At 37.8% G+C, this 144,179-nt stretch overlaps 3 protein-coding genes and 1 non-coding gene across 5 annotated transcripts; 1 reads left to right on the top strand and 3 right to left on the bottom strand.

Annotated features, from left to right (window-relative positions):
* Positions 1 to 49,445: 49,445 nt before the first annotated feature.
* Positions 49,446 to 49,518, bottom strand: TRNAM-CAU (transfer RNA methionine (anticodon CAU)). Its single transcript has one exon. It is a non-coding gene; the product is annotated as a tRNA-Met (tRNA).
* A 4,372-nt stretch (positions 49,519 to 53,890) lies between these two features.
* On the bottom strand, positions 53,891 to 94,542 carry LOC139691352 (optineurin-like). Its single transcript, XM_071589130.1, has 16 exons — positions 94,397 to 94,542; positions 94,074 to 94,280; positions 90,321 to 90,432; positions 89,720 to 89,850; positions 88,138 to 88,218; positions 85,820 to 85,903; positions 84,135 to 84,338; positions 80,391 to 80,654; positions 76,155 to 76,352; positions 75,663 to 75,889; positions 72,677 to 72,829; positions 70,634 to 70,730; positions 64,151 to 64,339; positions 59,672 to 59,877; positions 56,928 to 57,051; positions 53,891 to 54,884 (listed from the first exon to the last, which is right to left on the bottom strand). The coding sequence occupies exons 2-16, from the start codon at positions 94,236 to 94,238 to the stop codon at positions 54,780 to 54,782; spliced, it is 2,340 nt and encodes a 779-aa protein (XP_071445231.1). The 5' UTR covers positions 94,239 to 94,280; positions 94,397 to 94,542; the 3' UTR covers positions 53,891 to 54,779.
* Positions 94,543 to 99,606: 5,064 nt separating this feature from the next.
* Positions 99,607 to 114,894, bottom strand: LOC139691342 (RNA polymerase II-associated protein 3-like). 2 transcript variants are annotated; one of them, XM_071589118.1, is made up of 9 exons: positions 114,650 to 114,894; positions 114,439 to 114,567; positions 111,806 to 111,880; positions 111,594 to 111,721; positions 109,027 to 109,295; positions 106,736 to 106,881; positions 105,338 to 105,613; positions 102,212 to 102,446; positions 99,607 to 99,852 (listed from the first exon to the last, which is right to left on the bottom strand). In XM_071589118.1, the coding sequence occupies exons 1-9, from the start codon at positions 114,785 to 114,787 to the stop codon at positions 99,764 to 99,766; spliced, it is 1,485 nt and encodes a 494-aa protein (XP_071445219.1). In that variant the 5' UTR covers positions 114,788 to 114,894; the 3' UTR covers positions 99,607 to 99,763. The 2 variants fall into 2 exon arrangements, with proteins under 2 accessions (XP_071445219.1, XP_071445220.1); XM_071589119.1 differs by having other exon boundaries at positions 114,439 to 114,564.
* A 951-nt stretch (positions 114,895 to 115,845) lies between these two features.
* On the top strand, positions 115,846 to 143,230 carry LOC139691329 (mitogen-activated protein kinase 14-like). The gene is made up of 9 exons (XM_071589094.1): positions 115,846 to 116,076; positions 116,317 to 116,505; positions 116,684 to 116,825; positions 117,854 to 118,016; positions 121,172 to 121,243; positions 132,421 to 132,500; positions 135,079 to 135,157; positions 136,009 to 136,182; positions 137,158 to 143,230. Exons 1-9 carry the CDS (start codon positions 115,970 to 115,972, stop codon positions 137,265 to 137,267), a joined length of 1,116 nt encoding a protein of 371 aa, XP_071445195.1. The 5' UTR covers positions 115,846 to 115,969; the 3' UTR covers positions 137,268 to 143,230.
* The last annotated feature ends 949 nt before the right edge of the window (positions 143,231 to 144,179 follow it).

The following is a 144,179-nucleotide window of genomic DNA, read 5'->3' as shown; positions in this document are numbered from 1 at the left end:
AGGCCCATCTGATCACTGGGCAACCAAGGCTCCCCAAAATTGTATCTTCTCCCCCCTAAAAGTGCGTGGGGGATGACACCAGGGCAGTGGACTTACGGCAGCCGACTCCTGGGCATGCGCGGCGCTGTTCTGGTTCTGGTGGTGGCTGCTGTTGTTGTTGTTGTGGTGCTGGTGGTGGTGCTGCTGTCTCCTCTGCCACTCAACCACGCCACCCAGCAACCGGATGTATCGGATGGCCATGCGGAGGATCTCGTTCTTGCTCAGCTTCTTGTCAGGCGGGTGCGTGGGCACGAGGCGGCGCAACTCCGAGAAGGCGCCGCTCACGTTCTGCTGCCTCCAGCGCTCCCGGGAGTTGGTAAGCACCTTCCCCCCGGGCTGTGTCTGCGCCTGCGCCTGTTGCTGCTGCTGCGAGGACTGCCGCACGGCCCTGGCACCGCCCAGCCCGCCCCCGGTCCTGAGGCTGGAGGCCGAGGAGGGCGTCTGCAGGGCGCTCGGGGGCGGGAGGGGCCGCAGGAGGATTAGCGGGGGCGGTGGCGGCCTCGGGAAGCCTGCCGTGCCCCCGGATGGGAGGACTAGGGAGCGGACGCCCCCACCCGGAGAAAAGGTGCCCTGCTGCGCGTGATTGCCATGGTGATGGTGCTGGTGGTTGCCATGGTGATGGTGGCGGTGGGTACCGTGGTGGTGGTCTCCGTTGGTGCTGCCGTGGTGGTGGTCCCTGGGCGAGGTGGCCTCGTCGTCATCGTCCTCCTCCTCGGGGGAGAAGTCGGAGATGACGTCGGAGGAGGGCGTGGAGGAGGGTGGGGAGGGCGAGGAGGGCGGGGGTGAGGCGGTGGTGGAGGGGGGCGTGGCAGGGGGCGAAGAGAGGGGTGAGGGGGCGGCGCCACCCCTGTGGGTGGGGCTGTTGTCCCTTGCCTCCCCTCCGCTGCTGCATTCGGAAAAGTCCACGTCGAACATGGCGGCCGCGCGCTCTCTCCTCTGCCTCTTCTCCCCTAGCCGCCTCCTCCCAGAGCGTTGCCCTCCTATGATTTCCAAAGGGAGACATAAATGGAGAGTTACTACCTCTGTGCCGAAACAAAAATCCTACCTCTGCAAAGAAATTATTCAGACATTCAATGTTTTGTCTGCATGACTCAAGAATAAATAGAAAGATGAATAACTCTAAGAGGTCCCAAAGTAAAACTTCAACATACAATGTTTGCATAAAAAGTATCAGGAATATTTTTTTTCCAACGTGACTCAACGGAAGGTAGTCAGTGATAGACAGCATTTATGTCTAACAGTCCTTCAAATACCTATCTCGTCATTTCATACTATTACCTAATGAACGTGGTTACTATTTAAAGTACTAATACGCGCCATCACGGTAGCAACAGGAAGGTTGGTTAGATTATTATTTGTCGAGCCATCACATAAAAACCTAGATAATTTTATGCAAAACCAAACTTAGTGAAAATCGCCCAAATGAGTTAAAACGAGCAATTTCGTTGCTTTTCTTCTATATAGCTATCTTAAGTATGTAAATCGTTTGAAACCAAACTTACGAGTATTATTGCATTTTTATTTTACGGTGACTGTTGCCATAATTGAAGAGTCGTTTGCGATGAATTCGCTTTGCATGAGCAAACCAATTACCTTAAGTGATTAATTGACGTTTATTGTTCAGCAACAACAGTAATGTTGCTAATAACTCGCTGCGGAATGGAAGTTGTGTCAAAGGCATTACTAAAAATCTGAATTTAGAAACGTGAGTTGAAAGTCGTCGAGGTGTAATTCTGAAGTAACGAACACAGTAGCTTAGACATGTGGTGTGGACCTTGTGTTGGATTGTGAAATATTGCGAGATTGATAATTATGGCCTTAGTGATTGGCTCCCGTTTATTTCAATTGCTGGTGCTGCGGTGGCTGTCTGTGAAATATGGCTGCTGTTAGTCGGTAAGTTTTGGGTTAGAATTGAGTAGTATTTGCATGGCCAGCGGATTATTCCACCTGACGTGTGTACGGTTATTCCACCTGAATTTATCATGGCGTTTATGAGTGTCTTTGAAAAGATGTGCTGAAGGACCATACCCTCGATTACCTCAATTTTTTTGGCAACATAAATTGGGTCACTGAGTGTAATGGCTTCATGTGTAATTGCCAGAGAGGTCGGTATTTCTTTTTTGTTTCAAAGAAAGGTGAGCGTTGTAATTTGAATATCTCTAAGCTCTTTATTGTTTTCCCCCATTCCACTGAGATGGTGCCACAAAGATTTCTCATTTTACAATTTTTCTTTGTTTTCAATAAATATAATAGCAATTTACTTTGCATGCATCTTCCTTTCAAGTGAGACCCCGCACCTGAATTTCAGAAAAATAATATTTAGTCGTTTGACGTACCAAATTCTACCTTGTTACTTCGTATTGCAAGGGCCCAGAGTCCTCCTAGAGCATAATTGTGTGTTATGGTAGTTGGATCTAAAAAATTCTCCATGTGATTCACCTTAGATCGCGTGCGGTGTAGAGGAACTAGATTTGTAAAACGTTGTTATATTACACTGAGTAGTATATCAAAATTATTGGAGGAACTAGATGTGTTCAAGGATAAAAAACCATAAACACAGTAATCAACCCGAAGGTCGGTTTAGTAGGTGATGGTAAAGTTCACCCAGTACCAAGCCCTATGCGGCTTGTGAAATTCACACATCAGGGTAGGGGGGCCAGTTCCTTTCCCTGTACCGGTTATGGTTTCCCAGGAAGACCTGGTACCCGAAAAATCACTTTAGCTTGGGTGGAGCTGCAGGTGCCCAGAGTGCCTCGGGACCCTCCGGTCAGCAGTCCAACGCTCTACCCCCTGGACTACCGCGACCCACCATTCAAGGATTACAGATTTAATCTCTTGCAGAAATTGGAAGAATGTCTCTTTAGCAATGATGTTGAAAATATATTATTACCCCCATCGTACTACGGTAGGAGAGATAATGTAAATAAAATTAGATAGATTAAGAACCAATAAATACTGTAGGTCAAATTAGTGTAAGTGGAAGTAATTGCAGCCATAAAGCTGAGGAATGATGGAATAACTAACCCTGCACGGATACATTCTTTAATTACATTCAATAACGTACCCGCAGTAACGAACTTGGAGCATAGATTATTTCCTACTTCTTCTGTACAAGTACATTGTCGAAATGAACCCTACTGCATTCCACCCTTGTATTCTTCCTTATACGTATGAAAGTGCGATAGAATCTTTTGCGACATCGCCATTTCTCCTCCTTATTCATTAAGTGTCAAACTCACTTCGTGCTCTTGACCACATAGTCTTGTGGTGAGTTGGAATGCCTTTATTCCGCATGAATGAAACAGCAATTAGTTTATTATCTGAAAGTTCTCTGATTAATTTAATCAAACGCACTAAACACAATTGTATCGTGTGGAACATTTGAGATAGGAAATACAACAATTAAAAAAGTAAACAAGAAATGTTTACCCAAACACTGTCATAGAAACAATACGAAAGAAATTCATTGATAAAATAAAGTAAATTAGTATAGGATATTTTTTACCAAAAACTCTTAAAGAAGCAAATGGGTGTGAAGATATTCTGTATCGATACTAGACGGAAATAAATTTATGCCATGAGGAACAGGAAAGGATTTAATTTTTTACTCAACGCCATTAATTGCCGATCTATATTTAAGGCGGTAAATGACAGAGGTATTGATGAAATTTTCCATATCATTTTATAATAAAATCTCTGTTATGCCCCACCATAATTATCGTTTGGCAATAATGGCTGTTGGGTAGGAAAGAAATTACTTTTCTATTCCACTCAATATACATTTATTTGCGACCCTTTTCGATACAGAGTATAATCTGACGACGATGATGTCAGATTACTAATGATACTCTGTATCTAAAATGGTGACATATTAATTTATATTGAGTGGAATAGCAGTTTTTTTCTTGCCTACTCATCACGGAGTTTCACATTAGGCAACACCATTCATTTTCCATTGTATAAAAGTTAGCATCGCGTGTTGCAGTATGACTTTCACCACTTATACTTATTTAATTAAAGAAAAACATCAAACTTAATCGATCTAATTCTCAATTGCATATTTCTCCTTCGATGCAGACCTACATCACACAATTGCATATTTTTTATAGCCAAGCATATTCTGCTCATTTCCTTTCCTTTTCTTGCCATAAGACATCACTCGTATTGCCAAAATGTTATGGACATCCATTTGGTTTATGTACTCTTCTTCGGTTATAAACATAAAATCCTTTGCCTACGACTCTGATTCAACCGAAACCTACTGCAACCTAAGCTTCATTATCATTGGACGTTCAATCCTAAGATTGGGTTGACTGCAGCCCTCCATCCTACCCTATCTGATGCTAATTGATTTTCTTTCTGGAATTTTTTGAATGTACTTTCTTATTTATTTGTCCCATGTATTTATTTATTCCTTGGCTTTCCTCTTGGTACTTTTCCCTCTATTTTTCCTTCTATTATATTCTTCACGAATCTATTGAGCCTCAGGGTGTGGCCAACCCATCCGGTTCTTCTCTTCTCTGTGGTGTTCCATAAGGTCTGTTCTTCGTCTATTCTTCTGTATACTTCTTCATATCTTATTTGACCCGACCATTTGATCTTAAGCATCCTCCTCCAGCACCAGGTTTCGAAGGCTTCCAGTCTTTTCTGGTCTACTTTTCCGATTGTCCATGCTTCTGATCCATAGTGTGCTACGTTCCATACGAATGTTTTCACGTATTGTTTCCTCACCTGCAGTTCTATCTTCTTTGAACACATCAGTTGTCTTTTCGTTGTGAATGCTCTCTTAGCTTGAACTATTCTTCGCTTGATGTCTGTAGTACTTCTTTCGTCCCTTGTGATGGTACTTCCGAGATAGATGAAGGAAGCAGTTTGCTTTAATTTTTATCCTTTCAGTGTGACTACTGTATTCCGCTTCTCTCTTCCACATGTTAGGGTTTTAGTCTTCGTCTTGTTCATGCTCATGTTTTATTTTTGTAGAACTTGATCCAATTAGTTTAGTGACCATTGAAGATCCTCCTGGTTTCCTGCTATCATTGAAATATCGTCGGCGAAGCGTATCATGTTTATCTCTTCTCTATTGGTCCTAATGCCAATTAATCCGGTGTCTTGTACTTCTATTATTGCCTTCTCCAGGTATATGTTGAACAATGCAGGTAAGAGGTTGCATATCTCTCATTCGCATTATGGCTACTTGCTTCTTGTAAATCTGATAGATTATTCTTCTGTCGTTGTAATTTATTCCGAGTTTCTTCATCAGTCCAAACATCTTGTTCCATTCCACATTGTCGAAGACTTCCTCCAAGTCCACGAATGCCACATAAAGTTGCTTGTTCACATTTATTCTTTTCTCTTTCATGATTATCAGACAAAGTATAGCTTCCCTGGCTCCTCTGTTCTTACTAAAGCCAAATTAGTTTGCCGATAGGTTATCTACAATTTTCCTTTCCATCCTTCGACCTATTATTCGTGTATTTTTGATACATGTGACACAAGACTCAAGGTTCGATGTTCCTCACATTTCTCTGTCCCCGTATTCTTCGGTATCGCGATCATCAGACTCCTTTGAAAGTCTTCAGGAAGTCTTCCGTCTTAGTAGCTATTTTTGATAATTCCATATAGATTGTCCTTGGCTTTGTTTCAAAGTGCCTTGATGATATCTCCATCGAGTTTGTCTTCTCCAGGAGCTTTGTTTCTCTCAAGGCCTTTTACTGCTCTAACAAATTCGCTCCTCAGTATGTATGGTACCTGGTTTTTGTCATCCGTTTCACTCTCGTCCTCCATCAGGTTTTATTCCAGCGGCCTTGCACCTTGGTAGAGTTTTTCGATGAATTTCTTCCATCTGTTTCCAATATCTTCACCTTCTATCAGTATGTCCCCGTTCACATCCCTGATGTTGTTGCTTTTCATCGTCCTTTCTTCGAAATGCTTCTACGCCAGTTTGTATCCCGTATCGGTATTCCCCTTCTTCATAATTTCGTTGGTTTATTCGATGCAGCCTTCTATCCAATTCTCCCTAGCTTTTTTGCATCCTCGATTGACTGGGTTCTAAAGCTTCTTGTAGAGCCTTTCCTTATCATCATTCCTGTCGTTCTTGTATTTTCTTCTTACTTCTGTTCGTTCCATTATCTCCGTCGTGATCCATGGTTTCTTCGTGTCGTCTCTCTCAACTCAACAGTTACTCTTTTGCAACTTCTGCGATTGCTCCCTTCAGTTCATCCCATATCTCTTTGGTCCTCCTTTCTCCTTCATCACCTAGTTTACTGTCAATGGACGTGGCAAATCTTTCTCTGTTATTTTTTTCCGCCAGCAATTTTGAGTCCCACCTTGGCTCTTGTTTGGTCTCATTAATTGTCTTGTAGTAAAGTCGGCTTTCCGTAATTTCTAGGCTGTAATCGCTATTTATTTCTGTACTGGGGAAGCTCTTGCACGGCTTCACCTGGTTCTTGTATCTCCTTCTAACTAGTATGTAGCCTATTAGGTATCTTGCGATATTCCCTAGCATCTTCAATGTGTACCTCCTTCGCCGATGTTGTTCGAAGATGGTGTTAGCTATTACCATATTCTTATCATTTCAGAGCTCGACTAGTCTTTCTCCTTTAGCGTTCCGTTTTCCCAGCCCGAAATTTTCGACGCTTCGTCCTTCTTTTCCTTCTCCTTTCCATGCCTGTCTCCAATTATGATAAAATTTTCTTTCCCCTTCACTTGTCCGAGGACTTCATCTATTTACTCGTACACTTCTTCTATTTATCTTCTGTATGGCTAGACGTCGGCATGTATACTTGCACGATCGCGGTGTCCGTGGGCTCTCCTTCCAGTTTCACCATCAGAATTCTCTCGTTGTACGGCAATATTGCCTTTACTCTTCTGCCCCATTCTTTCGTCAGTATAATGCCAACGCCTGCGATCCTCCGGTCGTCTCCCGAGTATATAACTCGATATCCGTCGCACCAGATGTCGTCTACTCTCTTCCACTTGATCTCGGTAACTCACAGGATGTCTATACCTAAACTCTCCATTTTTATATTGGCGTTTTCTAGCTTTCCGCTCACCCCTAAGGATCTTACATTTCATTTCCCTATCCTGCATCTGCCTTCCCTGACCGATGTACCCTTCCCAGTAGTCCCCACCCGGAGATCTGATTGGGGCACTATTTTACCTCCGGAATATTTTACCGGGAAGGATACCATCATGCCATAAATAGGTGGAGTGCAGGGCTACATCTTCTCGGGAGAATAATGCGGTGGTTTCCCGTTGCATTCCGCAGCAACCTAAGCTACCAAACGAAAATCAACAATAAATATGACAAATTCAGGAATAAAATGCCAACGCCGTGCCATTTAATTTCCCGAAGGGATGATACATGTTTCAATTCAGCGTGGATGGTCAATGCAATCATGAAATAACTTAAGGGTTTCTTGACGCTTTCCGACCCTCATGCCTGCCTGCATCCATGCTTAGTGATTAGAGTTAACTCTATAACTAGACTTAAACTTTGAAAAGTACATAGTTATGAATTTTTGGAAAAGAGCAATTCCCTCACGAACGTCTATTGCATCGGGAGCACCGAAATGGAACGTGTAGACTTGATTAAATACTTCGGCGTTACCCTCACTTGCGACCTCTGCTGGGTGAAACACCTACGGGAAATATGTGGGCAAGCTAACAAAAAATTAGGATATTTTAGAATAGTACTAGGTAAATGTGATGAAATAGTCAAAGGGAAATGTTACCTTTTGATAGTGGGGCGTAGTTGAGAATATTCAGCAAGTATAAATGGGATCCTCATGATGTTGGATTGATTGCCGAATTGGATCGCGGGCAGCGTAAAGAAATTGCATATGTCAAACGTTGTTATGATAAACTTAGTAGCGTATCCAAAACACTAGATGAGCTAGGTTGGGAATCACTCACGTAGTGAATATTAAATTACAGATTAAATCTCTTGGATAAATTGGAAGGATGTCTATTTAGCAGTGATGTTGAAAATAAACTATTAACCCCACCTTGCAGCGGTAGGAGAGATCATGCCAATAAAATTAGAGATATTAAGTGTAAAACAGATTTGGGATGTCATTTTTCCCTCGAACGATAAAGGTTTAGAATAAAAGAACGTTTGTCCGACCGCGCTATGAGGGAATGGTGTTTTGGGTCAAGGGTAATCTGGCGTGTAATCACCCCCTGCTACACACGCTGGTGATGGCTCGTAGGGTACTAAAAGAATAAATGATAAGTAAGTACGTAATTTTCCAGTCCATTAATCGGGTTATTCAGCAACGGGGATTCGATAATCCAAAGACCTACGTTCCAAAGCGGAGATTTCAACGCGCAACTTGGTCATCCCCTCGATAATTGAAGCTCTGGACCTTGCGGCAAGACCTCCATTATCGATCGGATGTAGTACAAACATAAGCGGAATAGTAAGGAATAGTTTCATAAGTGAAATAGTTCTGGGCAGTGGTTGATGCGTTCAGACTTTACACTGGGTAGACGACTCATCAATCGCCAAATCCTGTGCTTGCCATCACTCGGCCCCTCCTCAATTGATTTTCCTCTGCACGAATTGCAAATATATCATCGGCGGTCCTTAATACGTACGAGCGAGCTTGTCCAAGTCGTCCCGGAGGGCAAACCCCAAAACTAGTGGTCATTTTTTACATCGGAACAACTACGGCGGGTGTATTTGAATATTAGCGCGTGTGTGTGTGTGTGTTTTGTTTTGCGTGAAAATGTGGAATTCGACTTCAAATGAAGATTATCCCTTACTGTGATCTCTTATTTTATTATTTAAAAATAAATCATGGATATTACAGAAAAATGATCTAAACTACTGAAATTATTAATGAAATACTTTATAAAGCTCTCTGCTCGTAGCAAAAATTATTATTAAATACATATTTTCTCCCAAAATAAAACTCAACTCTTTTCCTTTGGTTTTATAGCTATATATTTTTTAATGTTTGTTCCTTGCTTGCTTTCCTAGGCTAGGTGAGGGGGGAGGAATGAGGGTTGTTGGGAGAAATTCAAAGGAGGCGGGAAAAAGATGGATACAGAGAGCATTTTCATTGGCAGCGGGATATTGACGAATATGTACTGTGATATATAGGGACAGGAAAGAAGTATGCGGAATAAAAGAAGGGTTTGAAGTAGTGTCGGATTTCAGGTTTTGTCTTTTTAGGCGAGTTTGAGTAATGCAATTTGTTTTTAAGTTGGTCTCTGTCGATAACATACATAAATAATACCAACAATAATGCAATGCAATGATTTAAATGAGAATATTAGATTAGTAAACCTACGACATGATTTCTTGTTTGTAGACTCAGGCTAGGTAGTTGGAGAGTTAGTAAAGGGCATTGATTTAGTAATTATACAGGTATTATACCTGTAACTTATGTTTTTACAAGTTATTCACTTTCGGTTCCAGCACAAGAATAAATTGCTTAAATAAATATATCTAGCTAATACACGGTTATGTGTTTGAATACAATCGCAAACCCCAACAAGGGAGATTTCATGTCCATCAAGTAAATGATCATCTTCCATTAAATTCCTCTTAATGTGACATAATCCACGTAAAAACAATCAAATTCCTCATCTAGCCGTTTATGTAAACAAAGGAGCGTTTTACTCGTATTGGTTACCAACGAATGTTTACGATTAAATGTTTGCGTTGCCACAACGCCGTACCTGAGGAATTAATGGCGTAATCCAAAGCGAGCATCACCGTAAGATCGATCATCCATCGGAGTATTTACCAGAACTTGTCTAACATTCGAAGCGGCAGACGACGTGTACTCTTCCGTGCTATTTATTTAAATATATACTACCTTGATCAAAAAGTTCCCGGAATAACCACCGTGTGGCGCTCCCATCGTTCCGATTTGAGTTCTGTTTTTTTTATTAAATTGGTACATCTGTTGTTGATATTCCCTTTAAATCTTAGTGTCATAACTTGACATTTGCAAAAGTTACGTAGCCAAGAGTACATCTATCTCTGTGTGTGTTGGCGATTTTTTACAATTGCAGAAATGGATTTAAATTTGCAACAACGAACTTTTATTAAATTTTGCGTAAAAAACGGATTTAGTGGCGCACGGACGTTGGAAATGTTGGAAAAGTGTTTCGGCAACGATTCTCTAAAAAAACGGTCGTTTACCAGTGGCACGAGCGGTTCAGAAGTGGTCGTGAGTCAATCGAAGATGATGAACGCAGTGGCAGACCATCGACATCGAAAGTCGGTGAAAAAATTGATAAAGTAAAAGAAATGTTGGTCAATAACCGCAAATTAACCATCAGAGAAATAGCGGAGGACTTGAACATTGCCTATGGATCCGCCCAAGACATTGTGGTTAATGATTTGGGTTTCCGTCGTGTAGCATGCCAAAAGACCTCAATTTCATGCAAAAAAGAGACCGTGTTGACGTCGCAAAAGACATGATTTGCGAGGCTGAATCCGATCCCACATTCATCAAAAGGATCATTACTGGAGACGAGACGTGGGTTTATGAGTACGACACGCAATCCAGACATCAGGCAAGTGAATGGCGTTCACCAAATGAGCCGAGACCAAAAAAACCACGTCGTTTTCAGTCAAAAAAGAAGGCAATGCTGACGGTTTTCATGGATTACAACGGTGTAGTGCATCATGAATTTTTGCCAGAAGGCCAGACAGTAAACAAAGAGTATTATTTGGGCGTTATGAGACGTTTGCGTGAAGCAATTCGCCGAAAGAGACCAGAAATGTGGGCAGAAAACTCGTGGATTTTGCACCATGATAACGCACCGTCGCACAGTGCTATCATTATTCGTAATTTTTTGACGAAAAATGCAACAAATACCATCCAACAGCCACCGAATTCACCTGATTTGGCTCCCTGTGACTTCTTTCTGTTCAATCGAGTTAAAAAACCATTACGGGGAACGCGTTTTAGCAGCCGAGAGGAAGTAATGGAAAAATCGCAGGAAGCACTGATGGACATACCGAAAACCGAATATAAAAAATGTTTCGAGGATTGGATCAAGCGCTGGCATAAGTGTGTTGCAGTCGATGGGGATTACTTTGAAGGGGACAATATAGATTTAGATGAATAAACTTGTATTTTTAATTTTCTGAATAAATTCCGGGAAATTTTTGATCAAGGTAGTATGCTCGGCGGTTTCGTCTCGACGAGGCATCTTCAGGCTATTCTAATATCCTATTTATATAATTGTCAACCATCAACGATTGCATGTGAGTTTATCGAGTTATCGTGAACGATAAGCGTCGATTTCCTCCTGTTTCCGTCCCGGTCCGCGGGGGCACACGCTCGCCCAGGCGCGCGCCCCTGAGGCCCCTCCTTCCCTCACCCGGGCGGCGGTTTGAGACCGAGGCGGCCGCCAACGCATCTGCGGGGGACTATCGCATATCCGCCCCCTCCCTCCTCCGAGGGGGGAGAGGGGATAAAGAGCGGAAGCAGTTGTGTTATCAAAGTATGAGTCCTTAAGCCTCCCTCCTCCAAAACATATAAGGGTCTCCTGGGACGCGTTCCTAACAGCTCCTAGTACTCGGAAAAACTATCGCAAAAGTAAACTCTAAACACCAGGCATACAATTTATCTGATGAATGTAATTACCATCGTTTTGAAAAGCCAGTTGCAGCCAATTTCAAGCATGACCGGAATTGGAAAAAGATGAAAACCTTTGTTATGTTGGTATTGGTATATGTTATGCTGGTCCAGGCACTTGACCTGCGACAGTTTGACGTCGCTATGGGAGGTCGAAGTTCATGACAGCCTCTGAATGCCAATATAGCGATCTTTTTCACTTATTCCCAATCCCCAAAGCACCACCTATGACTGTCAAGCGGACTTTTGGAAATTATAGCACAGAGTATATCCACGATCTACACCAGGCATCCAATTCAATAGGCAAATTTCACATACAAATTAAAACTACGTATTCATGGCTATGTATCCATCAAACAAATGGACAAATATACGAGGGTCATCCGGAAAGTAGTACCCGTTCGTGAAATAAAGACACAAAAGTAAATATTAACAAACATAAAAAATTTTATTTGAAAGAGGATACTTTAAACTACTTCTCAACATAATCTCCAAGCAAATTAAGGCATTTGTCATAACGTGTGACAAGTTTCTGTATTCCTGCTGCATAGTCCTTCGCCGCCAGCTCATTGAGATACGCGAGGGACCCATCTTGCACAAATTTTTGCATAATGCAGATGGTGTTTAACAATTTCATGAACAATTGTTCGAGAAACATTGGGAAAATGCTCACAGATGTCATCAATTGTGACGCGCCGATCGTTCCTCACGAATTCGTCAACTGAGCTCACCAGTTGGTCTGTAATGACAGACGGTCTCTCCGAACGCTCATCGTCGTGTGTGTTCCCCCTCCCCATGTTGAAGTTGCGACACCACCGCCGAACAGACGACTCGTCCATTACATTGTCTCCATACACCTCCTTTAATTGGCGATGAATATCACATGGGCGAACGTTTCTTGCATTGAGGAATTTAATCACTGCCCTCACTTCACAACTGGCGGCGTTCTCAATTTTTTTAAACATTGTAAACAATCACAGAAACAACACAGGCAATGCTAGCGTCACGCAACTTGGCTCAGAAAAGGCAGACAAGCCACTGAAGCTATCTGACCTCGTTCAGCGGCTACTCGCGTCGTCAGCACTTCATGCGGCACGAACGGGTACTACTTTCCGGATGACCCTCGTAGATAAGCACTTACACCAATTAGGTACCCGGAACTTTGATTATCGAATACGGGAAATCAGTACAAATATCATGATAAAATGTTGGCAAGTTAATAAAAATACAAAGAGCTAAACATTTTTACCGTTTTTTTCATGTTTAGATATGCCTTTCTATTGAATTAAGTCGGGAATTAGATTAGCTAGGAAAAAAGATTCGTTTCTTTCTCCACTTTCCCCTCAATTACGAAAAATATTCTCTTCATTTCCACGACCCACGGTCACTTCCATTTCCATACTAAGAAAATCGTAACTCAGATTGTTAATTTAAATTGCTTCCAACATCCCAAAGTAAAGGGTTAAGTTTATTGTTAAAACATTTCTTGAAATATTTTCAAATTAAAAAAATATTAATGCGCCTAACGAAAGGAGATCCCCGAAAGAAAAACTGCAGCTCCGTACCTTACATTAAGAATACAGCTTCTACGAGGACAAATTTTCTGACAAGATTTTGTTGGAGAAAATATATTTTTTCTAGATTACAATTATTATTACTGGTACTCAAGCGTATTAAGGAAGGTTTTGGATGGAAAAGTACTGAATTCGAAAAGTGCGTATCTGAGCGTTCAGTGACCAGACACAACGTAATATTCGACACTACTACAATAAACCCTTCTTCAATTCCGCATGCCGAACTTCCTTCCTCTCCTCATTCCATCCAAGCATTCCTATCTTATTCCTTCCCCTTACTCGCTTGCCCGACCATAACTTTTTCCACACTACATACATATCGTAAGTGTTCAACATCCCACTGCCTATCAATATGCTTTGCATCAATCTTTCCTGTCTACTTAGGATTTCTCCCAACAATCCCATTTCCTCCCCTCTCACCTCACTTCCTTATTTGTCACTCCTCACTCCTATCTTTCCACTTCACCATTTCCATCCATCTCCACACCCGCATCTCACTAAAGCCTTAAATTTGCGCCAGCCATCAATAACCAAGTTTTCGCGTCGTACAAAACCACACTCCATATAAAATGTTTACCGAGCCTTCTCTTTAATTTCCCTACTGAACGCCCTCTGTCATGAATTCGGTGAGAATATCATGCAGTGAATTTTTCGAAATATTTTAAATTCCGGAACGCATTAAAATTATAAAAATGCAATTACCTTCATTTAACGCGCCATGTAATACGAGAATGAACTAAAATAGTTTTGCATGCTAAGAGTCCCACTACAGAGCGCTGAATACGAAGAGAAGACGATTCTGCATTGAACGCCTTGAGTTGGCTGTCAAATAATTTAACACTCCCGGTCTATTTTTTACATTTGAATAGAAAGTGCATTTTAATATCGTCGCGATCGTGAATCGAGTTTAGTTTAAATGAAAAAATTGACTTAAAATTAATATTATCCCTCACTGTATTTTTCAATATTTGAAAATTTATTTTAAATGAAATGATCTCTAACTGCTAAAATCCAAACTGTAATGTGCAAATTAAGTCACTATTAGTTAAAACAATTATTACTTAGTATTTATTTTTTCCGAAATATAACTCCATTCTTTTCCTGGGATTTTATATTCATTTTTCCTTCCCCGCTTGTTACCGTCCAATATCCTATTCCTATACCTTATTCGCCTGTCTAACGTTCTCCCCTCTATAATATCAGCCTTCAAAATCCCATTCCCAATCAATCACATCCATTTTTTCTGCCTCCTTAGCATTTCTCCAAACAAGCCCCTCTATTCTCCCCTCTCACCATACCCAGCACCTCCTTATTTATTTGCCTTTCTGTCCACTTGACCTTCTCTATCCTTCTCCACACTAACATTTCAAAATCCTCCAATCTACATCTATCATTCTGCTTCAATGGCCACGTTTCCGCGCCGTACCCAACCACGGTCCAAATCAAAGTTTTTACGAGTCTTTTTTAACATCCTTACTCAACGTTCTTGTCATCAACTCCCTCCTCCTTGTGAAAGCCTCTTTACATAGTGCAATGCTTCTCCTTACGTCCCTACTACTTTCACCATTTTGGTCCAAAACACTTCCGAGATACGTAAACTTTCCCCCCTGTTCTACTTAGTTTATGACCTTCTATTTTAACGATTATCTTAGCTTTCCTCTCGCTATCGAAAAAATGTTTCCAGCTCAGATCATATAGTAAATGTGTGACGCTTTGTGTTCTTTCGTGCGTATTTTTCATGAATTTGGCGATCATTCTCCGCAACGACTTCAATTCTGAAATCAGTGTTTCTTTTTTAAATGGATCCCATACGTTCGCCGGACACTCCACATGGATTCTTATTGAATAAAAACAGCCCGTCTCCTTCATTGTACTTTTCCATCGCTAAAATTTTACAACAATACGTTTGACGAGTGCCAGTCTCTTTAGGGCTTCATTCCCGTGGCTATGCAAAAAGTAGGACTTCTAACCATGCCTCCGCTATTAGACTCTAGGCCTGTCGGGAAAAAGGGTTAACGCAGTGGCTTTTGCACTGCCTTCCCACCCTAAGGAGGACTGGGGTTTGTATCCCGAAGGTGGCAGTATTTTTCATTGTTATACTGATCCCTACTTGGGGTGCCATATTTGAAGAGGGCACCTAAAGTGGATTAATCCGTCTTTCGGATGGGACGTTCATTTGCTATGACCCCTTGGTGCCATTTTTTAAGAGCAGACTAATGTCGAAGAAAGATTTTTATCCATCAATTCCCTGAAAATATTGCTTTTAGAAAAAAATACCCTCCCATATTTTGCAATGGCGGAAATGACCTCGATTTTCAGTCGCCTGCGCACTAATAACCACTAATACTATAAGGTTTGCATGAAATGTATTGGTAGCAATTTTTCCTGACGTGTGCGTGAAGTTTAGAATTCCGGACCGCCGCTTAAGTGTGCGCATGGTCGTAGATCGTATTAGCATTGATAAGATGACAGTACGCACACCATTATCACTGAACATTTGGCGACACGAAAGATTTGCGCTAAACTCGACCCGAAGGTCTTGACGGACGATCAAGAGCAAGAGTCCAGTGTTTGCTTGCGAAGACCGTCTGCGACGATTCCCCAACCCCCTTACAGTCCGGATTTGGCACCATCAGACTATTTCCTATTCCCAAAACTGAAACTCTCCCTCAAAAGACACCACCATGGGACCCTAAGTGTCGTCAAAGAAGCTTGCACGCATGCCTTTAAGGACCTTCCGGAATCCGCCTCCCAGGGAGCCTTAGAGTCGTGGAAAAGCCGCTGGCAGAAGTCAGTCGACGCTCAAGTGGGGTGTTCTGGAAAATATTGAGGAATATTGAGGCAATATCTGAAATAAATCTATTTTTCCGAAACTTTTCCCGATACCTTTTATACAAACCATGTACTTTTCTCTACTCTTAGGTCAGCCCGGGTCACATAATTCATTCTCCTATTCGATGGAAACATGCCTGATCTTTGGCGTGTAGTCATCGCATCACGCTTAAATAAATGACCGTTGCTGTGGACCCCAGAAGCAGGACGTTCGGTAATTACTGCGTCACCCATCCGGTTGGGCGCTGCACGCTGTATCAAATCGATCGTCTCTACTCCCCCGCTACATATCGCAAAAAAAACATCAACAAAGAAGTGTATACTATACTCACGTGAAAAAATGATGGGAACTCCTCAATAGCAATCGTTTCGGAGATTTCCTTCCTTCCGAGGAGGGAAAAAAACACTGGAATCTTTTTTGGAAAGATTGTGACGAACTTAAAAAAAAAATGAAAAATGCTAGAACACTTTAAACTGGAAACAGAGCACACACCAGAATCTGGGGTCGATCGATCAAACAATTGTAATAGAATAAAAAATTTCGCGACGATAATTTGGATTAAAATTGTTGGTCGCGCACTGAAATCGTCTTCAACTCCATCTGCAAACGCCACTCCACGAACCACACGAGCGAATATAAAGCGCACAAAGGGGGTAAAACAGAGAAAAGTGGCGAAAGCAGGCAAAGGGTCCACAGAAACTATTGGAGGGCGGACGGGCGTGGAGAAGAGTCGACTGACCGCACACACGGGTCTGCACCGGGAGGCTCTCGGGACAAGAATGGGAGCGCGCCATGCGTGGAGGGAGGAGGGTACTGGGTAAGGGAAAGGGGGGGCGGAGGGCAAGAATGGAGGGGGTGGAAATTTGGCTGGCTTTGGTTGGTCGGCTAAAGTGCGTGCGTACGGATGTTTCTGCGCGCACACACACATACATATATATGTATATATATTTTTTTTTCTGCACACACACACATGTATGTATGTATGTGTGTGTGTATATGGACGGTGGAGGAGGGTGTGATGCCTGGCTCGTGGCGATAAGGGGATGTGGGAGAATGGGGCGTTCTGTGCGACGGAGGGGGGCGGGATTTGCGACCCCCTCCCTCCGACGCCCCCTGGTGTGGGAGGGACGTGCGCAATGGGGAATTGAAAGCTCTTGCGGTGGGGGCGGATTATGGCTAATAAAAGAGAATGGGGGGTGGGATAAGGTTTGGTTTAAATCGTGTGTGTCTGTGTGTGTTCATAACACACCCGTGAGAGACTGGCGTGTTCCGAATTGGTGTGGTCGGTGGCTGGTCTCCTGATTTCTAACCCTCAAAAGAGGGCATGGGTTCGAATCTCGGAAGCGATCGAAGGATTTTTCATTTAAATCTACGCAATACCAGCTCAAGCTGAAGGAAGGGTTTATGTCAGGGGAGGGGGGTTTGGTGTGTTTTTGGGCACCAGGCACACATTCTGAAATACAGGGTGTGGCAACATAATTTCCTCTTTTAAAGGGGTTTTGATTTTAAAAAAGGAAGTTATGTTGCCACACCCTGCATGAATTCATCCTTTCACTTGAATGTAAAGTTAAATCACAAGCAAAAACTCGCATCTGCATACATTCCTATGCACATCTTGCAATAATTAATGCCCCAGCTCAATTCATCAAATTCAAGTAAATGTAAATCTTTTGGTCTCTTAGTTTCGATCTTACTATGTTTCTTGCAAGAGGGAAGTACGAGTTCCTATTTTGTTCTGTATCGTTCCCCTATTTCTCCTTTATTTTATTCAATGGTGGGCGAATTTACAATAATATATAATTTTTGCCATAACTTGCTTCCTTCGGTGTCCAAAGAAAACTCAGGTCTCCTGTGCCTTTCTAATAGTATGTCTTTTTAAGTCTAGCCTGATCTCTTCTTACAACCAAGAAGTTCCTTATTTTAATTCCTCCGGAATACCCGTCGCGCTTAGTCTTTTCTCGTAGCGATGTTCATCACCAAATTCGGTTCCTTTTTTCTGAACTTTGTCCATTTCTTTAAATCAATTTGTTATTCTCGGAAATGAATCCCAGATATTCGCCGCTTGTTCCAAATACGATGTGGTGGTCTATATCAGGGGGTCTCCAAACTTTTAAGCCCGATTACCGCATTAACTATCAAACAGTTTGGTGGCCGACTACACACTCTAAGTCCAAATAAAAAAAAATCAAAACGTACAGTGCTTTTATTGATTTTTTAATATTATTTTATCCACTTATCATTCAATGGCACATTTATATACTACACATGAACACCTGTATTTGTGGGAATGCTGAAATTGTGTCCTGGATGCCAAAATAGTAGGCATTACTGGCTTTAGATATAATGTCCCTAACATCAACAGTGACTTGAGATTATCATCAGTCAAATTTATTTTCAAATTATTCTTAACGTATTTCATTTATGAAATTTTTTTTCACACAAGCATATTGTTCCAAAGATTGAAATGTACCTTGATGCAAAAGTTTTGATATTAGGAAAGTCTTCCTTGGACAAAGACTGATAAAAACTCACCAGTCCTTTGAACTTGTCTCTAAGGAGGTAATTTCCTTATGGTAGAGATATCGTGGTTTTTAATTTTTCCTCTTCAGAATTTTCGGAAAACTCTTGTTTAACCAACTACATTCCCAGTACCTTGATACGATACACACTGGTAAGTAATTGCGCGAAGTAAATTATCACAAAATTTAATAGAGTGCGACATGTTTCGCAATTATACGCTAACTGACACCAACACCACCTCATTGCAGCAGCCAACCGATACTGACAAACTGTGATAAAAATAACAAGTCTTGAAAAAGTAGCAAACCATTTAAAAACTCTGCTACTAGATGGTGTTATATCATCACGTTGACTGTGGACAGAAGTAGAAAAAGTAAGTAGCGAATAAGGTTTTGCAATGTAGTGATCGGTTAGAAAACATAACGGACTACTACGCGCCTCTGCTTTAGTTCGGTAAAAACGTAACGTCCACGTGAGCGGCTACTGATCTTGGCAGAATACACGTAAATTTCCGTAATTTTCTCCATGGATAAAAAGGTCTCTGCGGGCCAGATGAGAGGACCTCGCGAGCCGCATCTGGCCCGTGGGCCGTAGTTTGGAGACCCCTTGCCTAAAGCAAAGGCAGTAACACACCTTCCTCCCTCTTTGACCTTTTCATTACAATTTCCTACACCCAGTCTAATGACGCGAAGCTTCTTCAGGGCTGATTCGTGAATCCCTCTAAATGTTTGAGAACTTTTGAGGAGATTAGTGAGGAAGAAAAGTGGGCGGGGAGTTGATTGAGTCAGTAACGTTTTGAGTTTATCAAGCAATAGTTTAGATAGTGGCAGTGAAGGAATTTGTGGATATGGCAGAGGAAGAGAGAGGGGAGAATTTCGGAGAAGTAGGAATTAGTGAATGCAGTGGATATGTAATTAAGAGGCAATTTGTAGCAGAACATAAGAAGGGAGAATACTTGGAAAGCGAGGGTGGTGGAGGGAGGAAGGGAGAATAGAAGGCACATTTGGATGGGAATAAGGGAGTTAGGAGAGGTATTGTACAGCTGAAGAATGAGTTATTATAATATGTGGAATGGATTTTAAGGAGTTATGTGTATGGTGGTGTGGGTTTAGGAGTGCAGTAGTTTGTTGTTCCAGGGTCCATTGAAAAACTACTCTTACCCTAATAATAGCGTGGGAGTTTCAGTTATTTTCATTGGATTACACGACCAACGCAGGAAATGTGTAATATAGAGTGACCGCAAGAAAACCAAAGGAATGCCATTCTCGAGGCTAAGATGAGCATTAATACAAGAGGGATTAAATCCAAAGCAAGCGGAACAGTTCGTGTATTTGATTGTAGTATTTAGAAGGAAAATGGGCATAGTTCGAGAAGGTGGGAGGAGGGAGGGAGGTGGGTGGGAGGAGTATAATTACGTTACAGAAAGAAACATTATCAAGGAGGGAACTGAATAGATGCACGCTGAGTAAATGCGTATGCGAAGAAAATATTAATGAAGTCTAAATATATATTCATGGATCCGAAACGTGGTCTTTGAGGATGAACATAAATTTGATGCTTGTCTCTTCCGGTGGCATTTGGCTCACGGCTTCCCCCTTCCTTGTCGATATTTAGGAACTTGTGTTTAGGATTCCTGTTCTGACCATCAGCTTCTTTCATCATCAAGATTTCTTGTCCCAGATACCTGATAGAATAGAAAGGATTTTTAGGATCCACCGGAAATCTGCATGCCCGTTCCTCAAGAAAAACCATCCCCGGACGAATGCCAGTCAGAACACTTTAAGATTCAATATGATAGAGTGATAGTTTTGAGAGTACCTATGAATGCAGGACCTGTATTGCATTTGGTTTTCTAAAGATATTCAAAAGGTTTCATTAAAATAATTAAATATATTTCGATTAATGGATGTAAATATTTATATTTTATGTGTTGTCATGCAACATTATACTGCATACTTCATCATCAGTATTTCAATCCTATGATTGGTTTGTACAGCGGCCCTCCATTCTTCTCCATACAGGGTTGTAATTCCAATTCCCTCACACCCCCTACCTGAGAGCTTCTCTGTTCTTACTTCCTCCTTAGTTTGCCCAAAGTACTTAATTCTGGGTATTCTTTTGCGGGATATTTCATCTTCAATCTTCTCCATTTTTGTTATGCTTCTATCTAATATTTTGTGCCTCAAGGCTTGTTTAATCAATCTATAGTTATTCTTCTCTGCCGCAGAGTTCTCTCCATGTGGTCCACTTTTTACTCTTCTACGTATATATGTACTTCCTCGTTCCTCACTTTGACTGTCCATTTAATCTTCTTCAGTATTCTCCTCTTCAGTATTTTCCTAGTCAGCACTATATTTCGAAGAATTCTATTCTAATCTTCACCCTGTCCCTTTTTCCAAGGTCCCAAGTCTCTGATCCGTATTGCTCCATGGCCCATAATAAAGTTCAGATGAACTGTTTCTTAGTTTGTAACCTAAGGAGCCATGAATATATGAATGCAGTAATGTACTGAATAAAAAAAATCCACAGCATGCATCCTAAATGTCGGTTTAATAGGCGAGGATAGTTACTATTTTGCCTAACGGCGTGAAATTCACACGTCAACAGGATATTAAGGGTGGGGAATGACTATATTCTGGTACCCTGGTAAAAATCATAGTTTGTTGGAAGTTGAGAGTGCCCAGAAGTCTCCCCGGGAATCGAACCCGAGTACTCCGGTAGGTAGCCCAGAGCTCTGCCCACTGGGCTACCTCTAATCAATGTATCGCACAGCTCGTAATGTAACAAGCACATAAATATAACAAGCCAATGCTTCATTATTGGTTTTCTCTTCATACAGGTTCTCCCTTCGCCTTACCTCAAGTCACCCCTCAATTGTTATCCTCGATATAAAAATTAGTTCTGATGAACGTCGGCGCAATCTTAAGCAAACCAAGGAGCGTGACGTTAATGGAATGCGCCATGAGCCAACGAAATATATTCCGTCGGCAAAATTTACTCCGTGTGCTCAAGAATGATGAATATGATGATTTAAAGATGGGTGATCGAAATCCGTACGCAAGACTTCTCGCTGAGCGGGAGATTATTAAAGAGGATGGGGCGATTAATGCACGCATGCTTAAGAGGTTTGCTCTGCTTTCTCCGTTTTTTCGGATTAACTTTAGTTTACTCTAGTTCGTTCAACCGGAAGACGCTAAGGTTAACGCAACAATCAGCTAGCTTTAATGGTTGTGAACAATCAGTTACACAGAAACGTGTCCCCATTGGTTGGCATAACGCTGTGTGGCGAAACTGAACTCCATTGTAGTGATTTGCGTACCTTTGAAATATGCACCTGTGGTGACAGATTATTTAGACAAATATATTTCGTGAATTGAATTTTTTTAGGGATTATTTTGGAAAACTTAACATTGCTACAAATATGGAGGGAAGCAAATTTAATTATCGCTCATAAAAATATATAGGTTGATTTTTTCATATAATTTATGGTATAGAGTAGAGTTTTTAAGTCACTGCCAAAAATAAGCGCTCCGTTAGATGATAGACTGTGTTAAAAATCCCGAGTATTTTAAGACATCTCAGTACAATGGTAAACGGTATAAGATTTGTAAAACGATGTCATGATAAACTGAATAGCTTATCAAAATTATGGGAGGAGATAGGCTGGGCCCAATGAAGCGAAGGTTAAAGGTAAATCTCTTGCTTATGAATTAGAAGGATCGCTTCAGCAGTGATGTTGAAAATATATTATTACCCCCCTAGTACTCGACTCGCTATTAATTGTACCACATGATATCATAGTTGGGTCAAATGGTTGGCTTCAAATCAGTCTAAGAGAATCAGGCTTTGGGTTTTGTCGGGCAAGGTGGTTTGCGAATGCTATATCGCCATCTTTGCCCCATCCATGATTTGATTGGCGGAATGAGATGACGCATCGTTTCCGATCTATAGCCTTCTGATTGAGGTCCTTTAGCAAGGGAAGAAAGAATCATGCTTAGCGGGAGAATGTGTAGGGAGTAGGGAAACTCATTCATGGGAAATGGAGCGAATTAATAGGGCGATATGTTTTTGTCAACGCATCGTCATACGATAATAACAAATGACTCCGGTTTCCATGAAAGTAGACCCGAAGATAGATGTGTCGAGTACTTTTAGGCCGAGATTTATTGAATTTTTTAAGCATCTACTAACAGTTTGAGCACTATTGGAGAAAAATCAAAAATGTAAAAGTTTCGTAAGAAAATATTCTTTCCGTAAGTTCATGCATTGGACGATGATTTTTAATGAATCAATCTCGAAAATTTCAGCTGTCGTGCTCATTGCAATTAAAGGTCATTGCCAAATACAGTACCTTGTGATAACTAAAACTACTATTGGCAGAAAAAAAGAATCATCATGGTGATCATAATTTCAATTCTATGATTGGCTGCCAGCACATACCCTCGTCTATACTTCTCTATTCAAGCAATCACACTTGCATTCCCTGATTGCTTCTCTATTTTATACGCCCTTTTATATTTGTCCTATTTTCCCTTGTCCATTGGTCTTCACATGAGGTATCTCCTTTTATTGGCTGCTTCTAACCATTCCATCGTCCCTTAAGGTGTGTCCAATCCATCTATAATTTTTCTTTGCCGTAAAGTTCTCTACATATACTCCTTTACATATATTCACCATCGTGTGTATATATATATATATACATATACATATATATATATCCCTCCCCTGGACTACAACCTTGACGTGAAGGAAAGAGTCAGCCAAGGGGTTGCAAGCAATGCTGATTGAATTGGAAATTCAGTGCGACAGGTATGGGATGAGAATCAATATTAAGAAAACAAAGGTTATGCGATTTTCTAGAAAGAAAAAGGCCAAGCTTAACATTAAAATAGGAGGGCAAAAACTAGAGCAGGTAGAACAGTTTACGTATCTCGGTAGTGTTTTGGACCAACACGGTCAAAGTAGTAGGGACGTAAGGAGAAGAATTGCGCTAGGCAAAGAGGCTTTCACAAGGAGGGAGTTGATGACAGGGACGTTGAGTAAGGATGTTAAGAAAAGACTCGTGAAAACTTTGATATGGAGCGTAGCTATGTACGGCGCGGAAACGTGGTCATTAAAGCAGGAGGATAGAGGTAGACTGGAGGCTTTTGAAATGTGGGTGTGGAGAAGAATGGAGAAGGTAAAATGGACAGGGAAGAAAACAAACGAGGAAGTACTGGGTATGGTGGGCGAAGAGAGGCGTTTGTTGCGAGAAATCCAATGGAGGCAGGAAAAATGAAGGAAGGGGGTGTTGACCTACAGTGGGATGTTGAAGACTGTAATAGAGGGGAGAATGTTGGGCAAACGAGGAAAGGGAAGGACGGGATAGGGCTGTTGGACGGGATGAAGGAAGGAAGAAGGTACACAGAGATGAAGAGGGGCCTAATGTAGAATAGGATGTTATGTTTTGATAGGAGTCACAAAATATTTATTTATTAGGAGCTGAGTCCATCCAAAAACCTACCTTAACCGTTAGATTACCTATTAATAATAATATATATATATATATATACACACACACACGAGGGTCATCCGGAAAGTAGTACCCGTTCGTGAAATAAAGACACAAAAGTAAATATTAACAAACATAAAAAATTTTATTTGAAAGAGGATACTTTAAACTACTTCTCAACATAATCTCCAAGCAAATTAAGGCATTTGTCATAACGTGTGACAAGTTTCTGTATTCCTGCTGCATAGTCCTTCGCCGCCAGCTCATTGAGATACGCGAGGGACCCATCTTGCACAAATTTTTGCATAATGCAGATGGTGTTTAACAATTTCATGAACAATTGTTCGAGAAACATTGGGAAAATGCTCACAGATGTCATCAATTGTGACGCGCCGATCGTTCCTCACGAATTCGTCAACTGAGCTCACCAGTTGGTCTGTAATGACAGACGGTCTCTCCGAACGCTCATCGTCGTGTGTGTTCCCCCTCCCCATGTTGAAGTTGCGACACCACCGCCGAACAGACGACTCGTCCATTACATTGTCTCCATACACCTCCTTTAATTGGCGATGAATATCACATGGGCGAACGTTTCTTGCATTGAGGAATTTAATCACTGCCCTCACTTCACAACTGGCGGCGTTCTCAATTTTTTTAAACATTGTAAACAATCACAGAAACAACACAGGCAATGCTAGCGTCACGCAACTTGGCTCAGAGAAGGCAGACAAGCCACTGAAGCTATCTGACCTCGTCCAGCGGCTACTCGCGTCGTCAGCACTTCATGCGGCACGAACGGGTACTACTTTCCGGATGACCCTCGTGTGTGTATATATATATATATATATATATATATATATATATATATATATATATATATATATATATATATATATATATATATATATATATATATATATATATATATATATATATATATATATATATATATATATATATATATATATATGCTGTTTCTTCAGAGGAAGATGGAGGTAAATTCCGTCGAAATTATTAAGAAATAACGTGTGAGTGTTCTTTTTATGTGTCCTTATATTATTTGTTACAGTCCAAGTTTTTTATTCAACACTTACGTGTTCCTTCGAGGAAATCATCTATATATATATATATATATATACACACACACACACACACATGGTCCATTACGTAATTAATGCGCATGAATTTATTGTGACGCGAATATCAATAGCATCGAGGTAAAACCGGTCGGGAAATGTGTTGGGGAATCTCCACTTGAGCGGAAAGACGTGCCTCCGCGTGAAGTGTGTTTTTCGACTTTATAACAAGGTGCATGGAACGTTCAGAAACGGTCTATCTCCACCGTTACAATGCTCCTAGTCACACGTCCTTTATCGTTAACAACTTCCTGGCCCGGAAAACAACCCCCGTGGTCCCCCGGCTCCCTTACATTCCCGACTTGGCTCCGTTCGACTTTTTTTGTTTCCCCAACTTAAGAGAGAGCTGAAAGGAAAGCATTGGGAGACCGTGGAAAACATTCAAAAGCATGTTAAAACGTTCCTGAGAGACATTCCCGTTTCAGGGTGCCTTCCAGGCGTGGCAGACGCGTCTCCACAAGTGTATTGATGCAGGGACAGAGTATTTTGAAGAATTTTAAGCATTTGTACAAGTACGATGAATAAATCTATTTTTCCTAGAGGATACGAATTACTTTTATTGTGGACCCTGTATATAGATTAAGTCTTGTATATAGCTTTTTAAAGGTCGAGGGAAAATTCCCCAGGTTTGATAAAAATTTCCACGAGAAGTGAGTTAGCGTGACGGGTACCCTGGAATAATTAGTATTGGGAACCTTTTTATACTAAGAAGGGAACAGGCAAGACTTTTATAAAAAAGTATATGTCAGCCAAGTTTTCTGTCGACACCGAGGGAATAAATGCGGAACCAAATTATATCGGTAGATTCGACCATGGATAAAATAAGAGAGGGAAAGAGAGAGATAGACATCGCCACGGACATATATGGAAATAGGTACTCTACGTTCTTACATCTGATCATACAAGCAATCACGACAAAATCGAATCAAAAAGTGTGGGAAAATTAAAATAAACATGAATACTAGAATTTTATCAATGGTCGAACGAAAAAATATCGTATGGTGTGCATCGGCATGGCTGTACACGAATGTGTTTGTCTTTGAGATGACGTAAGTGCATGTATATTCAAGTGTATATCTGTTTAAATGGCTGGAGACCTAACACCCCCCGCCACACACCTTTACCGGGGGGAGTTGAGAAGTTGTAGGGGCACCTATGAGATTACCTGCAGAAAGGAATAAGATGAAAAAAATAGAGTAAGTATTAGTTCTTTTTCCCGCGAGTATCGAGAGAGCGTGTTCGAATTTTTACAGTGCCCATTCCGGCATAATGGAACTAACGTCATTAAGTCGAGCGATCGTCTCTCCTCCCTGCCAATTCCTTTTCCTTTCCTCTCCTCGCGTCTGTGCAAATATTGGCATTTACCCTCCCATCCCTTAAGAAGGGAGGCAAAACCCCTTCCCCCACCCACCCTCCCTTGCCCCTACCCATCTCTCTGATGCCCGCCCCCATTGGCTGCCCGGCTGGGAGGCCACGCCCCACAAAATGCGCCGCGGCGATCGACGCCTAGGGTGGGGAGGACGAGAATTTCAGCCGGGGGCCGGAGAGGGAGGGGATGAAATGATCTGTAGGGTTTTCCGAGTCTGCGTGGGACGAGGAGCGTCAACCAGGAGTGTGGGGTCGTTGGAAAGGTTGGTGCCCGGTGAAATGCGAAAGGGGTTAATTTCGCAGCGAAGTTGCCTTCCCTGAATGCAACAAATTTCCCCATCCCTAAAACTCCGGGCGCGGGGCATCGCACGAGTTTGACGCAACAATGCGGCCCAATCGATTGAAGGAGAGGGGGGGCGGGTTATTCAACGAGGACGCATCGATGCTGTCGTCCCTCGGCAATACCAAAGTGCAAGACGTCAATGCTGCGAACGAGACCTCTAATTTTCCTCCATCTAAAATGTCAAAAAAGAACTCCAGCCACGATATTGCCAAATCCTTCCACATTAAATTCAGAATGCTTTCGAAAATATGACGACGGAATCTCGTCGTTGGCGAGGTTCGATGCATCCGACCTGATTAGCCCAACAAAGATGTCTAAAAATTTCCGTGTCCCGACAATGACAAAATGTTGACGTCGTGTTCTCCACGAAATCTAAATCGAATGCACAATAATCGGCAATTGTCGAGGATGTGACGTCAAAAACGTTGGTATGGTAGAGGAGAGACAACTTCATGTATTTCCTGGATAAAACTGTTGTTGCCTGCTCAAACCTACGCCACATACCTTATATACGTAGCCCTTTAAGTCTTCCGTGAATGGCTAGGGTGGTATACTCCTTTCCACCCACTTCGTCGCCTGTCCAACATTCATATCCTCGATAAACAGACTCCAACATCCCATTCTCCAACATCCCATTCTTCAACTCAGTCTCCAATATCCCATGGTAAAAGAGCAATTCCCTCCCGAACGCCCACTCCATTGAGAACACCAAAATAGAATTTGTAGACTCGATTTAGGATTTAGGCGTTACCTTCACTCACGACCTCTCCTGGGTGAACCCACCCAGAGGTCTCGGGTTCAAATCCCGGCGATACTGAATATTTTTCAGAGGTATCTCGATCCCTACCTGAGGTGCTTTGTGAAGAGCACTTTGAGTGAGCACGCCGTCCGTCGGATGGGACGTTAAGCTGCGGACCCCTTGGCGCCTTTCCTAAAGAGTAGGCTAATGCCGACGCCGGGTTTCTCTTCATCTTTGATCTTTTCCTGTCCATCCCCTATGGCTCAAATGACCTCAGCAGTCGGTCGCCCCCCCCTAAATACTACTACTACTCCTGGGTGAAACATACTACGGGGAATATGTGGACAAGCTAACAAAAAAATTAGGATTTATCAGAAGAGTACTTTTATTTATTTATTTATTTATGTACCCTACAAGCCACCGCTAGGGTGTGTGGTAGGAGGTGATGGATACACACCAGGCTAATTTTCACCCGAACTTGACCCTACCGCGGTCGAGCAATGTTATTATGATCCCTATCGTTCGTGGAAAAAATAACATCTATCTGTTCTACACTTAATCTCTCCTATTTCATTTACACGATCTTTCCTACCGTAGTAGAATGGGAGTAATAATATTTATATTTTCAACATACCCGCTAAAGAGACGTCCTTCCAATTTATGCAAGAGCTTCAATCTGTACTGTAACCTTCGCTCAATTGAGTGATTCCCGGCCCAGCTGCTCTAACATTTTCCACACGCTGCTAAGTTTATCATAACAACGTTTCAATAATCTAGCTCCTCTACGCTGCACACAATCCGGTAATCACTCCAACTTCATGAGGACCCCAATTGTACCAGCAGTATATTCTCCTAAATGAGGTCCAACCAGCGAAAGATAACATTTCTCTCTAACCTTTTCATCACATTTACCCAGGTTTCTTTTGATAAATCCTATTGTTTTGTTAGCTTGTATACATATTCCCCCTATATGTATAGTGTCGCTCCAGCGCTGTATAGCATTAAGGTCATCTTATAAAGACGCTGTGTCCTCAGGATCACAGATATTACGGTAAACTACTGTATCATCGGCAATCAAACGTATCTTACTAATGACTGCAGAGTCAATTTCGTTTACGTAAAGTAGGAATAAAAGAGATCCGATAACACTTTCCTGGGGAACATCTGAAGTAACTTCTAGGCCATTTGAGCTAACTCCATCAATGGCTACTCTTTGTACCCGACCATTCAAAAAGCCTTTCTTCCAACCCAGGATATTTTTATCTATGCAATATGCTTCTAGCTTTGCAAAGAGTTTACCATGAGGTACTTTTTCGAAGGCTTTTTTAAAATTTAGAAAAATTGCGTCCACTGGAACATTGCTTTCTCCCGAAATAAGAATATTATGAACAAAAAGCGCAAGGTGTGTCTCGCATTAATATCTCATTATTATCGAGGTGTCCCACGATCGAACTAGAAACTATATATTCCATAACCTTGCACGAAACGGATGTGAGAGAAATAGGTCTGTGATTGCTCGGTTCCTTCTTGTCTCCGCTTTTTAATATTGATATTACGCTGGGGGATGGTGCGGTGGCTAACGTACAGGCTACCCACCAAAAGGGTACCCGCCCGGGTTCGAATCCCGGCGGTAGCAGATATTTTTCAGTGGCATCCCTATCCCTACTTGAGGTGTTTTGTGGAGAGCACTTAGAGTGAGCAAGCCATCCATCGCATGGGGTGTTAAATAGCCGGACCCCTCTTGTGTATTTCGTTAAGAGTAGGCCAATGCCGATGTCGGGTTTCTCTCCACCCTTCATCCTTTCCTATCCATCCCTAATGGCGTAAATGACCTTAACTGTCGATCGCCTCCCATATAAAATACTACTTAGTGCTACGTTGGCCGATTTCCAATCTCTGGAAGCCCTGTGATTTGAAAATAAACGAAAAACCAGTCAATAATTATCAAACCGCTGTCAAAGAGAGAAATAGCGTCCACTTTCTGAACCAAACCAATTTCCTCTTTGCGGAAGAGACGGGGCAAAGGGCGTTTGGGTGTAAGTGTATGAGGGAAACCCGGCTGCTGGAAGATGGGTGAGCGATAATGCCAGACGAAAACCAAGAAATGAAAAGAGCGGAAGAGAATGACGAACTGCGACGGCTACGTCTCTACGGGCATTCTTTCAGAGCTTAAAGGAGACTACAGGCGTCGGCCGGCCTGGCGCCATTTTTCCAAGTATTACCACTTAGCCGATTGTTTGTGCAGCATAACAAACGGACTTCCTTTGTAACCGCTGATACGCGCCATGAACCTCACGTCAAACATCTGCATATCGCTTGAATGACAGCCCTCCCGAAGGGCGCTAAAAACCCTTTTTCTTCCTCTATCTCTCTCTCTCTCCGCGCGCCCTGCTGTCCCTTCCCCGTCCGCTTGCACCGCCCTCAAGGGATGGATGGGCGACAGTCTTCCTGGAGACTTTGAGGATGGCAGAGTGCATGCGGGGCGGACTCGAAGACATGTGGTCATGGGCGGAGGCAGGGCTCATGGAAGGCTCTCCGGGGAGGGAACAGGGACCGGAAGATAAAAAGGAAGACGCGCGCAAACCCAAACTACCTTGAAGATAGGTTTCCCAAGGGTTAAGGCGATATACTATAAGGCGTAAAGGAGATGAACGTCTTTAGATAAATAAAGCTGCGTTCAAACTGATTAGGAATTAGGGACGTGCCTCATAGGGCCTATCGCGAAAGCAACCTGATTTGGGACACACTACGCAGTAGCATTGCTTTCAATGCAGCTGAGAATGAAAAATTAACATGATATACGAATTCAAATTTTTAATATAAATTCAAAGTATAATACAAAATATCAAAGATAAATGAAAACAATATCGACCTATGATATGACCCCTATAGGTGTGCTGGCGGACGCAATGACGATTGCTCAAGGTAGGATCACCCATGACATTCAGGTCGAAGGTTAGAAACCCGGCAAAAGGTAGTCCGCGCAGCGTCTGTTCCTCAGTGAGGCGGTTGCGAAGGCATTTGACCCCAGTGTGGCGGCCATTGAATGAAGGTATCACATTAAAAACACTATTGAGGAAGGCAACGGGACACCACCTCAATTATCATTCCCATTCGGGATAAGGGGTAAGACATGGGTGTTCACTATCACCGGTGAGGTTCCACGTATATGTGGGGGATATGATAAAAATGTCATGGAAATAACTGGAGATAGGTATTAAAGTTGGTGGGGAAATTATAAAATCAGTTGGGTTCGCTGATGACCAAGCTCTAGTTAGTCAGTTAGCCAAGGGGTTGCAAGCATTGCTGAGTGAACTGGAAATTCAGTGCGACAGGTATGGGATGAGAATCAATATTAACTAAACAAAGGTTATGCAATTCTCCAGAAAGAGAAAGACTAAGCCAAACATTAAAATAGGGGGGTAAAAACTATAGCAGGTGGAACAGTTTAATTATCCCGGAAGTGTTTTGGACCAAAATGGTCAAAGTAGTAGGGACGTAAGGAGAATAATTGAGAGAGGCAAAGAGACTTTCACAAGGAGGAGGGAATTGATGACGGGGACATTGTGTGTAGATGTTAAGAAAAGATTTTTTTAAACTTTGATTTAGAGAATGGTTATCCACAGCGTGGAAACATGGTCAATGAAACAGTATTATAGACGTATACTGAAGGATTTTGAGAGATTTACGTGAGGAGAAGGGTGGGAAAGTTGAAGTGGGCAGAAAGGGAAACGAAGGATAAAGTGCCGGGTGAGAGGGGGTCGTTGGGGGAAATCATAAGGAGACAAAAAAATGGATGCAAAGCATATTGATTGGCAGTGGAATGCTGAAGACTAATATTTAGAGAGCTCGTTGAGGACCGCTAAGGGTGCCCAGAGGCGACACCCAGAATCGAATCCGGGACTCCGTTCGGTAGACCAACACTCTACCAACTGAACTATGAAGTTCCTTGGTTAGAAATAGCATTTTTAATTGTCTATTCGGGGTCTGCGGTCATTTCGGGTAATAAAGGCTAACTGTAGACAATCATGGAAGCCAAAGTTGGAAACAAAGAGCTGAAGAGGAAGTTTCCGGTTGCAATACATGTAACAATAAATAAAAATGCGAAAGCGAAGAAATAAGACAGTAAAAAAAGGGATCGTAGGACAGAGTTTTCGAGTGGATTGTATCTTCAGACAAATCTTGTGATTGATTTCCATTGATTTACATCTTCATAACACCCTGAACCTCTCAATTAGGGTGTAAGATAGGGAGTGTTAGAACAAATCAAAGTTTGTTAATGGACATAAGAAGTATTGCTTACCAAAAGAAGCATTTGCAAGAAGAAAAGAATTGTGGACGGATACATTTGAGTATGGATGTGAAGAATAGATTTACTGAAGACTGTAATACTCGTATGGATTGTAGTGCTTAACCAATGCAAGGAAGACGAACGTCAAGGAATAATAGTAGGGTGGTCAAAGAGAGAAATTTGCCAAAGGGGAAATCCGAAAGTAGCAGAGAAAGTGGAAGGATATTAAGAGGTGACTTGGGACGTTGTTTAGATTAGAATTAAACTTAAAAAAGTATGTAGTGATTAATTACTTCGGCTTGACCCTCACTTACGAGCTCTCCTGGGTGAAACAAATACGAGGAATATGTGGACAATCTTATGGTAGGCGAGATCATGTAAATAAAATTAGAGAGATTAAGTATAGAATAGATATATTTAAGATTTCATTTTTATCACTAACGATAAGGGATCAGAATAACGCTATCCGGCTGCGGTAGGGGTAAAAATATTCGGGTCATAATTAGTCTGGTGTGTATTCACTCCCTGCCAAACACCCTAGCGGTGGCTTGTAGGATATCAAGATGTACGTAAGTACTTAGGGATAAATTTAAGATGTCATTTTTACAACGAACTATAAGGGATCACAATGAAATAACGTTTGTCCTACCGCGCTAGGTGGGAAAGGTGTTTTGGATCAAGGGTAGTCTGGTGTGTTGCCACCCCATGCCATAGACCCTAGTCGAAGCTTGCAGGGTACTAAATAAAACTAAAACTGAAGGCATTGATTTGAGAGGGATAAGATTTGAGATAGTTGTGTGGAGGAATGAAGAAAGAGAGAAGATGAAGGCAGGCAGAAGTTAGGGTGGTATGGAGGAGGAAATAATTAAGGTCATACAGGAAAAACCGTTTTCGTGATAAGTAGAACGTAATAATGTAACAGTTTCATTGAATTAGCGTAGAATGCGAGATTTAGGTAGCGATTGAAATATGCGAAACTTAACGATGGACTGATGGAACGCGTATTTGGAATTGATACCTCCTTCGAGTACCCTCACGCGGCTGGGGAGGTGGGGAGGGAACCGAATCCCAGTCGTTAAACCAAGAACTTTAAAAAGAGGGCCGCTGTATGTTACGGCCCTTCCCGATTGCATAATAACCGGATAATTGGATAACTTGGACCCGTTGATCAGCGCGAACCGTCCCGCCACGCTTAATCCTGTTTTTTTAGGAGAGGAGAGGAAAAAAGCAATTAATCGGAATTACCGTTGGAAACGTCGCCATGGAAATAAGGGAGGAGATGAAAATGTCCGGGGGGGGGGGGGAGGTTTTATTTGGCGGGCGAGATTAATTCCTTCGCTAAGGAGGGAAGGCGTCGACACCCGGAGTGATATATTTTATTCCATTTCGAATTCATAAGGATCTAGTAGAAGGGGGAACTCATAGGTTTGAGAGAGGGTTGGAACGAGGACTAAAGACCCTTCTAATCAACGAAATCTCCCTCAGTCCTCGGGGATTATAGTGTCAAAATCCTTTTGCCTCTCTCTTTCCCTTCAAGGGTCGCCATACTATATCTTCGAACAGATAACATTTATCAGGCAGGGTTGCGATGGAAACGTGATTCCATACCCATACTCAGACGTAAAGAGTATTCTTTTAATTTTTTCCCAAGGTAGCACTCGAGAAAAAAACACGACTCGCTGCCTCAGACCATGACTGCGGCAGGCTGCGGTTGAATCATCTTGTTTTTGGAGTTTATCTGAAAATTGCCAACGATACAGGATATATAACTCACTAATTGATTAGTTTCATCGTGATTTGGTAGAAATCGAACATAATGAATATTCCACTGGATAAAATTTATTTTACGATCGGGATGTAATACATCGAAACCCGGTCGTAAAATAAATTTTATCCAAAGGAAAAGTGCTACTATCAGTCATACGTTTCAAACTCACTAGTTTTCGAATTTTTTGATGGTCCAAGAGTTCCTTCCTTCTATTCCTTGAGAAAGGTGGCTTGGACCACCGAAAATTCGAAACCGACCGAGTTTCTTTTCTTTTTTGTGTGTTTTTGTCTTTGTACACTAGTCCTAACTCCATATATTATGTATATATAATTAAATGTATATCTATATATACATATAAATATGTATATATGTATATACATGTATATATATACATACATATTTATACATATATGTATGTATGTGTATATATATATATATACACACATATATTATGTGTACATAAAACACAAAAAAAGTTCACTCACACGTTATTTCTTGATAATTTCGACGGAATTCCACTCCGTCTTCATCGGAAGATAGAGAAGTAATATATATATATATATATATATATATATATATATATATATATATATATATATATATATATATATATATATAATTATACATATATATATAAAATTATAAAAGATGAAATTGGATTAGACTTCAACATTTTGTGAACGTCGACTCATTTTCTAATCCAATTTCATCTTTAATTTAATTTTACTTTCTGAAAATATTGGAGCAAATCTTTAAAATTATATATTCAAGTTACTTACTACTTACATTCATTCAAACTCGTATTGCTACCACGTGGAGAGAGCGTCTAAAGTGGAGTATGCCGTCCGTCGGTGTCTTTCGTTATTGACAGGAGGCTAATGTTCTACGCTCGTTTTCACACCACCCTTGTACCCTAATTCTTTGAATGTCCTACCTATACTAAAATTATCCACCTTACGGCACAAATGACCTCAGCTATCAGTCACCACCTCTAATAATTATACGATACCATAGTGGTACTACGACTACCGGGTTTCATAGTTAAATTACATTTTTTTTATTATTCTTATTGATATTCCAATGTAGTTGCGCCTATGGAGGACTATTATAAACATCCTACATATCCCAATTCTATCCCTTTAAAGGCACCAATGACCTCATTGCCATCTTAGTCTCTTCCCTCCTAACATCTACCACTCTACCACTACTCCATTTATTTACTATGCTTCCCTTTGGCTATCAAGAGACCAAAAATATATTAACACACATTTCAACTTTTATAAATTAATCGCAACAGTCCATTATTTTGTTATCAACTTTTCAGCGTCGAGTGTGAGGTAAGAGAAATCGCAGCGGATTATGGAACAAAAACTGTTCCATATCGAATGGTAATTGCTCCATGACCCCAGGTCGAGTGAAGCGGATGAACACACCATCTTTAACGATAGTACATGCCGTTATGACATTAAATTTTAATAATACGACTAGGTCACCGGTAAAACCCGTGGCAAATTAATTTGCAACGGTAAATTTACATAATAATTATTAGCGTAAAATATCTGAGTAAATTAACCTTCCTCTAAAATAGCAACTATTCAAATTTCAATCAGCAGAATTTTTTTCTTGGGAAAGAAATGCGATGCATTGCAATGTTTATAGTGCCAATTCATTCTTCCGCAGTCAAGTTCCGTTCAATTTTCTCATTCCTTCAGCATCCCTCAAACGACAAATTGCAATTCCTTCTCAGGTTTCTCCATTCCTACCTCGCCGTAAATGGTACTGTACAAAGGTTCAACATTTTTTGAACGCCGACCCATTTTCTACCCGAATTTCATATTTAATTTACTTTTACAAACTGAAAATCATAGAAAATATCTTTAAAGTATATAATCAAGTTACTTGCTTACAGCACAGAAACTCAAAACAATACAGTTGGTAAAAGTAAAAAAAAAGACGAAAGAACGAACACCACGCACGAACGCGTTGACGATCGTGTTTTATTTCTGTTTGATGTTGAAACGTTTGTATCCATGGTTACAGACATGTACACAAATAACCATATGGTGATGACGAACAAAGAAACAAAAAATCTGTTTTTATAACATCTGGATTGTGCAAACAAATACCTAAATACAGTTTACCACCTAACTTCTTCGTTTTACAGTCTCAATGCGTCGACTTGTTTTAAATACTTCGTTCGAATGGCGGTCTTAGTTGAGATTCCCATTGGTTGTTTTCACCGCTGCACATACGGAGGGCGTGGGTGGGAAAGGCTTGCAGTTGACCCAAGGAGAACCAAATCCTATCCGCGCGCAAGCGGGCACGGACGGCCCTCGTGGGACACAAAGCAGGTCCCTCGTATTCATGGCAAGGCATTCTCACTCCCGCGTGACTCCTCCCGGTGACACGAAGCTTCCCGTCACCCAGGACACGCGTCACTCGCACGTTTCGTATATTTTTTGACGTTTAACGCGACAGATTTCAATTCCAACACGTGCACCACTGCCGAAAAAAAAACAAACTTCCCTTCCTCATTTTTTTCAAGCGCTCATAAATTTATTTACATAATTTTTATTTTATGAAGGGCGAACGAAGCCGCCATTTGGTTAAAGGGAAGAAGGTTTGATCCGCGACACGTGTGGGGGCAAAAAGAGGAGGATGCTGGGGAGGGGGGCGGGAAGAGGGGTCCAGGGTAGAAGTAACGGGTCGATTTGTCGGATGAAAGGGGACAGAGGTTGGGGGGGGGGGGGGCGGACGATCCTCGCGAAACCCCTCCTCGAAATGGCGGGCGAGGGGGAAGACCCGGACGCGCATGCGTGGAAATTGGAGAGACGTTCATTGTTTTGCAAACCCTCCCAACGGAATAAAACCATGCATTCCAAGCTGCAAGTGTTACCCAGGGTTCTTCAAAGGGTCTACGTCCTGATCCAAAGAGCCAGGGGACAATTAGGGTAGGGTACCTACTTCGCTTAGTTTGGCCACATATGGAACACGCGGCGAGTATACGAGAAAACGTTAATTGAAAAAATAGAACAAAGTCCAGAGAATGTCCCCGAAAATTTTCGAAATTAGCTAAGATAAAAGAATAAGCACGAAGGGTAACTTAAAAGAATAAGATATGGGAACCTCTTTGATTCTAAGAGGAAAGCAGGCGACACTTAAGGAACCAATTTAGGACACCAAATTATATGTTGATATAGATTCGACCACCAATGGATAAAATAAGGGACATACACCGGTACCAATGCAGATTCAAATAGGAACTCATTCTTCTCTCTCGCAAGATACACGCAATCATGACAAAATCGAATGCAAGGGCCTGAAAAAATTAAATTAACTTGAATACTGGAACTTGATAGATTGGCAAAAACTAGCAAATAAATAGGTATGCATGTGAATGCGAGTCGAATATGAGCTAACTTATATTCGAGAGTATCTATAAACTCATATTTTTGCATGTATAGCTGGTGTCTTAACACCCCCTGCCAAACGCCCTTGCCACGACTTTGGGGGACTATGTAGATGTACATGTAGATGAAGTGGGATGCCCTAAGACCGTAATTATGAACGGGATGGTTTAATGTGATGATGATATATGTTGATTTGTTTATTTGTGGTCTTAAACATGTAACCGTGTTTTTTAAGTAAAAAAATGCCAGATGAAAAAGAATCAAATAAAATAATTGAATTCAATATGAAGAAATTTTATGCCTTCAAAACAATTTCACTGTCATGGTAACCGTGACAATTCGGCAATCCGTTAAATACTTCCATCTTCATCCTTGCGGATCGAGGTAGCTACAACTCATTAAACTTATTAAGTTTCAGGAATGGAAATAAAACACAGTTGCTTTAGTCTCACTCCTCTCAAAAATTCAAGCACTCTCACTCCCGAATTCGAAATCCATTCCGGATATCAATTACACGCTCCGATTGATTCGGGATCGATCAATCACCTCAACAATGGGGAGTGGGGCCCCCCTACGCACTTGGAGACCCAAACAAATTGAAAGTCAACACCCACTTCTGAGGCCCGCACGCGCTGACACGTGGACGGCCACAGCGAAAGGAACATGTCGGGGCGACCAAACGTGCCGAACTCTGGTCAACCTCGTCCCTATTGTCCCCTCCCGCGTGTGTGTGAATGCGTTTTATTCGCGCGCTTATCTACGATGAAGAATCGAACTCAAGCGTCAGGAATATCTGTTCCATAAGCGTCAGATAACGCTCTCTTACCGATTTTCTCTCACGAACTTTTCAGTCGTGTTTTCATGCAAGGAAGTCGTAGAAATCAGTGGGAAACTTGTAATATTACGGGATTGAAGAAGCATTTATTTTAGTGTCTAGAGTCATGTTGTCTTGTAAGGCAGGGATCATGTTCAGTCTGTGTCCATCCCAAACTGCAGACTGTTAATAATAATAATATACTTGGCATCTCGATGTAGCCTTATTAAGCTGGAAGGTGGGTAGTCCTTGGTCCACGGAGAAAGGTAAGACACCAGCCTCCCGAGGCTTGTCGCCAAAGGGCGACAACTCGACCGCCTGGCCCCCGATGCTTCGGTAGGAAGGAAGGAAGTGCCTGGAGTTTACGAAGGAGGGTGGGGGAGTGTCACGTACCCCATGATGCGCGTTGGACGGAGGCGGCACGCGCACGTCCCATGATCCCGTCCGCAGCCCAACGAGCCACGAAATCGCCCCGGCTCTCGATGTCCCACGTGCCGGGGATTGGAGGGGGCTTTGGAGGCGGAGGGTACTTTGGCGGCGGGGGGGGAGGGTATGAGGAAATGGGGTGGGAAAAAGGCTCTCCCTGACCCCCCTCCTCGCATCAAGAGCGGATGACGGATCTTTATCAGAGTGGCGTACGACCCTGCTTTGTAACGCCCAATACGTGTGGTCAATAAAAATTTTGAATCGCATATTTCAAATTAATGGCTATTGTTGATTTCCTTAAAACCACCACGGTATTCACTCGAAGGTTGGTTTTATGTGGGTATAACTACATACTCAACCTATACTCGAGTCTATACTAGGCGTGTGACATTTCCCAGTTCCTATGGCTTCTTTGGAAGATCTCTAACCATTACGAATTCTCATAGCATCGCGGAAACTGAGTGTGCCCAGAGGCGCAGGTGAACCACAGAGCAGAAATATATATTCATCATCACCATTCTGCGGAAGCCTTTGCGAAAGTAAATATCTACGAGGACAAATCTAATTGCAGAGCAGAAGTTCACTCTTTTCATTGCTATGAGGGCTGTCGAGAAAGTAACCTTCGTTACGCTATGAATAATGCACTGGAATAGATACAGATAATATATTATTTTCATCTTAAGACAATATATATCTCTACTATTTTATATATCTCTATCTGCTATTCGTCAAACAGATTTAAACATTAGCCATATCTCTGAACTAGTTTGCGAATTCATTTGGCATAAAATTTTGCCGCCTGAGATTGCAGCCAACCTAAGACGCCATCTTGAAATTCCTCCGTCGAGACGAGCACAAAACATGTAGAAGCCTAACTTTTCGGTCGTGTTTCCATGCAATAGAGTCGTAGAAATCAGTGGAAAACTTTCCAAAGATTCTATGCATCGTAAAACGCTGGTTTTCATGAACTTTTTCGTCAATTATTCAGGTGCAGTTATCTCATTGTTCACCATAGACGGACGGCCACTTTTGTCATGATTATGGACATTTGCGTTCACTCTTAAACGAACGACAACACTGACGCATACAACTCTTGTCACTCATCACATTTGGTCCGCACTGAGGACAAATTTCCCGATGAATGTCAGCAGCTTTGAAGATTTGTTATCAGCAACAACCATATCACTGAACGGACTCCACATTTGGCGGAAATTTTAATAGTATTGTTCATTTTGACTCGCTACTGTAAAAAAAACGACCAACAGCGCGACCTTCCAACCACTGCAGCTCGAGGCGTACTGATTTACTGTGTGCTTGAACCTTGCAACGTTTCTTAGCTTCATCTGGATAAGGCAACCTGAAATCCAAAATTAAATTGCCCCTCTCTTCTTTCCGTCCGACATGCATATCCTTTCCCTCCCCCCTAACTGCGTAGCTATCAACTCTTTCCTCTAAGAGACGCCAACCATTTCCTCCAATTCATCGTATACCCTATCTCCCTATGGTTAATAGTTGGCATGTGAACCCGGACAATACTCGCGTAGTCGTTCTTCCTTTGTACGATACACGCTGACACAAAAAATTAAATGAAATAGAATACTAAAACTTAATGAGCGAGCATTACTGCATGCTTTATATTGGCATATAAGTTGCTCGCATATGTTACGAGCTACCATATATCCAAGGATATGGATAGCTTAATATTTTTTAATGTATGTCTGATGTCCTAACACCTCCCGCCATATACCCTTGCGGCAGCTTGCGGGCTAGATGCAAATGTAGGTAACGTTATCAACATAACGATTTCGCTGGCGTCGCAGTCGACTTCGTCACCTGAAGAAGTCGACTGAAATTCCAGCGAGACGTTATCCGTGAGTGAGAACACGAACAGAATTGTCGTCGACCGATTTGTGCTACACAAGAACTGCTCTTTCAGAGCTCATGAATATGAGAGTAGGAGGAAACTGCAATTGTCTATCAATTGAAAGACGTTAATCAGAATAGGTTGTGTCAAGAGGATATTGGAGCATTGCGATGAGTTAAAAGGGCGGTACCATTTCTGTTTGTTGGGTCTCACATGGAATACCTTAGCGCATACTCTTTGTAATTTTCATAAAATGAACTCAATGAGGGAATTAGATCGGGTACGTCGTGGGGCAGCGAAGTTGGTTAAAAGAGATTACGACACACAGATCAGAGTGGCAATGATGTTAAAGGATTTAGGGTCTAAACATCTCCAAAATCAAGGATTAGGTTCATAGGCTGAATCTCTTGAGTAAATTTCAGACTGACCAGTTCTTTGAAAATGTCTAGAACATTTTTAAATCTGATTACTATTGTAGGCTAGACGATGAATTCTAGAATAAAGACTACATTGCCAAATGGATACGATCCAAAATGTTTCTCCCTAAAATAATAATAAGAGGAAGAAATATGCTACAACCCACGTCAATTCGGGAATAAATTTCGCCATTATGTAGTATGGACTTATTTTGGTTCCTGGTGTTGTTTTCATTCTTTCACTTTTTGCGCAGCGAAGCCTACAAACCCATACTAACACATTTCACCCATTTATAAGAATTACAGTGATTGTTTTCCTGCCTTTATATCCCAACGTAGTCGTCATTCGTTTTATTCTTCAACAAAATAGTTCAAGTGTTTTTAGGACGGCAGGTATATTTCTTCGCTCATATGACATATCACTTAGGAACTCATAAAATCAATTAGAATTGCGAGAGATCAAATTGTAGTTAACAAGTGAGCCCAGAGGTTTCAGGCATTTGCGAGTGCATTGGAAACTCAGTGCAATAGATATAGGGTGAGAATTAATGTAAACAAATAAAAAAGGGTTATAAGGTATTCGATAAAGAGAAAGGCTAAGTAAACGCTGAAATAGGATGACGAAACTAGAGTATGTAGAACTGTTTGCCCATTTTGGAAGTCTTCTGGGCCAGGAGGATTCTATGGGCGTGGAAAGAGGAATTGAATAAGAATATTTCGCGAGAAGGAGGGAGTTAATTCTTATCTCAACGGACTATTCTTTCTTATCATTATCTCGACGAATTCTTAACTCATCCTTAATCAGCGCACGTTGAGTAAGGATGTTAAGAAATGACTCATTAAAACTTGGGTATACATAGAAGTTCTTTTTTTGCGCCGTGGAAACAGTCGTTTAAGCAGGCGGATAGGCACAGATTGCAGACTTTTGGTTTAAAGAAGGATGGAAACGTAAAAATGGATGCGAAGCATATTCATTAACATTGGGATATTGAAGATTGTGATTTATAGAGGGGAGAATGCTGGGGAAACGTACTCGGTCAAGGTACAGGAACAGGAATAGGATGTTGGACGGGATTGAGGGAGGAAGGAAGTATAAAGAGATGTAGAAGGGCTTCATTGTAGTGTGAGATGGAAGGTTGTGTTTTGTTAGGAGAAGCAAGGAAATTGAGCTATATATTAAGTAATCTACCGGTAAAGAAGGGTTTTGGATGGACACCCTACCAATTAAATATTTTGTGACTTCAAACAAAACACAATCCAGCAACCTACTCTGCATGAAGTTCTTCTTCATCTCTGTGTACTTTCTTCCTCCCTTCATCCCGTCCAACATCCCAATCCTATTCCTTCCCTTTCCTCTTTTACCCAACATTCTCCCCTCTATCAAAGTCTTCAACATCCCACTGCCGGTCAATACGGCCTTCGTCAATTTTTTCTGCCTCCATAGAATTTCTCCCAACAAACCCCTCTCTTCACCCACCATACCAAGTACTCATTTGTTTTCTTCTCTGTCCATTTCACCTTCTCCATTCTTCTCCACGACCACATTTCAAAAGCCTCCAGTCTACATCTATCCTCCTGCTTCAATGACCACGTTTCCGCGCCGTACATAGCTACGCTCCATATCAAAGTTTTTACGAGTCTTTTCTTAACATCCTTACTCAACGTCCCTCTCATCAACTCCCTCCTCCTTGTGAAAGCCTCTTTGCCTAGCGCAATTCTTCTCCTTACGTCCCTACTACTTTGACCGTGTTGGTCCAAAACACTTCAGAGATACGTAAACTGTTCCACCTGCTCTAGCTTTTGCCCTCCTATTTTAATGTATAACTTAGCCTTTATCTTTCTGGAAAATGGCATAACCTTTGTTTCTTTTTCATTGATTCTCATCCCTTATCCATCGCACTGAATTTCCAATTCACTCAACAATCCTTGCAACCGCCTGGCTGACTGACGAATTAGAGCTTGGTCATCAGCGTACCCAACTGATTTTATAATTTCCCCACAATTTTGATACCTATCTCCAGTTCTTCCCATACTATTTTTATCATATCCTCCAAATATACGTGGAACCCCACCGGTGATAATAAACACTCCTGTCTCACCCTCCAGCCAGAAAATTCGTCCGTCATTGGTTTATGGGAATTCTAATTGAGGTGGTTTGCCTTTGCCTTCCTTAATAGTGTTTTTAATGTGACACTATCATTCAATGGCCGCCCCTCTGGTGTCAGACGCCATTGCAGCTGCCTCACTGAGGAACAGACGCTGCGCGGACTACCTTTCGTCTGGCTCCTAACCTTCGACCTATCTGGCATGAGTGACCCTACCTGAAGCAATCGTCATTGCACCCGCCAACACACCTAAAGGGGTCATATCATAGGTCGATATTATTTCCATTTATCTTTAATATTTTGTATTATATTTTGAATTTATATAAAAAAATTAGATTCGTATATCATCTGTTAATTTTTCATTCTCAGCTACATGGAAAGCAATGCTACTGCGTAGTGTGTCCAAACTAAGCTTGCCTTCTCAATAGCCCCACAGTGTATGCTCACCGTGTAAATCGTGGTTTTGGGAGAACCATGAGTCGCCATCTCTCACATGAGTAAGCCTTACAATTTCTAATCGAATACACAATTTCATTTATATGTAACGCACAACTCCTCTCCGGAATAGAGTTTTAATCAGCGCACCCAATTCAATGCGAAAAGTGCCTACCATTATTGGTTTGTTGATGAAATTATAATGTTTAACCTTTGTTGCAAAATGGCGCCCCAGTTCACTGTTCAATGGCTGATCCACGAGAAACCGATTCGTGGCATCACCAGGAGCCCTAAAATATTTAAGATCTTCAACCTCATCAAGAATTTCTAATATTTGTATTTGACGCCCTCCATTTTCGTTTATTATTTGTCAGTTGCAGTCCACCATATTAGGATAGCCTTTTAATGATCCTGGCGCTACACACTAATGTGCATATATACTTCTAAGTCCTAACTAACATGACACAATTTTTGACTCAGTCTCCATGTTATCTTAACTCATTCTATAGCTCTGCATACACTTTCTACCTCCCTTAATTCCATCCAAAATGCCTATTCTCGCTTCCTGCCTCTACTTCCCTCGCTTTCCAAGTATTCTTTCTCAATGCTATGCATGTGACCCTCTTTGTACCTGAAAATGCTACAGGGTTGCAAAAATAGTTTTGATAAATTGATTCTCTCTGCAAAACGCACAAGTATTTTCAAAATTTTCGTCAGAATTGAATTCCAAAAAATTACAACCTCAACAATTAACCAGAAGTAATTTCGATACGTAAATATTTTCTCGTCAGCTTTCGTCTCTTAGCAACCGCGTTATTATTTGTTTAACGTTGTCTGTGTATGTTTAGCAAACACGAGTATAGGAGAATTATTCATTCTGTTTAGTGAAAAGAGACTTTATATTGGGGCCATAATGACGTAATATTAGGGAAATTCCCTCTGTAAATACAAGGAAGAAGAAATTCTTGCACGAATGTGTTTATATCCTCCAGCATAGCTGTGGTAACAGAAAATACTGTGAAAGCAATCACAAGAAAAATTAACCAGCAGAAAGAGGTGATATTATTCCTATTTTACTTGCGTTTCTCCTTTTCTCTATTACCTGGAGTTACGAGCATTTTTTAAACAGCATTTGTTCATTCACACCCTAGAAGATTGTGATCAGCATGATAGTTTCTTGAACATTAATTCGAACAAAAATGTGTTCTCAACAAATGAATACCGCGGACGTGGGTTAAGTTATATGTGGGCCAAATCCATTTTTAGCAATATGTTACGCTGTGTTAATGCCGTACAGGGACCAAAGTGGAATCTCAAATTTACCAACGCGATAGGTTCATCGGTACAAGGTTCGATGTTTTTAATGCGTAGATGGCTGGACAGTCCAGACTGCAAAACTGAAGGTTAGTCTACAATATAACACTCTCACTAAAGAGGGGTGTTCTAAGATATTGATTTAAGAATACAATCAGATTTAAGACGAATGGAATACGAGTCGTTTTGATATTTCCTATTATTTTACCAAGGTATTTATTCCATTTGTTGCCTTCATTTTGAAGGAAACAATTGGCGCATTCCAAATTATTCGTTGAAAGGCAAAGTCCGAGTTGTACGAACGATATGGGCAGGTAGTTGAATTTCTCAAATTATACGCATGTGAAACAAACCATAATTACTGAAAAGGCGTCGTCTTATCTTTGCGGATACTTAGGAATAGTATTTTAAATCGGGCGAAATTTTTTTTCGAATCAACAAGCGATTTCAGAAAAACATATCGCCAAAAAAATCCGACTTTGGGAAAGCCATCGGAAAGCACATACGAAAATTCAATTCTACTACCATTATCATTGAAAACTGAGATCGTTTGCTGCTGCTGCTATGGGGAACAAGAATAGGTCCCCACCTCCCTCCCCTTATCACTGGGGCCCATTCCCTCACCTCGGTGACCCCTTTAAGAGGAGTTCCATGGAAGGAGTAGGGTGCGGGGCACGTGCCGTGATCCCCTGTGCATAAGTTCGAACGAATGCATTTGAGCAAAGACCCACCCTTCGCCCCAGGGAGGCGACCCCAGGGGCGATAAGGGGAACGCACGCGGAAGAAGTACAGTCGCATTTCCCCGAGATGAAACCCCCAACCCCTCCCTCCCCTCATCCCTGCTGCGCCAGTGGTCACACGCGCAGACCATGCCCGGTTCCCGAACTTCGCCACCAACACTACTACCTTCGTTTGGAACTCAACATGAATGATACCGACACTTTGTCAGTGGCCACCAGATTTTCTGGGACCCTCCTCGGCGGAGGTGGTGGTGTTCTGCGGCGGTGCTTACTCTTTCCTTTTTCGCGGAAAATTGGCAGCGGCCATTTTGAACAAACGAGAATGAGGTGGGTGAATAACTCATGAATTTTGATACCATATAAATGGTGTAACACAAAAACGAATGAAAAATCTATAAGCGTTAAACTTGTGGTTTTTATTTAAATAACACTGCTCTAGATTATGAACTCAATAATTAAAATAAATTTGATCGCTATCAAAAACATGTTTTGAAAATAGGTGGATTTGAATATTATTGCATTTTCATAATTAAATGCCAGACATATTTGCATCATCGCGTAAATCTTCCTAGATACCTAATGGCGACAACAGAATACAGACGTATTTAACTTAAACTAGAAATGAACAAAAAAAAATTTAGCCATTATAATCTATAAAACTCTAAATCAATCTGTCTAAAATAGACTAAATAAAAAATTTATAAAACCATTTTTTACATAACAGTGGGAATTTTTATAGCTCAACTATTTTGAACTTTCATTTTTAACCGGGAATGCCGGGGAAGAACATTAGTCTGGTTTTGAACATACCTCAGGGAGACAAAAAGTGTTGGAATCCGGTGGAGATGTTGCAACAGTCATGGTTTAACAAGATTAGAGAAGTGGGATTAACGTGACGTAAGAATTGGTAATGAAATTATATTTATGAGCAGAAAACCTACTGTTCCTTTGTAATTTCATCAATTTGTTGTGAGTTTCGTTTGTTATTTAACGACACCAAATGTTTATATGCGTCTATGAACTCTATTATTTACTATTGAATACATCGTGCGAAGAAGCTATTATGTTAAATTTATCATCTAAACAGTTTTTTCAAAATTCTTGGTAAAAAAATGGAGTCGATGTTGAGACTATTAATTTCATTATTATACAAACAACTGGTACTAACCGCACAACTTAAATGCTAGGAAATGTTACTCGATTTTTTTATTGACTAAATAGTTGCTATGGTCGCCATTTTCGATGTTCCCGCCTTTTTAACGGGTTTCCTTATTTTTCTCCTTTGTTTAATCACTGGAGTAGTTACCTACGGTGTAATATCCGCAATTTGTACGACGGGTGTTGTATGAATGGTTACCCCCTGCCAATTGCCCTTTCGGAGGATCGCGTCTTTAGAAGTAATTAGAGCGGAAGTACGAGTAGAATGGCTGATGAACTATCACTCCCTGTCACACGTCCTTGCGACGGCTTACGGTGTGTTGTGCTTAGATGTAGAGAAGACACTTTGCTTTTCCACATAGAATTTTTTTTTTATTGCGACCTAGGTTTCGTTACAGGATAACATCTTCCCATTATCTGTTGCTGTTATATCAAGAATTGACAATTTCTCTTCACTGGATGGAATGGATCATTTTGGATGATTGTGTGAGACAAAGAGCTGGTTAAATTGTGTTTAGAAAAAAGAATGTTATTGCAAAAAAGTTGCTTCCGCAACTCAAAGTACATCAGCCATTTCTCATACATCTAGTGACAAAGTGGTAAAAAAATTACTGTAGATTTTAAATTGTAACGAAACCTAGGTCGTAATAAAAAATATTCTATGTGGAAAAGCAAAGTGTCTTCCTCCATCATGAGGGGGTTTTACCATGTTACACCTGAAACTGTGTCATTTGTAGATGTAAATACGTATAAGAAGTCCGGGTACAACGCCCAAAATCAAACGCAGGCGCACATTCTGTCGCGTGAAGGGAACGGACGAATCCTATGGTTCGTGAGAGTTCTTGCAGTTCCCCCTAGAGTTACTTACCTCACACCTTCGATGAAACGTTGAAAGAATTAGACAGGGCAACTTCCAAAGAAAACAGCAAATGATGGAAGAAATAAGCATCCCCGCATCTTGATGTTCTGCATCTACATCTCACCCTGCAAGTCGCCAAAGCGTCTTGAGTCAGTAGTTGTCAGGAGACAAGCCATTTAATAAATTGGTTTGTTTTAATTTATATTCCCCTGCTGGGGTGGTCTCCAATCATGTCAGGGAAAAATTATACCTCGAATCCCTCAGCTCTGCATTCAATTTGCTACATAGGCTCTTATTTGTTTACATAGTACCCTGCAAGCCACCGCTACAGTGTGTGGCAGGGAGTGATTACACACCAGACTGCCTTTGAACCAAAAAACCTTTCACTCTTACCCCTGTCGGTAAACGTTATATTATTCTGATCCATTGTCTTTCTGTGGGAAAAATGAAATCTTAAATCTATCTGTTCTGCACTTAATCTAATATAATTTGACATTATCTCTCCAACCCTAATACGATGGGGATAATAACACATTTTCAACACCATTGCTAAATAGATATCCTTCAGATTTATGCTTTGTAATTTAACCTTAGCTCCGTGAGTTTCACAGTCTAGCTGCTCTAATATTTTGAATACGCTACTCAGTTTATCATAACAAGGCTTGAGAAATCTAGCTCCCCTACGCTGCACGCGACCCAGTTCGGCAATTAATCCAACTTCATAAGGATCCCATTTGTACTGGCAGCATATTTATTTATTTAGTAAAAATTGTGCACATACAGCAGGATTGCCAATTTATATTGACACGTATAACAGCAACATGTAAGGACACAAACATAAACATCAACAAGACTATAATTAGCAGTTATTAGGAATAAATTTTCATAGAAATAACAAAAAACAGTGAAAGAAAGGAACAATGCTTCCGGGAAGGGAATTCAGTAAAGCGGGGAGACGGAAGAAAAGGGAACGTTTGGCGAGGGACAATCTGGGAACGGGTTGGTGGAATAAAGAGTGATCGCGGTTATCTCGGGGGGGAACTCTGAAATTGATAAGGGAAATTAGTTCAGGACAGTCGTTAATGGAGTTAAGGGTGTTATGCATGAGTTTTAAATCGGATTTTAGACGTAGAGTGGAGAGATTACAAATCGAGAGCGAGGAAAGAAGTGATTCAGTGGGCGAGTCCCGAAGATGGGGGACTCTGTACTTGACAATTTTACTGAAAAAATTTGTTATCGTGTTAAGGGTATTAAGGTTAGATATTGCTCTGAATGAGGCCTAACCAGCGAAAGATAATATTTCCTTTTGACTTTTTCATCACATTTACCAAGTACTCTTTTAACAAATCCTAATTTTATGTTAGTTTGTCCAACTTCTCGCTATTCTGCCTCGCCTATCAATGTGAAGTCCCAGCATACGCGGAATAACACCGCGTTATTGGCGAAGCGTTATCGTCGGCCATTGGGACGTGACGTTGATGTTGTGAAAAAATGTGAACGTCTCGAAGGATATTATGTTGATAAATAACAAAAGTGCTAACTGTACAATGTAATAAAGTAGCCCTAAAAACATTAGGAGACCTTATAACTTGATCGCACTTCGTGCTACGGCCAATCGCGTGACATTCTGCGTCGACTCATTTTTAGCAATGCTGACTTTTCCAAGGAGAGATCAAGATCACAAAATATGAACACGAGTATGTGAAAAGGAGTCAACTTACTAAGCTCTCCGTCAGCCTTGTTTTCTGCAGTCCCACCTCCTGTCCGCCAACATGCATTTGCAACATTCTTTCTTCGAATCAAAACACCATCCGCTTGGCTGAAAGAATTTCAAATGACCGATCAATTGTCGTCTTGGTTTCTAAAAATAAAAATAATTCCACTCGGGAAAATTTCCACCAATCATTAGTTCAATTTTGTGGATTCTGGCGGAATATTTTGGAAGGCAGACATAATCGATTCAAAACAAATAATAATCACTCTTCCACTGTTTATAAAAAACGATGTATTTCCACCTAAGTTTCGACATTACTTCTCCATCGTGGCGAGGAAAGTACGAAAGTAAGGGTTTGAAGGGTCAAATGAAGTTTTCTTTGGCACTAGCGCAGAGTGACCCCAAATAGGTCATGCTAAAATCGTCAAATTGAAGGGAGAATTATGTAAAATAATATCGGAATGCGATGCAGATTTCAAAAAATATGCCCCGGGTGAGGATCGAACTCACGACCTTAAGATTATGAGACTTACGCGCTGCCTACTGCGCTACCGAGGCACGCTGCCTTAAGAGTTTTACATTAATATTTACTATATTTATTTTTAACAACGTTTTCCAACAGATTTTTCATATGCTGCACTTTTATATTTGTAAGTATCAATCTGTCGAATATCACAAATGGTTTCAATTTCTAAGCCATCCGTATTTCCCGGGAATTTTTCACCCCGCCTACCTTTCCTCCCATTCTCGGAAATACATATGAGCTTCGTAACACTCGCGTATGATTTTTTTAATTATTTTTCATGATAAAGATCGCTCAAATTGATTTTCATTTGGTAACAGCACAGTTTTACGTTAAGACATAAATCTGGACAGTGAGGAAATATTCACCAACTAGATTCTACATTCCTGACACAAATCGAAAAATTCTCCCTCTAAATTCCGCATAGCCACGTAATCTTAAGTCGATGTAATTTGTCATGAACACTTGATACAGATTTATTTATTTTCCAGCAGATTTGGACAGCGCCAAAGGCGCTTCATGGCAAACTAAGTATCTCTGGGACAAAAAGTTGACCAATCACAGCTATCTTTAAGATTGAATATATCAAGTCGGTTAAAAAGATCTGGACCTGGCATTATTAACAATAAAGGACCTGCGAATTAACATAATCGTAGAAAACAAACGGTATGCCTAAGAAATTGCTGAAAATCGTAACCAGAAAAGTTTACTTCGAAAATGCTCACTGTGTCTAATGACTTCCCGAATGTGCTGCAGAGGATAAATAATATTTTTCTATCTCACCTCTCTCCTTCGTTATTCTCACGACACACCAGTCCCTTGAAAACAATTTCAATATTATACTATAAGTCCGTTAGTAACTTGAGCGTCTGTAGAAAAACGGCGCTTTATTGGAAACTCAACAGCAATGAAAGACTCCCTTAATGATGCTGACAACTGCCTTCAACCACGACAACCTTTTTAACAAAACCTGTTTCTGACAAAAAAGAGATCTAGATGTGATATCTCATAATATAATCTAACTTCAGTGCCAAATTGAAATGGGCAGATTTATCGTTTAAACGATTGTTTTTATAGCACACACAATGCATTACCAAATTAGATTAGCCCACCACACCAGTACGAAATAAAAAACATGAAAATACTGCTACTGGTGGGCACAAGATGACATAACACAGCTGAGTAATGATAAGGCATTATGCGAAATATTATAACTATTAATATTTTCTATTTGCTTATGAACTTACGTAAATAAATTCTCTAAAGAATTCAGCTCACCCAAACTCCAAACCGCTAATTAGAACTTTCGAATCCGACGCTTCATTGCAAACAAAAGAAAGCCGATATATCACTAATTGCGCCAGTTACGAAGGCCACGAGCGTGACTATTTTATGTAATTCTTGTAGTCCTCATGTAGACATATCTCTGTGCAATACGTATGCAATTAGGCAATAAATATTTTCAATTTTACCGTTCCTTTCTGTCACGTAGGGTATGACCATTAAGCAGTGGTGGTATTTTTGTTATTTCTTCTATTTCAGTGATGGTAACTTTTAAGAGTACACCTATTTCAAAACAATATTAGGATTGATGACCAATGACGATGTTTTCGTTATTAGTAGAAATCGTTTATTGAAAAAGATATTCTGTAAATGGATAGGCCATTTGAACAATGGAGGAAACTGTTAAACTCGATTTTCCAATGTTTATATTTCCTTGTGGAGCTCTCCACTACAGTGATGTGCTAGCAATGTAATGCCATCTGTCCGCAACGATCTCATGTTACTACATTATGGGTCATTATTAAGACATAAATATTACCTTAGGAGTAGTTTTGTATGTAGTCGAGTAGTAAGGTGTTCTACAAAACACCAAATTGATGTTGACAATAAAAAACTGATTCACACAGCATATTTTAACTTCATACATTTGGTGTTATCGTTTAAAATCACGAATACTTAATATCAATGAATCATAAGTAAACTGAAGTATGAGTATGTTACAACACTATTGTCAAGAAGATCCAACTAGATTGTTCCAGTAGTACTCTAAACATTCCATTTCCAAAACCAATACCCACTATTGAGGATAAATTCAGACTTGCAGATAACCCAAGCTTTAGTATGCCAGTCATCCAAGGGTCTGCAATCATTGCTGAGAGCATTAGATGTGTGAAATGTAGAGGATGAGAATAGATCATAAGAAAACAAGAGCTAAGAAGACAATCTTCTCAAGAGCTAGGAAGAATAAATATTTATGTTGTAACGCTTAAATTAGACCGTGTAAAACACTACAATAATTTAGGAATTTCTTTGGTCAAAAATGGCCAAATGAGTAAGGAAATAACAAGAACAATGAAGTTTGGGGAAAAAACTTTTTTCGAGGTTGATTACGAAAAGTCCTGGGAGTAATTATATAAGGATTAGATTAGTTAAAACTTGAATATGCAGCCCAATTTTCTATGGTATGCATTTTGAGGAAAAAACAGATGTTCTTTCAAAACAAATATTATAAAAAACAGGAAGTTGTATGAAGTAACTATTTTTAAATGTGAAATTCAAAGGTCTCAATTGGGTAGTAGAGCACTGATCTATTAACCAGAGTGCCTGGGCTAAGCTCCCAATGACATTTCCGGACACCCTGATCTTCACCCAATCGGTAGGATTTCTTCAGGGAAATTGTACAATGGCTATGAAGGGAAGGAATTGGATTAATTTATTTGTAAATGTTAATTCCACATACCACGACTATCATGTGGCCTCTCCTTTCACAAATCAAACCATCCTTTGGGTAGATGAAGTTTTCAATGGTCTTCCAACGGGTCATGGGTTCCATGCTGGCCGACGTTTTGATGCACGAGTCGGGCATCAGAATGTCGGCCAACATGGAACCCCTGACCCGGTGGAAGACCCGAGAAAACTTCATCAAGCAAATACACCGGAAAAGCACCAGATCTTACTTCATCCTTTGGGTTGACTACTCTTGATTGGTGGCTTAACATTACTTATGGATTATTAACAAAAACATTTTTTTAAATTTCAGAATAACTACCATCCATGTGTTACTTTGGATTTGCTAATTATAGATAAAATCTTTAAAATATTCTACTTCAGATAATTAAATTATTTTTTATGTTCAAGGATCAATAGTTGTATAATGGCCATGCTGAATAATAACAATAATAAGTTTATTTGTACAGAGACTGCATCACACAAAAAATTGTACACATAGTGTAGGACTTGTAGAATAAATTCCGATTCAAGAGATGCATACTTGGACAAATACCGTAAAGTTAAAAAGATTTCTAAAAACCAGCAGAATTCAAATAGTGTATTCCAAATGATATGCCATTTCTTCCTGCAAATAACAGTCACCCTTAATTTACATGAGGGGAAATTTGGATATTTTTCTATTTCATTCTGGCACAATTAATACTAAGCCAGAGCAAAGTTTGGCAAATTATAATATAGAAATTGCGACACTTTTCCACATGGTAATGTTGGTATGAAAATCTCTCTATGTACGTACCTTGCAGCAGAATTGCACAATAATGCCTGGATGCATAGTTGATCACAATATGCATGCTTTTCTAATTGACTTCAGTGAAGACTTGATGAAATGAAAACCTCATTTTACTTGATTCATCACTCAAAAATCAAAACTTCTAGACATACAACCTACAGGATTTTCACCATCAATGGGTTTGGATATTTGCCAACTCTCTAGTTAATCCTTATAAGTGCCAAAAACCCTGTGAGCAACTCTAAAAAATTTCCCAACAAAAAAAATTCCTGCATCGCTACAGGCAATGCTTTTCTCGAGGGGTACAAATGAAATAATTCTTATTGTTATGCTTTATTCTTTGTTTTTTATCTCATTATAAAAGAACCATAAAAACAGTAATCAACCCGAAGGTCGGTTTGGTAGGTGATGATAAGAGTTCACCCAGTACAAAGCCCTATACCGCGTGTGAAATTCACACATCATGGTAAGGGAGCCAGTGCCTTTCCCTGTGCTGGTTAGGGTTTCCCTGGAAGATTTGGTTCCCGAAAAATCACTAAGATTGGGTGGAGTTTAGGGTGCCCAGAGAGGCTTACCCCAGAATAGAACCCAGGTCATCAGGTCGGTAGTCTAAAGCTCTACCGCTAGACTTAAGTCTTTAGGCAGATTATCGTAAATAACAATGTTTTTAAAGACATTTTTAATAAAATCTACCTTTCTATTTAAAATAGGTAATGTTCGGACGATATTAAGCAATTAACACATGGCATTCAAAAGGATTAATACAAATGAACTAGCCGCATTTACCCCCTGAAATCAATGAATACAATGGCAACCTAAGAATCATCAAATTTCATTCAGAAAAACTATAGTATTATTATATTTTTGAAACAAAACAAGAGAAATATTTAACAAAATTAGGTTTAATTCAAATTAAATAAAGACTAGGGGAGGAAAATACAGTTTTCACATGAACCATTACCAGTTTACTTCACGGACATAGGAACACAACCCCTGTGGAAAGGTAACAATTTTCCACAGACAATGGCTTCCCAAATCATTTACATTAAGACATAATTAAAGAGAGGGAAGTCAGTGGAAGAGGTATATTCATCTGGGTAACAAAAATATTCTTCAAGTTCAGACAAGTATCTATCGTAATAAAATATTGGCACCAGCTGACTTCGTCACACACTAAAAAGAATCCTTGCTTGGATTAAGTTTGTTATCAACAGGCATTAAGGAAACAACTTTTTTATTAATAATTTTTATAAAATTCAATAGAACAACAGAATTATATTCATCCTCCAGATTTCATCACTTATCACTGCACACACATTTCACCACTCACAACTACAAATTTCAACATTCATATCACGTCAAGCAAGAAGTAAAAACTGCCTCAGGATTTTAATCCCTGTTATCCATACAACTGGAAGTCTGGTTTTTACATTTTACATTAGCAAGGGCTATGATAAACATGGTAAATATACAATCACAATTGGAAAACACATTCAAATCCTACAGACAGTCAACGACTCTTGATAATTAAAGTTGCAAAAAATCTTGCTGCAAACATTTAGCACCAATGTCAGGTTCTTTAGACCATTTTCAAAAAGTAGAGAAATGATATTAGCCCGTCTCCTCTCTTAAAACTTCAGTTCTTTTAGGATGTTTCAAAAGACTCAACCTCGCTTATCCTTAATAAACACTTCCTCAATTTATGGATTAAAATATGATAGCTTTTAGTAAAATAATATTTCCTTCATTACATAATTCTTCCAGGATGTGCATTCAAGGTGTGTCAAGGCATTGGTTTACATGAATTTCCAATGGACCAATTTCCATGTAGGCACGGAAACACTTTGGGCATGTGAAGATCTCTGGCTCAGACGAACCCTGAAAAATATACCCAAAATAAAATCATAAAATATTACATAATTACAATTACATAACAAGGTTATTAAAAATGACCAATGATTAAAAAACCCTCGTGACTGCCAAGTGAGTGTGATTTAAAATTTTAAAAATTGAAATATTCAGGAGTTTTAACCACAATAATTCTGTTGACCAACTTAAGACTTATTTTGGACATCAGATGCAAGGTAAAGGCACAAACAAATGAATTTTAACATACCAATGACATCAATTGAAGCAAAATGAATTGGTATTGACTAAATATAGTATTTGGAATGGAAAACAGGAAAAAAGTTTTACCACTTATTGATTATACGAAACCATTGGCAGATGATGTGACCCAGCTGATTGATTCATGAGCAAAAACACGATAAAGATGAATTACTGCAGTGAATATTTGGCATTTAGATTTGAAACAATCACCTTGATTGCAAATATAAGGTGCATCAATAAGTAAAGGCTGAAGAAGAGGCACACAAACATCACACAAAACTAGGAACAGAGAAAGCCTCATCAATCTGGGAAGTTCAGCTCACGGATTAGTCATTGAAACAGCTCCAGCAATTCATACTTACAGGACCCACAAATAATCTTTTACCTACATTCTCTTTCTCTCATACACCCAAAAATATTGTTTTTGAGAGCTTGCCTGACATTGACACGCATGAAATAAATGGAATTTTCCTCTCAGGGTAACAAATCTTTTCTTATTTCATATTCCCTGCCCATTTTCAAATTTTCCACATCAAAAATCACATCTTATCTTTTCAGGACAGTGACTAAAACACACTAAGTATTAGTGCCTCAAATAATCTGTGTGTGTTTAGGGTCATTAGAGAATGATGGAGAAAGAAAGAAGTATAGCAAAGAATTATACACATGTTTCATTTACAAATATTTAACAGCTGCTGGAATAACAAAATCAACGAGAGTCAGATGTCTCCAGCATGCAACATGGAGGAGAGATACAGAAATTCCTATCAAAAAAGTATTTGAAAATCTGGGGAGCAAATAGAATAAGTTCACTGAAAACCAAAGTATTGGATGGAGTCAAGGAAGACGTATTTGACGACATAGCCAGGATCCACAAGGGATTATGGAAGAAAAAGCTACATGTATATGACACCTTACATCACTGAATATTTTTCACTCATAATGTTGATAAAAAAAAGTAAGGGAGAAGGGACAATCAACGCTCAAACTAAACAAAATAAGCTGTCAAAAATATTAATTCTGGCAATAAGTACTGGTAATACTGAACATTCTCACCTGATTTTGTTTCACAGATTAATTCTTGATACATTATAACAATAACTAACAATATTTAGTCATAACTAATAAAAAATTACTTCCATACACACTGTAGAACCACACTCCTATTTCCATCACAGTAGTATGAAATGTATTTTTTTAAGAGCAACATATGGAAAAATTGTTTTTAATTCTTGCTGCGACAATTTTGTACGATTTTACATGGATATAGTTGAAGAACCTCTTCTATACGAGGGTGATTCTCATTATTGTCATGTTTTATAGTCTTTTAACTATCAGGAATCATTGATAATGTAAGGTTTTTTAAATCCATTAGAAGTTTCAAGGATATTAGGGTAAGAGTATTTTCCATAAGGAATTTCCTTTGAGTATTTCAACGTCTCAATTAGTAAAATACAATGTCTGTACATAAGTACGTAGATATATTTTTTTAAAAAATGGCGACACATAAACATATAAGGAGCAATAATTATTTAGGCACTAACCTACACCAAATTCAATAATTATCATTATTTTGAGAAAATGCACAAAAACTTCGACATCTTTAGGTTTGGAAAAACACCATAAAATAAGCATTTGTCAAAAATTAAATGTCAGCACCTGTTTTGAATCAAACATGGTCTGTTTCTCTGAATCTGGTAATTTCACAAAATATTGGACTGAATTTTTACGTAGTGGTGGCAGTTATTAGTAGAGGGTATAGACATCCAACCTCATTTGCTCTCTTATAAATACCAGGTATTTATGACTTACCCTTGCTGATCTGTCTAGAGTTTCTCCTCTGCGATTAGGTACTTGATTATCATACGCACTACGGCCGCTTCTCCCAGGAGCTGCGAGTGTGTTGAAAGCGTTCACCCTTGGTGATACCCCTCCACTGCAATTCAGATAAAAGTCATGCACAATCAATACACTCAAGTTCAACAATGTTTCTCAACTGATAACCACCCCATATGAACCACCAAATGGATTGCTCATGGGTCATGGCCATAGGACTTTGTGAGAGTATTGAAATATTTCCTCAAATGGTACTTTTTTTTAAATAAAACTCATACATCTTATATTAAAAATACATAATTCTTAACCATCTACAAGCATATCTATAGTTTGATTCTTACCAAGATTAAATTAATTAAAGTAAAACAGAAAATTATTTTTATCAACTGAAAGAATATAAAAAATATCAAAAATTGAGAACCAAAACATGAGGTGGTGATATCATATCAGTTATGTTAGTTTCTGTAGTCCATGTTTTTCTTGTTTGTCGAAAGTGGAATCCAATGAAACCACGGAGCAATGAATCAACACCAATGTTGGATCGTAGTCTTCCGTGGCGTTCAGGGTTCGTGGATGTCTCCATTTTCCGGGTTCCCGCCGCGTTGGTTGTCATGGTTGACGACAGTTTCGCCTGGATTCCACCAGGCGTCTTCAGGTCGAAGTGCCGATATCATTTTGGCTGCGCTTATATAGCCCTCGCTCTCTCGCTGCTGCGTTGTGATTGGTTGGTTTCTGGAACACTCTCTTCCAGGCGTTCGTCAGGTGGTAACCGTCTTCCCGGTTGAAGTTTCTCGGCGTTTTTGTGATCTCAATTGATTCTCTAATCAGCCGAGGATAAAAAAAAAAGATACTATCCTCGGCTGATTAGAGAATCAATTGAGATCACAAAAACGCCGAGAAACTTCAACCGGGAAGACGGTTACCACCTGACGAACGCCTGGAAGAGAGTGTTCCAGAAACCAACCAATCACAACGCAGCAGCGAGAGAGCGAGGGCTATATAAGCGCAGCCAAAATGATATCGGCACTTCGACCTGAAGACGCCTGGTGGAATCCAGGCGAAACTGTCGTCAACCATGACAACCAACGCGGCGGGAACCCGGAAAATGGAGACATCCACGAATCAACACCAAGTTTTTGGTGAATTGCGGTAAAAGTTATCAAGAAATTACTGAAATATTGACAGCCGTTTACATTGATAATGCTCTGAAGAAAACATCCATTTTCATCTGGATTAAGCATTTTAAAGATGACCGACAAGACGCCACGGATGATGCAAAGTCGGGATGACCTTCAAGCACCTGTGTTGACGACAAAATTGATTGTGTGCATTCCCTTGTCCTTACCGGTCATCGAAAAACTCTCCGAATGATGGCTGATGAACCAATTTTAGGAACATCAACATTGCACACTATTTTAACCAAACATGATGGATGCATCCTTCACCATGACAGTGTACATGCACATTCAGCATTGATTGTTCGCCCGTTTCTGGCAAAAAATTCAATCACCATCCTCGATCATCCTCCTCATTTGCCCGATCTCGCCCCCTGTGACTTTTCCCTATTCCCAAAATGCAAAAATGTAATGAGGGGACATCACTGGGAAGATGTGGACACAATAAAGCAAGAAACGACTACATAACTAAAAGGCTTAACTGCCGAGCACTTTCAAGGGTGCTTTATACAGTGGAAAAGAAGATGGAATAAGTGCATTTCAACAAATGGAGAGTCCTTCGAAGGGGACAAAATTGATGTAGACTAAATTTTGCAAAATAAAGTTTTTATGGCCTAAGTTAACGTCTTTATTGGACAGACTTTGCACATTAATCACCTCCCAGGTAGACTAAATTCTCTAACCAGGCATACTCGCAGTGCTCTTTGCTGATGACACCAATTTTTTGGTGCCAGCCTTTTCTATCAATGGCCTGCTAAATGAGTGGTGCAAGCAAAACTCCCTCTACCTCAACGTGGATAAACCAAGCTTAGTATACTTCACTAACAAAAATAAACAAAAAGCTAACATCACTGATCAATATTGATGGGAAATTGATTCCACAAAATACCAGTTCTTGCTGCCAGGGCATTGAAATAGATATTGAATTAATTATCTTAGGAAGATCATATTAACAAGTTACATTCTAAATTAAGCTCTATTTGTTTCCTCATCAGAGATCAGGCACATGAATAGTAATGATGTCCTATCAGCTGTGTATTATGGTTATTTCTATGCCCATGCAATGTACAGTGTCATTTTATGGGGTTCCTCACCAAAAGCCAGTACAATATTTAAAATACCAAAAACTTTTGATGCACCCTGTCTTTAAAAACTTCACATTCTGCCTTTTCCATGCACGAATGTACATACAACAATTAGTGTTACGTGCGTGCTACATTAAATTCTACAATAGCAATGAAAATTATCATACTTGTAATACCAGCACCTCTTAAAACCTACACAAATCATTAGTAAGAACTAAAAATGCAGCATTTGGGCCAAAAATGAAGGGCCTCATACTTTTTAATAAGTTACTCAACAATGTTAGGAATCTCAATAAAATGTCACTATTTAAAAAAACCTTTGCAAATATCTGTTAAAGTATATGTTCTACTCTGTCGATGAATACCTGCAACTATAATTTGCAGCCGTATAATTTTCTTTGGTGCATCCTACATTAGTACAACAAGTCCTTGGACAAAATAAATTGATTGATTGATATACCTGCTAGGAGCAGACGGCGGAGCACTTCCATCAGGGGGAGATCGTGTCTCCTGCGCTACCACTCGCTCCATGTTTTCCATGTCATCGAGGAGCTGTTGGTTTCGGGCCCTCAGGCGGTGGACCTCCTCCTCCAGCTTCTGCTTCTCAGTTGCCATACGCTCTCGCTCCTCCCTCTCCGTTTTGAAGTCAGTCTCGTAAACCTCCACCTAAAAAACAGGAGAGAAGAGCATAGTTTAGTGACTTGAGACAAAGCAACCTGGTTTCACAGTGATTACGACAACTCTAATATGACTCTTGACAATGACTGCGGTAAAAGGCCTTTTAGTGATGTGAAAACATATTGATACATGTATTTATTTTCTATGGTGACCACATCGCTAGGCATGATTGCACATACATAACAAACAGACTCGAGTCATTACAATATATGAAAATATTTCAGTCAAGGTATTTAACCTATTTTGAAGGTTGGTTTTTGAGCATCCCAAGGATCTTCTAAATATCATAAGAACTTCCTTATTGGCTTGCACCGCATAATTACCTTCATCGAACCATTTACTCACCTTTGTGCCATTTAAAAATCTTATTCCTTCAACTTATCCAACTTTCTCACTTTCATCATGGCTTTGACAACATCTCACTCTTGATTCTACATACCCTTTCCACCAACTTCCCCTGCCTTATTCAGATTACCTCTTCCCTTCTGAACTATATTTATGAACTTTAAAAAATGTGGAAATATACAAACATTGTCCCCAGTCTTGTTCTTTGAGAAAAATTCCATAAAATATCTTTATCCTACATTTGTCCACTATTGTCCGACGATGATCCCCTCCCAGCAGTTCATGCCCTGAGATCTGATTGAGGGAGTTCTTTGCCTCCAGAACATTTCACCAGGAAGAATTCAATCACATCACAACATAAGGATGCCATCTTCTGGGGAGACTTGACTGTGCTTGTTTCCTCTTGCCTTTCACATCACAGTCCTGCAGCCGATTCTGTGATTTCCACTTTTCCCCAAAGCTGTAGCAGCCGATACTGGACTAATCATCTTGCTCAGAATCATCAGTGCCTCATGATAAAACAGCTGTCATTGGTAACAGCATCGTTTTCATTAGAGGAGACACTTTTCTCATTTCCAAGGACAGGCAAAAATCAAAGTCACAATTTATCCTAAGCTGAAAATTTTTGTTGACTCTAAAAAGAAATCCAGCAACCATCAGCTCTATTGTTGGACTCGCTACCCTTAAGTTATGACCCCCTGATATAAATAAACTTAATTCTTGGGACAGAGTTTGCAGTTTGATCTTAACTTGGGACCTAACACCAACTTTAAGATGAAGGCTGATTCCTTGGTAAAGGTGACCTCATAATGTTTTGTAGTCATCAAATAAGATTATCTTGATTGACAATCTTATTTTTGTTAAAGGGAGCTCCATTGTGCTAATGCTCAAGGAAATGCTTCGTATACATCAACCAATTATAATTAACATATTACTACTTTACTTGGTTGCCAAAAAGAAGAGTGAGTTGAAATTCATCATTGAAATTGTAGTGAAAGCTTTTCCAACATCACATCAATGAAATAAAACAGTTTCTGGTATCACTTGATATAAATCTTCAAATTGAAATTAAACCACTTGGCTTTTCCACATTGAGAAATGTTTAATTTACTACCTAGCTTATACCATAATGCAAGCAAGGTAGTAAATAAAAAAAAATTCTATGCAGAAAAGCCAAGTGGTTTAATTTCAATTTCAAAATCAATGAAATTTAATTACCTGTAGAAAATCTTTCCCTGCATTTTAAATTAAAATTTTCTATATCAGTGGATGTATTTATGGTAATTTGCACATGAGTCTTATTCATTATAAATAATATATTTCAAATACTGTACCTGCATTCAATAAAAATAGAGTGACAGCCAGCAGTACTTCTTCAGTCGTGAACTGAGTTCAATTAAAAGCAATAAAGACTCCAAGCCACTGTTTCAAGTGCAAGGAGAGGAAATAGCCACTAGTTGCTATGTCCGGAGTATAAGGAAAGAGGGGGGGGGGGGGGGTGATTAAAAAGAACAAAAGCGCAGTCTCAAAACGCTTGATCCCCCAACATTCTTGTTTCTTTTTGTTGGTTATTCTGCCTTTTTGGTGGTTTTGTTGGTTACTATGCAGCATATTCTGCACCCACCTTGCACACAACTCATGGTTTCCGACGCAAATGACCTCAGCTGTCAGTCGCCTCCCCTAAAACTACTACTTGTGATTTCCAAAACTTGTGATTCCGTATCAATCATGTCCCTAGTAGTTCATCCAACAAGAAGAAATGTATCAGCCTGAGCACTAGCCATCAATCAGACCTCAGTTCTTGGTCCACTTGTTGAACTACATTTCTACCAGTATGTTGATGTTGTGCCTGCCACTGCTCTTCCCTCTTCATCATGCACATACGTTGAGGCCATTTTAGAAGTCTTGACTCATCTATTCATCCTTTTCTTCACTCAATGCACCGTAGATCCATGAACTATGCAGGACTCCAAATGAATTTGGTCATCTGAGAATCCTTTTGCACACGCAAGTCAAATCACGGCATGCATTTAGCAACTGGAAGGAGCAACGGTTTTTCCAGACATTGCTATCTGCACTCAACTAAATCCAAACAACTACTGACTCAAAACAATTGCTTCAGTGCCCACAGAAACAATCAAGGGATGGCGCTACATGCATACAAATTTGTTTTGATCTGCCAATATTGTAAACCTACCCTTACTTTTCGAATATGACTCGTATTTTCTAATTAAATTTGCTTAATTCAAGTCATGAATTTCTCTCATTTATAAGATAACTACATCAACAGATGTTTTATTGATAAATTAATTAAATTTTAAAAATTCAATGGATATCAAGGTGACATATTTTGAAAAGATATCAATAAGTCACATTTATCTCTATATTGTTGCCATCCCTAAGGACATGGTAGTCAATGGGAAGAACACTGAGCTACTGACCAGATGGGTCAAGGTTCGATTCTGAGCACTGCATCTGGGCATCACCAGCTTCACCCAAGCTGGTTATTACCCACCCACTTATTACCCTGTTGTGTGTATTTCACATGCGGTTGGGCTTAGTACTAAGAAAGCTCTAGTGTCACCTATCAAACCAACTTCCCAGTTGATAACTGCAGTTGTTGTTTGCCAACCCTTGTCTCTGCATATTGACTGGTGGCATTTAGAGATAGGCTCTCATTTACAAGGGTAGCTGGATATAATAAGGGGAAAATCCCAAAATAAAATCACTCACTACAATGACTTCTTATCAATGGTTATTTCATAAAACATTTATTGGCTACTTCTCTTGACTTATGGCATAAAATGGCTGTCACTGTGAGTACTTTTCACCATATAAAAATGAGAAAAGATTAATGGAACCATTGATAGTTTTAAATACATTTTTATGACTTTGCATGATTATTTGCAGATTATAAATTATTCAATTACAATTTTCAGCAGTCAGCCAATATATTTAGACACTAAGTCCTTCAACCTAGCCAGAAATTTATATAGAATATTTGTCATCAAGAATTGTAATATTTAATATGTAACTCTGCCATAAATCACATGTTGGCAAAAAAAGAACATTTTAAACGACAATTATTAGTGTTTTAAGCACTATTTAAACTCTCAGCTCCCTTACCTAACCAAAATACATATTAACAAATATGTACTTCTGATATTTAAAAAAAAAAACAGAATGATATTTATCAGTCTAGTTTCAGATAAAAACGGCATCCAATCAAGTCTTGGCATTTAAAGGACTGATCATAATAGTGAACATGATGAAACGATTAATCGAAAAATGGCTTCAATCAGGGTTCTTTTTTTAATTAAGCAAGCCTTTAAACAGAGTGAACCACTGCACTTGAACACAGGCTTGTTGAATCTTTAATTTTCAAATTCACTCTTTTTCCAACACAAATTTGTAGCCACAACCTCCGGAACTTGGAGAGGTATCAAAGGGATATGTCACCAATCCCTTCTCACAGAACCTCCTCCAATTAATAATTATTCCAGTCCACTTGAAGTTACTTAAAATAAGCCTTTTATGCTTACATAAAATTCTTTTTCACTTGGATGCAATGGTACTTTAAAAAAATCTCAAAAAAGTCCTCTGTAATATACATTTTTTTGGAATTGGTAGAATTCGAAATCAAGAATATAAATTTGCCAAAATTTGATCCAGGACCTATGAAAAGATAAACCCCCACACCTTAACTAAAATGCAGAGATGATGTGGCAAAAATAATCAAGAAAATTCTGATGAAGAAGTGAAAGACAACTGATAACACATTACACATGTGCCATGACTGGACTACAGGATCACTGGATCTTCCATTTCTGTCAGCCAAAGCCATTCGTATGAAAAACTTAATATTTCAACACAGCCTTTAAGGACTGACACACAAACATGTACAATGCCAACTCACCTGCGTCTTCAGAATTGGAACTGCCTCCAGGTCTCTCTCTGCTGTCCTGAGCTTATCCAACAAAACATGGCATTTTCGTCGCGATTCGTCAATTTCCCCTTCTGCCTGAGTTAGGCGGGCAGTCACATCGTCCAGTTTCTGCTGATATCCCTCCGCTTGTGCTTTGTAGTAGTCTGCCTGACTGTGCTCCTGGAGAAGGAGAGAGCAGGGATGAAACAACCCTCACAATCACCCATGTGCAAATGAGTGAGGAGGGAAGGAAAGGGGGAGGGAACCAGATCATTCGATGGTGGACAAGTGGTCAACTCACGTGTTCAAGATCGGTCCGACCTACTCCCCCTCCCCAATGATCCCACACTCTTTTCCATAAACGACACCCTCCACTAGAGGGCCCTAGCATGTGGTTCTTTCAAAGTAATACATAACACAATACAATTGATGAAATTATTGATCACTTTTAACTGAAAATGCAGTGGTCATCCACATCAAATCTGAATTTTGCCCAGCATCATACTCCAATGAGCAGAGTATGATTTTCATATAAATGAAAGACCCATAAAAGAGAAAAGTCACTTCCATATCCTGCAATGGAAATAGAACATTTGGTATTAATAGCAAAATAAATTTGGCTACCTCATAAAACTACAAAGATTGATTTAATGTGATCCACAAAGAGTTTCAAAGCCAGAGAGTTGATGGGCATCTTATTTTGCAACATAAATACAAATCCAGGCTTTCATCAGGGAATAAAAAAGCAAGAAGTTTCTCAACTTAATATTCAAAAGAGAATGGGAATTTGAGTGAAGATGAAAGAATACGAAATATGCCTAATACGAAAAAGTAATAGGGATCCCTTATTATGATTTTTTCATTAAAGGTATCATCAAATGATCTATACAGAATGAAAAATTATCAATAACTGGACATTGACCTCAAATGTCATATAAATCCATTGACTTTTACTTGATTTATGTAATACAAGGTATAGAGGGTGTGCCACAGGAAAAGGAACTAGGTCCCTACGCCCTTTATATGTGAATTTTCACATGCCACTTGGTTAAGTACTAGGTGAGGTCTACCCTAAACAATCAAACAGACCTGGTGGATGACTGGAGTGGTGGTAAATGGGTGCAATACTGTATGGGATATTCATTGAGAGAATTTCTCAATTGAGTGAAGTCATATTCTTTGGGTTAAAATCAATAAAATACATCTTTGAAGACATACTACCTTGATCAAAAAGTTCCCGGAATAACCACCGTGTGGCGCTCCCATCGTTCCGATTTGAGTTCTGTTTTTTTTGTTAAATTGGTACATCTGTTGTTGATATTCCCTTTAAATCTTAGTGTCATAACTTGACATTTGCAAAAGTTACAGTCGGTTTTCGGTATGTCCATCAGTGCTTCCTGCGATTTTTCCATTACTTCCTCTCGGCTGCTAAATCGCGTTCCCCGTAATGGTTTTTTAACTCGATTGAACAGAAAGAAGTCACAGGGAGCCAAATCAGGTGAATTCGGTGGCTGTTGGATGGTATTTGTTGCATTTTTCGTCAAAAAATTACGAATAATGATAGCACTGTGCGACGGTGCGTTATCATGGTGCAAAATCCACGAGTTTTCTGCCCACATTTCTGGTCTCTTTCGGCGAATTGCTTCACGCAAACGTCTCATAACGCCCAAATAATACTCTTTGTTTACTGTCTGGCCTTCTGGCAAAAATTCATGATGCACTACACCGTTGTAATCCATGAAAACCGTCAGCATTGCCTTCTTTTTTGACTGAAAACGACGTGGTTTTTTTGGTCTCGGCTCATTTGGTGAACGCCATTCACTTGCCTGATGTCTGGATTGCGTGTCGTACTCATAAACCCACGTCTCGTCTCCAGTAATGATCCTTTTGATGAATGTGGGATCGGATTCAGCCTCGCAAATCATGTCTTTTGCGACGTCAACACGGTCTCTTTTTTGCATGAAATTGAGGTCTCAACTTTGCTGCTACACGACGGAAACCCAAATCATTAACCACAATGTCTTGGGCGGATCCATAGGCAATGTTCAAGTCCTCCGCTATTTCTCTGATGGTTAATTTGCGGTTATTGACCAACATTTCTTTTACTTTATCAATTTTTTCACCGACTTTTGATGTCGATGGTCTGCCACTGCGTTCATCATCTTCGATTGACTCACGACCACTTCTGAACCGCTCGTGCCACTGGTAAACGACCGTTTTTTTTAGAGAATCGTTGCCGAAACACTTTTCCAACATTTCCAACGTCCGTGCGCCACTAAATCCGTTTTTTACGCAAAATTTAATACAAGTTCGTTGTTGCAAATTTAAATCCATTTCTGAAATTGTAAAAAATCGCCAACACACACAGAGATAGATGTACTCTTGGCTACGTAACTTTTGCAAATGTCAAGTTATGACACTAAGATTTAAAGGAAATATCAACAACAGATGTACCAATTTAACAAAAAAAACAGAACTCAAATCGGAACGATGGGAGCGCCACACGGTGGTTATTCCGGGAACTTTTTGATCAAGGAGTACATCGCGGATAAAAAGCCACTTTTTAATGAAGATCAGAAATTCGTGTACGAAACAATAATGGATCAAGTAGATAAACAAGAAGGAGGTATCATTTTTCTTGATGCTGCTGGTGGCACGGGAAAAACATTTTTAATTAATTTAGTTCTCGCTGAAATCAGGGTTCATGGAGAAATTGCTCTAGCCGTTGCATCTTCAGGTATTGCAGCGAAATTAATGGAAGGAGGAAGAACAGCCCACTCTGCCCTTAAGTTGCCACTTAATATTTCCCGACAAGAAAATCCCACATGTCATATAAATAAAACAAGCGGCCAGGCACAAGTTCTTATAGAATGTAAATTGATAGTATGGGATGAGTGTACGATGGCTCATAAAAAATCTCTTGAGGCCCTCAACGCAACACTTCAAGATCTTAGAGGAAACTGCAGTTTAATGGGAGGAGCTCTGGTACTCCTGTGTGGAGACTTCCGTCAAACTCTGCCTGTCATTCCAAAATCGACTCCAGCCGATGAAATTTATGCCTGTTTAAAACATTCTGTTCTATGGAATCATGTCCAAGAAATTAGACAGAAATTAGAAAACATACGAATCCTCTTAAGAGATGGGAATGCTCAAAATTTTGCAAATAAACTTTTGGAGATTGGAGAAGATAGATTAGTTATTGAAGCATCTGGTATGATAAAAATGTCATCAGATTTATGTGTATCGGTGAAAACTGTCCGCGATATGATACAAGCAGTCTATCCTAACGTTAATCAAAATTATAAAAATTTAGAATGGTTGCGAGAAAGAGCCATTCTTGCTCCTAAGAACGATGATGTTAATGAAATTAACAAGGAGATACTAGCCATGCTGCCAGGAGACGTGATTGAATATAAATCGGTTGATACCGTAGTGGATGCTGACGAAGCCGTCAATTATCCAACGGAATTCCTAAATTCACATGATCCAGCTGGATTGCCACAACATCGCCTTATACTTAAAGTAGGATCTCCAATCACTTTATTGCGAAATTTAGATCCACCAAAACTCTGCAATGGGACACGATTGTGTGTGACAAAATTAATGAAAAATATAATCCAGGCAGTCATTTTAACTGGAAAAGGTGAAATAATTTTTATTCCACGGATACCTCTAATCCCAACTGATCTTCCCTTCAACTTTAAAAGATTACAGTTTCCAGTCCGGCTAGCTTTTTCAATTACCATTATAAATCACAGGGACAGTCTTTAAAGTTTTGTGGTGTTGATCTAAGATCGCCATGTTTTAGCCACGGGCAACTTTATGTTGCTTGCTCCAGAGTAGGTTCGCCTAAAAATTTATATATTCTTTCTCCTGGATATGAAACAAAAAATGTAGTTTATAAACAGGTGTTAAATAAAAAAGATTCTTAAATTTGTATGAAGTAGTGTATTGTTGTACTTTATAATTTGTTGTTTTTATTTATGTAGTTTATTTATATTATTGTTTCTCCCTAACCCGTGCAAAGCCGGGTATTCAGCTAGTTTAGAATACTCGTCTAGTATATACGTAATATAATATATATATATTTCTCTGATGGTTAATTTGCGGTTATTGACCAACATTTCTTTTACTTTATCAATTTTTTCACCGACTTTCGATGTCGATGGTCTGCCACTGCGTTCATCATCTTCGATTGACTCACGACCACTTCTGAACCGCTCGTGCCACTGGTAAACGACCGTTTTTTTTAGAGAATCGTTGCCGAAACACTTTTCCAACATTTCCAACATCCGTGCGCCACTAAATCCGTTTTTTACGCAAAATTTAATACAAGTTCGTTGTTGCAAATTTAAATCCATTTCTGAAATTGTAAAAAATCGCCAACACACACAGAGATAGATGTACTCTTGGCTACGTAACTTTTGCAAATGTCAAGTTATGACACTAAGATCTAAAGGGAATATCAACAACAGATGTACCAATTTAACAAAAAAAACAGAACTCAAATCGGAACGATGGGAGCGCCACACGGTGGTTATTCCGAGAACTTTTTGATCAAGGTAGTATCCTCATCACATGAGGTAAAAAAGGGAAGGGAAAGGGCAAGGGAAATGTTGAGATAACGAACAGTAAGGGTAATGCAGAAATGAGGACATGGGAAAATTGACCGAATGAACTAAAATCACTAGGAAAATGAAGAAGCCCAAGTGAACAGAGGTTTGCCAACACATCATGCGGAATGACAATATGAACAGAATGGAGGTCTGATGGCAGTCATTTTCAAGTGGCTAAACTCCACCTATTGCATCATTGTTAGTTTATGCAACACTTCCCATCCCCTCTCAAATAACTATGATCAGCCAGTCAGTCCCAAGGACATTTGAAAACAATGGCTGAAGTTCACTAGTTTCAAGGAGTAGGAGATAAAAAAGTTTGTTCGACTAATTAAGACTGTTTCAATACATAATCAAGTTAATATTATTTATAAGTTTTGTGGGATGAAATGTCAGATCATGTATAAAGCAAAATAGCTACTCAAACACCAAATGTATCAAAATTAATTAGACACTGATAACCACAGAAATCCACCTGAAAGTTGGTTTAATAGGTGAGGGTAAAGCTCACCCAATACTAAGCTCAGCGGCATATGAAATTCATGCCCATCACACAGGGTAATAAAAGCGGCCAGTTCCTCTTCTTGTGTTGCCTTCGGGTTTGTATACAATTAACTCTCAATTATCCATTTTTCAGATTGTCCATGCTATTCTCTCTTCCCAGAACCTCGAAATTTTTATACAATTACAGTAATAAAGTAATTAAATGCTTACAAAGTTTGACACTTCTTAAAAAATATTAGTTTGAAATACCTGGAATTTCTAGGAAGTTCTTAATTTCACAAAATCAAGAGTTGTCAGTAGTATTTAATATTTTAATTCAAACAAATTTGTCCTTTCCCATTATAATTTCCCTCGCATTCAGTAGCCCTGAGAATTCCACATTCACCTTTAAGGCAAGAGCAAATATTTACAGTTTTACATTAACTATCCACAATGCGTTAATTTAAAAATTAAATTAAATTGGTAGTCTCCATGATAGTGATCCTTCAATATTCATCCTTCGTCAGTCAATTGTTTTTCCTGGCTACATGATTGGTTTAGCTTGCTGAGAAAAATACGTTTTGTTATTCACTTGATATCAGAGTTCTCTGTTCTTGTATAAATCTAATTCCACCCTTATAAAAATGACTGAAACACGGGAAAAATGTACTTCCCAAAGCTAAAACAACAAATTAATAACACGGAATGAAAGAGGAGAGTTTTGGTATTTATATCTGTTTATATCACGACCATAGTTTCCACATACTTCAGTTATCCATGCTATATCATGCATCCATTAACACACAGATAATCAAGAGTTTACTATAAATGGGTGTGTGTATGTATACCTACGTGTGTGCCTCCTAATATGTGGATTGTATCTTTCCAAAATTGTGATGTATATGATTTCCACATTTTTCGGGCTGCGTCCGCGTATGTCGTTTAAATGTACAACAGTTTCGCCAGCTATCCTGCTGGCGTCCTCAGGTCAAGGATGAAAAGAAGCTTGTTGTCCCGTCTTATATAGGAAAAATCCGGCGCCAATACCGGGAAATTTCTTGGCCAATCAGGGAACGTCCTCATATTTGCGCGGAATAATTCTTTTTTTTTCCCTATATAAGATGGGACAACAAGCTTCTTTTCATCCTTGACCTGAGGACGCCAGCAGGATAGCTGGCGAAACTGTTGTACATTTAAACGACATATGCGGACGCAGCCTGAAAAATGTGGAAATCACCTACTCATCGCCGCGGAAACCTTCGAACGAACATTGTGATGTATATATTTGACCGGTCCTGTGAGTGTGTCAGTGAACATAAACCAAATCTCCAAACAAATAAATGCAATACATGACAAATTAAATGCACACTCATACCTTTGTAACTGAAGCGATGGATGCCTCTCTCGCTTGGATTGTGTCAAATCCAAGTTTCAACTCGGCCAAGAATTCCTCAGCCTTAAAAATGTGATCTCTGAAATATCAAAAAATAAAAATGTTTAAGAGCAAATTAAAACAATTTGCACATTTCAAGCCCTTAAGTACTGGCTAATGCTCAATATTTTTGTTATCCCTACCAAAACCTGTCAGAAGCAACTAAATTGGGAGGGAAAAAAACAAAAAACATTTTGACCCAAATTAATCAAGCTAGTCTTGAATTAATTACTGCATTCCAAATCCTCATCATGTATGTTACCAATGCATTGCCTTTTGTGACAATCAGCCAATGGGAGAGGAGTTTGAAGTAACCACATTCTCTACTGATCAGTTCTAAGACACATCGCTAGTTCTGTGGCTTTTAATAACAATTCAGATGTGAAGTCACCAGAGTATGCATCCAGTGAGATCAACTTATGACATTTATCCCTAAATTATAAAACCAAAATTACATTTTTTGGCAAAATTACTGTAAATACCAATAATTTGACTGCAAGCTATGCAACTGCCTGGCTTAGTATTATGAATTTGGAGAAATGTACCTTGTATGAGTCTATTTACTCTAATTCCAGTTTTAATTTTAACTAACAATTTTTGTCTACTTCTGTGGGTGACAACATAGGTCTTTAAGATGCTCGCATTCCAGCAAGCATGCAGAATGGCCAGGAAAATTCAACCAGACATCTTGTACCATGAATATGGTCCCCCCTCATTTTTGCTCAAAACATTGGAAGAAAGTAAGAGGGGGTCATATTTAAGATTTATTTATATACATAATAATTATTAATTATTACTTCATATAACTATCCTTTCCTACCAATATATGATACAAATGCTTTACAGATAATTTATCGGCATATTATTCTACTATTTTCAATTTTACTATGCACTTTTGAAGAGTCAATTAAGACCGATAACAAGTTATTCATTTCTAGCAGGGACAATTTTTTATTATCTAACATGAATAGCGTTGTGGTCATTAATAGTATGTTTTACAGTTGCTCATGCATGTCCCCGACAGGCATTATTGATAGTGCAGCCAATCAAAATTTCAATAATATTTCCTGCTGTTAGATATAAGGAATTGCATTCAAGTATTCCTCCACCTCAATTTGTTAAAAATTTAATCTATGCAAATGTGGATATCATTCCAGATGTGATGATTCGTCAAGATTAATAATTATTCAGACACACCCTTGCCAGGTTATTTAGGAAATATTTTTTTCCATATCCAAATGGCCTAGCCAGACTTTGTTTTAAATCAAATCATAATATTGTAGTGGTTAATTTCTGTGAACATTCAGACATGGAAGGAAATGGTAGTGATGATTAAATTACGTAGATTAGGGATTTCTTTAAACTGGTAACCTCCTCAGAATATTAAGTGAGCTCAGTTGTGGAATTCAAGCATTTTCAAAAAAAAAAGAATGGCTTCATATATGAGGGAGGAGTTCCTTCCTTAGTGATGACTGAAATTGACACACCTCTCAGTAAGGTTATTATGACGGCCATTGGAAACAATAACAAATGAACCTGGAATGGGAATCTATCATAAAATTTAAACTGCTTCTTATGGTAGCCTTTGTTTACACAGTAATTAAACTAAGATTAAAATGTCCAAACAACGTTTGCAAAAATAATTTTAGAACTGCAAAGAAGACAACTCATACAATTTACTTCAACCAGATAATTTTATCATTGTTCACTATATAATTATTATTTAATGCAATTAAAAATAATTTCAATCCCTTGAAGACAACTCCAGACTGAAAATTGCCAGAGTTCTCCAAGCTGCAACAATTTTCCCAACTTTTCCTGGATTTCTTTACACTGGACATCCTTGCACGTGAATTTACGTCCACTTTAAAAATATAATTTTAAAGGTGCAACAGATGAAAAAAGCCCACTTTTAATGAAAGCCAAATAATTATTTCCTTATAATATTATTGACTTGATTGGGGGGAAAACGCTGTTTAAAGTTACCTTTGCTGCCTCAATTCATCGGCATTGTTTGAAATTTTTTCCTTTGCCTCCATGATCTCTTCTTTAAGGTCCTTGGTCATGCTTGGATCTACAGCCGCCAACGAGACAATAATCTGATAGAGCTTCTGTGTCAATACTTCAATCATGTAGCTCCTGGAAATAATTTTCAAGATCATTATTAATTACAAGTAATAATAATTTCAAAATCATAAATCTCACTGCCATTAACCATGACCCCAAATGGCTTACAATTATGTCATTTACATTCTGTTTAATCCCTTTCAATACAGCCACCCATGGCCATAATAATTATGTGATTGCCACGATCATCACACTTATGAAGATAAAAGCTATGAAAAATAAAAACTTGGAAAAATCATGCCCGCATGAACATTCTGCATATTTTTGAGACCTTGTTAATTATAAAATTAAGAATGATTCCATCTTAACAGTGTTTAAGACCATAATTTAGAAACTATTACATTATTTTTAAGCTGAAACTTTATAAAATTTACTTGGCATACTAATAAACATGGTAACAAATGTGCAGCACTATAAACTTATCACAATATTTTCAGTAAGTGTTTGGCAATCTTGGCTGAAAAATTTTGCCAGAAAAGTAGGATGCTTATCATATCATGGTAATTAATAAATTAATTAAAAAATATGTTTTTTGTACGGAAAAACTATTCTTTCATACATATTAGGCAACTAAATCTGGCATGTCAATTTATTTTGTTTAAAAAAATTGCAAAAAAAATAATCATCTCAACAAACTAAACAATAAAAACCTTGGATTTGGAAGTCACTGCCTTCACTTGAATCAAAACAATTTGTGTGGCAAATGGATTTAGAGTTCATCGGTTGAGTAGACTACATCTCTGAGAATCAATGTGAGTATTCCTGCTGGGCACTAATGTCACCTTTGATGTCATCAATGTCATTCATGAATCATCATGCATTTAAGCATCACTTAACATTTCGCAGCATCCAAATATTTTTTGGATGCACTGCACAATATGCAATAAATCTTGATTTCTTTAGGTGCTGGTGCACCTGAAGAAATTAAAATGGTTCTAGGTGAAGCTGCACCAGAAGAAAGCAATTAACTGCAACTCTATATATATGTGAGTGTGCGTGATCTTTAAACAGTCAGTTGTAACCAAATGCCATTACCTGCGATGACCTGCCATTCCCTTGGGAATGACCACAAGATCAGCATCACCTTTGCCCTCCAAATGTAAAAGATACACATGCAAGTATTCCATGCCCACAAATTTGGTCTTTATGCCTAACATTACGTAGAGAAAACATAAAAATAAGAGAGGCTTGCCCGATTGCAGTGCTGTAATGATCATCTAAGTGAATGGTGCGATGCAAATCAGAGGCAGTCACTTTTTATAAAACTAATTAATGTAGCCACCACTCAGAAAACTAAGGCTCCCATCTCATATGATGACCTTTTGAAAGAGCTTAATTATGTCCAATTTGATAATAAACTGTGTTTTAAACATTACAGATAAGGCTCATAAAATTTTGGGTTTTTATTACGAGGGTTTTTTAAGATTTTAAGGATATATTTTGCCTTTGGTTGCTTCATATATCGTTTGTTAGGTTGCTATTATTACCATTAGGAATATGCTTACTTTATTTGTAACCTTCATTGCAAAATTCATATCCTTCAATTGGATAACATTGAATACAAAGTCCTTAGAATTCTCAATCATTGATTAAAATTAGAAAAATCTATTAAAGATGTCTCGAAGAATTGAACCACAGCCTAAATCTTCCCACTCTTTCCAAACGTGGAAATCACCTTGGAATAATTTTCTAGCATAATTTACTTAGTAATGAAACCAAGTCTACTAATTTACTCTCTCTGATAACCTTTATGATTCCTTCAGCCATTTCCATTTATCTCATTTCAATTATCAAAAGTATCTGTCATTCTACAGGCCAATACACGAATGCAACAAGTAATGCAAAAGTTATGATTTCTGCGTTAAGTATTTCTGAAAATTTGGTGTGTAATGATGAATATTAGGTCAAAACTAAAAGGCCTGATTTTAGACTAGTTCTTAGTTTTATGTTATTTCAATTCTTTATTGTTCTGCGACATGGAAATTTGAACTAGGCATAAATTTTTATAAATCTATTAGTTATTGGTGAACGTTTTATCTTTGCTTACTGTTTTGACTACGTTAATGAGGAAACCTGTAAAAGGGTGGAGTTGCCCATTCAATAAACATACTATTATTAATATTATTTCCACTACATGATGTTAGTAAATACAAATAATCACTTTTAAAGTGGATTTGATAGACTAAAGAGAAGAGAGAGCATTATTATAGCTGTATTACAAGGTAAACCCTAATTGGAGATTGAAATATCACCTTTCAGGGTTACAGAGAATAGGTATGGAACAGCTGGAAGTGATATAAGTAGCAGTCTCCCATCACCGGTGATCAGGAACAAAATGTACACGCATTTTTCTGTCTAGGTTTTCATGAATATTATGTTTTGTGTTAATAATGATGAGATTAGGCTAGCAAGGCACAACTGCGTGGGATAGTTCATTGTGTTCCACATCAATGTTATTAAGGTTGAATTCTACGAATGGTTATCTTAGGGCTCAAAACTAAATGGGAGTGGTGATATTCAACCCCTTGCAAAAGCAAAATAAATATGAATTTTATGTTCAGGTCAATATTCCTAACAGAACAAAAAGCTTTATCTACATGAGGGGATGAGAGTCAAATGATCATTTAAGTTTTCAAGACATGAATATTTTTATTCCCAAATACTATATTTCCAGCCAGGGTAAAAACTACCAAAGTGCCAACCGCAATTCTTTTTATATGAATCCAACCACACTAAACTCCCTCCACACCACAATATTCAGGTCCCAACTTAATTTTAAAAAACCCTAAGCAAAACTTAATGAAAATTCCTGTGCAACTTGTACGCGCCAATTGGTTTTGCTTACTTTTGCTGTTGAGAAAGCACGTACTCGCGAATGAGGTCAAGGTGTGATTTGCATGCAGCGAAGTGCCTGTCATTGTCCGAATAGGACTGTACCGCTTCAGGTTTGTCCGTCCCTTGTGGCTCTCTCCCAGATTTCATCTCATGGTAACTCATCATCTCTGCCAGCTGCATCGACAATTTCACTCTTTCTGCCTCGGCACTCTTCCGCAGCTCCTCAGCCTCTCGTAACTGAAAAGGCAATCAACACAATGCACTCATTACCCATCAAAATAACCGGCTAAATACATATTTGTGTCCTTATTATGAGTGAAAGAGAGACTTTCATCAGGCTAGAGTACAGGAATTTTCTAAACCAACAGCCTAGTAGAACTAGTACACAATAGTAGGTATGGTTTAGTGGATTTTCAAAATGCTTTCACATTTTGTTTATAAGAATTTAAGAAACTCTTGAAAATAATTCACCCGGAAAAATTCTCATGGACTATTTCCTCACCTTATCACACATGAACCTTCGATTCTTCTCCAGGGCCTTTCGGTCTTCCTCCAGGGCCTGCCTCTCAACTTCCAAAACTTTTTGATATTCCTCTAGGTGCCTCCTGGACACCTCCTCCTCCGCTGGCCTTTGATTCCTAAGCTCAACGTTGCCTGGTAACCTTTGTGAGTCAATCATCATACCACTAGTTCCTGCGGACTGAGGGAAAAAATGGAAAAATTAAGCCGGAAAGAAGAAGTTCGGCAGGATACAAAAAATGTGCATTAGCTCCTAAAATGAGATGACAATTTGTAGGATGCTCCATTATTTATTTCAATGTTTGATACTGCATCCAGAATTTCTCCCGAGTAACATTTTGAAGCACGCCTCATACTAACTGGATGTGACTGATTAAACACAAGCATACAGAGTATCAATGTAATAAGAGCTTACAAACCCTAAAAATGCCATTAGCTATATATGAGTTCTCAACACTAAAGATCATCATCAGTAATTCAACCCTTAGTACAGTTTACTGCAGCGATTAAATCTTATATATTTTGTGCATTAACAGAGACAGTAATTTGAAACCTCACTTATTAGTTGAGTCCTATGACTTCCACAACAATATAGCCATCAAAGTGGGCATTAAATATTACAATAGCTACTACAAGGATATCAAACAGGAAAATATTAATACTGATTTTACAATTTTATTACATAGCATGATTCCCATTAATGTCCTATTTTAATATGATGTGTTAATAACATGCATCAACAAATCATGGAACAGGTCATGAACGTAATCTAATGATCCAAACACTAAAATTTATGATCTTTTCTTAATTCAATTTATTTTTTTTAACCTTGTAGACAAACGAAAAAAAATTCTTTCAGCACAGCAAATATTGTGGTGTTATTTCCACAATAATAATTTAGCTCAAGATTACCTCCTAATCCAAAACTTCTTAAAAAGGACATTAAGTAATGTGCAAACATAGCACATAAATAATAAACTCACATCCAGAAATTAGGAATGAAAACCTCTTTAAGTTTCATTCACTTAGCCATCGTTTGATATCTTTGCCAATATTGCAATCTGGCTCCTAACATACATGGTTCGTCCGGAAAATAAGTGTGCTGATTTTTTCCCGCCGCTCCAGGCGCGCCCAGCACCGCTCTGACGGGCTGCGATTGGAGGGGGGTATGTTGGCAAGCGACGCCGAAAAAGGCAGTCGGCTCTGAGCTGTGGTGTAGTGAGGAGCTCTGTTAACGCGAACCTCCACGCTTGACCCACGTCACGGAACGCGATGCCGAAGTTTTTGGAGCAGCATTATTCCATCAAATTTGCGGTAAAGCTTGGGAAATCGTCTACCGAAACTGTCGGTATGATTAACCAGGCTTACGTGGAGTCAGCCATGTCCAGAAACATGATCTTTCGGTGGCACAAGATGTTCGTGGAGGGCAGAGAAGAGGTCGACGACGAACCACGGCCTGGACGCCCATCAACGACACTCACCGACGAAAATGTGCGAAAAGTTCGCAATGTACTGAACTCTGATCGTCGTCTTAGTGTTCGGATGATAGCAGAGCAGTGTAATTTGCCAAAAACAATAGTGCACGAGATTATTAGGGAGCAATTACAGATGTGAAAAATTTGTGCAAAGTTGGTGCCGAAAGTGCTCAGTGATGATCAAAGACTCAATCGTTTGGAAATCGCGACACAACTTGCGGATCACTGCAAAAATGATCCACATTTTTTAGAGAACGTTGTTTAGGGTGACGAGACGTGGATCTTTGAGTACGACCCGGAGTTGAAGAGACAAAGTGCGGAGTGGCACACCCCATCATCACCCCGTCAAAAGAAAGCTCGCATGAGCAAATCTCGGATCAAGGCGATGCTCATTGTCTTTTTTGACAAAAGGGGAGTCGTCCACTACGAATTTGTACCTGAACGTCAAACTGTAAATGCTGCATTTTACGTCCAAGTGCTTGACAGGCTTCGAAAACGAGTCGCCCGCATCCGGCCAGCGATCAAAAACATCTGGCGGCTGCATCATGACAATGCGCCGTCTCACACCGCGCTTTTCGTGTCGGACTTCTTGGCCAAGCACGGCATGGCAACGCTGCCGCACCCGCCCTAAAGCCCGGACTTGGCACCACCGGACTTCTTTCTGTTCCCGAAGATAAAGAGGAGTTTGAAAGGAACGCGATAAGGGACTTTGGACGCCGTCATAGAGGCCGTGACGACGTGTCTTCGAGAGGTTCCCGATGATGCCTTCGCGGGAGCGTTCCAGGAATGGGAACGCCACTGGCACAAGTGTATCGACTCACAAGGGTCCTATTTTGAGGAATATTAGCTTAAGATATGTAAAAGTGTAATAAATTTTTTTCCTGAGCTCAGTACACTTATTTTCCGGACGAACCCTGTATGTACTTCATGAGAGTCAACATTTGTTGATCAGCAATGACCAAAGATTACAAACACAAACATCGAAATAAAACGTTACGTTCATCTTGTCGCCAATCTCTTTTTATTCCTCAATCCTCCTCATTCAACACATTCCAGCAGAAAATAGACCAGTGAGAATTTCATCAGTGAGGAAGTTGTAGAACAGTAATCCTTTAAAATTTTCTTTATATTCCATATTTTGGAAACCTATCAATGCACACTATTCCTTTGATCCAAGTTATACAGCAATTAAAACATTTTAAAACTCAATTCTTTTCTCTCAGACAGATTTACTCAGATTTCTGCCTTTGCCTAATTCTGTTGACTAATACAGCCAATTTTAAATTCATTATCCAGACACTGTAACATGATTAAGATAAGATGACTTTTCTGGAAAGCCATTTTGTTGACAAAGGTATACATACGCATGTATCCAAAACTGTTATTAACCCTCTTAGTGCGGTGGGGATTCCAGGGGTACTAGTGAGAAGTGCGAAGGGTAATTTAAGAAAATGTATCACCTTAGGAAAAAAAACATTATGAAGTTATTTGTTTAGATATCCATATGCAGTTTTTTTATTTTAAAATAAAATATTGTAGTTAATAATGATGGTTTACATTTACATCCTCTGAAAAATAAATGTATTATTACAGTATCATAAATTTGAAGAATATTTTTTTAGCAATAATACTTCGATTTTTAGACACAATACTAATACTTTTTAAAAACATTTTTCAATAAAACTACCACATTTAAATATAAGAAAGAATCAAAAAGACATGCAGAAAATATTATAAATAAATAAAGAAAAACCATTGAATTGCAAATTTTTTTGTCAGCCTCTGCATTGTTCGATTTTGTTGAAAAGGCTCATCTCACTGAGTCAAATTGGGACTTTTCCCCTTTCCTTGATACTGCGGCAATGTGCTTGCAATCTAAAGGCAGAAAAAAACGTAGCTCTAACTCACAGAGAACTACTGACAATGTAATCCAATACACAGGGCGCAAATGATTAGATAGGATGGAGGGCAAGAGAAACCAAAATGATTACAAAGCAGTGCTCTCATTTCCATCATATCAACAAAGTCTGAATAAGCAGTTATATATCAACACCACGACACCATAACACATTCAAGAGATTACAGATGAACACAGATTAGTAGCCTTTCAGTTGCTTTTCATAGTGTAAAGACCACTCAGAAAAAAAACGAGCAGACAATTAGGCTGAGCTTCTCGACATGTACAAAACTGAACCTAAAATTATAGTAAGAATTATACTTTTTGAGAAGCATTTAAAATTGCTAATAAATAATTTAAAAAGGTGTTACATAATTGTATGGAATTCACCCCATCGATAGCACAAAAACCATAAATTATTAGAGAAAAACCATAAGTTACAGTGATTTAAACAATATCAGCCCGCCGCACTTTCCACCAGGGATACAAAAGCCGATATATCGGCCCGCCGCACTAAGAGGGTTAATTAACCGCTGCTCATTTACACATTACCTGAACACTTTTCCATGACTTAAAGGGGAGAACTTTTCAGAAAGCCCACATATTTCACGCTTTTATTTTTCAAAGAGTACAACGGAAGGTTCAAAGCTTTTTTGTAATTACCTTACGATTGCAATTTTACCAAAATTTCAAAAAGCTGGGAAGAGAGAGAGAATCACAGATAATCCACAAAATGGATAATCAAGAGTATACACTACTGTAACTGATTTTTCATAATTTTTCTCATTTCATTTAAAATTACTTAGAAAATTACTCACATGGGAGTTCTATTAAGACATTTCCTCACCTTCTCACGCATAGCCCTCTCAGCCATCTCCAGGGATTTCTTTCCTTCCTCCAGAGCTCTTCGGTCCCTTTCCAGGGCCTTTCGAACTTCCTCCAGGGCCTTCCGATCTTCCTCCAGTGTCTGCCTCTCAACCTCCAAAACCTTCTGGGACTCTGCTAGTTGCCTCCTGGACATCTCTTCCACTGCCTTCTGATTCCATGGTTCTACTCTGCCTGGCAACTTTTTCAAATTCTCATCAACCATCACAAAACTGGTTTCTTCAGGCTGAGGGAAAACAGAGACAAATTTTTGTTTCTCATATCATTCCAAACTGTATGGACATAGGTGATTAAAATTTTACTTTGAGTTTCATTCAGCTTTTACATAAGATCAGCTGCCATGATACAAGTACCACTGGTTGTGTGTGCCTGTTTGATAGATACCAAATTTACTGGAAAAGTATACTCCATAATCTCATCACCATCAGCAATGACTGTTAGTGCTTGAGATAGTTGAAATTTTAGAATTCTTTCATCTTCCGCTGCTAGAAATACTACTTTTTAACCATGAGGAGAGAGAGAAGCTACAATTCTGCTCTCCTCCACTACCAAAGGAAAGAATGAATGCCTCAAAGTGAGGGTTTTCTTAATACACTTTCTTCTATTTCTTATAAATACTTCATCTACAATTACAAAATACAAAAGAAACAATTCCATTGGGCTGAATTTATTCATAAATCACCATGAAGTATGTATAGTACTTCATACCATGGTTGTACTGAGACTATTTACAAGGGTTGTCTGAAGAGTTTCCAACCTCAACATGAAGAAGGCAGCACTTTTTAACAAAGGTTGGGGAATGTATTTGCACATGTGTTGAAAGGTAAGCACCAAACTTGCAGCTATTTTGAACACTGAATTGTTGTTTGATAATAGTTTGATATTAGAGTGACTCATTGAGAGGGTCTTGTGAAAATGGAAAAAATTTAATACCAAGCTGTCATTAAATATATAGCTTTTAAAAGGCAATAAACCTACCCAAATCAAATACAAATTGGACCCTGTTTGAGGGGCCTCTGCAGCACCAGTTATGACCAAGAAATTTTGGGTAGATGAATTTTAATGCGGCCGTACCAAGCTTGACTAATGATGAGCATTTGAGATGGCTGAAAACTGTGACCAACACTGATAGCAGCAAAAAATGTAAACAAATGATAATGGACGACCGTCAAATAAAGGTTAGAGTGATAGCAGAGACTATGGGCGTATCCACATAATGCATTAGTCATATACTGACTGAAAATTTCAACATGCGTAGGCTATACAGGATGCATGATGAGATGAGGATGAGACCTGTACATGCATTGGGTGCTGCATTTGCAAGTTTTGGACCAAAAACTCATTTGAATGAGCATTTCCAAGGCCCTGTTTGAGTGGTTTATGCAAAGTGAGTCAAATTTTTTTGTCCATCAATGTAAACATTCATTGAGAAAAGAATGATGGGACCAATAATGAATCGTTCAGTTCTTTCAAGGCTCTGGTCAGCTCCTTTGCGCAACTTGTCTTGAGCAGTTCGTTTCCATGCGTCCTAGAGAATTGTGATTTTGGTGTTGGGTTTGTCTTGCGAATTGGTTTTCTCAATCTGTTTCTTTGGAAATATTTTAAGGAATGTTCCATGCAATGGCATTACATAGAAAAGAGAGTGCTTTGTGCAAGGGAGAAATTTTACTAGATCTGAGTGCCAATGACTTGTCAGATGTGCCATTAGAGTATGAAGAAGAGAGCAATGAGAGCGGAAGTGATTCCGATATGGTAGTGATGGTCAGAAATAGAAAATTCACTCCTATCATGATAAGTGAAAGTGATTCTGATAAGAGTGCCAATGAGGACAATACTTCATCAGGAATCTATACTACAACCATCAGGTCAAATAGAGGGCTCCCTGCCAAATTGAAGAGCGGCGAAAACAATGAAAAAGGTACAGGGCACATTTTCTCGTAATGGTGAAGTGCTTCTGGTGATTTCGAAGGGCAAAATGGAGGCGAGGATGATTAGTAACATTCACAGTGCTAATATGGGTAATATGCAGCTGAAAGATAAAGTCACAGGACTGGCAATAAAAAACCTATCTACATTTTGAAATACAATAAGTTCATGAGAGGCGTAGACAGGCCAGTTATGTATTTACCGTATTAAACAATCATGAGAAAAACAATGAAATGGTCAAAGAAAGAAAGGCTGCGGCCTATTAATTGGACTCTTTTTAATGCTTTTGGAGTTCATAAAACACTAAATGAATCAAATAACATTCGAATCAAAGGCTTTCTGCTCCAGATCGTCAACGAGTTGGCAATGAATACAGAGGAGCCATCTTTGGAGGACGACCGACTTTTTAATTATGAAAAAGAGTCCTTAAAGAGATATTGATTCGTTCACAAAATCTGAATCATAGCCCTCAAATTTAAAGACATGAAACTTAACTTATGAAAACTATAAAAAATTTAAGAGTAAAAATTGCCAAGAAATGTTCAAGTATTCATTTCCAAGTTGCTTTGGATCTTCTGCATCACACATAAAAAAGTAACCTTCTGAAGAGGCTGGTAAAATAGGAGAATTTGACTACTGCAGTTGACAGAAACTTCAATGACTTAAGTCATGAAATAGAACAATGAAAGTCATCAACTAGTTTTCAAAGCATTAGCAGTAAACATCATTCTAATCCAGAAGTATTCGGACCAAATCTGAGCAATGTATACTCAATTCACTAATTTGTGTCACTCTCTTTTTTACTAGCATGTTACCGACAGGTGTGTGTCACTTTGTGAGAAGCACAAATTATTCTGTTCTCCCCCTCCTCTTGTACTCAGTGCATTGCACTAGATGTAAGAAGACTTCCAGCATCACAAATTTCAAAACCCAATACACCACATAAACAGAACGTAAACTTAATGAGCAGAGAAATAGGAAAAGTGGGAAAGCTACTTCCGAAGAAGACTTCCAGCATCACAAATTTCAAAACCCAATACACCACATAAACAGAACGTAAACTTAATGAGCAGAGAAATAGGAAAAGTGGGAAAGCTAAAAATATATGTGTCTTAAGAATGATCAAAGAGAAAAGACTGGACTGCAAGACAAGTCTCATTTGAACCTCTTTAAATTTGATGCAGGTTGCTTTGATGAACAAATAATTGTTCCATAGTTACTCCATTAGGACAATTATCAGTCATACAGTATTGGCAAGCAATTTAAAAATATCAATTCAGTAGTCTTTGGTGAAAGTACGCCATAATATTTCTGCCAATCGAGGCAACTTGTTTCTGATAATATTGTCTTTTTAAAGAACGCTGAAAACATTTGATAACTAATTAAACAGAATTTACTCATTTTTAAGGTCCACATCAAAATGATTTGTTGTATGCGCAAGGTCCAATAAGGCATCATTATGAATACGTCATGTACTTGTTTGATGGCTATGGCAAAATGTCTCGTTTTCAAGTAAAGAAGTTGTAAATTGTGCATTATTATTTAAATAAATGATTGCCATTTAGAATTCAAATACATTCCATTTAAATAAACTTATTGCCAAAAATCATAATCATGAGAATCAAAATTATTTTTAATTAAATACACTTAAAACTGTTAAACACCAAATGCTGGGAACACAGAACATTATGCACCACAAAACTGCTATTGAAGATTTTAGCGGGGGTAAATTTTTTTGTGCACAGAAGAATGAAATGCAGTGCGCTTGACGGAAGCTTACCTTTTCCTTCCCTGACGGCCTCGTCAGCGTGAGGGGCAATGTCCCATTGCCTCCCAATTCCTCTTTCTCAGCCTTGACGGCTGCAATGGCGTTGCTTTGCTGTTTAGAGGGCGTGCCTGGAGTGGCATTTCCTCCTTCGTATTGACTGAGCTTCTTCTGCAACCCCTCCACTTGTTCCTTCAAGTCCGCTATCTCTTTTTTAAGCTAAGGGAAATTTCCAAAAATTATTCCCAATGTCATTAATCAATCACAAGCAGTCCTCACAATAAAAATATATAACTCACGTCAATTGATCACTCAAGTGTAATGGATTATGTCCATATTTCCTCCTCCAATTTGAGGATCTTAAAAAACACCATAATCACACAGTCCAGAATATTAAACACCTACACAAAGGCACAGACCATTGGAAAAACTTCCCACATTGTTAAATGAATCATCAGCCTCTTGCCTTAGATCCCATTCATTAAGCTTTCACCAATTTTGAAAGGTAGGTTATGTCAATGACCAGAAAGAACTCGGTACTAAAAAGAGTGACCACTTGAACCATGATTTCAAATTCATGGCAATTCAATTATTATTATTTCGTTTTTCAAGCATGAGCAACCAGCTCATGAAACAAAATATAGCTTTTATCAACAGGTTAAAAATCTGACAAAATTACAAGAATTTTAAGTTCGGTACATTCTCACTGTAATAAAGGAAGTTTAACACAAGACTTTGGAAGGATTGTTCCAGGTTGAAAATCAGTTTATTTATTATTACATAAATATTTTCAATTATCTGAAGGAATCAAAGGTTAGTACGCACAGTTCAATGTATCACCTATATTCTAATAAAAGATTTGAACTGTGGCATTTTCAAGAATGGTCACAGAACAAGATCCACTAGATTGTAGTCTGACCTCTTCACACAAAGCCCATTTCCCTAAGCCACAAGTCACCTTAAGCAGGCCTGTAAGTCCTCTTAATTTGATCATTACAAGCCTACTGAAGGTAATAAATGCTTAAACAAATATTTCGTCTACCTTTCAGAGAATGAATGATTCATAAGGCTTTCTATTGCATTTAAAATTGCTTTCAAATGCTGTCTACATTGATTTGAAGCTTTGAGATACAGACTACCTGCATAGTTGACGGCATCACCGGCCCATTACAGATGACTGTAGGCAGTTACACCTGAGTTGCTACATTAATAGATACACTTGGAGGATATATTAAGCTATAAGTTGGTATGAACTAGGTTAACTGAACAGATGCTCAAAAAGGATGGCACTGTCCATCATTTTGCTTAAGTTCTCTTATCAATTCCCAGAGTGGAGTTTATTTATTCAAAAAAATAAATTTGTACTGGTGCAAATATGTTAACAAAGTTTTGAAGTTTTCAACTTGTGGGGAAATATTTGGGATGGATTAACAGCATGAGATAACTACACTTACACAAGAGGTTCTTAAGCATCAATTTAATATCATTAAAACAATTTTGTAGACTTTCTCAAAGAGAGGAAATGATCGGGTGGGATATTGTGTTGGAAATCACAGGTTTGAATGCAATACTCTCACATATTCTGACATTTCTTCAGGGTTTTCAAAGCTCACCCTAACTTCTCAGTTTCACTCTAGAGTAGCCCAGGTACTATGTAAAAATTAAAGAGACTCGTTAGAATAAACACACATCCCGCTCACCTGGAATTCTTTCAAGCACACAAACTTTTCTTTAGCCTCAGCTTCCGACATCATCCTCTTCAATGTAGCATTTTCAGCCTGTAACTGAAAACAATCACAAAATCATAAGCAGCAGTCATTCCAGCACCTCAAAACAAGATACAAATTAACCAGATAATGCGGAATCATTATAACACTTGAAGGATCTCAGTTTTTCCCGGCGTATTGTATTCAGGAAGTTCTCTCGGGTTTCCCACCGGGTCAGCGTGGTGTGCACCGACGTTTCGACGGCTAACTCTGCCATCGTCTTCAGGGTGAAGTGCAGAGCAATGAATTCGCCAAGTATTTATACCCTGTCGTAGGGTCAGGTGTCATCCGATTGGTCCGATGTGTTCCCAAGTGCCGAGCCGCCCCGGTGACGTCTCGTACTTTCAATTTTTCTCAGCACAGGTCTCCACGTGCTGCTGATCTGGAAGCCAGTGTCCCTGTTGAAGGTATTCTGTCCTTCCAGTCGGATTTCCACGGCTTCCTTCGCCACTCGGTCCCAGTAGCCGTTCGTGTGACAAAGTCTTTTGGTGACTCGTCAAAGACTTTGTCACACGAACGGCTACTGGGACCGAGTGGCGAAGGAAGCCGTGGAAATCCGACTGGAAGGACAGAATACCTTCAACAGGGACACTGGCTTCCAGATCAGCAGCACGTGGAGACCTGTGCTGAGAAAAATTGAAAGTACGAGACGTCACCGGGGCGGCTCGGCACTTGGGAACACATCGGACCAATCGGATGACACCTGACCCTACGACAGGGTATAAATACTTGGCGAATTCATTGCTCTGCACTTCACCCTGAAGACGATGGCAGAGTTAGCCGTCGAAACGTCGGTGCACACCACGCTGACCCGGTGGGAAACCCGAGAGAACTTCCTGAATTATAACACTTTGATAAATGTAAACTTAAAAAAAATATTTATCACAGAAATTTACCCATGAGCATGACCAAATTTTCTCATTAAATGTAGCATTAAGCAATAACTTTCCAAAGCAATGATATACTCAGTAGTTCCAGGCTCGACTTTAGTATGTCCACTTGAAGACTAAATAGAAGCTTTCGTGAAATCATGAAAATTATTTATTATTGTGGCATGACGAGTTTCATCAAGTAGGTGACATCTCCAGCTACCTGAATGCATTCACTATACACATTTCAGACACTCAAACAACAATAATGAAGTCATTACTAACATGCATACAGCTCAATTCCCGAGTGCACACAAGATAATTTTACATGGGTTTATCAATAACTCTTTTACCATGGCATTTATTCATGCTCGGAAGACACCTTCAATGTTTTATGTGCTCATGAGATCCCGATGACCCACTCCCAGCTCGCTATCAACTGTCCGATGGGATGAAGCCACAAAGTTGACACACATTTACCCTAACTGAGACTTGTACATTCAAACTATGCATTATCAGATATGAGCAAGCTACCCCCCTGAATACTCCATTTGGCCTCTGATATGAATATTTTGCTTGCTATGATATGATATACACTTCCAAAAGTGCATGTGCACCCAGTGGTATACCAGGAATACCAATCCTTCACCTTGCCCAGCATTAATGGCATCAAATAAAAGGTGGTCAAGCAGGAGTACTTTTGTCAACATGAAACTTCATTTTAGGCTGACTTGTATAAACACGCATCTTTACATATATCAGTTAGTTATGGTTGAAATTCACCTTATATGAGCAAAAGAGATTTCAACTGTGGCATCCCCATTTTATTACCCAAATCTGGAAACAGTGATTTTAGGACTCAAATGGGAAGTGAGAGCTTTCATATTCCCATTTTGTCATAAAATATTTTAGAATGCCGAAGCTGGACAAAATTTTCAATTCCAGCTAATGCTGAAGAATTCTGGCGTGGGTCAAGAAATCCAAAATTCCTCAATTAGATGAGGACCTCTTAGTTGTACAGAGAAGAAAAATTAAGCACATAACATGAGGTTCGGTTTTCAGCTCTGGCTGCATGCTCAGCATCATCAATGTTTTGAGCTTCACAACTGTTGTATGATGCGTAATCAGAGAAAATAATTGTATTTTCTAACAGTAAGATCTAAAATAGATAGGTCTCATTTCCCTCAATGCACGACATTTCCTCAGTTCCAAACAATCATTGGAAGTGTATAATCCAGGAGCATTAATACATCAGAAATCAAATTTATGGCACAACAATAATGCTGATTAAACAGCTGATTCCAAAAACCAACCCTCATGATAATCAACACCGTGAAAACTTGGGTTCCAAATTAATTGATAAAAGTAAAAAGCGATCATTACCTTTGCTATGTCTGGTGAAGAGTGCTGTGCACTTTGGAGATCTACCAAAACCTTTCGAAGATCAGCATTCTCAGTTTTCAACTGTAAAAATTGAGAGCAAAACAAAATAACACATTTGCAATCATTCTGAAATATTTTCATGCCTTACAAAAAATTGAACTGACAAAGCATCAACGCCATTTCTTTTTTGTTTCAAAAATCTTACCCAAAATATCTCTAACTGTTAACACACATCTTCCCCACTTACTTCCTGATAGCGTTTCACCCTTTCTCTGCAAACTCTCTTTTTTATCCCTACTTTACATTAATGACATTGACTCCGTAGTCATTGATAAGATACGTTTATTTTCCAATGATGCAGTGGTTTACTGTGATATCCATAACACTGAGGACAGAGTAGCTTTATCAGATGACCTCAATGCACTACAACGTAGGTGTGACAGTTGGCAATTAGAATTAAACTTAAAATAGTGTGTTGTGAAAAATTTTTGGAAAGAGAGTAATTCCCTCCCAAACGCTTAATTGCATTGGAAACTCCAAAATGGAATGTATAGACTCAATTAAATACCAAGATATTACCATCACTCATGATCTCTCCTGGGTGAAACACATACAGGGAATTTGTGGACAAGCCAACAAAAAATTGGGATTTATCAGAAGAGTACTAGGTAAATGTGATGAAAAAGTCAAAGAGAAATGTTATCTGTTGCTGGTTAGGCCTCACTTAGAATATGCTGCACATATATTGGATCCTCACGAAATTGAATTAATTGCGGAATTGGATCGCGTGCATTGTAGAGGAGCTCAATCTGAAAAACATCCTTATGATAAACTTAGCAGCGTATTCAAAATATTAGAGCATTTTAGGTAGGGAATCACTAACGGAGCAAAGGTTAAATTACAAATTGAAGCTCTTGTATAAATTGGAAGGACGTTTCTTCAGATAAATTTAGATGTCATTTTTTCCACAAACAATAGTGGATCAAAATAACATTATCCAACCACAGGAGTGTCATGTTTGGGTAAAAATTAGTCTGCTGTGTTTTCACCCCTTGCCGCACACCCTAAAGCAGTGGCTTGGAGGGTATATTTATTGCAAATTTATATGAATTTACAGGGTACATTCAATGTGAATGTTAATTTAATACAAATAATTCAAAAATTATATTTTATCTTGTGGAAAATTGCTAATTTTTTAATTAATCATGATATTCCACCATATCACACCTGAAATTACTATTTTTATGCAGGGTACAAAATTAATTAAAAAATATATAAACCATTTAGTGTTTCTACATACACTATAAATGCAGATATGCGACAAGTGCTATGATTTACAATCTGTGTATATTTGTGAAATTTAAAAGGACTCTAGAGACGTAATTTTACTTTTTAGAAAGAGGCACCCCGACGATTCAATGAAAAAGGGGGTGATTTCTCTCTCTCAAGAGAGAGAGAGAGAGAGAGAGAAGGAAAATCTGCCGTGGGAAGATTATGCAAGTTATTACAACCAAAATCCACTGAACGTCTTAGGAAGGTAAACACCTGAAGGAAGCAGCAATAAAAGAAACAAATATCTAACCTTCACGATTAATTCTTTGGTCTCTTCAAATTTTTGCTTGTGGTTTTGGTGAACTTTAAAAACTTCCTCCTGCCAGGTAACCAGGGTGTCAAACTGCTTCTTCATGGCCAGATTATTCTGCTTAAGAGCCCCTACAGCAAAAAACATAAGAAAGTAATAAATAAACAATCGATGGTTGGCCAAAAAAACTGAAAAAGTTCTGGCAACAAAATGAAAAACCAAACAAGTTACCTTACCAGCATATGTTTGAAATCACACACAAAATTTACCTGCAGCCAACAAAAAACTCTAACAAGATTTAAATAAACAACAGCTGATGGTAAATATTGAAACTAGTGGCTGAACTGGTAGAAGCTACAGGGTAGAAACTGAAACAAAGCTTTTCATATCACAATACTCATTAACTTATGGTGAATCATTACCAAAGATGAACACGTCTGACCAAATCAAAGCTTATATATACTTAATGTGAAGAAAATTTATGAAAAGAGCATAAATATATGCAAAATATGTCTGATCCACAAGACTATGAAATTTAAGAGAATCTAATGAAATATTTCCAAAATGAATGTGAAATATTAACAAAGGAAAACATAAGTACCCTTCAGCTCGTTGTTTTCTTCCACCAGAGCATGTAGTTTGTTTTGTATTTCATCCGGGCTTAATCCATGCAGCGAGATTGAGGCACCAAGGCCACTGACTGTAGAGGACTCCTTTGTATGATGAGAAGGTACAGCATTGGCATGCATGAAAAAGAGAAAATGAATAATGTATTTAAAAATGAAAGAAAAATATTACAAGCATACATACATGAGAATTCATACAGACATGTTTAGATCTCATGAACAACTGTTTTAACTGCTTAAAAATAGAAAGGATATTAATTGGAGCAGTTAACTGTCAATTAACAGCCACTTAATCCACCAAAACAATCACTGAACATCATCCATATTCATATGTTTGCGATATTTTAAACAATAGCCAAATATGCAGAAAATATTATTTTGGACTGGAAAACACCCTAATATTTTTTTCATACCATTTCATCAGGTCCTCAACATTTTTGCTAACTTATTTATTCAACAAATCAATCAAATAATTTACTATGGCCCAGTTTTGTTAATGTCTCATTAAATTCAATTGGCATTTAACGTGAATGTTAACTTAACTTTGAGATTACTGATGAAGTTGATAGTGTAAACAAGATTGATCATTAATGCAGCTGAATCTTGCAACCATCGTAAAACCATCCGTCAGCCATTGGGCAGTTGATTTTGAACTTAATTAACACTCATAAAACTGACTTTCAGCCATAAGCATTTAACAGTGAATGTAATTATGGGGGAAATCTATGAAAAAGAAGGCCAGAACTTCGGGCAGCAAAGTGAAGCGAATGTTTCCAAAAAGTTATGGTGCAACCTAGAGCATTTAAATGTGAAGGACATCATGCAGCTGGAATGCTAGCAGATGATTAACAGATATCATGACAGACCTGCATTAGACTTCACTCATGTTATACCAGGAAGCACAATCTTTCACAGTAAACATGAGGAAGGCACAAAAATCCATCACTGCACACACACATTATTGCTACATCTAGGCACATTGTCTGAGGAAAAAACTTAAAATGTACGAGGAAATGGCCTTTGAAAATATGAAGACATTCAAACAGTGGTCTTCAAATATTTTGATTATTGCACAAAATTCTTTTCAAAGCAGAGAAGCTGCTTAGGTGAATCAGAACCCTGAAATTGAAGTTATCACACAAAAATTATGACAAAGTGAAAAAAATCTTTCTAACAGATGAAAATACCTTTACAGGAACGGTTATGAAAATACATGGGGAGTAATTTTACAGTTATTAAATAAACACAGATGCACAGTTTGACATTAAATAGTTATTAGATAAACTGCAGTGTTTAACAACATGAAGACTAACCACCTTGGCAATTTCTGCCATTCATTGTAGGCTAAGAATTTCAGCAAGAGTACACCTGATCAAAAGAAACACATGGATTTTCATGCAGATAAATGTACTGCTGCGATGGGGATCTCATTCAAAATCTCACATAAGAATGAAACAGCGGAAGCACACTGCAGAAGACATGGAATTTGGATGAGTAATAGGCTGCTGCCTGAATACAGGAAGGCTACATGTTAGCTTCATCTTTTATAACATTCACATATTAGAGATTGTAAAAAAGGTTTTTCTTTCCGAAGAGATTTATTTGTGCCCAAGGACCAAAGGTGCTCAAATGATATTCTGGATGAAAGGGACAGTGAAGTGGAACTGCCATTGTTATAGACAAGACCATAACATCCTTCCAAAGAAGTGGGAAGGATAATTAAAATGATGGATACCATGCATCTAACATACGACCAATTTTTCCTTCTTGCCGGTTCAACAATGAACAGTCCAGGATTCTTTAGGATCAGAAAGACTGTCTAACAGCAAGGAACATGCAGGTTGGAATGGAGAGATTGGCAAAAAACATTTTTACCATCAACAGGATACAAACACTAGGCAAATTTTCCAGCATTTCATGACCAAAATGTTCACCTGTCTCAGAATTTATCAAGAGAAAAATACTTTCTCCAGCTCACATATTTAGTTCAAATGCATTACCATAAGCTCTTGCTGTAATTTCTAACTAATTACCCTCACCTTTACTCCAATTACCGCAGATCTCTAGAATTCATCTTGCTGATTGTTAAAAAGCCTCAAATTGAGGAAAAGACAAGTGAAGAATTCAAATCAATTTCAGCATGTTAACTTGGAAAGTTGTTATTTTTAACAATAACAAATGCATAGCAACCAGATGTAAGCCAAACAAAATTTCAGTTCCAAGCATAAAGAAAGTACTATGATGCACTTGACAGCAATAATCAAACTTTGAGCCGGTTAATTGATTAAATATAAGCTTTTTACACAGTAAGACATGACACTCCTGAAATGTCAGTTTATTACCAGACTAATGCATCCCTTGGTCGAAATCTTATTTAGAAAACAGATGTTGGATAGTCCAAATTTCTCAACAGTACTCAGATATTGATAATACAGATAACTTCTCTTTATAAGGTAAAAATATGCCATTTCCTGGGGTTCCATCCATTGACCATTATTATGTACTCTTTCTATTAATAATCTTCTAGTGTAAAAATCAGTTCTGTTTGCTGATGATGCAAGCATTCACAAATCAACGCGAATTACAGGAAAAAGCACATATTCACTATATCTTCAGGAATGGCTACAAAATATGTAATATGATGTCATCAATCTGAAAAACACTTTCTTTCAACTTTAATTGTTAAAATCGGCCAAATGTGCAACTATTCCACTCCGAAATATAATTTTAAAATGTTTCCTTCCTTTGCTGTGAACAAATCCATGAAATGGGGAAAGCAAAGAGAAAATTTAACAACCAGTAATCACGCATAACATTTATACTTATTAGTAGTAGTAGTGTCTTAGGGCATAAAATAAGGCAGTACCCATTTATACACAGTCTATAGAGCAATGATTGCCTTTAGTGATAAAGGCTCGGGTAATGTGTGCCAAAATAGTATTTCATCTTTCATCATAAAATAAATTTCCATGAATGTGACAAATCAAATGAATGATGAGATGTTTTCTCCTGTGGGCCCCTACCCCTTTCTCATTAATGAATTTATATTATATGGTTATTGTCAACTTATGCATTTCGATTGACCTCACATTTCATTAGGGCCGATTTTCCAGTAATGTCGATGCTACTTCCTACAGTATGGAGCGTATAGATCACACTTTCGGAAAGAAAAATAATCGAATTTCAATAAATCAAAATTTGATTTTATCGAGATGAAACCTTTGGGAGTAGAGGGCAATCAATCCATCCAAATTTAAAGCAAAGTTTCAAGTCTTACTTACACCGATGATATATATATATATTTACAGTTCTTGTCGAAAAGAAAAACAAACTTCCCCAACGGTCCTCCTTATCTTATGCGTCACCCGGATTCATGTCCTTTGCATCCTATCCTATGGACCTGTGCATCAGTGTTGAATTTACGCTCATCTATGTTTTCCTTCAATCCCCATCCGAAGTCAAGCGGTTACGATCCGATGCGGGTTATTTGGTCATATATAAGGCTAAGTTGCAAAAGATAACTTGCGACATCTGCTAAGGAGGCATGGTATGGTGGTTTGAATTATGTAGATTTAAAATTGTCTTCCTTAACCTTGGCTCTAAAGAACCTCCGCTGACATTTATCTTCATTTTCCGTGTTGATGACTAAGTAAAATTAAGGCACGAGTAAATGACGACCACAAGAAACACACATCGCGACATTTACAATGACAATGCGAATTTCTCACCATTGAGAAGTTTGAATCAACAGCTGACATCGGTCCATTTCGAACTTCGGGGAAATTCACGTCATTGGATGGTGATCTTGCTATTACAGTAAAACTCTCTTCACTTTGTAATGATCTCGCTTCCAATGGAGATAAACTCTGCGGAATTGCTCCTGGTTGACTCATTTCGATTAATTTTAACAATATGTTCAACGGTGTCCAATTACACTGATAAAAAAGTTATAAAATGAGCAATAGAATATACGGAATTGTTGAATGAGACAATTGTCATGGGATTTAAAATACTTCAAGGAGTACGTCACAGAGTGAAAATAACTACTTACATATGCTCTCTTTCCTACGTGCAACCAGTTGAGTTAATGTCATAAATGCAATTTATTGCAGCCTCACCAGACAAAAACATTTCCACATGGAAGAATAATAGGAATGCAAGGGATTGGGCCCCGGACGATACTCGCTTTCCCTGACGAATTACTCCAAATCCCCCTGTCACGTGAGCCACCAGAGGACTCTGCGTTCGCCTACTTCCAATATGGACGCATGAACTTTGAGCGGGCTTTAATTCTAATTAATTTAAATCACACATATTTTACCGTTCTTACAAGTGAATTTTTTTTCTACCAGTCACGAATCGTAATTGATGATAATTTTCTAGTTAAAGGATATCCTAATCAAACCTGACAGTATACTAAAGGAAACGTAACATATTTAATAAAATAGTATTTTTTTTACGAAAGACATGGCCAGAGGAATGTAAGTTTACAACCACGCGTCAGAATAAGATACCAGTCACTTACATTTATTAAAGACTAGCGGAAAATATTTTATATACGAGTCGTTTCTCTACACCAAAAATATTTCAATTGATAGCCCAATGGGTGCAGTTGCAGCCTGCCAACACCATCCAGAGCAATTATTTAGTACATACCTCCTGCGTAGAACATGAATATTCTCTTCGTATTTCGTATGCTGTTAGTTCATATACATGGGTATCTTTTGATAAAAAATTAAACATGTACAGTGTTCTAAAAGTAAGAAAATTATTTCTTCAAGATCTCTTGAGAGGATTAATTTAGCATTGCTATAATGGCCAGTTTTTTTTAAACCTTAAGTCATTTCTTTCATATAATTCTCCACTACAAAATGCCATAGCCTAGAAAATTTTGCCGTATGAAGTTATGGAATGGAAATTGGCTAAGTAGATACATAACATTGACAATTTAAAAAAGGGGATAGGGATGGTCCTGTGGCTAACATACTGGTTTTTTACCCAGAAGGCCCGTGTTCGAATCCCGGAGGAACCAGATACTCTCCGGTGGTATCTTGATCCTTACTTGAGGTGCTTTTTGGAAAGCATTTTGAGTGAGTACACGATTCATTCGATGGGACCTTTCAAGCTGAGGACCTTTAGTTAAGAGTAGGCTAATGCCAATGCTGGGTTTCTCTCCACCTTTCATCCTTTCCCACCCATCCCTAAAGGGGAAAACCTCAGCTGTCAATCGCCTCCCCTAAAACTACTACTATATAAAAAAACACATTGTATTTTATTCAAAAGAACCAGTTTTGAAGGATATGTTGATGCAAGTGAGAAGCATTGAATAGGTGTTGCTGGTAGAGACTTTGAAAGACTTAAGAGGTTTTCATCATCTAATATCTTATCTCCATATTTACTTGTATATACAAGCCCCAATTTGATGCCAAAAAGGAGCACTGATCCCTGTCAAGGGTTAATACTCATTAATAATCACATTCATAGCGCATGAGATATTGCTGGGTGTTTCAGTTTTGAATGCATGTATTTATCATGGTGGAATTACCTGGCATTTAGATGAAACTCAGCAAATCTCAGTTTTTTTACAATAGCACGGGATGTCATGCCCTGTATAAATGTAGATTTTATTTTAGCATGTTTGGTAAATTAAATTATTATGGCCTTTGAAATCACATTTATCTCATCCAGGTGGTTGTTAGGTAGATGGCAGAGTTCACTTGACAATAATCTGATTAGATGGCAAATTCATCCATTTAGGATATTGGGGAAGCTTGCTATTCCCTGGAGAGATTTGAAGGCCAGGAAATCATGTTTCATGTAAAACCAATCCTTGCATTAATTACTGTGGTTGGTTCAGTTTAGGGTGTGCCAAGACATCACCAATTATCCAAACTGGGACCATCCAGTCAGGAGCCATACATTTACTGTAAAATCATACGGCATTCTAACATATACGAGGACTGTCCAGAAAGTAACCTCCATTTGCATGCAGCGAGCTAACTATTGGGGGGAGCTGAATGTTTGCTGCACAGGCACCCATACTAGGGCAGTACGCCACCATCTGCAGTGCTTGGAAAGCCACACCACTAGTCAACTGTTTACAGTAGTGAGTCAAAATGAACAATGAAATTGGAAATCCTAACAAATGCACAATCCATTTAGTAATAAGGTTTTTACTGGCAAATAAACTTCTGCTGCTGACATTCATCGGGAAATTTGTTCTGTGAACAGACTAAGTGGTGAGTGACAGTGTTGGTGTTAGTTAAAGAGTGAACGGACGAATATCCATGGTGTCCAAGAACTGGCCACCCATCAGTTCATCTACCACAAGGCTAGGCCAACCATTACAGCCCTCATCATGAACATTGGTGTGGCCATTTTTAAATAGAATGCACCACTGCCTCACTCCACCTTCACTCATTCCATTTCCGTACACTTCACAAAGTTACCTAAGGATTTCAATTGGCTTGTGGTTTTTTGCCAGTAAAAACCTAATCACAGATTGCACTTCTTAACTCATGGGATTTTCTATTGCAGCATACATTTTAACACAGTCAGCAAAGTAGAAAAATCACAGTCTGCATACTACTACAGCAGGATGCGCACTGAGTGTAAGGACATATAGAGACCAAGATAGTGGTTTACCATGCTAGGCCGAAAACGTGACTTTCTTGGCAGCCCTTATATACTGATTATATGTATCTTCTGGCCCATGGAAACACAAAATAATAATATGGGCCCTGGTTCAAACCCCGGCGATGTTGACATTTTTCAGTGGTATCTCAATCCCTACTTTAGGTGCTTTGTGGAGGGCACTTTGAGTGAGTACGCCGTCCGTCAGATGGGACGTTAAGTTGCGGACCCCTTGATGCCTGTCGACATGAGTAGGCTAATGCCGACGCCAGGTTTCTCTCCATCCTATATCCTTTCCTATCCATCCCCTATGGTGGAAATGACCTCCGCTGTCGGTCACCTCCCCTAAATACTACTACTACTACAAATTCATCCTTAATTTTGAAAGATGCAAGTGAGCTAGGAACTACCCATCATGACCATTAAAATCATAACTACCGCTGGGTTCAAAATGATCACATGGATGAAATGATTAAATGTGGATTTCAAACATGCGACTAGTGTTATCTTCTATTTTCCTCACAGAGCAAAGTATTGGTAGAATCATAAAACTTCAAGCATTTTCTAAAGCCATGGTGAACACTCACCAAAGCAAATTTTAATCTAATGGGTTTAACAAGAGAAAACCATGCAAAGGAGCAAAAACTCAGGTGTGCTGATTGATGACTACATCACTTTAACCTTTTATCTAAGACAGCAGTTAATTGTCTTTCCAAGGTGAGTCTCCAATTCTCTTGGCTCTTCTCGAAACATACTGGGTTCGGCATGGCACAAAAGGTTCAAAATAACTCATAAATTAAGTACTTAAAACACTACCGTAATTTCTTTCTCATTATTTTTTAAAATGTTTTTACATGAACATGTGATAATTCATGACAAAAAATTATAATCTTGAGTATCCTACTTGTGGTTTTGTAAACTCATTCATATCACTTGAAGGAATCATTATTTATTCATAATTCAAAGAGTGGCCATACTTTCATGGTTTTTCTTGATCACGGTGAAATTTTAGTGAGCCTGAGCAAAACAATATTTTAGGTATGATCACCACAATTGATCCACAAATGTGCTTCGCTCAATTTTTTTGGTCCTTTAGCATGGCTTTACCTTGTTAGAAGACATTTAATTAAAATTTACAGGGTGAATGTGCCCTGCATTTAGTCCATACATGAAACTTTCAGAATCTGTTTAATACAAGGTTTGCATAAAAAGAATCTTTAATAATTTTGTCCTGAAATGGGTGCTTGAATTGCTGAATTCAGATTGTCGTCGGTAAAGTGTTCACATGATCGAATATATTGTAATGGCATTAATGACAATGACAGTGCACACCATTATTACTGAAAATTAGGCAATGCAAAAGATCTGAGCTTAACTTGTCCTGAAGGTCTTGACAGACGACCAAGAGCAGAGTCAGTTTGCAAAGACCTTCTTCACCAGCATCGCAAAGATTCCCCAACTCCCTTACGCTCCAGACTTGGCACCAGCAGACTATTTCCTATTCCCAAAAGTGAAATCCACTATCCCTTAAAGGACACCACCATGGGACCCTAAGTGTCATCAAAGAAGCTTGCACCCGTACCTTTAAGGACCATCCAGAATCCATCCAAGAGGGAGCCCTTGAGTCATAGAAAAGCTGCTGGCAAAAGTGTTTCAGTGCTCAACAGATGTAATTTGAAGAATTTTGAGGCACTGTAACAATTCTGAAATGAATATATTTTTCTGATACTTTTTATACAAACCATGTATTTGTGGTACATGCATAGGGGTCAAAATACATTAAAATTTAATGGAAAAAACATTTAATGATTCAATATAGGATTTAGAGGTTTTTGAGTTTAAGAAAAGGATATATAGGAGTGCTTTTCACATTGATGTACCTATGGAAAATTGCACTGAGTGAGAGGAAACTATTATAGAGTTCCTTCCAGATATACAAAATAGCTTGTTTCAAAATAGGCATTTTCTATGACTACATTTTTGAATTAACAAGGTACGTGAAATTAAACTTGAAAAAACTTCCAAAAATTCAGTTTCATTGTTTCACTTATGGAACTAGAGCTATTTCTTCATTAGTAAAACTCTTTACTTTGTTGTCACAGTGAAGTTAGGTAAATTCCTATATTTTACCTACCTTCACATTTACAACCAATGGCTCACATAACTTCTTTCTTTTGTTGTCATTGTTCCCACTTATGTCCATGGCAACAATGTCAACAAACATAGGATTCCAACTAAACAAGATTATGTGTTTCAGGACTTGCATTTTCTGTAAAAAATTCTCTGAGACAATTGTAAACAGAGTAGCACACTTTTAATGTCCGCATTTCTGCGATTCTGAATGATGGTGATCTTCAGTGTCTCAGGTTGGACTGTCCTGTTGAGATACAAGTACATGCTCAATCTGACATGCTATGTTGTTGCTGCTTGGAGAGCAAGAAACTTACGTTAAGTACTATGTAATTAATATTCACTCAGGTGTGGGACAAAACTGCCATCCTAAATAGGCACAGCCAGATGGAACACATTAAGTACACCGACTTTGATTTTTCAGTATTCACGAATCAATCGCAGATACTCAACAGAACATACATGAATAATGGAAAATATGTCAAGGATATAATAAACAAGACTGCAGGACAATTTATTTGTGCTGGTCAGCATACATGGTAACTTTATATTGATTGATATTACAATAAGTATTTTGCGAAGCGAGTAAATTTCCAAGTCTACTCTCATGACATCAAGTACACATCAATCAGGTCTCTCAGTCTATGTAACTTGCTCATAACATAAATTTTCCAGCCAAGTCTGCAGCTTCTTTCATGGAACATTCACCACTTTCAACACACTTTGCCAATAGCTGCCTGGAAACTAAAACAGAATTGTGTCAACGCCAATTAAATAGTAACATTAGAAGTAATAGTGACAGGGAAATTGCTCACCCCTGTAATCATACATTGTACTACACTACAATCACAGATCCTTTTGAAGAGGCATAAATGTTCTTGAAAAGAATATCATTACTATGGTATTGTACAATTTAAGTTTTTCGATGGACAGACGGACTAACCACTGTTACATTTCTAAGCCTCGTCTCTTCTGCTGGCAGGAGCAACAATCAGCTCAGGGGGCTAAGTCCTGCAGTTGCCAGGAATTGTTATTTTCATGTTCAATGTACATCACTTATCATAAATTTAGTATCACGTCAAAAAATGTTAAATAAATTTATTTAATTTAACCTTGCACAAATACAAATAGGAGACTTGACTGTGTAGTAGCATATAATTGTCAAGACACCAGGAATCCAACTTGTGAAAAAAGAAAGGAATGTAAAAGAGTAATCCAACAAAGCAACTTTATTACAAATTAGACAATTTTTTTTAAATACAAAGTTGTGTGTTTCTAAGGTCTAAAACTATTTTTCCTAGACCTTGAAAAAATCATATTAAATAGTGAGACTCTTTGGTTCTTGGTGCAATGAGACAGTGCTATCCACTAATAGGAGAGTATTTTGTTGTTAGCAATGTCAAGGAGAAGACAAAGGGAGCAAAGCTTTTTTTCAAGAGACCGAATCATTCGCCCTAATCCACCCTTGCCAATTGATAGAGAAAGTACCCTGTGCATTGAATTGTTGGAGAAGCCTTCTCTTTTTGGGCTCATACCCATAATCCTACTGAGGAAGACAACACTTGTGTATTAATTGCTCGCTGAACTTTACAACAGTTATCCTGTTCCTCAGAGATCATCTGTCACAGAGATATCCATTTGTGCCATGAGAAAGACTTTCAGAAGTCTTCCAATGATGTTCTTTAAAAGAGAGTAATGAAGTTATACTGCAATATCTCCTTCAGGGCATTCAAAAGGGTGTTATAAATACATCTATTTGCCAAATAAAGGAGCTTTTTATCACATTGTATGTAAGAGTGTATAAATATATATGCATTTGAGAGTAGGACAACTCCCCCAGACATGAATGATCAGTAATGGATTATAAACAGGACATATATTCAGCTAATTATTCTCATATTCCTAATATATGCAATTCATTATATCCATTCCCCTGTTCGGCTACGGAACTTACCAACATTATCAATAAATTCCCTAACAAATTTAGTCTTGAGTTAGATGGCATCCCAGGTCATTTAATACAATTAAATATTAGCAGTTATTCTTAATAAATGAATCCCTAAAAATTGGAATTTTCCAATTTTTACCAATATCCAGACTAATATCCCAGATGAACCAGTTGGGGAAATATTTGAAATAGTTTCCTATTATCGTCTAGTATCATATATTGAAACACACAACTTGTTCTCCACATCTTTACATGGATTTAGAAAAAACAAGGTTCACTAAAACAGCCACATATCACATGATGAATCAAATACTTATAGGTTTGGACAATAGAACTGAAACTTTAGGATATTTTTTTTATTTTCAATAAAGCTTTTAACTGCGTGAATCATCAGCTACTCTTGTATAAACAAACATTATAGTATAAGGTGTCCTACATATTAATTGAATCATATATAAGCGAACAACATCAGCATGTTGAGCTCTCAAGAAATGGCTCCAAATTTCCTCTCCTGGTAGAGGAGTAACAGTGGGTGTTCCCCAGCGTTCTGTACTTGGCCCATTACATTTTCAATTTATATTAATGATCTACCATATAAGCTTAAGTCCATTGAGGGAATAGCTCCATTATTGTATGTTGACAATAAAAATACTATTGCATCAGCCTCCTCAGTGGACAGCTTGACAGAAAGAGCAGCTAAAGTAGCATAGATTTTCAATGAATAGTGTCTCGTTAACTTCCTAAAACCCAATTTAAACAAGTCCAGCCTGATTTATTTCACAAATAAAAACAAAGTTTCCACTGCAATCTCAATAGATGCAGTAGTTGTAAGCATTCTCCAAAATTTCAGCACCCTATTCCTCGGTGTTATCCTGCATAGAAACGTATATTGGGAGGAACACATTATCAAATTACATAGAAAGTTCCTTATCCTTCCTCATCAGAAATATTAGACATTCTGTAAATGTAGAAGTCCTTCCATCCATTTATTATGGTGAATTTTATTCTAGTGTTACTGTTAGTATCCTCTTCAGGGGTTCCTCTGCCCATGTGGGCATAATCTTCAAAATCCAAGAGGAATATAATTGTGCATAAGAAACACCGGGAAATTTACAATTTCAATCCACACTATTAGAGTAAAAGAAATTAACTTACCTGCTTGCTCTTCCAAATTCAAAAACATGGCCAAAGTGGAAAACCTGGGTACATTCGCCAAGTTCCTCAGGAATGCATAGGTTGAATGATGGTCGAATGAATCTGGATTAGCAGGTGGGCTGGAGGCTGAAGTCTCGCCACAAACCTGCCGCCCCAAAACACTTAACATCTCCTCCAAGTTTGATATTTCCAAGGAGTCTCCAAACACTGAAGGCAAAGATTCTGGAGGTATTTGCTGAAAATGGAGAGAGGAAGGATTTTGCATTAAATCTTTCATTTATTATCTTGATTTACCCGTCCAATCACCAAAAACAATAGAGTCAGGGATCCAAATTTTTCATAATGCATTCATTAGCATGGATAATCAAGAGTTCACTGAACTTCAATTTAAAGAATAGTTTCAAAATTAGTATATTCTGGAGTTTAAGTGAGGAAGATAAAAATTAAGAATGAAAAAAGATATGAATTTTGAACAACATCTCTTTTACTCAGTTACCACAAAAAACTTTCAGGAGAAAGGAACATGATCATCACATTGTTAATTCTTAAGTATCCATTTATCTGCAAGTTGCTAAATAAGCAAGAAATCAATGTTGATGTATTTAGGACCTAATTTTTCATCTGGTTGAAATTGCATTAAAAGAAAGACAGGGATGGCTTATGTTCACCTTATTACTAATGGAACACAAGATGTGAAACTACACACTTACTTCAGCAAAACAATCATGCATACCAATGTGAGGAAAACAATCCACATTCAAACTTATATATTTCATGCAACCTAACATTGAATAGGTACCATTTTAGTGAATATCTTCAATTTACAATGGAAATAAAAAAATTGCTATTCCTTGAATTACAGCATAAAAGTAAGCTGTCATATTCGCATCAAACAAAACACCACGAACATTTAGACACTCACAAGTGGAATTCCTTATTTCTCTGGGCTGTAAATGAGCATATAACAAACTTTCATACTTTTATTTAATTCAGCATCCACCATTGAATGAAATGAAGTGAGGTGTACTGTGTCACTCTATTGAGAGAGAAATTATATATCTACAAGTAGGTATTTCCTGCTCAACAGTAAGTCATTAAGTAATGGAACAATTTGCTTGTCTGAACAACTGTCATGTACTTCATACTCTCTTTATAAATGGACCAAATCCCATATTATTCTTGCGATCCATGCTATATAATGCATTGAAGGCCTTCAAAATTCACAGGTGAGCACATTTCAGGAAAGATTTGCATGAATTTAATGACCCAAGGGAGAAAAGAATAATGATGAAGAAGACAAATAGAATAATGAATGTCAGAACATTACTTGTGTTGATGCAAGAAGTACCTTGAAACAAATTACACATATAATTTGCAGATCACTAATTTCAACTTATTAATACATGCACCACAAAGTATTTTTTCAATGTATATGCGGAGGAAATGGATAATGAGACATGGGATGAACTGGAGTTAGGAATGAATATTGGGTGATTTGATTCATAAAATCAGTCAGGGTGTGCAGATGACGAACCTTTATTTTGTCAGTGAGCCAAGGGGTCACAACCATTGCTGAGTACAATGCAAAGTCAGTCCAATGGGTATGCACTGAGAATAACTTAAACAAAACAAAGGTTATGCAGTTTTTGAGAGAGAGAGAGGAAAGCTAAGTTAACTATTACGATAGGAGCTCAAAAACAAGAGTAGGTGGAAAGATTGAAATATCTAAGTAAAATTTTGAAGCAAGATGGTAAAAGTAGCAGGGACATAAGGAGAAGAATTGTGTTAGGCAAAAAAGCTTTCATGAGGAGGATAGAATTGATCACAGGGACGTTGAGTCTGGATGTTAAAAAAAGGCTCGTCAAAACTTAGATATGGAGCGTGGTTATGTACGGCGCGGAAACATGTTCACTGAAGCAGGATGATAGATGCAGATTTAAGGCTTCTGAAATGTGGGTGAGGAGGATGGAGAAGGTGAAATGGACCGAAAGGAAAACAAATGAGGAGGTGCTTTGTATGGTAGGGGAGGAGGAAAGATTATTGGGAGAAATCCTAAGGAGGCAGGAAAAATGGATGCAAAGCATATTGAGAGGCAATGTGATGTAGAGGACTGTGATTACGAGTGTGCCAAACGAGTTTAAGGGGGATCGAGATGGTGCGGGGGCTAACGTACTGGCTTCCCACCATGAGGGCGCGGGTTCAAATCCCGGCGGTGTTGAATATTTTTCAGAGGTATCTCGATCCCTACTTGAGGTGTTTTGTGGAGGGCACTTTGAGTGAGTACACCATCCGTCGGATGGGACGTTAAACTGCGGACCCCTTGGCGCCTTTCGTAAAGAGTAGGCTAATGCCGACGCCGGGTTTCTCTCCACCCTTCATCCTTTCCTATCCATCCCCTATGGCGCAAATGACCTTAGCTGTCGGTCGCCTCCCCTCAAAACTACTACTACTACGAGTTTAAGTTTGGTCAGGACAGTGCAGCTTAGATGATGATCTGCATTGTGGTCGGCCAAAATGTGTCACTAGCCCAAAAATTATTGCAGGAGTGCATAAAATGGTCATGTAGATCCCCAACGGAAAGTGCGAGAAATCGCTGAAGCTGTAGGGATGTCATCTGAACTGGAATATGACATTTTAACTAGGAATTGGATATGTGAAAATTATCTTCTAGATGGGTATAGAGATTCTTGACGTAGGATCATAACGCATCAGAATGGAAGTTCCGAACAATATTTGACCTATTTTAAGAGCAACCATATTGATTTTCTGCACTGGTTTCTGACAACAGATGAAACTTGGGTCTAATACTATACCCCAGAGACAAAACAGCCGTCAAAGCAGGGGAAACATGTTGATATGTCATCATCAAGAATGAAAGAAAGCAAAAACAATACAGTCGACCAGGAGGTGATGACTTCAATTTTCTGGGATGCAAAAAGGGATTTTGCTGTTAGATTACCTTCCCACTGATCAGACAATTAGTAGACAACACTACACTAACCTTCTGGACCAACTACAGCATGGAAGGTGCCTATCACAAACATTCAATACTATGACAATAATTTAATTTTTAAGTCTATGCAAATCCACAAGACTAAATGATACTACCATGATAAAAATAATAACCTTCAAGTACATAACAGCCATTTCGGGATACATCTTGATCCTTTTCCAGTTCATTAAAAACTGGACTGATGACTTTGGAGGAGGTGGAAGCTCAGAGGGCGCTGGCTCCAAAGTCTCCACATTCCCTTGACTACTGTGAGGAGACAAATTCCTCCGACTGCAGGTCTCAACGGCTCCTGTGGATTTCGCTGCACCAGAGACTGTATCTCCACCACAGCCCAAGGAACTGGGCTCACTCCCGTTCACCTCCTTCACGGGAACTAGCCTCAGCGGCTTCTGTTTACAATTGGAAATAACTCGTAAGAATGCGGAGGAATTCAGAAGAACTTTTCATGAAAAATAAGATTAAATTGACAAAATCACCAAACGACTTGAAAATGACAACATTAGAGTGGGAGAAATGATATTGTTTAAATAGGAGTAAATGAACTACTAACTTTGCAGTTTCCACATGAATCATCTGCAAACTAGAAAGTTAGTTCCACTAGAAAGTTTCATTCACTCTTTACCACAAAGGAGTTCCATGTTACTTACAATGGAATTACACAAGTCCCGTACTAAAAAAAACTGACATATGTGGTTTAATGATTAATGTGAGGTCGATTAAACAGCAGTCTTCCTGCAACTTACGGGGTTTTTTGTAGTACTGTTACACAGCAATGGTCATTATGAAGATTATCCTTACCACTGGTGTTGCACTTGTGAACATCCCTATTTCGGACCAGAGAAGGGATTTTGGTACAGGCATACAAAATCACATTATACATATATATATACAGGGAATGGCTATGATTTTGTGACATTTGAGATACTCCCAGCAGGATTTTCTTGCATTTAGTATAAATATAACCCTTAATGCACGTTTTTGAAGGGTGAGTATTCTATTGATGTTTCCATGTGCTGAACTCCCCCAGCAGACAATGACTCAATGAATTTGTGAGCTATGGACTCAAATATACCATGGTATACTGGGATCAATACTTCTGTGTTACAATAGTTAGCAAGATTTTTTAAAATGAATAGGGCTGAGCATAATTGTTTACTACATTTTTCCATTTCGAACCTCCAGCTTAACTTGTTGACTATTTCTAAACCCAATATCGTGGTATGTTCTAACTCAGAAATCAATTGGTTTCCTATTTCTGGAACAATTGAGATAAAAATTACGTGTACAATTCTCTTTTTCCCCAGAGTTGTGCACTGTTAAGAGCTCTTTCAAGCGGTGATTCTGAACCAGTTTTACAACAAATTTGTAAAACATATTTTCTGAGTAAATCAATTCACATGATACAATTCATACGTATGTCACTGAATCAGGACTTCGCTTGATTGTACTAAACTGGAACACTTCAAAGTTAAAATGATGCTCGTGGATGTAATACATCCAGATGCACTTGCCTTAGACCGCAGGTGAGGTGGTTTATTGATCGGCTGAATGATTTCCCCTTGGTAATCCTTCCACGGAAGATCTTCATCAGACTTTCTTCCAACGCTAACCTCTTTGGAACTGTCATCAATCTGCTTTCCTGGACTCTCAACAATTCCTATAAAAAAATTATGTCACTTATAAATTGACATGCCTGACCATAACAACAATTGGGTGGTAGTGCTACATTATCCTAAGGTAACATAAAACATTTAGCTTTCCAAATGGATAGAATCTAGGAAAATATAATTTCCACATGAAACTCACAACAGGCGTGAATGATGATTTTGCCAAGTGGACCCAATTCACTTTCCATCGGAATAATCTAACCTACAATCTTATACTTGGCAAACATTCATTTGTAGCTAGCCAACTACGTGTAGTTCAGAAAAATGCATGGTTTCTAACAAATTCTGGTGTCCATGAGTCCTGGTGATAAAGTAATTATAATTTTGCATAGTTCACATTCTATGGGCTGGCATGCACTTCATAGCCTCTTGCACATTGAACAGAAGATTTATATGCAATCCAATACATAGCCTACTCAGAGAAAGGTTGCCTTGTATTAAGGAAAACATAATATTAATAAAAAAGATTATTAAAAAACAACTTAATCTTAATAAATATGATCAATACTAAACATCTAAACAGCATACCAAAGCATTGAGACTATACGCCTAGTTTATTGGGATGCATAATAATAATAATTTTATTTCCCCAATTGACAAGTACATAGTATGGTACAGAATATCATACAATTATGTAATCGTATAGGGTACGTCAAGAAGTACAGTAACTGGATTACTAGTCAGAGAAAAGAAAAATAAAATAAAATTACACCTACACACATAATTAAGAATTTACACAATATAAAATTCAGAATTACCCAGAACTGAAGTAGTCGTTCACACTGTAAAAACATTTTTCATTTAAGTACATAAATAACTTATTTTTAAAAATAGAGAGTGATTTCTCATTTTTTAAACAAATGGGAAGCCTGTTGAATATTTTGATGCACAGAGAACGAGGTCCCTTGGACATCATGGTCATGCCAGCAGTCACTACACACAGATGATTTCTTGTCCTAGTCCCATAGGCATGTGTGCCATTATTTGATGGGAATAGATGCATGCTCTTTTTTACAAAAATTATCGAATTATAAATAAAAACACTAGGGACTGTTAAGATGCCAAGGCTTTGAAAGAGAGGTCTGCAGTGGGCTCTATAGGGTTAATTGCACATGGACCTAAGCAATTTCTTTTGAATAATAAATATTTTATTTAACTTAGTTGATGACCCACTTCTCCAGATTATGATACCGTATGATACAAGAGAATAAAATAGACCATAGTAGAGTGTTTTTAAAACATCCATACTAACAGTATGTTTCAGAATTGAAAGAAGATAGTACACAGAATTTAATTTTTTACTTAGATAGTGCTTTATTGATCTAAACGAATGAAATCTTTGAATGAAGATATTTCATCAAATCCAATTTAATCTTAATCTAATTACATTGGAACAAATTTTGGTGTAATACTTGGGAGAAAATAACGTGAGAGTTTTTAACACTTCATACAAAATTACCCAATTAAAGAGTTCGCAATTTTTGACCAACAAATCCCATAGCTTTGCGTAAATGTACAATGCCCTGATTCAGGGTGGTTGCTCATTTGATGCCAATTCCTAACTCTCTCCAAATTTTAATTCAATTCCCTCAAAACCCGATGAGCTGACGGGAAAGTTAGCACAATATAATGTTATCTCTGGAAATATTGATGCAGTGTTCTTGATACAATCTTTTTGAGTCAAAATTTTAACACGGTAGTTTTTTCATTTCTGAAAAATGGCAAATACCTAGTTCCTCACAATGCTAAGGCACAGAAGTCTACACATTCATACATTAACTTCAATCATCCCTTTGCCTTGGTTTCCTGATGTTTTTCGACCTTGTTAGAGTTTTGGCTTGTGCATTACTATTACTTGAACATTCTAACTGTTGAGAATACTCATCATGAATTCCTGAATCGCACATAATATTCCTGACTCAATTTTTTTTTTAAATTAAGGCCAGTTCTCAAAGAAATTGAGTACAACATTGGTTACCAGACTTTTCCCAATAGTGACCACCCAGCAATTTGCCATTTGTAGCTCCAACAGCCACTTTTCCCCACACCTCAACAAGAAATCTATGCACAATGGAGTTTCCTCTAATGGAAATGACTTCAAACGTATCAACTGATGAAAATAAATCCCTGCATACCTTCTCCTGGAATCTCCTCCACAATGCTCTCAACCATTTCATCTCTGCTCTGCTTTGATTCCAGCTCCTGGATCATTTTCTCAAGCTCAGCAAGCTTCGACTTTGCTCCTGAATTGCATGGCTCCAGTGAAATCACCCTCTGCAGATCGCGCTTCGCCAACTCTACATTCCCAAGGCCTTCCCAGGCTGACGAACGCCTCAGCCAAGCCTTGACGTATGAGCAATCAATGCTAATAGCCGTTGAGCAGTCCCTCTCAGCCCTTTCGAAACTTCAGAGAGAGGAAGTGGAAAGGAGTTTTAATTTAGCACCTTTTTATTTTCCCTTCCTAAGGAACTAACCCATTATTAACTTAAATATTCTTCCTTTGAAAATACTGAAAATTATCACTCCCAAGTTTTTACCTAAAATTAGATCAATATTTTAAGACTCTAAAATGCATAAAATTAATTTGCCTCTCACATCATCTTTTACAATTAATGCAGCAGAACATCATAGTTTAAACCAAGGACAAGTAAATGACGTTGACACCACAGCAATCAAACCAAAAGGTTGATTTGAAAGGAGAGAATGATCCACCTAAAACTAAGCCTTATAAGGCATATGGTTTTCACACACCAAGAGAAGGGAGCTGATACCTTCCCTTTATCTGCCTTCAGCTTCTCAGTACATTACCCAGAATCAACATCCTCTCACCCACAGGTCAGCTGTCCACAACTCTAACCACCTTGGATTACACCTAGTACTACTTAGTCACAAGAAAAAATCATATTCAACATTTTAATGGGCTGTGAAAAAAATTTAAAAAGGGTATAATTCAACCAACATAATGGAATAAGTTGAAGTATGACCAAAAGAAGTGAATGTTAAATGTTTTACTTCAACTCGAATTTGCAGTTTGTGAGGACTGATTGCAAGGAAGTGCCCATAAAAATTGTCATAAAAACATCTTTAAGGATATTCCATATTAATGTTCAAATCATACAGAGTAAGATTAATACTAAAGCATAAGGTTGATGAGAAAAATATTATAATTGGTTAGATTCAGCAATAATTAAGTCACCAGGTAACTTTCAGCGGTATAGTAGCCTAAAGGGGTTACGAGTTCAGCTTCTGAAGGGAGGTGATCAAATTTAACTCCTGTCCTGATACCTAAAGAGAGCCCCATATATAACGAATTATTGTGATCTTATTATAGCTGAGCTTCACCCTTATGCATGGAAACAGTCTTTGGGTTGATTACTGTGAATTTCATTCCAAGGTAAATTTAAAAAGATGATTTGTACACTTTAAAAGACATTCAACGAAATGACCCAAAGAAGAAAACTGTGATTGAGATCTTCAGAATTTATTTAATCAGACATATTAGCTAAAATTCACCTTGAAATGAAGAATTGGACATTTTTATCGATTCCCGAAGGGTTAAAGGTGAAAGAATTAGCATCATATCAGAAGGTGAAGTCATCAAAAAAAGTAGAGAGAGCTTTAGGTATTTGGGAAGTGCCATCACTGTAGACATGTCCTGTTCCGAGGAAATCAAGTCAAGAAAGCTATGGGAAAAGAGGGATTTAATAACAATAAGAAGAAACTACTGTGCAGACCTTTGAAAAGGGAACTGAGAAATAGATTGGAAAGATGTTACATCTGGGGTGTGATATTGAACGGATTAGAAATAAACTATGCTGTAATATGAAGTGTAAAGAGTAGAGAAGGGTTCGAAATGTGGACCTGTAGAAGAATGGACAGAAGTAGAGAATGGGAGTGTAGAGTGAGGAATGAAAAAATTGGAGAGGAGAGAGAGACAATAGGTTAAAGATAATGGAGGAAAGGAAGGTTAAGGGAATAGAAATAGAAGGAGTGCCTGTTGAGTTGACTGAGCTGGATGGAATGATGATGGAGGGGAAGAGAGGAGGAGGAGGGAGAAAGAGTTAGTTATATGATGTTGGACATGGTTATGATTGGAGGAAGATATGAAGGCATGAAAAGGGAATAGCTCAGGACAAGGAGGTCAACCATGGGAGAACCTGGCACACCACAGGACAACAGATTATAATGATTGGTTCCCTGAAAGGCACACATCTGTTAACTTTTCCTTCTTCCCCCCCTCACAGTTAAAATGAATTTGAAAACACTATGCAGTCACTTTCGGGTCATATTAGTAATTAATGCACAAAAAAATTATTAAAATTACCCTTTATCAATCTAAAGACATTAAGGCTCAAATCTTGTGACATTACATCTCAAGGAATCAGAGAACAAAACTTTTTACAGATTTTGCCCATCTTTATTGCAATGAAACCACATCTTGGTGATGAAAGTGGTCATCTGCAATTATGTTTGGTGAAATCTACAAAGTTATTTATAATACTTCGGGATGCCTCTTTCCTGAATCTTTGTCTGAATGTGCAAATGAAAATATTTTCCCCAGAACTGAAAACCTACTACAATCAGTTTGCTTAGTAATAATCCTCGTAACTGAATAAAGTGGAACAGAGCCATCCTCAGATTCGTGATGATGAAATAATTTTCGATGGAACTGCTTAACAATGGGTAAAGAATAAATACTTACTCCTTCAGCTTTAGGTAGCAGAGGCCTCTATTGGCAAAAAAAATTGCATCTCTAGGATATGCTTTGATTGCTTTTGTATAACAGTCAATTGCCTTTTCTAAGTTTCCAGCTTTCAAATGATTATTTCCCTGGTGTGAATAAATGTCAAAATCATAAGAATGCTCTATCCATTAAAAAATCATAGAGAAATGTAATTACATCATTTTTTATACCATTTCCTTTTCATACATTGCTGCTACCTTCATCTTTTGTTCTTCATTGGAATCTATTTCTTCACATACTTTTTCCTAGATAAGAAATTCAGAGAAAATTTTAATGGTCGTATCACTAGAAAATGCATAAATATTCGTAAAACTCTTTTAAAAACAAATAAGCTTAGCATACTTAATTCAATACAACATCAAGTTCAAGCTGAATTCAAAATTTCAACTTTTAACTACGGTTGCAGAAAGAAAAAATATTATTAATTTCACTTAATGTTTTCATCCTACTAAGTGAGGTTTCAATACATATTATCATCTTCATGTGCACTTTCAAGCTTCACATTCAAACATACCTTAAATTCCTCCCAACACCTTAAGCTACCCTTCCAAGGAATACTGTGCCATTAGTTGAGAATCTGATCACACTGAAATCTTTCCATGAGGAGAAAATGTTTTTATATAGTTTTAAAGAGGACAGAGCAACATTTTTTTTCCAATTTTATGTGACGTTCAAAACGCTTTCCTCTGCCCTGTCCAATTCCAAAAAGCCTCTTTTTGCCTCCATATCCTTGCCCCATGATCAAAATGTATATATTTGAAGTTAAAGCTTGAAAATGTAACTGAAGATGATACTATGTATTGGAACCCAGGTCATAAGATTAAAACAATTAGTTGAATTAACAATGTCGCAATATTTCTCTCTGCATTGGATAAGTTTCACACAGTCAAGTCTGAAATTACAGATTTTATTTTAACTAAAATATTTCCGAGGTGGATTTTGAATGTTCAGTGAACATTATTTGGTTGAATGTTTTTCTCACACTGTAGCAAACACCTTCTGAAAGTGAAGAAGCATCTTTACCATTGCACCCATGTACTACTCACTTAAACAAGTAAGAAATGTTGAACTATGACGGCAGCTCAAGAAAATGTGACCAGAACATCTCAAGTCTGCATAATTTATCAAGCAAAATTTTTATTATGTCAAGGTGTTAGTTTAATGTGCATTGTACAAGGTTTGTATAAAAAGTATATCGGTAACAACTCTTTCCCAACTTGTACATGAAGTGCTGAATTCAGACCAATGGTGCACCTCTTCTATTTGGAATATTTGCTATCAATGTCACCTGTTCCATACAAGTCTTTTACAAACCAATATACATCATTTCATGGCTATGCTCTCCAACTGTGGGTCTATGTGACCTTGCCCTCTTCAAATGTCTCCTAACAACCATCCCTCTTCTCATGCAAAGGCTAGTACATATGTCTTCGTTTGCCATCCTCTTCATCTAACTAATAATGGATACCCCATTCCAGCACTCCCTTTTACCTAAAAAACTGAATTATTATAAACATTCAGGTCCCCTGGATTTATTTATTTAAAATGCAGAAGGGAATATTTTCCAAGTTAAAACACTGCAGCCGAATAGTATCAAAACTACAGTAACCTGAATCTTGGTGCAAGCAGACGTTAACATTTGCGCCAAGGTAGAGCAATTGTTGCAGTTCAACCCTCCACAGAAGCAACAAACATACTGTATAAAATAATACACACAGCAGAATTCTGAGAACAGCAATTTACAGAGTTCACTCTCTGCTCAATATTTTTACATGAATCCCTACAGTAAGCATTCTAAATAACGTTCCTATGTCCCTCGGAATTACTAGAACAAGACTAGTGCTTTATAATTTGGATTTCTCACTACGATTGTATTTACACTAGAATACAATGTTAGATATGAGTACTAAATGAACAAAGATGTGAAAAAACTGAACTTGAGTTGTAAATTTACAATATTGATAAACATAATCAATGAACACCTGGACACCTTAACATATTGGAAAAAGTAATATTTGCGACTTAGGAAATAAAATTCAAGGTCTAGACGGTCTTAGAGAATGAGTGAGTAGACAATAACTTTTTGGCAGATGTGAAGCAAGAGCAATATCAGTATAATAATGAATTAATCTCACCAGGCGATCAGGATACAACAAACAGGAGGTCATGATATAAGGAACGTCTAATATGATAAGTCATTATGTACATACAACTATGTAGAAAAAACACACTACACAGCAATATGTAAAAAATACATCATGCCACCCAAGTAATTAATAATTTACAAAGCAGTTATTCATCCGAGTGTGTGAGTGTTCTTTTACAGCATTAAACACCTCCTTCAGCAGGTATTCCACAAGTTTTACTACAGAGCTAACATCATTTCCGATTTTTTTCCAATGATTGAAGTAATTAATTATACAATTGTATGGCCATTTCTTTGGTCCCTCCATGTAAAGCTTTAGTTATAATACATTTGTAAATAAAATGCCATTAGTACCTATTGTCATCACTTTGCACGTCGCTGTTTGCGTGAAGTTGTTCATGTTCCGCTTGACGACATTGATAGTTGAGCTTAGTATATAGAAGCATGGTAGAGTAAGTAATTTAAGGTCCTTGAATATTGACAGGTATGGGGAATCAATTGTAAGGGAAATAGTCATTTTTTCAGAATATTTCTGTTCAAGACTTTAGCCACCGTGTTTCTCGAAAGAAAAATAGGCAAATTCATAACCAGTGACTTCAATCACAGGAAAAATGACATAAGAAGAGCATTTAAAATCTACGGAGTCTTCAAACTTACCACATCAAGCTTATCCCAGGATTCATAATCAAACGCCGAAATTCTCTTCTTCTTCTGTGGTGCACTGGCTTTCGCACCTTTGTTTCCATAACTTTCTTTTTGTTTGCTTCGAATTTCAGGATATAGCTTCTGACGACGAGAGATTTCCATTGATAAATGGGTAGTTGTTTCTAACCAAGTCAACCTAAAATTATATTTTTTTTTACTTTACCTCTTCCTCAGTATCAATCCCTCTAAGCTCTGCGTCTTTCTTTTTTATATCTGCTTCCCAGTTTTTCAAATCTCTTAAATATGTAGACAAATCTTCCGCGTTTTCCTTCACTAATTTTTGAATGCTAAAAGGATCCATTATCGGGTGCAATGGCTGATAGAAACTAAGTCATTGAAATTCGAAAATTACAATTTTCCCTAATTTCCGCTGCTTCCTCCAAAGGAAATCAAACTGTTACGGACTGGTTTCGGACTGTCAACAAACAAATGATAGGAGAAATTGGTTTTGCATAACACAGGAAATACACGTAATACCCATAGTTTCCTGTAGATGACACAACGACCATATCTAGGAAGCTAAAAAGCAAAACTGTAAGATGGAATAATACAGCGTACTAAGTTAATTTCTGCGGTCCCGCTCTTTATGATCGGCTATTTTAACGAGTTAGAGCTGCAAGTGTGCAATTTGTAAAATGGCAACGGGTGAATTCGGCAAAAAAACTGATAATCATTTATTATATTTAATAATTATAACAACAGTAATTTTTATTGGAGGCTAAAATGCCTAATGGAATGGTGTGAATGCCCCCAAACGCTAATTTCATATTTCAGCCGACTATTTATGCATGCATAATAGACTGAGAGTGCAGTCGCGGGGTCAGTGAGTATTTTAAATCCATCTTTGACCCGGAAGACACTTTGTAGCATAGTGGTTGGTATGTGTCTCCTACGACAGAGGCCTATGCACATAAATTTCAAAAAATTTCGTTTCATCAGGAGAAATTAATATTAAATCATTCTATCTTAGAATATAAGTTGTAATCATTTCCTGTTGGCGTATGCTAAACTGCGAAAAAGTTGTTTTATTGCTGTTGATGGACATTGAGTTATCATTGCTTAAATTACTCATGAAACCATTGCACTCCTTATGGAAATAAAAAATACACAAAATGAAGAGTAGTTTCTGCGTCTTAGCTGTTCCTACTCGATTTTATCGAGGCAATCGAAGCATTAATGAAACTAATTCTTCGAATGACTATAGCATTCGTATTTGAATACCCACCCCGACGACGGCCATATTGGAATTCCCGACTGCAGCGTTCCCTAAAACATATGAAAATGACATATACTCTTCCATGATTGAGCCTTGAAAAGCAAGTAGAGAAAAAAATACATTTTTAGTGCATCTGAGAAAAGGCAACGGGGAAGGGTTGCCTGTAATCAGTTATTCAAGAGTTTATTTCCTGTTTTGCGTTATCTCATGAGCCACTAACAGTCCGGGGAATAAGGAAAAGTAATTTCATATAGAGAACACTGGAAAATGAAGCCTGGCTTTTACGAAGTAGACATAAATAGAACAAAATGGGAAGTACCTCAGAGATACCAAATGCTATCTCCTGTAGGATCTGGAGCTTACGGTCAAGTTTGGTACGCATATAATTTTAATTCATTTCCTACAATTTTGTTCAAGTTACCATTGCATTAAATATTACCAGTATACTGAAGTTAACTGACTGTAACCGGTAGAAGTTGTTACCGATCATTCGTAACATATGTCATAACAAACCATTTGCAGGAGAATACGCTAGTATAAAGTTGTATTTTCAATTATCCAGAGTGGAAAATTCACCCGAATATATTATCTAAACTTGTTATTCGCCTTTTTAGCTCTGCCATAGATACCCTTACAAGGATTCAGGTCGCAATCAAGAAACTTGCTCGGCCTTTCCAGTCCGCTGTGCACGCAAAAAGAACTTATCGGGAACTGCGCATGTTGAAGCATATGAACCATGAGAATGTCATAAGCCTGTTGGATGTATTTACCCCATCGACGACCCTGGAAGATTTCGATCATGTGTAATTAGGAATTGAGTTTTTTGTGATTAACGTGATTAATTTATAATCAATTCATCCCTTTGGATGTATTTCGTAGAGCTTAAGATAAATTATAGCAGTAAAATTTTCCATGTTTATAATTAATTAACACTACAGAATTTCGCAACCTAAATTAATGCAGAAAAATGTCAATTCATAGGTATCTAGTAACTAATTTAATGGGAGCGGATTTGAACAACATTGTGAGGACACAGAAACTCTCAGATGACCACGTCCAGTTTTTGGTGTATCAGATATTGCGGGGATTAAAATATATTCACTCGGCTGGAATTATTCATCGGGTAAGTAAATTTCATGTTGCAAGTATTTGTGTTGAACTTACATGTAGTTTTTTTCAGCTAAAAAAGTGGACATTGTGAAGCACAGAAAAATCTATTAACACTCCTGGTTTTGTTGGAAAAATGGTACTACCATTTTTCCAACAAAACCAGGTAAGTTGGCTAGATTAGTAAATGGTAAGTTGGCTAGTGTGTTTTCTTTCTCTCTTCTGACCATAGTTGTTATCCTCATGGTTACCAACAACTCCTCTTGTATGCATAGAGAAGTGTATCCCACTTAGATATCATGGTTCATGTGCATATCATCATATACATGATTTGAATCATTTTACAAAAATATATTGTAGCTAAAAATTATAATGGGAAAAGTCAACCCCAGCTGTACTCTTATAAATAGGCAAAGGATGGGTGAGGGAAATTAGAGAAGATATAATCAGTAAATCAATAAAAATTATGAAAATAAATAAATAACTGAAAATAAAACCAATAATAAATAGAATAAAAAACTAAAATTAATTGAAATAATTATGTACCGCAAACGGTTAGAACAATGAAATGGAAGACGGCAAATAAATCACATACTATCAAGCCTGGATATACTATACAGCATTGATCCTTGCAGTCTCAAGCACTCAAACACACTTAATTAAATAAAAATGAGAATAATAATAAATGAGAATTAATCACGCACTCTCTAGCTTGGATGTACTATGCAGCATTAATCCTTGCTAGTCGCATGCACTCCTACTCTATCAGGGCCTACGAGAGGTTTCCCTCTGCGTCAGGGGCCCACCAATCACACGTAGTGAAATAAAATTACCATTTATAAGAGTACGGCTGGGGTTGACTCTTCCCATTATATTCATGCGGCCGTAGTTACGGTTCGCTTTGTACATTAAACTAAAAATTAAGACAAACTTAATTTTTGCATACCAGGTGTGTATTCGCCCCCTGCCATGTACCCTAGCGGTGTTTTGCAGGGTATCATGCAGAAGTGGAATGACTGGTCATCATCTGGTGTAATTTTTCAGGACCTGAAACCATCAAATATTGCTGTGAATGAGGATTGTGAGCTTAAGATTCTGGATTTCGGTCTCGCTCGACCTACTGAAAATGAAATGACTGGATATGTAGCTACACGATGGTACAGGGCTCCAGAAATAATGCTGAATTGGATGCACTACAACCAAACAGGTTTGATTTCAACACTCTGATAAATACTTGTGAAAAGTCTTTGAATCAATCATTGTATTGTATGTCACAATGAAGATTAGTCGGCAGAAGAATAATCTCTGAAGTGTCCGAGATATCTTAGTCTCTTGTCTTTGCTCATGGTGATATTATTTGTTAATAAAAATTGTAGTGTAAAAATTAAATAATTACAAAAAGAAGTAGCAATTGGAGCAAGAAAATGGTCGAGCAGTGGTGAATATCCAAATTTTAAATTATAAATATTTTTTAAGTAAGGTCTAGTAAAGAAAAAATTATACTGCTTTTGGAAATTTACTGCAAAAGACAGTGCGACAGTGTTGAAACAGACACTATGGTGGAACCTCACTTGATAAGCTCCCCTCACATTGTGAGCAATTCGAATAACCAGCAATAATATAGTTTTTTAAATGCCTCACTTATCAAGTGACTTTTCACCTAACCAAAGGTGAGGAGAGGGGGATTTTGACCAATTTTGGGCATAGATGGCCAATTATGTATGAGTGAATCATGTTAAAAATAGCAAAAGTTGTGCAAAAGACTGATTAGTAATATTATCATGACAATTTGAAACAAGTGAAACCGAGGTAATGTTCTCCGCTACCATCGTAAAGGTGGCAAGTTCAATGCTGCCTTGGTTAAAATTTTTTTCAGGTTTAATATGTTTATTTTTTATTATTTTGTTGAGAAACACTGTTGTTTTTATTATTATTATTGTTTGCAGTTTTCCCTCTTAGTTTTTTTTTCATCTTTCAGATAGAATTTATTGGTTTTGGACTTGATTCATGTAGTATTTTTTTCATTACTTTTTATATATTTTCATTTCAGTATTCGCTAGGGTTCTGTTGTGCCAATTAAAATATCAACTTTTTTTGCATTTGGTGCACCTCGTGAAAACTTTTGCTCCCCACCTCCATTTTTGGATTTTATCTTGTCGTCGGGGAAAAGTTGTCTCTTCCAGGTCACAAAATAAAATTCCCAAATTTGTGAAAGTGGTGATGCCCACCAATTAAATATTTTGTCATCACTATCAACCCTTTTAGTGCCAGTGGGCCGATCTATCGGTGGGGTGTGTGCAAAGAATGCCATTTGCCGATTCACCAGCCAGGTGTATTTTTTGCTCGAAACTTTTCTGTGCATTGCAAAGCTTTTGTAGACAATGTTCGAATATCTGTTAGGGTTTCTTATTATTGCTGGAAAATTTTCATTAGGAAAATAAAATATATGTTCACATTTTGGTTCTATAAACATAAGGAATTTTCTGCATTACAGCATATCTTCTTTTCCTGCATAGATGTCGTATGTAAGCTTAAATGCAAAAGATGCTTGATCCATTGTAAGCCTGTATATAAGCATACATTTTATCATGCGTCTCTGTAATACTTACCAGCTCGTCTTTGTAGCAAGTACTGCTTACCTCGTCCCTCTTGTCCTAAATATTTTTCCAATGACACATGATAATTCATTTCAATGGAAATGAAACATTTTAACTTTACTCTGGTATAGGATTGAATTGAATCATTGAATATTTTTATAGTGCCTATTACTATTTTAAATGTATAAAAAAATATTGGCTAAAACAAATTCATATTAGGCTTCATATAAATTTCTAATGGCAAGCCTGCGAATTCATCAAAAAGCACTGGCATTTATCGGGTATACCAGGGAAAAGAGGCTGGCACTAAAAGGGTTAATGTATATACGAGGGCAGTTAAATAAGTACTCATGTTAGAATGAAGAAACCATTTTTTCAAAAACATTTTTTTTATTTTTCAACGTAGTCCCCTTTTTGAAAGATACACTTCTCCCAACGTTCTGGCCATTTTTTTAACCCCTCAAAACATAGGATTTGTCGAACTCTCCAAAATACGCCTCTGTCTCGGCGATAACTTCCTCGTTGGAGCTAAAAATATTTCCCGCGAGCATTTCTTCATGTTAGGGAATAAGAAAAAGTCGCAGGGAGCCAGATCGGGTGAATACGGGGGGTGCGGCAGCAATTCATAACGTAGTTCATGCAGTTTGGCGGCGACAACTCTGAATGAATGTCCTGGTGCGTTATCGTGGTAAAACAGCAATCGTGGCACCCATTGGGCCGACAATTATTTCACCGCCACCTTATCATGTAAAATTTTAGTTGCCGTTCCAGTCAACACACCCACGGCCTCTGCTACTTCGCGCACTTTCGTTTGTCGATCAGCAAGAATCATGGCGTGGACTTTTTGAATGAAATCCTCGGTAACCACGTCTGCCGGGCATCCTGGTCGCTCCTCATCAACAACAGATGTTCGCCCACGTTTAAATTCTTTTTGAACCAATATCTAACTGTGGTCATAGATGGCAAAGTGTCTCCATAAACAGCATCCAACTTTGCTTTTATTTCCTCGCATTTCTTCCCATCCAAAAACAAAAAGCGAATTACCGAAATACTGCTCTTTTTCCATCTTAGCAAAAATCACGAGACACGTCTTACTCGAATGGCTGCCAAATCCAAACTAACCTTTAAATCCGTCTGAAATTTGTTTCACCGTCATTTGATAGATGGCAGCACACGATGATAACATAAACTTCCCCCAGGAACGCCCTTTGTCGCCAACACGGGTACTTATTGAACCGCCCTTGCATCTCTCCGGCCAACGCAAGGGTGAAAATAAATGCTGTAATTTGTAGCATCCCAAGCAATGAAATGAAAAAAAATCATTTAAAAATGTAAAAAAAAAACTGATACAAAGCCAATAGTTACTATTTGACAGATGGAAAAATTAAAATAGTGCTAAAACTGATGATAATCAAGTAGCGCAAAAAAAATGTAAGTGAAATGAAAGCCAAAAAAAAATTAGACGTGAAATTGGATTGGACTTGTGACTTCAGGGTCATTACTCAAGACATCTGCCAAGGCTGCAGAGAGTAGTCATTTTTTTGCAACATTTAAATGTAATTATCATGTAATCTCTTGTCCATCTATGCCCAAAATGAAGTCTTTTAATCTTTTGAGAGTTAAGGGATGTTAATTAGCATTATGTTCATTTTGGCATTTGGTCTGACTTATGAATATCTGTCAGTCATTCTAACCTAATTGATAATTAATGCTAAGGCTAATAGACTTCCCATTTGAACACACTGATTTTTTTTTCTTTGTTCAGTGGATATATGGTCAGTTGGCTGCATCATGGCAGAATTGCTTACATCCAGGACAATCTTCCCAGGGACTGATCGTATCCTTTTAATGAGTTAATTTTGATTTAATGATTGGATGTGAGAGTGAAAAGTGATCACCCAAATTTAACCAGAAAATTCTACTCTACTAAGTCAACATAATTGAATGCCTCGTAAGCTTAAGAGTTCTTTCATAAAATCAATGTCATATTGTTGAAGTTCCAAAATTGTGGTAAAAATAATCTCCAGGTAATGGAGTTACAGATGAATCAGTAAGCATCATTTGAATGGATCAATTTAACCTTAGCATATTTTTCCAGAATTTTTTATACAATTGCCATCTTGCATATTTTTGCTTTCCTTCTAATTTTAAGTAGTTAAAAAGTATTTTTTTGGTCTCCACATTTTTCATTTTGATTTTGAGAATGTTTCAAGTTTTTTACATGTGTTGTTATGAACCCTATGCATGTTTTTAGTGCATACTTGTTTGGCCTTCACGATTTTAAAAAATGAGTGGCCATTATTGCATATCTGTGTGTACAGGACCATCAAGAGTATGTATCTAAAGCTATCATCGTGTATAATTACTGCATTGTATGTAATTACATTTCATATTTTCTTATTGGTTTATTGAAGCTTAAGTCTTTCTACATTGATGGCAGATGTTAATGAGAAAGTGTTAATGTTAATTACAGTCATCGCTAGCAGATAAGTATTATTACTTATGCAAGGAGTGGGGAATTGATTCTGCGTACTGTATATTAGGTCCATAAAATCATTTGGCTGGACATGTTCCTACAAATGATTTTGTAAATATCCAAATGGCAGACAAAGGTTCCCCACTGCTGATTATACTCTTTAATCAGGATTTGGATCATTACCCTGATATGATAAAATCAAGTGAGAATTTTTCCAACAGTCGAGGAGGAAAGAGTTTCATAATGTGATCAATATCTTACGTGATGCATTGCTGTTTTTTTTTCAATGGATTTCTGGAAAAAAACTGTCCCATACGGCAGCGAATACATATGTACTTAGCTAATAATTTTTTATTCTTCGCATTAAAATATTTTGAGAAGTGGGGTGAATAAGAGTAACTATTCAACTCGATTTGACATTCAGCCTTTCTTTGAATTGTAAATTTGGTTAAAACATGGTTAAATTTCATATGGAATTCCTTACATGTACCATACATATTATTATTATGACCCTTTTAAAGATGATCCCTTAAAATGACCGTTAAAATGATGATTAATAATGATTGTTTCATGTAGAAAAATTTCCATTTTTGTTCCATCCATGTTGATATTTTTTTTCTCATCGCGTGAATTAAATCCCATACTTCCATTAGAGATTCTTTTAACTTAAAGTCCATCATCTGGAAAATAGTGTGTTTATCAATATGAAACTTGAAAAGATGTCCATTATCTCATATTAGTTGATAATTGTTGTCACAAAACCAGTGATGTGGAACCTTTATTAAGTTTAGTTAGTACTAATGTCAGAATGAAATAATTTTGTTTTAATGTTGAATTATGCCCACATTATTCTCTCATTATAATATATTCTTATTCTTGGCTTTGAAAAGAAAGTTTTGCTGGGCACAATTTTAATAAATCATTGGCCAATATTTCTATGACACAATAAGCTAATTCTAAACTTTGAAAATTATTGATTAGAAACAAAGAGATTTTTATTTTCATATAGATTTCATGGCATGTGAACTATGTGTCGTGAAGTATTGTTTGATGTTGGGAAAGAAGAGAGATTCCATTCCTAATTTCATTTGTATGCATGCTTTTAGGCTTAAGAAGTTTAGAATGTAGAATTTACACCATTAAGATTCTTTTGGATAAATTAAATACAGGTTATTTATTACCTTTCAGCACTTAAACCAGGTATGTTACTGCCTTATGCTTGAATTGTTGCATTCATCAATCCCATGAGAATTTGAAATTATAATCCTCAAGGTTGTATTTTATCTATTACGATTTTGGCAGTTGATATGCATTTATAGGTCGTAATAGAATTTTTTTAAAGTTTTGATTCTTAGAATTAATGCACAGCATAATATATTTGTATTATTAAAACTAATTATACTGTGGTAAATTATGATATTAACCTTATAATTAATTGTATATAATAATAATTATAACAAGTTTTTTTACATAGAGGTATTTCAAGTTTTTCATATGAGCCCATAACGTTTGCCAGTTGGGCCAAGTTGTCTGATTTAGAATCTGCAGACATTAAAAGAGTTAGGAATGATTGTGCGTATGCTGCTTACAGCCCGTATCAATTGAATTTCACCTGATAAAGGTTGTTTTTCAAATTAAACACAGTGAAATTTTCCTAAATGTGATGGTTGAATTTTAAACAAAGAATAAAAAAAACGGAGTAGTAACCTAGTGTGGATTGGCAGTGTTTTCTGTGGGACATAATTGAACCAACTTTAGGAATAACACATTTAACTTTTGTTTTTGTACTACTTAAAGGTACTGCTTTCTTGTTACAATGTTTGCATGTCCTTGTGAGGTATTTTGTAAACCTCTTTCATGCAAATGAAGTCTTTCCATTATTCATGAAAATGTTAGTTGAATGTGGGAGAAGGGACTAGTTTACGCCGTTTTAACAGAATTTCCAGAAAATTTATTATAGAAAATAGGAGAAAATATTATAAGTTCTGTTATACTTATTAGCGCGGAACATAAATCATTGTGGTTTTTTCATTCGGTAAATTTACATTCGTTACTGATATTTCTTTGGGTTCTACCATCTAAATGGGTGTACTCCGTAGGTTTCATTTTAGTTAGGATGAGAGTTATGTTGAAAAACATACTTTCCTAATGTTCTTGGACAATTAGAGAGATTAAGCCCTTGTTTTGTAGAAATTAGCCCTGAATGTCTGCAGGTACACCATCTACTTCAGTTGTGAATTTATTCTGAAATACTTGGTAAAGTAAACTTTGTATTCATTTCTGCAAGCGACTCAGATCATCATCAGATAATCTTGTGTTGAAAATTGGTTGTGGGATAAAGTTGTTATATCATCATCAAGTATTTCAATCCTAAGATTGGTTTACTGCAGCTCTCCATTCTTCTTTGTTCAGTGCTGTATTTCCCTCACATTCCTTTAATAATTTCTCTGTTTTACGTCCTTCTTAATCTGGCCTATGTACTTGTGATAATGCATGCGAAATTTATTTTACCTAATGTACAGGATTTGCGAGTAGTAATGGACAAGTCTTTCGATTCAATGCCTTAAAACTTGCATAGAACAATGTTGATGTCTCAAATTTGGGCTAATAAAAAAAAGGAGTAATTTTATATGCAGATGCCATGGTTTTTTTCTTGTATATGTCCAAAAAGTAATATGTGAACTTAGTGATTCTGTATGCAGAACTTCAGTTAGCATCCTTATCCACAATGGAAAATCAGGATATTGGCTTCAAAAAGACAAGTTGATGCCTTATATTATTAGAATTATCAAGCTACCTATGGAATATCACATATTAAATACAATCATAGTCTGTAATTACCTAAGTATTGTACGGGAAAAAACTCTTTGTTCGTTCTGGTTTTTGAAGGTTTACCTTAAGCAAAATCTGGGGACTTCATTTTTGGGTGTTCATCATGCAGAGCATGATGGTTGACTGTAAAAATTCAATTGTATATATATATAGATGTATGTAGTTAGAAAGCTTAGTCTCCATATTGATTACTCCTTCTTTATACCTGCTATTTATAAGATTTTTCAAAAGAATGATTATTTTTGGATATTAAGTGGTAGTGATTATATTGTTGTTTCATTCACCTGTCGAATGAAGTTTTAACATTTTTCTGCTTGGTAGGTGCTGTAAATGTCAATTTTGGCTTCATATAATTATCTGATTGAGTTTTTCTTAGTAATTTGCACCATGAAAAACCTTATGTCATATGGCCAAGCTTTGCCTTCAATATGCCTGTATCATAAACATATGAAATATTTTGGGCTGTTATATTTATTCCTCCTCATAGCTGTTTGTGAGAGGTAGTATAGGCTTATTGTGTTCTCATTGAGTTGTACACCTATCCATCATACACTATATCATTTCTGTAGCACACTGGTTATCAAGGTGAATTCTGATGGTGGCATATTTAAGCCCTTGCAAAGGCTATTGAATGGGTAAATTTCCAGATTTGTGATATTTTAATCTGTATGCTATTCATTCACATGGTCTGTGAAAATTAATGAAAGGTCTTTTGTCTCATTGGACAAAAATTGCCATTTAATTTCATTCCTCCAGGTCATGTAATTAAGTTTTATTCAGTCATATTCTTCAAATATGCCACTATTTCCATTTCACCTGCATGTCTTTAGAATGATTTCCACCCTTAGCCATCCTTGTAGATATCCATCAGTTAAATCTTATTATGGAGATTTTGGGAACTCCAAAGGAAGAGTTTATGCAGAAAATATCTAGTGAATCGGTGAGTACACCAGATGGGAAGAAGTTTGAGGGAAAAGGAGGAAGATTGGTTAATTTTCTGCTTATTTTGTCGTGTATGTTTGAAGAGGATTGTTCATATACATATTTCTTGCATGTTTTATTGATAGGCGAGTGTAGTCAGCATAATGCTTGATTAATATTTCAATGCAGATGCCATCCCGCAATTGAAAATGCATCGTAGATTAACTCATGGTTGCAGTTTTCCTTTTGCAATTGTCCGTTTCATTACACTCTCATACCCTTCTCTCCAGTATCCAACCATAGGTGTGTGTTTGCACTCCCAGCAAAGGAATTAGAAGAAGGCAAAATTTCAATATTGATATCTCAGTTTACAAGTTGACTGCTCAGCGTGGGGAACAAAGTGTGGTCGAGGGTTGTGAGTGAGGAGGGGGCAGTTTGAGTGGAGGGGGCAGCCCCTGGTGTTTGAACCTGAGTGGACTTCCACTATTTACTTAATTTGGTTTTGGTTGATGCTCTTATGGTAAACAGAAATATCAAGTGTTGGATTTTTTCCTTTCTATGCTGATTTTGATGTCTGTAGGAATACACGTTTTCATGGCAATAGACTGTCAATATCTCATTTGTCATTGGAACCTCTAACCAGTCAGAAATGCTGTAAATTGTATTATCATTGGTATCAAAAAATAAGTTCTATTAATTCCCTTGGTCATCACAAGTGGTAGTAATGGCAAGGTGTAACAATAAGACTCTTTAAGCTATATCATTACATCAATATGGTTCAATTGAATTTCATGATGTAATTGTAAACTTTTCATAACACAGTTAGCAATTATCACTATCATATATCGTGAATGGTTGTCAGCTAATGGATTATGGTCAGCCAATTGACATTATGAAAGGAAAATTGCATACCTAGCTTAAGTTTAATACTTAAAGAGCTCTTAAAAAATTAATGGTTAACTAATTATGTTTTTAAAATAAGGTTTTTTCTAACTGAAATCATACTGTGGGATTATTATTTGGTGAAAGGAGCACCAGTAAGAATATTCATGGACCATTTACTATTGGATGGAAGTGGGGTGTTTGTGAATGGATTAAAGGTTTCAACAATTCCTTGTTGAAGTCATTAAAAGCTAAGGTGTATTTGTTTTAAATTGTTTAAATAAATGTAGTTAGTGTTGTTATACCCTATAGGCCATAAGTACATATATCACTGTGTGAAAAGTGGTAGTTCTACATTTTCCAAGTCTGAAGAATTCTAGAAATCAAGTGAACAGGTTATATATTTTGTCATTATTCTGCTTCATTTTCTGCATCTTAAACCCATTCGCAATTGAATTAGACTGATTAGAGCTTGTTTTCCTTGTGCGGCATTATTGCACTTGAATTGTAACCTGCTTTCCAAAGGGATGACATAGTATGTGACCGACCATATATGCTGTCATACTGCATGAGCTTTTTGGCATGTCTTTAAATACGAGTGTTTCAATCGTTTGCACCAAACCTTCTGTGAATTGTAGCGCTTTAGTCGGGGGATGCTGCTTCATTTCATTTCAGTGTGCTTCTGAAGAAACAATCAACATTCACCAAGCCATTGTTTTTAGTCGGAATCGCCATTTCATATCTCTATTTGCCCTTCTATAGAATTTCTTATTTCGTCAGGAAAATAAAAATGAAACATTCATTAGGATGCTGCTGAGATTTCTGAGTTAACCATGAAGCTGCATACATTGCCATTTCTTCTTTTAGTCAGTGGAGTGCAATATAAAATGATAAGGTTTTGACAGTTTTACCTTAGTGTTAAGTAAAAATCAGTGTAAAAGGCATATCATGAATATCTTGTTAATTGAGTGCATTTTTCAAATTTGATTAAAATATATCTCCTCTGCAAAATGCAACTCCATCCTCTTATGGTGTCTTTATGTAAGTCTTCATGATGGTTTGAGAAATAAATCTTCAATTTGCACTCACAGGAAGTGCAATCATGTGTAACAGTGCCATTTTCTCACCATGCATCATGCAAGTTTAATCTTCATTTCGTTGTATCCTTCAATGCAACCCAAGGTTTTTGTACTAAAACTGGTAGTGTTATGAAAGATTGTTTTAAGACTTTTTAAGTAGTGTTGCGAGGAAAGAAATCCATTTGGCTTTATTACGGCCTCTAATGAAGGACCCTTTGCAGAATAGCACAAAATTTAAATAAAATGACCAGAACCTTTTATTGAATGGTGAAAACAATGTCCCCCCTTTCATGTACTAAACTGTACATCTATGCAATAAGTTTCATGAAAATCAATCTGTGCGATATGAATAAAGAAATACAGTTGATTCATCCAAATGTTTGCTTACTTTACTAATTTCATTGAAATGGTGATTATAGAAACCAAGCCAATAGACAAAACGATTACTGACTTGGTGTAAATGTTTTAGCTTTATCCATAAAAACAGTGTATATGCTAAGAATCTTTATTTATGCTTTGGCTAACCTCATGTTAAAAGTAAATTTTTGGGTTACATTTTTTAATCCTTCTGAATAGGAATCTCCCAAATAGTGATCTATCGCCTAAATAGTGACCTCCCAAAAAAAAAATATATATATATATATATATATATATATATATATATGTATGTATGTATATTTATATATATATATATATATATTTATACAAATATATAAAAAAACACAGATGTAGATTTTTAGAATATAGAGACACAAAGAAAGGACACTCACAATTTGTTATTTTACGTTTCGACAGCACGGCTGTCGTCTTCAGAATGGCGTTCTCGGGGAAGAGCGGAGAGGATGTGCGGGGGAGAGGTGGGGGAAGGAGAGGTAAAGGGACCAATAGGAAATGAACAAGGGGGTGGGGGGGATATGTAGGCAGCCAATTGATGCATTCAGTGGGCTTGGTTCAGCCCGGGCGGTTTGAATGATTGGGCCACCCAGATATGCGCCATCTCGCGGGTTCTCACCTCTATTATACTCGCAGATTTGGGAAGGATTTCAATCACCGAAACAGAGAAGCAGTCGTCAAAAGATTGGTTGTGGGAAGCGGTGTGAGTAGGGATGGGATAATTAAGAAAGGTGGGAGATTTGGTGGAGTATCGGTGGTTATTCATGCGGAGGGAAAGTGCGGTCGTGCATTCGCCCACGTAGAAGGCAGGGCAGAAGTTACAGGAGAGGCGATATATATATATATGTAATGGGCTGACACAATATAACACAAATAGAATAATAGCAACATTTAAAAGGACACTCACACGGTAAATTGTTCGAGCTTTCGGCCCTCTCAGAGGCCTTCTTCAAGTGAGAGTCTCATTTGAAGAAGGCCTCTGAGAGGGCCGAAAGCTCAAACAATTTACCGTGTGTGTCCTTTTAAATGTTGCTATTCTATTCTATTTGTGTTATATTGTGCCAGCCCATTATTGTGCCAGCCCATTATTGTGCCGCTCGTGTGAGTTTTTCCGTACAATCATTATATATATATATATGTTTTTTGTATATGTATATAAATATATATATATATATATATATATATATATATATATATATATATATATATATATATATCAGTTAGACATTGAAAAAGAAAATGACGTAGAGGAAGACAGCTTAGGTCCAGGCATACTAGACAATGAGATAGAAAGGGCATTAAGGGAGATGAAACTAAATAAGGCCATGGGGGTAGATAACATTCCCGTGGAACTTTTAAAATGCTTAGCAAAATGTGGGAGGAAGAGGCTATATGGGCTGATCCGTAGCATTTATGAGGAGGGAATCTGGCCAGAAGACTTTGTGAGAGCAGTTTTAGTTCCGATTCCGAAAAAGGTAAAGGCCACGTCATGTGAGGACTATAGGACAATTAGTTTGATATCCCATGCAGCTAAAGTTGTTCTCAGGATCATAAACAAAAGGATAGAGAGTAGGGCCAATGGTTACTTAGGGGATGATCAGTTTGGGTTTAGGAAGGGGAGAGGTACGCGTGATGCCATTGCAGTAATGAGATTATTAATCGAGAGGAATATAGAACACAACCAGGAGGTATTTGCCTGTTTCGTAGATTTCGAAAAAGCGTTTGATAGAGTGAATTGGGAAAAACTAATGAGTATTCTGCAGAAAATAGGAATAGATTGGAGGGAAAGGAGGCTAATCCGCAACCTGTACATGTCTCAGACTGCTCAGGTGCGGGTGGGAAACGGGGAGTCAGGATGGGCAGTGTTAGGAAGGGGTGTAAGGCAGGGTTGCCCATTATCACCGTTGCTGTTCAACCTGTATGCAGAGGAAATGATCAAAGAGGCATGGGAAGAACTAGAGGTAGGAATGAAAGTGGGCGGGGAATTCGTAAAATCAGTTAGGTTTGCTGATGACCAAGCTTTAGTTTGTCAGTCAGCCAAGGGGCTGCAAGCATTGCTGAGTGAATTGGAAATTCAGTGCGACAGGTATGGGATGAGAATCAACATTAATAAAACAAAGGTTATGCGATTTTATAGAAAGAAAAAGGGCAAGCTTAACATTAAAATAGGAGGGCAAAAACTAGAGCAGGTAGAACAGTTTACGTATCTCGGTAGTGTTTTGGACCAACACGGTCAAAGTAGTAGGGACGTAAGGAGAAGAATTGCACTAGGCAAAGAGGCTTTCACGAGGAGGAGGGAGTTGATGACGGGGTCTTTGAGTAAGGATGTTAAGAAAAGACTCTTAAAAACTTTGATATGGAGCGTAGCTATGTACAGCGCGGAAACGTGGTCATTGAAGCAGGAGGATAGACGTAGACTGGAGGCTTTTGAAATGTGGGTGTGGAGAAGAATGGAGAAGGTGAAATGGACAGAGAAGAAAACAAATGAGGAAGTACTTGGTATGGTGGGCGAAGAGAGGGGTTTGTTGGGAGCAATCCTATGGAGGCAGGAAAAGTGGATGAAGGGGGTGTTGACCGGCAGTGGGATGTTGAAGACTGTGATAGAGGGTAGAATGTTGGGCAAAAGAGGAAAGGGAAGGAACAGGATAGGGATGTTGGACGGGATGAAGGGCGGAAGAAAGTACTCAGAGATGAAGAGGGACCTGGTGTAGAGTAGAATTTAGGGTTGTGTTTTGTTAGTAGCCACAAAATATTTGTTTGGTAGTTGTGTCCATCGAAAAACCTACCTTAACCGGTAGATTACCTTTAAAATATATATATATATAAATATTGTTATCCATTTCTATTTTTGCATAGACATCATAAGTTAATAGTGGTTATTAGGTGTTGTAACTGGCATTGGGTCATTTGTGTCAATGGGGATAGGTGGAGGGTAATGTGGCAAGGGAGGATCTTCAGGGAATTGGAGAAGAAGGGTAGAGATAAATTATTTCGATAAATAAACGATCGATAAAAGATTTATTTATTTTGAAAGCTCAAGCAAGCAACATACAGATTTTCTAGCAGACCCCTTGGTTAGGAGTTGCTGACACTTGACTCTCGAAAATTAATTCAATTTATTGAGAAAGCAAAGTTCAGAAGTTGCCATTCAGTCAATTACATGCTTTGTGACTTTCTTTTAGGAAATATCTATGATTCTAACAGTAGCTGTTGTCTCTATAGAAATTGCAACAGCTTCTTCATTTTAACACCATGGCATAATTAATGTATTAACGTAGAACATGAACATTTTCCTCGGCTGTGCTAAAAATTGGAAGTAATTGTTAGAATGGCAGTCTGAGATGTTGATGGTTTATTATTTGACATCGGCAACCCTCTTGTATGGTCTGCCTAATTTGAGGTTTCCATTGGTGTGGTATCATTTAATTTCAGGCCGCTTAATTATTTACACTTCCCATAGTTGGGTTATAATGTAATTAGTGTAATTATATTTTCACTGATTCCCTTCTTACTTAAGGTAAAGGCATTAAAAATAAAAATGTGTGTGTTGTATTTGTATGTCATACATGTATGTATGTATGCTATTCTTGTTTCTCCTCTCTCAAGGGTTTAGATTTTTGTGTCTGTGCTAAGAAATTCCTTATTTGCACAAGAACGTGGTCTTTTATTTTGTTGTATCTATTAAATTGTCAACATGCTTTGAATTTCTGACATTTGGTGTAAAATATTTTTTTTTTCATTTTTTTTGCATAGTTTTTCATTCCTGCGCTTTGTTATAATTCTCTTTTTTAAAGAAATTGGGTTATGTTTTTATTAATTATGTAGCTACTAGTAAAATAATTGCAAACTTATTATTCTGGTTTTTTTTTTTGGATTAATAATTTGTACAAATGACGAGGAAAAGTTCTTGTTATTTATAACAGTATTAACAGTTAATAGTAAGCTTTTTTTTAAATTTTTATTAATCTGGTAAGATTTTTTAAAATTTTAAGATGTATATAGTGTGGTATGGATTTTTTTGTGTGTAAATTTTATTTTTTTCCATTTTATAAAAAAAATAATTATTCTAATTTTGATCTTAGTGCAACATAACAAGGTGATTGCCAAATTTGTCAACAATAGGTTTAATAATAATCATATACTCTTGAAATACTCTGCCGATTTGATTTAAATGGACATTTTTTTAATAAGCTTACATGATTTTATGGGATTTTGTGTTTTTTCATGATTGAAAGTGCTGTAGTTTTGTTAAATTTGACAACATATGGGCATGGTAGACATTTTGCATTAAAAAAATATATTGCTTATTTTATTTAAAAAAAAAATAAAAGAATACAATTGATTGTGAAATTTCAGCTGCTTATATGCCATTCAATCTAACTTTTGGTCAGCGTGAGAAGCTTGCTTACCTCCTTAACAGCCTTCCAACAGACATTGATCTTTTAACACGCATTTTTGTTTTGTGTGGCACACCTAGTGATGAAACGCTGCAGAAAATATCGTGCAAAGAGGTAGGGCTAAGTGTATTTTGCCTCTCATGAAGTATTTCTTAACCAATCACCTTTGGTATCATCTTTCAGTGGAATTGTATTTATGTCATCTGCTTACTTTTTGAAAGCAACATATCTTGGCATTCCTTTTTTTTTTCCTCTCTTTAAAATTTTCTACATCAATGTTTCCCTTGTATTTGTGCCTGGTTTTAAAATTGTGTGCACGTGTTTCGGTGAAACTCTTTAAATGTGTTGTCATAATTATTTGTTGGGTTGAAAATTTGTAATTGTTTCTTTAATGTCATTGGCACAAAAATGTATACATTTCAATATTTTTTAGAATTTCCCATAGTGATGCTGTAAAAGATTATCCTGTTCAGTATTAATAAACCTCAATAGAACTAGTATTTCATGATAGTCAAGAGTATTAAAGCTATTGAAGGGTTCATAATTGCTCTGGTTAAGCCTATTAAAGTTATTAATTGTTTGGAAAGGTAAATACTTAATGGATAACATAACAAATTAACCAGGTTGACTGAGTAACTTTCTTGTCCTTTACTCACATTTTAATCTCCCAATAAAGAGAGAAAAATTTTTAGAAGGGTGAGGTGTTCATTTGGAACTTTTTAAGGTGTATATTTACAATTAAAAAAACGAGTCATCAGTTTGATATTTTTCTCCAAATTTAATTTCTTTTTAATACTTCCAAACCCCTTTTGATGGATGTGGAGTTGTAATAATGTTTCCCATGGTAATAGAAGTCTTTTTCATTTATTAATTGTGGAGATAATGTATTGTTAAACTAGTTTTTATTGAAAAGTCCTGGTAATCTTTTGTTTAATGTCCTTTGCATTTGTTAGTTATTTTTTTATGGAAGTTGTCCTCGACAGAATGAAGAAAAATATCGGTTAATACCATGTATTTCAAATATCTCATAGTTCTGAACAAAACATTGTCTTCCTTACTTTGCCAAAGTGCACTTTTTTGAAGTGAAATGCCATTCTTTTAAATTAGGTAAATCCCATCTCATTAATCCCTAAGCCCAGAGTTCCATCATTCCAGGTGGCATGCATGTCAATGGTACATATTTGGATTAGAGTGGGTTTACAATCTCTTAACAAATGCAAAGTAATTTAAAGGAACTAGTACCCTGATGTGGGTGGATGTCACTCACTTGTGCATAGAGCCAAGTACAAAGCTCTACCCTTGCCTATCAAACCAACCATCAGGCGATTTCTGTGGTAGATTTTTTAGATAGGTTTTTAAGAAAGTAAAACAGTGGGATTACAGATTGACCACCACCCTGCCTATCAACCCATTGGTCTCCTTGCCTTCTTTGACAGCTCAATAAGTATCAATCCTTTCAGAAAAAGCCTCATCTCAACCCACCCGCCTACCTCCCTCTCAATATATTATAAGATGAAAAGGTGTAAAATGTCAAAATGGATTACAAGAGTTTACTGAAATGAAATTTTGAATTTAGTTCACCAATTCTCATAATGTGCTCTCCCATCCATGATGGACAATCTGTTTCTCTAAAGATACATTTAAAAAACATTGAAGGAACCCTTGTATAAGTTATTAAAATTGTAATATCATACAGTAATAATTTAGGAGTGAATTCATGCCATTCCTGTTGGTAATGTCAAACCCTCATCTCATTCGTATTTACCTGTGCCCTATCCCTGTTCATTGCATGTTCCTGATGCATACACCCATTGGTGGCTCTCTGTGAGGATGGCAATACCTTGTTTCAAAGGGACGTCCGCGCATGTGTTAATGAAATGATGGCATAAATCAAATTGTTCCATGGACACGTATCCTGTCCAGAATCATGCTAAGTCCCTAAATTTCCCCGTATTGTCTGTGTTGAAGCAGAACTGATAAAGAATGTTTCATTTTTCAACCCTGATTTCACCCAGTGTAGTTCCATTGGACAATGTTAATACTACATAGCAAGATCTCTGTAGCCAGTGTCATAGCATGAGATAACTCTAGCATTATCTGATTCATCTGAAATTCAGCAAGGGGAAATGAGTTGCAGTTTGAGAAGAAACTTCTTTCTTTTGATATTCATAACTTTGGCAGTATTAAAGTGATTTGATTTATTTCTTGTCGGCAATATTAAATTATTGTTATGTCGTTCACTGCACACAGGTGAAGAGTCATGCAGTGTCTTTGGGAGGTATGCAAATTCAGCATGAAGAAATAAAACTGCTCGTTAAAAAAAGCAAATAATCTAAACTTTCAGTGAAGTAAGGAAAAGGAGTGATTATTTCCTTATCTCTCCTGTTCAGTCATCATGAAACATTGGCTGCAGGGATGTCGCTGTATTTTTTTCTCTCGTCTGAACTGTAATTGCGTGCTCCCTCAAAAGTATGTTCTGTGATTGAACTGAAATTGCACGTCAATGTCTCCTCTGAAATTGAAATTGCATTGTCTCCTCTGTGACCAAGTGGATGTTGCCTAAATATAATGGCTGCTGGTTGCTTGTTTTACTGAGGTCACCAAAAATTTCAGTCGTCATGGTGATTTTTAAAAATAAATGTAGATTTTTTTCTTATTTAAATGATTGTGTTTTGGTATCAATTTTTTTCAGGCGAGAAATTATATTAAGTCCTTACCGGTGATGAAGAAAAAGGACTTCAAGAATGTTTTCAAAGGGGCAAATCCTTTGGGTGAGTTATTACTGAAAACATATATAATACTTTCATATGTATTGGACAACATTTGGTGTCTTTAATGTGCCAATTCAAAAATGGCTATTTTTGTGCGTATATTTAAGGTTTACTGGGATTTATTCTTGGAGACATGAAAAGTACTCATGTGGACAATTAAAAAGTTCGAATGGGTTTCCTCTTTTATGAAACTTAATTTTAAAAGAAAAAAATCATGAATATGAATATTTTTTAGAAAGGCATAGGACCCTTAAGATTTTTCTTTAGCTGCTGAAGAAGAAATCATGAAAGCTCTGCATTATAGTGACAAAATAATTGACTGGTAACCGTGAAACTGAACATCGAAACAAAATTTACATATGTGAATAGGGACTTGCAAAAAAAACCAAAGTTTTTTAAATAATATCACCTTGGTTTTTTATTCTTTTTTTGTATTTTTTAAAAATATCTTGGTTTACGAATTGTTACAGTGGTAAAGAAAGCTATTGTCATTAACTGAGGTCAGTTTGTGACTAGTGTAGGTTAGGCTGCCAATGCTAAAATACACGAGAGAAAATCTAGTGGAATTAACCTAATATCTTGCCGTCTGTATTGTATTATACGTGAGAGTATTGACGGTAATTTTCCTTGTTGAGCTTTTCATTCATCAAGGAAAATTATTATTTAACATCATTAATCTTTCAAAAGTTAAAAGTTTCATCATAGTTTAAAGTGGGAAATATGAGAAAGAGTCCCAACAAGTCCCAGCATTCATGATGCATATACATAAAGGGTACGAATTGAGCAAAAAGGGTATAGAGGGTGAAAAACTGTTAGCGTGTGCAATCTAATAATTGATACTCATTTCACAGCCATCGATCTCCTTGAGAAAATGCTGGAGTTGGATGCCGACAAGCGAATCACAGCTGAGCAAGCACTCGCCCATGATTATTTGGCTCAGTACACGGATCCCTCAGACGAGCCAACTTCAGCTCCGTACGACCAGAGTTTTGAAGATATGAATCTTTCTGTGGAAAATTGGAAAGGTTTGTACATCATACTATATACCATCACCAAGCTTTCTTCAATTTCTTTATCTTGGATTCTAAATATTAATTACCATTGTGCCATGATATCTTCAGCAATGGTGTCAGTTTCAACTGTTATTGTTTCTATTCACAAGGATATCACAACTGCACATGGGTTGTGTGTTCCACATTTTTATTCATAAGTACAATTACATCTTTTTTAACTGATTTACTTAAGACACTGGGTGGTCTGTTAATATGCCGGGTTTGGCTAATTTGTGTAGGAAATTTTGTTATCTTCAGTTCATAGCCTTTCGAAGGTCTATTGTTGGGAATTCTGCTGCAGAGGGAGATCATGTTATGAATATATTAACTGCAATCAGGGACCATTGCATTTCATTGAATGTTACAGCTTTATTTGTATTTTTTAGTAATGCTCAAGTCACCACTAGGGTGTTTGGCTTGGGGTGAATACAAGACTAATTTTGACCCAAATATTTTAACCCCTACTACGGTCGAACAATGTTATTCTGATCCCATATACCTCATGGAATAAATGACATCTTAAATCTATCTGTTCTACACTTAATCTCTCTAATTTTATTGACATGATCTCGCCTACCGTAGTAATAGGGGGCTAATAATACATTTTCAACGTCACTGCTACAGAGACATCCTTCTAATTTATGCAAGAGGTTTAATCTGTAATTAAACCTTCCCTCTGCAAGTGATTCCCAGCCTAGCTCCTATCTACGCTGCACACAATCCAATTAGGCAATCGATCCAACTTAGTGAGGATCCCATAAACTAGCAGTGTATTCTAAATGAGTCCTAACCAGTGAAAGATAACATTTCCCTTCAACCTTTTCAACGCATTTACCCAGTACTCTTCTAATAATAAGTTCTGTGATACAATTCATGGATGTGTGTTGCATGCAAGAACATAGATATGAAATAAGTTTTAACTGAACTTTTTTATTTTCTTTGCCACAGAACTTGTATACAAGGAGGTGGTTAACTTTGTCCCTCAAAGCTCCCCACAGCCGCCGAAGGAAGGTGCTTCGGGAACTGTTGCATGTTCCTCGGGAAGTCCTGCCTCTTAAATTATCTCAATTTATTATCAATTCAATTGAACGCCATTCTCTTTCTTTATCTCCTCTATTGTGTTATGAAGAATCAAACTGTCATGAAGTATATAGTTTTCCATTTTAGAAAGGAATGGAGGACTGGAGAATGGAGCAAATGAAATATTTTCCATTGTGCATCATAACTTAGAGGAGACACTCTCTGCACAAAAGCTGAATCTGGTGTACATAAAAGCACACAATGCTTGCTGTGGTTTTTTTTCGACTGATTTTAATGCATTGGTTGTTACCAAATTGCATTCTCTCACAATGGGAGGGTAATAGATAGTGCAATTATAATGTAGTTGTAAATGTTTAACCACAATGGCAAAACCTCTGTACTTTGGAGATCTATATGTGCTATTGTTTCATATGATTACCAGGTTTGGGGGGGCACAGTGGAAAGTGAACTTAGAGACATTTTCCTCCCCCCTAAACTTGAATTCTGGTAAAATCTCCAGGGGAAGAAAATAGTGGGAAGAGAAATATCACAATTCCAAAACATATTTTCCCTGCATCTAATCTGTGATCTATTGTCTGAAATTCAGTCACTGATAAATTTATTTCTTTTTGATTTAGTTCGAATAATTAGCATGCCTTATTCACTCTTAATTCTTATGCATTCTTTAAATAGCAGACTTAAAGGATATCTGCGTTTTAGTTAAAAATTGGATCAATATGACAATAGCCGTCAAAATTTGATGATTTTTTTCTTGAGCCTCTCGTAGAACCTTGGGACTGTTTGATTTTGCCTGAAGGCTGGGTTAAATCTATATCCTCACTTTTAAAATGTTTATGTGAAAATGAATGAGAGGCGGGGGAAAGATTGGGCAAATCTAATGTCAAACATTAAAGGAAAGGGATGTTAAAACTGAACTAAATCACTTTTTACTATACTTTATTGGCCCTTAATTGAAATATAAGAGGGATTGGGTTGGTGTGATGGCTATTATGCTGGATTTCCACCCTGAGGGTCTGGGTTTGAATCCAGGTGGTGGCTGAATTTTTCAGAGATATCCAATCCTCAATTACCATGTGGAGAGTATTTTACCTGGAGTATGCCATGCATTTGATTGGACTTAAAATTTGTTACCCCTTGGAGCGTTTCGTTTAGAGTCTGTTAATGCCGAAGCTGAATTTCTCTCCGCCCTTATTTCCAAAAAATCCTGCATCCAACAAATCATCCAATTCCTGAAATGGCTCAAATCATCGTGGCTGTTGGGTCAACTCCTACGTAAATATTGCTTGAAATAAAGTTGTGCTCCATTTTAAACGTTGTTTCGTGGGTGGATCATGTATTTTGTAACAATATTCTTAAATGGTAATCTTTTAATGTGATAATAATTCTTCAATATGCCACCTCTGTGCATATACATGTGGACGTGAACACCACTCCTCACTCATACAAATCACCCTTCAGGAATTCTGCAGTTTTTATTAATTTGGAAATAACTCATTTAAAGAGTAAACAAGTGCCTGGAAAGTGACTTCGTGTATTTCGCCAATGTTGGAAAATATGTGGACATTGTGTTATTGATTTCTCTTCAAATGTATATTTCATGAAATCGTCTTTCATTTGCATACAGTTCTCTAATTTTTATGTTTAGTGACTTTTTATGAAGATATGATTGTGAAATTGATGTATTAAAATGGTGCCTCAGTAGGTTTCCTGTTTAAATAGTTTGCCATAAGTAATTCATCACATCAAATTGCCAACGTGATGTTTCATGTTGGAGCTTGCTAGTGATATATATATATATGTATGCTGAAGGTCTGTGCCAATCATTGAAGATCATCACACTGTAAATGCTTTGGTTGAATAATGACAGCCGCCTTTTGTGGCAAAAAAATAAACACTAATGGATGATATACACATGTAAGTATGCAATATGTAAATTGCTATTTTCTAAGGTTGGTAGATATATTTATAAAAAGTCTTCAAGTGGATGTTCCATGCGATGGATACACACTTTACTTTTGTACATAAAAGTAAAATTACGGATATTATAAATGATGCAATATCAATACTAAATGTAGGTCAATATATATAAACTACCATATGAGAAATATCTTACATAATACTACTATTGGTATTGGTTACTGCCTTAATTTTCTAGTCCACTTAGGCTACAATAATGTTATGCAAAATTTGATTTACCAAATGTGTGCATAATTTAATTATCTTTTGTTAACTGACTTTGTTTGCTAATAATGTGTTTGACACTTATATTATTGCCGAGCATTGTTAAGAGGTTGATATTTGTATGCTCCTGGTTTCTGTTACAATTTGATGAACTATTAACTGTTGAATAATTAAGTCCCTTGTTAACATCCCTTCTTTTTATGTATGTGTTAAATGTTACAGCTTTCCCTCTTTTAAAATTTTCATTTAAGACTTGATGACCAAATACAAGTTTTAGGCAAAGTTCAGGGTCAATTAGTCAAACTTCTTCCTTAGAATAATCATTTTAAAACAGTGGCATGCAGTTATCAATTTGCTACAAGGTTTACTTTCATACATTAAGTGGTTTGGGTTGATAGTTCACTGTGATCTTTAACCTTCATTCCCCCTTGCCTGCGTATATATTGACCCAATAATTTTTGCTTCCTGCAAAGAATTGGTAAGCTGCCTCTTTGAAATTCATGGCCTTCCAATAGACAATAACTTTTGGAGTAGATGCAATCCCTGCCATCCGTCCACACATATATCCTCCTCCTTAATAAATGTTTTGATCTTGCACCATTTGCTTTAATATCTTTTTGGATACTTTTTCCATCGATGCATACATTCATGCATGTGTATGCTTATAGAGTCTTTATGTGGAATATCTATGCAATCAATGGGTTAACTTTGTGAAAGTAAATATTTACGTGTGGCATCTGTCAAGTTATGTGATAAATGCTGAAGAATTATTGTTTCTCAGAGTTACATCTATATTTTTTCTGATGTTTTAAAAAAAACTCATGAATGGGTACTTCAGAATTCATGTTAGTGATATTCATTTTTACTTTTAACTGTTGACAACAATAATTTGGGCAAGGGGAAAGTCTCACATCTGAGTTACCCCTGATATTGTGATATGATTAGGGGTTATAGTTAGAATATTTTCAAAGTCTTCATTGCATATTTGTAGTGGCCATGTGATGATCTCTTTTAGGAAGTACATGTACATCTTTGACCCCCTTTCACCTCCATTTAATTAAGTATGCATGACTGGCATTACCCCCTCCCCCCTCATGGGTGACTTGCATTGCATCACTCTGGGTGCATGTATTTCTGTTGTCATCCTTGGAGACTGAGAAATTTTCTGTGAGCTAGAGCCTTATCTGTCATGATCGTATTTCAACTGAAAGAAGTTGAGATCTCATGTTGTTTCTCTGTGTTCAAGATCGTATGAAATACTGGTACTCTTAGAGGAAATCTTTTCAATTATCCCCGACTTAACGACTCAAGAAATATCTTCATGAAATATGTTCAAATGCGTTATTTGCATGGCTTCCCTAATTCTGTGCTTTCACATGTATTTGAACATATATCAGAAACCAAAGCTTTAAGCTCATTCTTACACATTTCTCTAAAGTTTTTTTTGATGTGTTCCATTACAGTTTTGTGTGGTGGACGGGCTATTATGATCAAAACAATTGACAATCCACATTATGTTGTCATAACATTAGTCTTTCATTTTTTTTTGTCTTTGTGATTGTTGGACTGTTTTAAGTGTAAATTTTTTCATGGTTGTTGAAATGTTATTTTGATGTATATTAATGTCACGAAATCTAATTCATTATTGGTCATGAATGGTGATAAATTGGTCCACTTTCACTGTCTGGTATGAGAGAATTGTGCAAATGTTTGCCCTTAAGGTAGAAAATGTGTGTGCAATGTATTCATCAATCATGATTTTCATAAATAAAAAGAGTTTTAATGAATCTCAGATCCAGTCATAAGCTGTGGCCATGTGAGGACTTTGCTGGAGCACACATTTTTGATAGGTTGCTTTTGTATTAGAAGCTCGGACTATATTTATAGTAATTGGGGTATGGATGAATATCGCCACAAAGAAGTATAGCAATTTTGATAGGCCCAGTTCAGATCATGCATCTCATTTCTTTACTGATGGTAGTGATTTTCCTCTGTAAGTTATTATTATATACACCAAATAAATGTAATGATTATGTTTACAGACTGCAAAATGTGGTCATTAGTAAATTATTGCTTTCAGTACAATAATTCCAGTGTCTTGAACTATCAGGATGCCATTATTGCTATTATTTGTTGTGTTGTTGAATTGCTTCCTAAAAACTTAAGTTATTATTATTTTCAGTTGTAATGTAATGTATTAGGAGTTTAGGGTTTTAGCTGTAGAGATATTTGTTAAAAACTCACATTTGCCTTGTTAAACGTCCATTTAAAAGTTGGAGAGCAGGGTATAATCATGCAACCACACTGTCATAGTGAACCACTCTTGTTTTCAACGAGAATTAGATACCATTGGTGCTAAAATTTAAGTGCCAGTATACTTTCACAAAGGAATACTTACACAAATTTATGGTGCTATAGGAATCAGTCAATACTGAAATTTGCCATTGAAATTGCATATTTGATCTTCAAAACTACAGCGTTCGATTAATAGCTTCCATTAGTTTATCCCTTCTTGTAAAGTTGCTGGTAATTAATTACTTTCAACTTCAAGTGCCTTGTATTCTATGGAGTTATTATCATATAAAGTCTTAAATTTCCTACTTATCCTGTTGTTTTTGAACTTTAGAAAAGTAGATTATTCTGCACTGATATTTAATAAGTTGATTGAACTATTGAATATTTTATGCTAATTATGTTGTGCCATATTTTAAAAACCTGGTGTTAGCAGAATTTCTTTGGGGCATTACTTAATTAAGTGTTACCAGCTATGCCTTAGAGGAAGAGGCTTCGTGGTTAAGTATTTTTTTAAATTTTCCTGGAAGTGAAATGCTTTATATAATCATCAAATTAAAAAAACCCATTAAGTTTATTACTCATGTTTTTGATGCTCTCTTTAAATCACTAACAAAGGGCCATGAGATACAGGTGATAAGTATAACATTCTCTAATTTTAGGTTTTAAGAGAGTGATGCAAAGTTCAAAGAGCTCTTTATGCTAATTTTGTAATAATATGTAACAGTCCTGCAGAGTGCTAATGAAAAATTTGTAATTTTTTCAAGTGGGCTACCACTTCTCTTGAAGTGTTATTCTTTCCATCATACTCAAAAGTGAGAAGCTAGCATTATCCATTAAGTTATGGCATTGAAAAATTATTTAGGGTTGCTAAAAGCTCTTTGTGTAACCACTACTGGACTGAATGCCTCACAGAAAACTAACACTGAAAAGTTAACACTTCTTTTGTGACATGTGATCCAACAAAACATATTATTATATGATTTTTAAGCTATCGTCGGACTTTTTCAATTGCTGCCATTGTTATTTTAGTGGTGTATGTATATATTTTTTCAAGATTCAAAGCCCTAAGTTTTTAACTGAATCTGTACAAATTAGTTTAATGTATCTAATAGGGACGAAATGGTAGTTATGCTAATAGCAAACAAAATTTTATGTACAAATCCTCATTTGTGTAATAGCTTATTTCATCTGGGTCAGTCTGAAGAATGTCATGGGTTGTTTTATCTTTAACAATAAGAATATCTTCCATTTGAATTTTTAATGTTAATTATATATAAATTTTTTACATGTTAGAAGCACATAGTGATGGCCATTTTCTGTGAAAATAACAAACATGGAATGTGCCTTTGTGAATATTAAAAGAGTTAGACTCGTTTTTGTTGTGATGTTTAAGTTTATGTGTTTAATGTAATGCTACAAATGTGTTGAACCCTTAAAAAGACATTGTATAATTAAAGCTGTTTTAATAACATCTGAACCTCTCTCTCTCTGAATAAAATTATGGTTGGGCATCTGTTATTTCACTTATTATATGTTGTTACGCAGTTACCACAGCCTAGTGATTCCAATCCTCGAGGTTTGTGACCGAAATAGCTTGAGTGGATGATTGGTGCTCAGTTAATCCTAACTTTGGTGCACCCATTTTGTTGGTTTACTGGGCAAAGGATTCTTCTGCCGATGAAAGGGTCCCTGGTGAAAAGGCCTCTTCGTCATCCATATTCAACTCATGCAGACCCTTTGATATACTGAGAGCCTCATTTTTCACAGGTAGTATGCAAAACGAACTGCAATTTCTCCCTGAATGTATTCATAAACTAACCCTGTGAGCCAGGCCATGGTTATTTAGAAATACATACGTTAGGCATACCCCAAGGGCAAAGTTGTTCCGAAACGTTCCGATGTTAACCTTGATGTTTGATAATAACACAAAATCATCTCTTTGGAGCAGGACTGGCATTGATTGGTCGAATTTAATCTCAATCTAATGTCTCCTTGTACAATTTCAGGGATTTCTCTTTGAGAGCAAGAGTTTTCCTTCTGGAGAGCCCATTCCTGGGGTGGCCAAAAGCCTTTTACCTACCCTCCCAAGTACTTATGTATTTATCCCTCATTGCAGCGGTATCCCATTATTGTTATTTGAACACCAAAATTACATAGAAAGGCTACATAGAACTATATATGCATTACCCTAAGTATTACTGCGAAGGCTTGTGGAAGGTGTGTTAGGACACCGGCCCCAAGGAAGGAGGTAAAAATTCTGTAAACGGGGATTGTGGTTATTTTTTCATTGTTTCACTCCATCATCATAGGTGTTTCAAAAAGGGAAGTCCTTAAAACTTTGTTTGAGAGCCTGACTCCTTAAATTTCATCACCCTTGTCCAATGTACCATGAAACATTACTTCCTGGATGCAAAAAGTTGAAACTTACACAACCAATACATTCAAGAACCTCT

This window comes from Hetaerina americana, unplaced genomic scaffold (genome assembly GCF_022747635.1).
Source record: "Hetaerina americana unplaced genomic scaffold, ioHetAmer1.1.p SCAF_33, whole genome shotgun sequence".
NCBI classification, from domain to species: domain Eukaryota; kingdom Metazoa; phylum Arthropoda; class Insecta; order Odonata; family Calopterygidae; genus Hetaerina; species Hetaerina americana.
The sequence above is the reverse complement of the archived record's forward strand: the minus strand, read 5'-3'. Positions and strand labels throughout refer to the sequence as shown.

What these genes read in the sequence shown, in the direction of transcription:
- LOC139691352 (XM_071589130.1), bottom strand. Translation starts at nt 94,238, where the DNA reads ATGAGTCAACCAGGAGCAATTCCGCAGAGTTTATCTCCATTGGAAGCG. An exon ending in CTTCACCAGACATAGCAAAG is followed by an intron (nt 85,904 to 88,137) that starts GTAATGATCGCT and finishes GATTGTTTTCAG; the next exon opens with TTACAGGCTGAAAATGCTAC. An exon ending in TTCCAATTCTGAAGACGCAG is followed by an intron (nt 59,878 to 64,150) that starts GTGAGTTGGCAT and finishes CCTGTTTTTTAG; the next exon opens with GTGGAGGTTTACGAGACTGA.
- LOC139691342 (XM_071589118.1), bottom strand. Translation starts at nt 114,787, where the DNA reads ATGGATCCTTTTAGCATTCAAAAATTAGTGAAGGAAAACGCGGAAGAT. An exon ending in GGAGGAGATTCCAGGAGAAG is followed by an intron (nt 106,882 to 109,026) that starts GTATGCAGGGAT and finishes ATTTTTTTATAG; the next exon opens with GAATTGTTGAGAGTCCAGGA. An exon ending in TGGCTGTTATGTACTTGAAG is followed by an intron (nt 102,447 to 105,337) that starts GTTATTATTTTT and finishes CTCCATTTTCAG; the next exon opens with CAAATACCTCCAGAATCTTT.
- LOC139691329 (XM_071589094.1), top strand. Translation starts at nt 115,970, where the DNA reads ATGAAGCCTGGCTTTTACGAAGTAGACATAAATAGAACAAAATGGGAA. An exon ending in CGGCTGGAATTATTCATCGG is followed by an intron (nt 116,826 to 117,853) that starts GTAAGTAAATTT and finishes GTAATTTTTCAG; the next exon opens with GACCTGAAACCATCAAATAT. An exon ending in AATCTTCCCAGGGACTGATC is followed by an intron (nt 121,244 to 132,420) that starts GTATCCTTTTAA and finishes GCCTTCCAACAG; the next exon opens with ACATTGATCTTTTAACACGC.